This window comes from Patiria miniata, unplaced genomic scaffold (assembly GCF_015706575.1).
Source record: "Patiria miniata isolate m_02_andy unplaced genomic scaffold, ASM1570657v1 HiC_scaffold_10, whole genome shotgun sequence".
Taxonomy (NCBI): domain Eukaryota; kingdom Metazoa; phylum Echinodermata; class Asteroidea; order Valvatida; family Asterinidae; genus Patiria; species Patiria miniata.
In genome coordinates this window covers 3,581,621-3,718,760 of record NW_024037048.1, presented here as the reverse complement: position 1 = coordinate 3,718,760, position 137,140 = coordinate 3,581,621, and the positions used below count along the sequence as shown (strand labels likewise).

At 40.5% G+C, this 137,140-nt stretch overlaps 5 protein-coding genes and 1 long non-coding RNA gene across 12 annotated transcripts in view; 4 read left to right on the top strand and 2 right to left on the bottom strand.

The window, feature by feature from the left end:
- Positions 1 to 8,801: 8,801 nt before the first annotated feature.
- On the bottom strand, positions 8,802 to 9,242 carry LOC119740219. The gene has a single exon (XM_038215449.1). It carries the CDS (start codon positions 9,240 to 9,242, stop codon positions 8,802 to 8,804), a length of 441 nt encoding a protein of 146 aa, XP_038071377.1.
- A 29,834-nt stretch (positions 9,243 to 39,076) lies between these two features.
- On the bottom strand, positions 39,077 to 53,302 carry LOC119733754 (actin-interacting protein 1-like). Its single transcript, XM_038207126.1, has 3 exons — positions 53,012 to 53,302; positions 52,656 to 52,777; positions 39,077 to 39,193 (listed from the first exon to the last, which is right to left on the bottom strand). Exons 1-3 carry the CDS (start codon positions 53,031 to 53,033, stop codon positions 39,092 to 39,094), a joined length of 246 nt encoding a protein of 81 aa, XP_038063054.1. The 5' UTR covers positions 53,034 to 53,302; the 3' UTR covers positions 39,077 to 39,091.
- Positions 53,303 to 60,295: 6,993 nt separating this feature from the next.
- On the top strand, positions 60,296 to 116,319 carry LOC119735707. 7 transcript variants are annotated; one of them, XM_038209596.1, is made up of 18 exons: positions 60,297 to 60,522; positions 64,200 to 64,317; positions 65,372 to 65,581; positions 66,830 to 66,971; positions 69,319 to 69,359; positions 72,356 to 72,550; positions 73,680 to 73,895; positions 77,175 to 77,275; positions 78,571 to 78,855; positions 80,141 to 80,144; positions 81,451 to 83,349; positions 85,092 to 85,191; positions 90,743 to 90,905; positions 93,532 to 93,602; positions 96,847 to 96,898; positions 97,677 to 97,859; positions 99,758 to 99,973; positions 114,984 to 116,319. In XM_038209596.1, the coding sequence occupies exons 3-18, from the start codon at positions 65,426 to 65,428 to the stop codon at positions 115,348 to 115,350; spliced, it is 4,191 nt and encodes a 1,396-aa protein (XP_038065524.1). In that variant the 5' UTR covers positions 60,297 to 60,522; positions 64,200 to 64,317; positions 65,372 to 65,425; the 3' UTR covers positions 115,351 to 116,319. The 7 variants fall into 7 exon arrangements, with proteins under 7 accessions (XP_038065544.1, XP_038065524.1, XP_038065515.1 ...); XM_038209587.1 differs by having other exon boundaries at positions 60,297 to 60,573; XM_038209616.1 differs by lacking the exon at positions 64,200 to 64,317 and having other exon boundaries at positions 60,296 to 60,573; positions 77,196 to 77,275.
- On the top strand, positions 101,609 to 104,108 carry LOC119735733. The gene is made up of 3 exons (XR_005272216.1): positions 101,609 to 101,829; positions 102,533 to 102,720; positions 102,877 to 104,108. It is a non-coding gene; the product is annotated as an uncharacterized LOC119735733 (long non-coding RNA).
- Positions 116,320 to 131,456: 15,137 nt separating the features above from the next.
- Positions 131,457 to 134,020, top strand: LOC119740208. The gene is made up of 2 exons (XM_038215422.1): positions 131,457 to 131,852; positions 132,107 to 134,020. The coding sequence occupies exon 2, from the start codon at positions 132,358 to 132,360 to the stop codon at positions 134,011 to 134,013; it is 1,656 nt and encodes a 551-aa protein (XP_038071350.1). The 5' UTR covers positions 131,457 to 131,852; positions 132,107 to 132,357; the 3' UTR covers positions 134,014 to 134,020.
- LOC119735702 overlaps positions 134,018 to 137,140 on the top strand; it is a 5,405-nt gene continuing 2,282 nt past the window's right edge. Inside the window, exon 1 of the mRNA XM_038209560.1 lies at positions 134,018 to 137,140. This exon is cut by the window's right edge and continues 1,843 nt beyond it. Within this exon, the coding sequence (XP_038065488.1) occupies positions 134,134 to 137,140 (3,007 nt within the window). The 5' untranslated portion in view covers positions 134,018 to 134,133.

Sequence of the window (137,140 nt, the reverse complement as noted above, 5' to 3'; positions counted from 1 at the left end):
TTATATAAAAAATTCATAGAATATATAACATTGAATGAAAAATTGTCTTTCGTCGTCTCCTTGGAGATTGCAGGCTTTCAAGCGGACCCAAGTGAAAAGGATTGGAGAACAGTAATAAAATAGGAACACCTAAAATAGGAACAACATAAAACAGAAAAAACAGTGACTGTGGAGGATAAAATCAGGACAGAAATACGACAATTGCGGGTAATTTTCGTTGATACCCACCCGTGTCCACAGCATCATCAATATTAAACGAAATTCGTTTTCCAGCCGAAATCGGAAAAGTATCCAACAGCGAACGTTTTGGCGAATACCTTTTTCGAAGTTGATCTTTTCTATACTTTCGTTTTGTTTGTACTTTTTTTATAGGTTTTCCTAGGCCAATTTCCGAATTTTTTTAATCAGTTTCATTATCAGCCATTCAATTTCGCGTGAGTTTTGCACATGTGATCAAATTGGGGTTTCTTTTTCATTTGGGGGCAATCAATTTCTTTTTACGCAGCCAAGATTTTGCTCTGAATGTGCGTTTTTGTTGTCAGGCATCTTATTTCGTTTTGCTGCATTTAAATCTTATGCATAAATACCTCAGACAGTTTACGCATTCCTATTGGTCGAGAGCCCGTCGCGTGGCCGGTCTTAAACGGATGATAAAGACATGGCTAGCTGGTCTTAAACGCTTTTCCAGCGTCACATGAAATTTGGACTCCTATGAAATCCGGTGCCTTTTAACGTTTCATTGGTTGAACGTTCAAATTCCTCTCGTATGCATGCGCAATGTACTACCAGTGAATCAGTATACAAATATAACATGGTTTGAGGTTGGACAGTCGATATTCGCTCCCCAAGGTATTGGAAGTTGACCGCCGAGGGAACTAGTTTGTCAACTTCTAATACCGAGGTTAGCTAATATCGACTTTTCACCCGAAATAAACCATGTTATATTTGTTTTACTATGCCTCATATACATGTATATTCAGTTGTCAATTTTTCCTGCAGTATGCATCCGCAAAAAAATATTCGGAGAAACTTGTCCAGCTCACCAGAAAAATAATATTGCTCAAACTCCGAAAATGACAGTTCGTTTGCAATACATGCAGTTACTACGGTTGTAAATACAATTGTTTGTGGAAAACTTTTTTTAGCACATGCATGTTTATATTGTCCACAATATTCTCCAATTTGGCATCATTCAGCTAGGGAAAACGCTTATTATCATTTACGTGTGCAACCGTCTTTTATGTGTAGCTGTAGCGCGATGTTCGCGCGTGCGTGCTTCACCCGTGCGACAGTTCAACGATTGCTTCGTAAAGCGCATGCGTAGTAGACTGTCGCACGGGTAACCCGTTGGCGATATTTTTTTTACACAACTATCTGGGGTACTTTGTGCGCTTTCCTATGGGGCCTGGCTAATATAACCAGGCTTGAGTGGAGGCTACTATTTTTCAACTTGGTACGGATTTCGGACTTTATTTCCTCCAGAGCCTCAGATCAGGAAAAGAAAAAGGAAATTGCTGCTATACAAGTAGTATCCGACTGAAAAATAACGTTTTTAAGATTCAACTTAAAATTGTTGAAAAAAAAAGAGCAAAATCTTTGTAGGTAGAGCGAGGAATCGAACTCGAGACCTCCGATCATTAGCCAGCATGCCCAACCACTAGGCAACGGCGGTACTCGAAATGTCTGTGCAATTCATAAATTATATACTTTCACACATGTGGAGGGAGTATACGCGCGCGCGTATACAAAAGGTTGCAGGATTGTAGATAACCGTGATTCAAGTCGCCTGAAAAATGGATACCCCCAGATAGTTGTGTAAATAAAATATTCGCAACCCGTTGTCACGGTCTCACTTCTCCGGGGTGCTAGCTACTCCAAGTTAGAAATTTCGCTTCAACACGCATGCACAAAATTGCGCAGTAGTGTTCACTTTTGCCAACTTTATGTGTGCTGAGTTATTTGGGGTTGTACTGGTGCACGTAAGAAGTTAGGATGTTTGTATGTATACGTCACAGGGTACCATCGAATCCAGACCTAGGCATGGTGGGGCGCGCAATTAACTCCCAACATCCTAATAACCAAAATGACTTGAAGGATGCACATTTATTTGAAACGGTGGTTGAACGTGGTTGCAAATTGGACATGCAAGTGATGGACCACGACCGAGCAAGGAACACGCTTCTCAATTCAGTTCCTCAACGCACACGCAATGTCTTGACCCACAGGAAGTGTTACATAACGCATTCTTGGAAGTCCCTCACTGTCTGTATGGACCGGAAGACTTTACATCAACAACAGCACAGCCCGAGGAAAAGTTAGCACAGCGGACACATGAGCATGAATAGTGCCCATGTAACGTGCACCGTAACGTGCTCAATTATCCGCCAAATCCACCCGGAGAAGCTGGCACGCCGGAGAAGTGAGACCGTGACACCGTGCGACAGTCTACTACGCATGCGTACTTAGCATGTGCGTGAATACTCGCGCGTGCGTTTGGTAAACAGCAAAAATAACATCTGGCACGTGATGGTGAATGGACCAGTGAGAATTCGGCTTTCGGTCATGAATATATATGAGGTATAGAAATATTTCATGGTCCGAAATTCACACTTCACCAGCCCAGCTGCCGTTTGCGCGACATCGCGCAGTACACGCGACGCGCACGCCATTGTCCCTATAAGGTAACGAGTTGTGGTGGGGCATTCCATGGGGTATTTCGTAAAACATGATGTAAAATTGTTGAACAAAATGGTTGGCAACGTCTAGTTTTTGACATTTTTTAAAATTATTTTTGGACCGAAAAGATATTTATGAATGGGAATAAATGTGTGTTCGGTTGGTTTTAAACACTCTGTTTAAGACCGGTTTGAGTCTGGATGGGCGATAATTACCCTCGACTTCGCCTCGGGTAATTATCGCCCATCCAGACTCAAACCGGCCTTAAACAGAGCGTTATAATACCTCCCAAACACACATTTATTCCCTTAATATATTGCAGTCTCAAATTAAGTCTTTGCAACCTTTTGACGGTTGACGCATTCAAATTAGCGAACGTCTGTGCGCTTATAACGTATTACCATGCTTTTCGTTTCTTAATCGATGATATTTTCCTTTTATTTTCCGAGGTTCATTTCCCCAAAAATTCTTGGTGAATGTAAAATTTACAATGTTACAAATTAACTGATATGAGGGATATAGGATGCAACCGAATAATGAATCGAAAGGGGCTAACATAATTTCTTTTCTTTTTGCTGTTGATCTTTTCTACTTGTTTAAACGTTTTAGCAAGGGGCATCTTTACGTTGACAATTTCTTGACATGCAAAACATCGGGGCATGTATGTTTGGCAATGGTTGTACCATCGGAAACACTTCTCTTTCGCTATTTCTGAAATGTTTTCTTGCGTATGTCTGACCGAACACTGATTCAAAGGGCCCACACAAAGTAAAAGGATGTATTTTCAAGGTTTGCATTGAACATGTTCAGTGCAAACCTTGAAAATACATCTTTGTGTCACATTTAATCTGATTTGCATGTTCTTTGTTTCCATTTTGAAGGGTGTCTTAGGTGCCTTCTCCGTTTTAATGCTAATGCAAAGTTTTCATAATCATTAGAAAAACTGTGATGTCATTCCGGGCATGATTAATGTTTGTTTCAGCACAAAAAAGTTGCTAGAATTTTGGATATTTTGCTGTCCTAATTTTCTTATATCTTGTGATTCTTTGATGTCACAATACATGGCAGTAACCAATGAACAACCCTTTCTCACAAAATTACGTTTGCAATTAGCAACTTTTGGATGAATCATTATTTTGAAAGAAAAAACCCTAATCTAAACAGCTGACTTCCTGAAGTTACATCGCTGTAACAGCACGTTCAGTAGTCCGGAAAAGCATGCACTCTCAAAAAGATATGTGATAATAATTAGGTAAAAATTGTTATGTAAAATAATACACAATTTCGGTAAAATTCGTCAGAAAGAGCAGCCAGTTACCTTACTTATGTAAAAAAAAACCTACTGCAATTAGGTAAAACGTACTCAAGACATTGTAAAAACGTGCACGCGGTGAGGTGATGCAGCTAGCACAGCACAGCATAAGTGAAGAAGGAGTACACTGTGACGTCTGTAAAAACGAGAGGATGTGCAGCAGCTAATTTTGGTTTTTGAAGGTATCATTTTCTAAAGCCCTTGTGATTGTTATACCGTCCCCAAGCCCCAGAAATACCTGGGCACTGTGTACGATAAAAAAAACCCAGGATATTCTTAATATAGGTTTTCCCGGCCAATTTCACCAAAATTTCATTCATTTTAACGGCTGGCTCATTCGATTTAGATTGAAATTGAAAGAAAACGCAGATCGGCATTCGACAATCAAAAGAAATAATTCAATTTCACTATCCGAGTAGTCTATCGCCTTTTAGCTTCACTCGTCCCTATTAAACATGCATTCATACTAAAAGTATCGCGTTGTTCATTCAATTTCATCTAAACCATTAGTAAGGGGTTGATCAGGCATTCGTTTTCATTAATGGGCAAACATATTTCACATTTTGTCAAACATCTTTTAAGACTTCATACTCGTCCGTATTCCTTAGCGTCAATCATGATGACTTCAAACCGTAGATTGACTTCCTTTCTTAATTAAAGGGTATGTGCAATGAATTTTTCTCAGAAATTCTTTTTGCGCAACTCTGTGAAATGTAAAGAAAACTAAACATTTGACAACACTTTTTGGGTTAATCTAGGTTTTCCCAGCGAATTTCCGAATTTTTCTAATCAGTTTCATTATCAGCCATTCAATTTCGCGCGAGTTTTGCACATGTGGTCCAATTTGGGTTTCTTTTTCATTTGGGGTTCATTCAATTTCATTTTTAGGCAGCCAAGATTTTGCTGTGAATGTTCGTTTTCGTTTTTGGGCAGCCTGTTTCGTTTTTGGGCATTCAAGACTTAACCTGTAGCAGTCTTGAATTAAGTCTTTGCAACCTTTTGACGGTTGACACATTCAAATTAGCAAACATCTGTGCGCTTATAACGTATAATCATGCTTTTCGTTTCTTATTCGTTTATGGGCAATCGCTTTCATCGTTGGGTCATTTAAATTAGTAAGATTTTTTAATCGATATTTTTTCCTATTTTTCTCCGAGGTTCATTTCCGGTTCCCCCAAAAAACAATTTTTATGACTGTAAAATTTACAATGTTACAAATCAACTGATATGAAGGAAACAAGATGCATGAAATAGTGAATTGAAAGGGACTAAGATAATTTCTTTTTCACTGTTGATCTTTTCTACCTGTTGAAACGTTTGATCAAGGTTTTTTTTTTTTCGTTGACGATTTCTAGACGTGCAAGACATCAGAACACGTAATATGTTTGGAAATGGTTGTACCGTCGGGAACACTTCTATATTCAATGCAATACATCCTTGTGTCACATTTAACCTTATTTGCAAGTTTTATTTTCCATTTTGAGGTAACAGCGTTAGTCCGGAAAAACATGGAAACTTTTAAATGCTTATAAAGAAGTGCACATTTGCAATAAGATTAACCCAAAAAGTGTTGTCAAATGTGTAGTTTTCTTACATTTCACAGAGTTGCGCAAAAAGAATTCCTGAGAAAAATTCATTGCACATACCCTTTAAGAAAGAAAGTCAATCTACGGTTTGAAATCATCAAATATGATTTACGGTAAGGAATACGGACACGTATGAAGTCGTAAAAGATGTTTGACAAAATGTGAAACATGTTTGCCTATTAATGAAAACGAATGCCCGATCAACCCCTTACTAATGGTTTTGACGAAATTGAATGACCAACGCAATACTTTTAATATAAATGCATCTTTGATAGGGACGAGTGAAGCTAAAAGGCGATAGAATGCCCGGATAGTGAAATTGAATGATTCTGTTTGATTGTCGAATGCCGATCTGCATGATCTTTCAATTTCAATCTAAATCGAATGAGGCAGGCGTTAAATTGAATAAAAACTTGGTGAAATTGGCCAGGAAAACCGTTAATAAGAATATCCTGGGTTTTTTTTTATCGTAAACCTATCTTATTGCAAATGTGCACTTCTTTAAATATTTAAAAGTTTCCATGTTTTGCCGGACCAACGCTGTTATTGTGATGTCATTTCAGGAAGACACTGTTCAGTTTAGGGTTTTTTCTTTCAAATTATTCATCAAAAATTTGCTAATTAAAAACATTTGTGAAAAAGGGTTGGTCGTTAATTGGCTTACTGCCATGTTCTGACAAATCATATAATCACCAAATAAAAGAAATTTATGACAGCAAAATATCCAATTTTTTTTTGCTAAAATAACCGTGTAACATTAATCATGCTCAGAATGCCATCACAGGTTTTCTGATGAATACGAAACTTTGCATTAGCATAAAAACGGAGAAGGCACCAAAAACACCCCTCAAAATGGAAAATAAAACTTGCAATTAAGGTTAAATGTGACACAAAGATGTATTTTCAAGGTTTGCATTGAAAACTTTGCATGGGCCCTGTGAATACGATAAGTGTTCGGTCAGACATACGCAAGAAAACATTTAAGAAATAACGCAAGAGAAGTGTTCCCGATCCCGACGGTACAACCATTGCCAAACATACGTGTCCCGATGTCTTGCACGTCAAAAAATCGTCAACGTAAAAAAGCCTCTTGATCAAACCTTTAAACAAGTAGAAATGGTCAACAGTGAAAAATCTTAGCCGTTTTCAGTTCATTATTTCGTTGCATCTTGTTTCCCTCATATCAGTTGATTTGTAACATTGCAAATTTTACAGTCATCGAAATTTTTTTGGGGGTAATGATCCTCGGAGAAAAACAGGAAAACATATCAACGATTAAAAATATCTTACTAATTTAGATGACCAATGAAAGCGATTGCCCATAAACGAATAAGAAACGAAAAGCATGGTTAAACGTCATAAGCGCACAGATGTTCGCTAATTTGAATGCGTCAACCGTCAAAAGGTTGCAAAGACTTAATTTAAGACTGCTACAAGTTAAGTCTTGATTGCACCAAAACGAAATAGGTTGCCCGAAACAAAAACGAACTTTCACAGCAAAATCTTGGCTGCCTAAAAATAAAAAAATTGAATGAACCCCAAATGAAAAAGAAACCCCAATTGGACCACATGGCTGGTAATGAAACTGATTAGAAAAATTCAGAAATTCGCCGGGGAAACCTATATTAGTAGTGTTTAAAGAGGTCGTGCAATGCTGAAAGTCGTTTTGTTTTTTATATATTTTTTTTATTGTAGCGTAAACCCATGTATATATCATAATGACAAACTACCATTAATGTGCGTTGATATGTTAATTAAACTGAATTTCATGGAGTAATTTGTTGGTCGTGGGCGCATAATTGAAATCAACTGTCGTCCGGCTCTTCGTAAAATCAGAAAAATCGTGACGTAGTGAACAGGACTCGTATATATACAACGGCTGTACTGCTGCCCAACGCCATCCCCATCACATGTGACTCAGCAGTCAAGCAGTGAGAAACATTTTTTCAAAGACTCTCAGAGATTAATATTCCTTACCATCGCTTACTTTTTTGATGAGTATATTGGACAAGCTGTGTTTTATCCAAGGACTCAAAGTATTTTGTTCGTTATACAATTTTTCAGATGAGCATCAAAAGTCCTACCGCAAGTTTCTTCGTGATTTACAGACAAAACCCAATATTCAGTCCAAAGAGACGACATATTGTCAGGTTGTTTTCGAATTATACGCGTACGGCACGCATAACGCGTCACACCAGTATACTGTGTCCCAACCTCGTCCCCAGGGTGTCGAGCAGTACGCGCCCACCACTACCTTCTCTCTTACCCTGGTATTGGATCATTTGCATGTGCAAGATTTTTGCACACGTATGCAAATGAGGAACAGTCTGGTGCCTGGATATGCGTTACACATTAGCGTTTGTTTTTGTATGCGGTGTCTGGGGTAAAACAGAGTCAATTCGTAGCAGCGCGAGCACGGCGTGAGTTACGAAAACACGATTTTTGAAATCAAACTGTTACGATCTTATCGAGACAACATGCAGTATCATATTTCATATTAATATGAGCAAATTGGAAAGGAAATTAGTATTTTCGAGAAGGCGTGGACGAATGATCGCGAAAACACGTACTGCACGTTGTGAATAATAGCACCAAGTACACGATAAAAATCCATTTCTAGCCAATTGCGGTATCCAATCAGGATACAGGAAGAAAGTTTCCTATCCAGGGTTTACTATTGGAAACACGTTTGGAAATAAAGTAAGCACTGGGGACGAGGTTGACTGTGTCCAGAACTAATCTTGTACGGTTAGCAGCGTGGCGGGCCCCGGTCAAATCCCTCGCGTTGCCTGGTGCTTTTTTATGTATACGTTCGCTACAAAAAAGTGGTCCTCTTCTCTTTTCTTTCCTTGTGAAGTTATCAGTTTTTTTAACATCCTGAATCGATAATAATGAAGTTACTTGAATTTTGAAATTGTTAACTTTCAATCAATCAGGTGCCGTCTTCTCGCAGAAGGTTGGCTGCAATGGATTTCCATCTGTCTCTGTCCTGAAATGCCCTTGCACATTCCATGTAGCTAAGGCCAGTCCAGTCTCTCACATTATCAAACCACGATGTTCTTCTTCTTCCTCTTGGTCTTTTCCCCTCTATTTTGCCTTCCAAAAGAGTCTTCTGCAGCATTTGGTTTCTCATCATGTGTCCAAAGTAGTTTGTCTTCCTGTATTTTACTGTTTTTATGAGGGATTTCTTTGTCAGTGCTATTTGAAGGACTTGTTTGTTGGTCATTTTAACTATCCAGGGGATGCTCAGCATTCTTCTGTATGTCCACATTTCGAATGCTTCGAGTCGGTTGATTGAATCTTTCGTCAATGTCCATGTTTCTGCTCCATATAGTACTGTTGACCAGATGTAGCATTTGATTAGTCTTAGCCGTGATGTTTCTTGATGTGAAGATGTGTTTCCTTTTATTAAACACAGATTTGCCAATAGCTATCCTTCGTTTGATTTCATCTTGGCATCGCCCATCTTCCGTTATCATTTGTCCTAAGTAGATGAAGGAGTCGACCTGTTCCAGTTCTTTCCCGTCAACCTGGATGCTGGTTTTAGACTTCCTCTTACTGATGACCATTGTTTTTGTCTTCTTGACGTTCATTTTAAGTCCGAGTTTTTCGCTTTCTTCTTTGATTTTGTCCACAATGTTTTGTAGATCCCTTTCTGTTTTTGCCATGAGGACTGTGTCATCTGCATATCGTAGGTTATTCACATTGAATCCTCCCACATTAACCCCTCTGTAATCTTCAATTTCTCTGAAGATCACTTCTGTGTAGATATTGAATATTAAAGCTGGGTGAGAGTACACATCCTTGTCTCACGCCGTTCTTGATTTCAACAGTGGGGGAGAGTGTGTTGCCAATCTGTATTGCTGCTACTTGATCCCAGTACAGGTTTTCAATCAGTCGGACGTCTTTGCCGTCTAAACCGATTGCTTGCAAGCAGTCGATCATTGCTTTGTGTTGAACTTTGTCAAATGCTTTTGCATAGTCAATGAAGCATACATGAACCTCAGTGTCTAGTTCTATGTGTCTTTCGCTTATTGATCTCATATTGATGATTGCTTCCCTTGTTCCGCTAGAAGGTCTAAATCCACATTGCTCCTTCCCAACTTCTCTGTTGATCTTGTTTCTAATACGCTCCAAGATGATCCGGAGTAACATTTTGACCACGTGACTCATCAGACTGATGGTTCTGAAGTCTGTGCAATCCATGGCTTTCATTTTCTTCGGGATCGTCACAAAAATTGATTGTCTAAAGTCTTCTGGGATATGGCCCGTATTGTAGATGTTATTACACAGTTCTGTAAGTGTTTCTAGACTTTCTTTCTCAAGTGCTTTTAGCATCTCAGCAGTGATGCTGTCAGGTCCAGGAGCTTTTCCACATCTGAGTTGATTTATGGCATATTTGACCTCCTGTAGGAGGATCGGTGAGCCATCCTTATTATTGATGGTGGGTTTTGGTTCTCTCTCATCACCGAACAGCTCAGTCACATATTCAACCCATCTGCTTGATATTTCTTGTTGGTCAAAGATGATGCTTCCCTCTTTACTTCTTATGCAGCCAGTTCCTTTGTTTGTTGGTTTTGTGTTTGTCAGCTCTTTGATCCTGTCATACATTTCTTTTGTTTGATGTTTTCTATCCAGGGTTTCGATCTCCTTGCATTTCCTTTGTAGCCATGCCTCCTTTCTCTTTCGGCACTCTTTCTGAATCTGTTTGTTAATTGAGTGATATTCCGCTGTGTTTTTCTTCTTTTTCCTTTCGGTCATGAGTTTTAGGATATGATCCGTCATCCATGGTTGCTTGGCCTTTCTTTCCTTCCGGTGAAGAGTTTCCTCATTGGCATGTTGTATACTTTCTTTTATGTTTTTCCATTGTGCCTCTATCCTGCCTACGTCGCTTTTATGTTGTTCGGTGTCTTCCTTTAGCAGTGTCTCAAATCTGTTCTGCACCTCAACTGCGTATGAATGCCGCATGTCTGGTTGTTGAAGAGTAGATAGATCATATTTCTTTGTGCCGTAGCTTGGATTTTGTGTTTTCTTCACTTTCAATGCAATTGTCGCCACTACTGGGTTGTGGTCTGAGTAGATGTCTGCTCCAGGGTATGTCTTTACCTGTTTGAAGCTGTTTTTAAATCTGCCTCTGATCATGATGAAGTCTATCTGGTTCCGGTACATGTCTCCTGGACTTGACCAGGTGTATAATCTTCTTTGTGGGTGTTGGAAAAAGGTATTCCCAATAACTAGATTGTGCTCCTCGCAGAATTGTATTAGTCTTTCTCCCCTGTCGTTTTGTTCTCCTAGGCCATATTTGCCTGTTGTGGGTGGTTGGTGTGATCTGCCAACTTTGGCGTTGAAATCTCCCATGACTATAAGTACATCACTTGATTTAACTTGTCTGATGGTGTTCTCTATTTTTCCATAGAAGTCTTCGATCTCGTCGTCAGAATAATCTTGTGTTGGTGCGTACGCCTGTAAGATGGTTATGTTGAAAGGTTTTGCCCGTATCTTTACCAGCATTATTCTTTCGTCGACTGTCCAATATCCCATGAGGGATTCAGTGATATTCTTCTTGAGAAGCATTCCAACTCCCTGCATGTGTTTGGATCCACCAGAGTAGATAAAACTGCGACTGTCTTTGTCGACGTAACCTGCTTTTATCTATCTGGTTTCACAGACTCCAAGCACATCAATGTTCATATCCTTTGCTTCTTGAATCAGATTATCAAGTTTACCTGGTTTGTAAAGACTTCTCACATTCCAAGTCGCGATTCGCAGGTGCTTCTGTCTGGTTTTCAGGTAGATGCCGTCGGATAGGGGTCTATCGTCATCAAGGTCTACCCTATTCTCCAGATGATACACCTCTTCCCTGTGGTTATTTACAGCAAGTTCTATTGCAGGGGTCCCAACTTCACCTGCATCTCGTGTTTCTTTTAATTCTTGGTCCATTGCAAACTATGGGTTGATACGTGGTGAGGTCCCAAGCTCTTCCACGGTGGTTGGCCGCTTCGCATTATACACGCCTTGCTGCGCCCCTGGTGTACCACACACATGTCATTCAACTTGTTGCCGTTGACCACAGTTGTTGGTTCTTCCGCCAGCTATTTTGAATGGTGATATTGAGGATAGGCGTTCTCCTGATGGGCTGCCTTCCATGGCTTACGAGCCCCATCTGCTCGTGTTTGAAATCAGAGTTTTCCTTCTCCTAGATGGGTTGCCTTCCAAGGCTTACGAGCCCCATCTGCCCGGAGCAGTCTGGTTTTAAGGCGCCAGATACTCGCCAATCACACCTCTGCCATCGGTTTTAAACAGGGTCGGCGCGGGAAGCCAAGCAGTAGGAGTTTGGTTATGAGAGGCTTTTTGAGACGCTGGTCGTATGGGATACTTCATGGATAGGGAGTGGCTCATTCCTCCCTACCATCCCGACCGTCCTAACCCTTTGAACTTTATTGTTTACCAAATAAAAGCTATAAACAAGGCCAGGAGACCACACACTATGGGACTACCGTTTCACCTCGACCCGGTATGGCCCTGTCACACTTTTACGTATCCTAATTCCTTATGAGTTGCGCATTGACATTTTTTTCGTACGCAGTCGGACGCAAAATACGCACCTCATATGCATCTCTTTCGTTTTGTGTAGGTTTTATGCACGCAGATATACGCATGGTACGGCCTAATACGCAGGATAGTTTTGGGCATGCACAAATTAAACTACGCTGCGTACGCTGTTATGCAGGTCATAAGTTATAAATACGCAGCGCATCGGTCCCGCATCGGTCGAGTACGTTACGAATACGCTATGTGTTCGTGACGCACCAGCCTCGACTCCAGGGGCGCGTGCTCGTTCCTTACACTAACCCCTTGCTGTGATGATGACGTAAATGACGCTGAATGGCTATTCACAGCGTACTGCGCGGGCATTTTGAAGATTGCACGCTGGGCGCGCCCATAATGCGATCGTAACATTTTAATTAAAATAAAATCATGTTTTCGTAATTCACGCCATGTTCGCGCTGCGACGAATTGATTATGTTTTTACCCCAGACACCGCATACAGAAACAAACGCATGTAACGCACAGGCAGGCACCAGACTACTCCTAATTTGCATACGTGTTCAAAAATCTTGCACATGCAAATGATCCAATACCAGGGTGGGAGAGCAGGTAGTGGTGGGCGCGTACTGCTCGACACCCTGGGGACGAGGTTGACTGCAGCCCTAATTATAATATACCGCATTTCGGTATATTTAAATTACACAATTCCAGGGGTTATGATCGCGCAAGGCATTATGGGAAACAACATCGTACCCACGGGGCACGAGGTTGGTGACGCACCCCGTCAGCATAATATGAACCGCCTGTATTGGACGTATACATAGCGTACTTGCAGCGCATATGCAACGCACGCTGAACGGCGAGCGGCGAAAATGCGGCGGGAGTACGCTCAAAAGTGCGTCAAGCATGCGGTCGGCATCAGTCGGGTGCGTCCGGAATACGCTCGGCATGCGCACTGCATACTTACCTATTCGCAGCCCGAAAATAATGTCGTGCACTGCATACGCAACTCATACGCATCTCATACGCAATGGATGCGCTGAATTCGTTACTTGTACGCTAGATGTGCGTCGCACATAAGTCAAAGTGATCAAAACATTTCGACGTTAATTGAGCGTGCGGCTGCGTATTGAAAATTGTTGATAAGGAACTCATAAGGAATTACGATACGCAAAGGTGTGACAGGGGCTTAAACGTGGCTACAAATACAATTCATAGTCACGCTCCGTTCATAAAACAAAAGTCTTACGCCATGTTTGGGATTCCGGTTGAAAACCTTTCACTAGTCCCGAAATTTAACAGTATCATTATTTTCAGTACCTAAATAAGACTTTATTCAAGAAATTCCAGTCGCAGAGAATCTGTCATTCGATCAAAAGAAGTCCTAGGGAAAATGGAGCCCTGTCACATTAATAAGCTCTAACGTAAGAATGTCTTATACGGACGCCACTTTGACTGTACGCATTTGAACGGGTCTACGGTTCTTCAGGATAGGCAATAGACAAATGGTCCAAAAACATTAACAAATCATATCTCGGTTATTTTTTGTCCGATTTTAAAAATTGTACAAAGAATTACCTGAACTTTGAAGATGAACAAAACATATATAGACTGGGAGCTAGGTTAAGTTTGATTAACAATTAGAGCGCAAAAGGTTTGATGGTACCAATCGATTGCCCGTCAGGGGTACGTAGTTCTGAAATGGCCATTCTCAAGTTGCCCTAGGTCAGATGGGGGTCAGGGGACCATGGTCAAGTGTCCAAAACTTCGAGTTTGATTAACATGTCTCGCACAAGTGCCGTTTTTGGACGTTAGTGTTGAGATTGACCCCCTGATACCACAAATGCTACTTAAGAACGGAAAAAAGTCGGATAAAGTTACTAAAGAATGATTTAAAGATTGTATTTATATATGTTTCTACTGTATACAAATGTACACGTATATATCCTGGTCAACAGTGGAGCTCCTTAGGCTCAATATTTTTGCCCAAACCGTGCCCAAATTTGTGATAAGAGCATGAAATACGGCATGCAGATCCAAAACAGTCTGAAAATCATTTTAAGAAGTGGCCCCACCTTGACACCTGCCGATTTGGGGGCGGAGCTTGATTTTTTTCAAAAACGGGGTGAAAGGAATACAAACTAAGAAGAAGTGTATTTATCATTCTTTTTCCTTTCTTTTCCATGCCTTGAAATAAATTTGGACATGAAATAAAACATTCTAGCATTTCAAATGTGTAAAGGGGTGGTGTATACGAGTGGTTTGATCCGATTCGTGACAAATATCGTGCATTTTCGTGGCAAAATCATTAAAATTGGCAGGCCTGTTTGAACTTAAAATGGGCTTAACATTGTGTTTATGAGAGGGATCCACTTTGGAATTTGCCCACTGTGGAGATGAGCTTTATTTGAAAAGAGGTGCCACAAACCCAGAAAAACTGTATTATGGCTGCAATCAGAGCTCTTTAGGTCTATATGCTTTCAAATAGGCGTAGCATATGAAATAAAAACATTTTAACGTTAAACCACTTGTTACTGTCACTCATTTGGTGGGCGTGGCTTAGATTCTAGGCGATTTGATTTAAACGATGCCCAAATCGTCATTTTGGTGGTAAAAACACAAATTCTGTGTTCGTCAACTATAGTTTTACAATACAGTGTAAAGACAATATAAAAAGGTAAAAGGCGCCCCCTCCCCTTCTAAGCAACATGTCAAAGTAGGGGGATTGATATTCGATATATTTTGTACTGGCTCAAAGTGCTTTAACAGTGATCCGTCATTCAAATATTTCATATTAAAGGCCAAAATAATATAACCTTTGTGTACATCTAAATCAACTGTCAAGAGTCAAAGAACATTTCTTAAATTGCATATAGGAACATTTGCATTTAGTAAAAAGACTACCTATCGATTAACGACAATTTCTTTGCCTAAATTAAGTTTGGGACCTGCAGTATGAAAGTGTTTCGCCTGAACTTGTGTAATTTAGAAGTGAGAAACTAATGTTGAAGGTGGTTTTAGAAAATTTTCCCACGTGCTGTTTTACCGAGCTATCCAGCAAATGCTGGCGGTATCCCAATTTGTCAATGTCTTTTTCAATCAGAAGGCAATAGTTAGAAACCATAAACGATGCAATATAGCAGGGATCACGCCCAAAGTCATTACAAATTATCAAATAAACCACAACAGGAAACTGACTGCATTTATGTAGACTCTTGACAGGTAATATAATGTAAATCTACTGCTACAGGATATTATATGCCCTAAATCAGAAATATTTAATTGAAGTAGATTAAATTACATGTACTTTGAGTCAGTATATGCATACTATTCTTTCCCTACCATGTAGGCCTACTTTAAAATGTAGTTGTAGCACCACAAAAGGGTTTAATGCTATACCTTTGACATGGTCTTTACAGTGTATTGTAAAAGATATACTGTAGTTAACGAATTCAGAATTTGTGTTTTTACCACCAAAATGAGGAGTTGGGCCTCGTTTGAATCAAGGTGCTTCCATAAATCGCCAAGAATTTAAGCCATGCCCACCAAATGGGTGACGGTACCTAGTGGTTTAACGTTAGAATTTTTTTCTTTCATATCCTACGCCTAATCTGAAGCATACTTAATTTACAAAAAACACTGAATGCTGCAGATGCAGTTTTTTCTGGATTTTGTGCTCTGTCCCCACAGAAGGCATATTCCAAAGTGGATCCCTCTCGTAAACATATGTTCAGCCCATTTTAAGTTCAAACAGGCCTGCCAATTTTCAGGATTTTGCCACGAAAATGCGCGATATTTGTCACAATTGGGTTAAACCACCACCCCTTTACACATTTAGTACACGCCCACAAATTGGTCAGAAAATATCACTTTTAAAATGCCAGAATGTTTTACTCAGTATGTCATTTCCAAATTTTTTTCAGGGCATGGAAAAAGAAAGAAAATGAATAAATACACATTTTCTGAGTTTTTATTCCTTTCACCCCTTTAAGAGAATCGGCCCCCATATAAGCAGGTTTCAAGTTGGGTCCACCTCTTAAAAAGATTCTCAGGCCGTTTTGGATCTTCACGCCGTATTTCATGCTCTTATCACAAATTTGGGCACGGTTTGGACAAAAATAATGGGCCTAAGGAGCTCCACTATTGACCAGGACATCATACGTGTACATTTGTATAGAGTATAATAGAAATATATATAGATACAATCTTTAACTCATTCCTAAGTAACTTAATCCGACTTATTTCCGTTCTTAAGTAGCTTTTTGGTATCAGGGGGTCAATCTCAACACGTAAGTCCAAAAACGGCGCGTGTGCGCAACATGTTAATTAAACTCGAAATTTTGGACACTTGACCATGGTCCCCTGACCCCCATCCGACCTAGGGCAACTTGAGAATGGCCATTTTGCATCTACCCCCCGACGGGCAATCGATTGGTACCATCAAACCTTTTGTGCTCAAATTGTTAATCAAACTCAACCTAGCTCCCGGTCTATTTAGACGAAATTAATGAACGACGCGATACTTTTCATATGAATGAATTGAAATCTAGAGATGAGTGAAGCTAAGAGACGATAGAATGCTCGGATAGTGAAATTGAATGATTCTCTTTGATTGTCGAATGTCGATCTGCGTTATCTCTCAATTTCAATCTCAATCGAATGAGCCAGGCAATAATTAGAATGAAAACTTGGTAAAATTGGTCGAGAAAACCTATATTTATCGCTGATTTGCCCATCGATCTCTTAAAGCCAGAGTCCATCATTTTGCAGCCATCCGAAAAAGTAACTGGCGTAATTATTGGTGAAAAACATACTTGGTTGAAAGATAGTAAGGGGACTAAACTCCCTGTGAAATTATTCTTTCTGTCAAGCTGTCATTTTGAAGTAATCAACGAAAGAAGGCCTTTCCGACAATGCGTCTTAAGACGCACCAGAGGAAAATTTAAATTAGTAGGTTAGTGGTCGGGCACAGCCCGACCACCCTTTGGATTTGTTGCGAATTATTAATCTATCTTGTCGCGCGGAAATTTACCTCAAACATCCCAGGTCTTGCTGCTCAACTAAAACCCCTGAAAAATAGCCCTCTGCTTAAACGAAACTTGCAACAGAGGATCTACAAACTCATCAAAAATCTAGATGTCTGATTTATTTCCCTCTATTTCACTATGGTTTCTGCTCAACTCACTCATTTTATTTTTGTAATGACACTGTCACTGATGACTCTAAACGCGAGGGGCTGTTCCTCCTCGGTTAAACACGCCTCTCTTCACAAATATATTGATACGCTTTGTAATAAACCGGACATCATTTTTCTCCAGGAAACCTGCAATTTAAACGATCATTTTTCTTCCTGGAGTTCCTGGCCTAGTTATACTCCGCTTTGTAATCCCAGCCCCTCGCGCGGATCCAGGGTCACTACTCTCGTTAGAAATAACATTTCCATTCTTGAATCTTCCTCCATTTACGATGGTTATGCTACTTATACTAAAATCTCGCATTATGACGTCATTTTTTATCTCTACAATATTCTTATCCCTCAATCTGATAGTGAAGCCTTAAAAGCCATCGACTGCATTTACAAACACAGTGACCCCCTCAGTGACATTATAGTCGGAGGTGACTTTAATTGTACTTTTGATCCCGAGTTGGATCGTTTAAATATGCCGACCGAGCGTCGTCCCAGAATTTCCGTGGCTGATTGCAGATTTCTGGACTGGCTGGAGGGAGAGACAAAACGAATTTCCCGACATTTGCGCGTGGTGGGATTTTGGCAAGATCCAAATAAAAACCCTCACCCAAATGTACGGGTCGAAAATCGCCAAAGAAAAACGTGACGCCCTGCTCAGGATTAACAAAACTATTGAAAACCTTCTGTCTGCGCCAGACTTTAACGAAGATACTAAACGCATTCTTGATGAACAAAGAGATGAATTGAATAAAATTCTTAACAATGAAGCTCGGGGTGCCCTCGTCAGTATGGAACGCCAAAGCCGCCTTCTATAGTTCGATTTCATTCCATAATCAATTTTATCATTCCATTCGGCGATTCCATCATTCCATTCGGCAATTCCATCATTCCATTCGGCGATTCCATCATTCCATTCGGCAATTCCATCATTCCATTCGGCGATTTCATCATTCCATTCGGCGATTCCATCATTCCATTCGCAATTTCATCATTCCATTCGGCGATTCCATAATTTCATTCGGCGTTCATCCTTTCATTCGTCTATTTCGCATTTGATTTAGCCATTCCACATTTCATTCAGCAATTTCGCCCCTTTTGCACTTCATGCTATTCTGCATTTCGCTTTTCATGCAGCCATTTCGCATTTCATGCAGCTATTCCGTATTTCATTCGGTCTGGCAGCGTCCATCCGTACGGAAGCGTTAAAGGGACATAAGACAAAGTAAAAAAAAAGTCTTAATTATGACTTATTATTAAGTCATTGTTATGACTTATATCTTATAATAATGACTATTAAGTCATAATTATGATAATTATGATATATATCATAATTACGACTTATATCTCATAATTATGACTTATTATTAAGTCTTTTTCATGACTTATATGTTATAATAATGACTTAATACTAAGTCGTAATTATAAGATATGTCATGACTTAATAATAAGTCATTATTATAAGATATAAGTCATAAATATGACTTAATAATAAGTCATAATAATGAGATATAAGTCATCATTATGATTTAACAATTACTAAGTCGTAATTATGAGATATATATCATAATTATGACTTAACACTAAGTCATTATTATAAGATATCAGTCATAACAATGACTTAATAATAAGTCCTTATTATGACCTCTTTTTTTTACTTTGTGTTATATCCCTTTAGCGCTTCCGTACGGATGGACGCTGCCGGACCGAATGAAATGCGGAATAGCTGCATAAAGTGCGAAATAGCTGCATGAAATGCGAAATGCAGAATAGCATGAAGTGCAAAAAGGGCGAAATTGCTGAATGAAATGTAGAATGGCTAATCAAATGCGAAATAGACGATTGAAAGGATGAACGCCGACTGGAAGGATGAAATCGCCAAATGGAATGATGAAATCGCCGAATGGAATGATGGAATTGCCGAATTGAATGATGAAATCGCCGAATGGAATGATGAAATCGCCGAATGAAATGATGAAATCGCCGAATGGGATGATGAAATTGATCATGGAATGAAATCGAACTATAGAAGGCGGCTTTGGCTTTCCATACGTCAGGGCCCGTTTTCAACATGTCATGAGGTTGATACATGTTCGTCCTACTTCTTCAATCTAGAAAAGTCTCGTTCTCAGTCTAAATCTTTTTACAGTATTCGTCTTGCTTCCGGCGATCTCACGGACGATCCTGCACAGATTACAAAACACGTCCGTGATTTTTATCAGAACTTGTACAGTCGACCTCAGACTGACGAGGGCGCCCTAAAGCACATTTTAAATGATGTACCCAGACTCGATTCAGTCGACTCGGAGGATCTTGAGTTTTCTCCCAGTATGGAAGAACTCGATGCTGCGGTTAAGCAATTTGGCAAAAATAAAACTCCCGGCCTAGACGGTCTCACCTCTGAATTTTTTCAAGCCTTCTGGCCTCTCTTCACAGACGATTTATTCTCCGTTTTTTCTCACGCCTGTAGTACCGGAATTCTTCCGCATTCTTTCCGTCGAGCTGTCATCACGCTCATTCAAAAAAAAGGGAGACCTTTCCGACATAGCCAATTGACGTCCGGTTTCCCTCCTGAACACCGACTACAAAATCTTTGCCAAGTTGCTTGCCAATCGTTTAAAACAATTTATTGGCAATGTAGTCCACCAATACCAGTGTTACTGCGCTCCTGGTAGGACAATTTATGACAATGTTTCTCTCATTAGAGATGTCATCAATTTCTGTAATTTCAATGATGTTCCTTTGGCCGTGGTCAACTTGGATCAAAAGAAAGCTTTTGACAGCGTTGACCACGGTTATCTGTTTAATACTATGAGAGCCATGGGTTTTGGAGACGCTTTTATATCATATATTAATCTCTTGTATAATGGTGCCGAGAGCCTGGTGAAGGTGTGCGGCTCTTTAACTGCACCCTTCACCTTCGACAAGGGCATCCTCTAGGGTGCCCGCTCTTGGGCCTTCTCTACTCCATTGCCATAGCGCCTTTTCTTAACAAACTCCGTAATAATCTGAATCAACATAGTTTTCTTCTTCCCGGCACCGATAAATACGTTTCGGTCTCGGCGTATGCCGATGACATCTCTCTCTTTGTCACCTCCGACAACGGTTTTAAAATAATTGAGCAAACCTACGCTATTTTCAGTAGAGCCTCTGCTGCAAGTTTAAATACTCAAAAATCCCAGGGGCTGTGGGTCGGTTCGTGGACTGGACGAGTCGACCGGCCCCTGAATTTTCAGTGGAACAGTCAAGGTCGTTTCCACTGGGCAATCTGCAAAAAAAAACTTCACAAAACTCTGTCTCAGTGGAAACGTCTCTCGTCGACCCTATCCTTTAAAGGTAAAATTCTCGTGGCCAATCAACTCGCTGCTTCTAAACTCTTTCATATCTTGGCCGTTCTTTCCCCACCCGAAAATGTCCTGAGCGAACTCCAGGAACTGCTGGTCGACTTCGTCTGGTCCGGGAAGAGACATTATCTCAAAAGACAAATTCTCTATCAGAGACCCGACAGAGGCAGACTCGGTCTTGCATGCCTCCAAGCACGCACGCTCGCTTACAGAATGTCCACTATCCAACGCTTTCTTGGTCTGTGTCCTCATCCTGCCTACACCATGGTTAGCTACTTTCTCCGTCGTTACAAAAAACTCGACTTTGATTTCCAACTCTTTCAACTTGATCTCGATCCCAAATTCTATATCAGCATTCCTCCACTCTACGGCGAGCTTCTGCGTGCTTGGAAGACATCCGGAGCTCTAATCGAAATACCATCGGATCAGATCAGTCATGTTATCAACATCCCTATCAATAGCACTCTCCTCGAACACGCGGCTGACGATGGGAACACCTGTTCTCGACTCCTCTCGTGCGGGATCAGGATCGTCCGTCACCTTCTTCATCCCTCCACCGGTCGCTGGCTGGAAGCCGAAGATCTGCCCTTCGCCCCGTCCAGTTTCCGTCGTCCCTCCCTCTGCCTCATTGACAGATTGCTTCGCCGCCTGCGTCTCGCCCTCCGCTCGTCTTTTCCGTCTCTCATCGGCTCCTGTTGTCTGCTAGCTCCTCCGACTCCTCTCCGCACCGACCCCTGCTTTCCGGATAATCCGATCCCCTTTTTCATCGCTCCCGACCTCAACGGTCTCTCGCTATCCTCCAAGACCCTTTACGATATCTTCAACGTTTCCGTCAACTGCCACCCTCCCACTACAATCACTCACTGGCATCGCATCGGTTTCTTCAATAACTCTGACTTCTCCATCCCCTGGACTCAAATCTACAAGCTTCCCACTTCCAAGAAAGAAGGCGACGTCCATTTTCGACTTCTTCATAACTTCCTGCCTTCTCTCCCTGTTCTTCATCACCTCAACCCGGATTCTCCCCGTCCTGCGGATGGTGTGGAGAGGAAGGAACTGTCGTCCACCTCTTCATCCTGTGCTCTGCCATCCAACCCGCCCTCAACCTTCTAAACGCCTTGCTGTCCCGTCTTCTTTCCAATTTCCGTCTCAACTTTGACCTCTACTGGATCCTGATCCCAAACGCCAGGAGTCGGGACCGGGACGCGGTCAAACTCGCTAATTTCCTCATCGTCAGCCTAAAATATGTAATCTACTGGTCCTATCGCTCTACTACCTTTTCCGATCCTCTTCTCGTCTGGTCTCATCGTCTAAAATCCTCATCGAATATCACTACCACCGGTTAAACTCATCCCTTGATCTATTTCTCAAAAAATGGTGGATTAACGATTCTCTCTTTACTGTAGCCAACAATAAGATAACGTGGCTGATCTGATCACTATTTTCTTTGCTTCCCCTTCCTTTGTAAATACATCCCCTCCCCTTCCCTGGGTCGCCGTTGCGTGGGTTGTCCCGCTGACCCAAAAGCGGGACGTTGTGCTTTTTGCACAGCCCACCTCGACGACCCTATTTTTTCCCACCCGGGGCTTACCCGTAGTGGGCGTGTAACATGCCCACACCTGATGCTGGTGACCCCACTCCTTTCTCCCCTCCCTCTCCTTACCCTCCCCCTTCTTACCCTCCCCCTTGAATACTGTTTTAAGTTTCACAGATGCATCTATGCATTTCGTTGCGTACTTATTTTTTGTTCATTTGTTCTCTATTGTATAATTGATATTGTCTTATTCCTCTATATAGTTCTGTCATTTTTGCAAGATTCTTATTTGCACTTGTTTGTTTATAATTTACTTTTGGGTGAAAATTACTTCAGTTTATTGATCATGTATTTTCTTGTTCTGTTCTCGTTTACATTTTGTTGTTTCCATTTGATGTCTGTGTATTTTCCTTTTTTTAATTCTTGTCATTGATCTTGTTGTTATCTTGTTTGGAAATAATGATCTTTTTCTGTGCGTTAATTTCTGTCTTGATTGTTCGTATTTTTTTGTACAATTTGTTTATGTTGATCCCACCTTCCAACTAAATTACTTCCAAAGAATTTTCTGTTTTGTTTGTTTGGTCGGTTGTCTTTAATAGATTTTGTTTACAAGAAGACGGGATAGATTGAGTAGCCGGCGGGCGGAGAGGCGGGGTTGGTTGCGGGCTCGGGCGGGTTGCTGGTGCTTGTGTTTCGTCGCCGCGGTTTGCCGGTTTAGCAGTAGTACACAGGCAACACTTGAAACGTGCACGATGATTTTCGGTTCGCTCGGAGCGCGCCACGGGGGGTACGGTACAAGCACTTGTACGCATGCGCATACTGTCATTTCGCTTGTACCGTACCCCCCCCCCCCCCCCCCCCCCCCCCGCGGCGCGCTCCGAGCGAACCGAAAATCATCGCTCGATCATATGCGTGCACGTTTCAAGTGTCAGGTTGGCTCAGTGCGGAAAGGGCATACTTGTCATCATTTTAGCCCCAAAAAAGACAAAATCCAGCGATGTTTGTTCTGCGCATATTTTGTGAGTATGTCATGAGGTGTAGTACGGAGTTTGGGGGCAAACTGTGCAGCGGTTCTGTTGGAAATTTCTGCATTTTGATGGACGTTTTTGTACTTGATTAGTGTTTTGTGCTGAAAACAATTTTGCGGGGTTCTTAATCTATGAGGCTCCACGTGTATAGCTTTCATAGTGCAATGAAAATAAAATCAGGCTAAAACTTCGCATACTGAGGCCTAATTGAATACACCATTCAAGCGGCATAAAAAAAAATGGCCCAAAAAAACCCCAAAAATCCGACCGACCGACCCTATTTTATAAAAGGCATGTAATCTGAGGCAGAACTATATATTTTTTTGCGGCCTCAGATCATGGAGGAAGAAAATAGACCTCTATTGCTCAGGTGACATGATGACATGGGTGTTGATGACTATAGTCTTGTTATGACTTATGTGAAACTGATTAACTGGTGGGTACACGCTGTATAAGACGGACCAGTCAAAAACCTGGCGGACCAGTCAAAATTCTAGCCAACTGGTCCGGCTGACCAGTCAAAAAAAAAGTTAAGGGCAACCCCTGCAAAGGATCAAAATTTAAATCCTTTACAGTCCAATCAATTGTTTTGTGATAAAAATCAGTAAACATTCTATGTAAACATTTAAGTTATTTCTGGCTTGATGACGTAGTTATTCGAAAACGAACAGCGAATACTGATTTAGTTCGGAGTGGATAAATGTTCATTGTGCGGAAGTTAGATAATGTATGAAAATATGAAAAATGTAAGCGTATGTATTCATAACATCTAACTTCCAGTTTGATAACGTCACAGTTTTTGGAAGCATGCAAAAAGTGGACATTGTAATGAATATCGTTATTTGGGTTTCGAGGATATTCGACATGGATCGAATGATATAAAATAGACTTAAAATGCGGGTCGTTTTCAAATTCTCATAGAAATAACTTCCGGTCTGATGACGTCATGAATTTGAAACCTTGCTAAGTTATCTGTGGTTATTCAAAGAATATCAAGGGGTGATTTGATAAAATTTAAAGGCGGATGGTTTTCAAATTAAAGAAAGCAAACACTGTTTTATGTGTCGCTAGGGGGCGCCCTTTTGAAAGATGACGTCATCACACTGCGTTTGAGTCTGGCATTCCTCACTAAACACTTTCATAATTTATATGAGTATAGTAAAATGATTCCGCTTTTGAGTTATATTTGGTTTTTATTGCACTTCCGGTAACACTTCCGGTAACACCGGAAGTGAAGGTCAAGCGGTTTTCTGTCCGGGAACAAGAAATTTTACTCACGGCAAAGTCTACAACCTCACGAAAAAACAAACACGATAATCTATTTAGTTCAAAAGATATAGCGTAAACTATTTTGTCAAAATTTGATCTTAAATCGCTAGTAATTTGATACCCAATGAAGGCATGCTGACGGAACAAAATGTATAACATCTTCGTAACATGGTACAAGTTCACACAAGGTTATGTGATTGTACCGTAAACCGTTTGGAAGAAATTTTGCTTTGTTTTTATTTCAGGCTAACGTCTTCATTTTGATTTCATCTAAATTTGACCTTACGGTAGACCCGGAAGTAAAGGTCAAGCGAGTTTACGTACACGACAAAAAATCTCATTACAGAATACAAACATCATTGATTATTTAGTTCAAGAGTTATAAGTGAAAGTAATTGGTCACTTTTCCACCTAAAATCGCTTGTAATTTGACACCCGATGACGTAATCATGACGTCAGAGTAATATGCACCACTAAGGATGAGGGTCGATATATATTAAAAGTTACAAGTTCCTATCGTAAACCGTTCAGGAGAAAACCCTTGGAAACGTGCTGTACGGAAAAAAAAAAGAACCAGAGGTTCGCGTTTGTTGTTACAAACGCAGAGTGGTCGGGCAGGCAATTGTGCATCAAACACTGCCGAGTTGAGTTATGAATATGTTTATGTAAGAACGAAGGATCTCGAAATTAAATCCTTTCCAGTACAATCCATTATTTTGTTTAAAAAAATGCATCTTTAACGGTGTGATAAATTTTAGTAAACATTCTATGTACACATACAAGATATTTTTGGCTTGATTCAAAAACGGGAAGTGAATACTGATTTAGTTCGGAGTGGATAAATGTTCGTTGTGAAGTTAAATACCGTATGAAAATATGGAAAATATAACTATGCATTCATAACACCTAACTCGGGTTTGATGACGTCACAGTATTTAGAAGCAAAAGGTAAACATTGTAAGGGATATCGTTATTTGGGCTACAAAGATATACGACATGAATCAAATGATATAATTAAATTAAAAATATTATCGTTTTCAAATTCTCATAGAAGTAACTTCGGTCTCATGACGTCATGAATTTGAAACCTTGCCAAATTATCCGTGGTTAATCAAAGAATATCAAGGGGCGATTTGGTGAAATCTTAACGGATGGTTTTCAAATTAAAGAAAGCAAACACTATTTAATATGCCGCTAGGGGGCGCCCTTTTCGAAAGATGACGTCATCACACTGTTTTGTGTCTGGCATTCCTCAATAAACACTTTCATAATATATATGTGTGTAGTAAAATGCTTCCCCTTTAGAGTTATACTCGGTTTTTATTGCACTTCCGGTAACACCGGAAGTGAAGGTCAAGCGGTTTTGTGTCCGGGAACAAGAATTATTTCTCACAGCATAGTCTACAACCTCACGAAAAACGAACACGATACTATATTTAGTTCAAAAGATATAGCGCAAACTATTTCGTCAACATTTTCCCTTAAATCACTTGTAATTTCATACCTGATGACGTCATGATGACGTAACAAACTCTATAGTATCTTCGTAACGTGGTACAAATTCACACTTGGTTTTATGATCATACTGTAAAATGTATTGAAGAAATTTTGCTTTGTTTTGATTTCAAGCTTAAGTCTTCATTTCGAATTCACCTAACTTTCACCTTCCGGTTGACCCCGAAGAAGGGGTCAAGTGAGTTCACGTACACGAAAAGAAATATTTATCAATTCATGGTCTATCTTATTACAGAATATAAGCATCACTGATTATTTTGTTCAAGAGTTATGGTTGAAGGTAATTTGACCCTTTTCCAGCTAAAATCGCTTGTAATTTGACACCCGATGACGTCATCATGACGTCAGAGTAATATGCACCACTTCGGATGAGGGTCGATATATAGTGTAAGTAACAAGTTCATACCGTATACCGTTTAGGAGAAAACCCGCGGAGAAGTATTGTCAGGAAAAAAAAAAAAAAGATTGACCCGAACAATAACAGAGAGTGGTCGGGTTGTGCCCGACCACTCAACTAGAGTTTCGCGTTTGTTTAGTTACAAACGCAGAGTGGTCGGGCGGACAGCCTTTTCATTATACACTGCCCAGTTAAGTTAAGAATATGTGTTTAATATGTAAAAATAAGGATCAGGAAATTAAATCCCTTGAAGTACAATCAATGTTTCAAAATGGTATCTTTAACGGTGTAATAAATGTCAGTAAACATTCAAGGTGCTCCAAAAGTTATTTCTGGTTTGTTGACGTCATCAGTCAAAAATAGTGAGTGAATACTAAAAAAGTTCGGAGAGGATAATATCTCATTGTAAAGTTAAAATAACGTATGAAAATATGGGAAATATAATTGTTTGTATTAATAACACCTAACTTCCGGTTTGATGACGTATTAATAACACCTAACTTCCGGTTTGATGACGTCACAGCATTAGAGATATGACGTCATCACAATGTTTTTTTGCGTCTTGCATTCCTCACTAAACACTTTCATAATATTTAGTAATATGCTTCCGCTTTTGAGTTATATTCAGTTTTCATTGCACTTCCGGTAACACCGGAAGTAAAGGTCAAGCGGTTTTGCATCCAGGAACACGAAATGTTTCTCACGGCATACTCTACAACCTCACGAAAAACGAACACGATACTCTATTTAGTTCAAAAGATATAAAGCAAACTATTTTGTCAAAATTTGCCCTTAAATCGCTTGTAATTTGATACCTGATGACGTCATGATGACGTAACAAAATTTATAACATCTTCGTAACATGGTACAAGTTCACACAAGGTTTTGTGATCATACCGTGAACCGTTCGGAAGAAATGCTGCTTTGTTTTGATGTCAGGCTAAGGTCTTCATTTTGAATTCACCTAACTTTGACCTTCCGGTAGACCCGGAAGTAAAGGTCAAGCGAGTTCACGTACACGACAAAAACTGTTAATCGTTTAATGGTCTATCTGATTTACAGAATACAAACATCATTGAATGTTTAGTTCAAAAGTTATAGGTGAAAGTAATTGTTCACTTTTTCAGATAAAATCACTTGTAATTTGACACCTGATGACGTAATCGTGACGTCAGAGTAATATGCACCACTTCGGATGAGGGTCGATATATATTGAAAGTTACAAGTTCATACCATATGCCGTTTAAGAGAAAACCCGCGGAGAATTATTGTCCGGAAAAAAAAAAGAAATAAAGAACTAGAGGTTCGCGTTTGTTGTTACAAACGCAGAGTGGTCGGGCAGGCAATCTGTTCATTCAACACTACCGAGTCGAGTTGTGAATAAATTTATGTAAGAACAAAGGATCACGAAAATAAATCCTTTCCAGTACAATCAATTATTTGGTTAAAAATGTGTCTTTAATGGTGTGATAAATTTTAGTCAACATTCTATGTAGGCCTACACATACAAGTTATTTCTGGCTTCATGACGCCATTATTCAAAAACGGGAAGTGAATACTGATAAGGTTTGGAGTGGATAAATGTTCGTTGTGAAGTTAAATTAACGTATGAAAATAAGGAAAATATAACTGTTGGTATTCATAACACCTAACTTCCGGTTTGATGACGTCACAGTATTTGGAAGCAAAAGGTGAACATTGTAAGGCATATCGTTATTTGGGCTATGAAGATATACGACATAAATCAAATGATAGAATTACATTTAAAATAGTATCGTTTTCAAATTCTCATAGAAGTAACTTCCGGTCTGATGACGTCATGAATTTAAAACCTTGCCAAATTATCTGTGGTTAATCAAAGAATAATTAGGGGTGGTTTTGTAAAATTTAAACAGATGGTTTTCAAATTAAAGAAAGCAAACAATATTTAATATGCCGCTAGGGGCACTCTTTTGAAAGATGACGTCATCACACTGTTTTTTTGTGTCTGGCATTCCTCAATTAACACTTTCATAATGTGTACGTTTGTAGTAAAATGCTTTCGTATTTGAGTTATACTCGCTTTTTATTGCACTTCCGGTAACACCGGAAGTGAAGGTCAAGCGGATTTGTGTCCGGAGACAAGAAATGTTTCCCACAGCATAGTCTACAACCTCACGAAAAAACAAACACTATACTATATTTAGTTCAAAAGATATAGCGCAAACTATGTCGTCAAAATTTGCCCTTAAATCATTTGTAATTTGATACATGATGACGTCATGATGACATCACAAAATATATAGTATCTTCGTAACATGGTACATGTCCACACTAGGTTTTATGATCATAACGTAAACCGTATGGAAGAAATTGTGCTTTGTTTTGATTTCAGGATAAAGTCCTCATTTTGAATTCACCTAACTTTAACCTTCCGGTTGACCCGGAAGAAAGGATCAAGTGAGTTCACGTACACAAAAAGAAATGTTAATCAATTCATGGTCTATCTGCTTACAGAATATAAACATCACTGATTATTTTGTTCAAGAAATATGAGTGAAAGTAATTGGACCCTTTTTCAGCTAAAATCGCTTGTAATTTGACACCCGATGACGTCATCATGATGTCAGAGTAATATGCACCACTTCGGATGAGGGTACATATATATTGAAAGTTACAAGTTCATATCATGAACCGTTTAGGAGAAAACCCGCGGAGAATTATTGTCCGGAAAAAAAAGAAAGATTTACCAGAACAATAACAGAGAGTGGTCGGGTTGTACCCGACCACTCAATGATTAATCGGAACAATTTGTGGCCGACCACTCAATAATACCGGTGCTTATATAGCGCAGTTCCAAATTAATGATCAATGCGCTTTACAAACAAAAACAAAGAGTTTCGCGTTTGTTGAGTTACAAACGCAGAGTGGTCGGGCGGACAGCCTTTTCATTTATTCACTGCCCAGTTAAGTTAGGAATATATGTTTATGTAGAAAAAAAGGATCACGAAATTAAATCCCTTCAAGTACAATCAATGTTTGAAAAAAGGTATCTTTAACGGTGTGATAAAATTTCAGTAAACATTCTATGTGCACAAAAAGTTATTTCTGGTTTGATGACGTCATCAGTCGAAAACGGTTAGTGAATACTGATAAAGTTCAGAGAGGATAATTTTGCATTGTAAAATTAAAATAACGTATGAAAATATGGGAAATATAATTGTTTGTATAAATAACCCCTAACTTCCGGTTTGATGACGTCACAGCATTAGAGATCCAAAGGTGAACATTGAAATGGATATCATTATTTGGACTTCGAAGCTAGAATTAAATTAAAACTATGATCTTTTTCAAATTCTCCTTAAAGTAACTTCCGGTCTGATGACGTCATGAATTTGAAACCTTGCCAAGTTATCTGTGGTTAATCAGAGAATGTCAAGGGTCGATTTGGTAAAATTTGGACGGATGGTTTTACAATTAAAGAAGGGAAACTCTATTTTATGTGCCGATAGGGGGCGCCCTTTCGGATGTTGACGTCATCACACTATTTTTTGCGTCTTGCATTCCTCACTAAACACTTTCTTAATATATGTCTGTAGTAAAATGCTTCCGCTTTTGAGTTATATTCAGTTTTTATTGCACTTCCGGTAACACCGGAAGTAAAGGTCAAGCGGTTTTGCGTCCGGAAACACGAAATGTTTCTCACGGCAAAGTCTACAACCTCACGAAAAAACGAACACGATACTCTATTTAGTTCAAAAGATATAACGCAAACTATTTTGTCAAAATTTGCCCTTAAATCGCTTGTAATTTGATACCTGATGACGTCATGATGACGTAACAAAAAATATAACATCTTCGTAACATGGTTCAGGTTCACACAAGGTTTTGTTATCATACCGTGAACCGTTCGGAAGAAATGCTGCTTTGTTTTGATGTCAGGCTAACGTCTTCATTTTGACGAATTCACCTAACTTTGACCTTCCGGTTGACCCGGAAGTAAAGGTCAAGCGAGTTCACGTACACAACAAAAACTGTTAAGCGATTAATGGTTTATCTGATTTACAGAATACAAACATCATTGAATGTTTAGTTCAAAAGTTATAGGTTAAAGTAATTGGTCACTTTTTCAGATAAAATCACTTGTAATATGACACCTGATGACGTAAGCATGACGTCAGAGTAATATGCACCACTTCGGATGAGGGTTGATATATATTGAAAGTTACAAGTTCATACCATATACCGTTTAGGAGAAAAGCCGCGGAGAAGTATTGTCCGGAAAAAAAAAGAAAGATTTACCAGAACAATAACAGAGAGTGGTCGGGTTGTGCCCGACCACTCAAAGAAAGACTAGAGTTTCGCGTTTGTTGAGTTACAAACGCAGAGTGGTCGGGCGGACAGCCTTTTCATTATACACTGCCCAGTTAAGTTAGGAATATGTGTTTATATAGAAAAAAGGATCACGAAATTAAATCCCTTCAAGTACAATCAATGTTTCAAAAAGATATCTTTAACGGTGTGATACATTTTAGTAAACATATTCTATGTGCACAAAAAGTTATTTCAGTCAAAAATGGTTAGTGAATACTAATAAAGTTCGGAGAGGATAATTTTTCATTGTGAAGTTAAAATAACGTATGAAAACATGGGAAATATAATTGTTTGTATTAATATCACCTAACTTCCGGTTTGATGACGTATTGATAACACATAACTTCCGGTTTGATGAAGTCACAGTATTAGAGATCCAAAGGTGAACACTGTAATGGATATCATTATTTGGACTTCGAAGATATGACAGGGATCAAATGATAGAATTAAATTAAAAATATGATCTTTTTCAAATTCTCCTTAAAGTAACTTCCGGTCTGATGACGTGATGAATTTGAAACCGTGCCAAGTTATCTGTGGTTAATCAGAGAATGTCAAGGGGCGATTTGGTAAAATTTGGACGGATGGTTTTACAATTAAAGAAGGGAAACTCTATTTTATGTGCCGATAGGGGGCGCCCTTTCGGATGATGACGTCATCACACTGTTTTTTGCGTCTTGCATTCCTCACTTAACACTTTCATAATATATATGTCTGTAGTAAAATGCTTCCGCTTTTGAGTTATATTCAGTTTTTATTGCACTTCCGGTAACACCGGAAGTAAAGGTCAAGCGGTTTTGTGTCCGGGAACACGAAATGTTTCTCACGGCATAGTCTACAACCTCACGAAAAAACGAACACGATACTCTATTTAGTTCAAAAGATATAACGCAAGCTATTTTGTCAAAATTTGCCCTTAAATCGCTTGTAATTTGATACCTGATGACGTCATGATGACGTAACAAAATTTAAAACATCTTCGTAACATGGTACAAGTTTACACAAGGTTTTGTGATCATACCGTGACCCGTTCGGAAGAAATGCTGCTTTGTTTGATGTCAGGCTAACGTCTTCCTTTTGTATTCACCTATTTTTGACCTTCCGGTTGACCCGGAAGTAGAGGTCAAGCGAGTTCACGTACATGACAAAAATTGTTTAGCGATTAGTGGTCTATCTGATTACAAGGTTGGAAAACAATTGATTGTTTTGTTCAAGAGTTATAGGTTTGGAAGAATTGTTGCTTTGTTTTGATTTCAGGCTAAAGTCTTCGTTTTGAATTGACCTAACTTTGACCTTCCGGTAAACCCGGAAGTAAAGGTCAAGCGAGTTAACGTACATGACAAAAAAATGTTTATCTATTAATGGTCTATCTGATTACAAGGTTGGAAAACAATTGATTGTTTTGTTCAAGAGTTATAGGTGAAAGAATATCATCATTTGTTCAACGAAAATTGCTTGTAATTTGACACCCGATTACGTCATCATGATGTCAGAGTAATATGCACCACTAGGGATGAGGGCCGATATATGTTGAAAGTTACAAGTTCATACCATATACCGTTTAGGAGAAAACCCGCGGAGACGTGCCTCACGGAAAAAAAATAAAGACTAGAGGTTCGCGTTTGTTGTTTCAAACGCAGAGTGGTCGGGCAGGCAATTTGTTCATGAAACACTGCCGAGTTAGGTTATGAATATGTATATGTAACAACAAAGGATCACGAAATTAAATCCTTTCCATCACAATAAATAATTTTGCTGAAAAATGCATCTTTAATGGTTTGCTAAATTTCCGTAAACATTTTATGTACACATACGAGTTATTTCTGGCTTGATGACGTCATTCTTAAAAAAAAAAAGGGGGGAAGTGAACACTGATTTAGTTCGGAGTGGATAAATGTTTTTTGTGAAGTTAAATCACATATGCAAATATGGAAAATATAACTGTAAGTATTTATAACAACCACCTTCCAGTTCCATGACGTCACTAGTATTTGGAAGCAAAACATTCATTGTTATGGTATCGTTATTTGGGCTACGAAGATATACGACATAGATTAAATAATAGAATTCAATTTAAAATATGATCATTTTCAAATGCTCATCGACGTAACTTCCGGTCTGATGACGTCATGAATTTGAACCTTACCAAGTTATCTGTGGTTTATCAAAGAATATCAAGGGGCGATTTGGTAAAATTGGAACCGATGTTCTTCAGATTGAAGAAAACAAACACAATTTTATGTGCCGCTAGGGGGCGCCCTTTTGGATTATGACGTCATCACATTTTTTTTTGACTTGCATTTCTCACTAAAAACTTGCATAATATACATGTCTGTAGTAAAATGCTTCCGTTTTGGCGTTATATTCAGTTTTCATTGCACTTCCGGTAACACCGGAAGTAAAGGTCAAGCGGTTTGTGTCCGGGAACAAGAAATGTTCCGATACGATACTCTATTTATTTCAAATGATATAGCACAAACTGTTTTGTTAAAATTTGCCCTTAAATCGCTTGTAATGTAATACCTGATGACGTCATGATGACGTAACAAAATTTACAACATCTTCGTAACATGGTACAAGTTCACACAAGTTTTTTGTGATTGTACCGTAAACCGTTCGGAAGAAATTTAGCTTTGTTTTAATCTCAGGCTAACGTATTCATTTTGAATTTTGAAAAGACACTTAGGCCTCCGAAATTCAATAGGTGGGTGGGTGGGGGAGGGGGGGGGGGTGGGTGGGCTCATGCCATATTTTCAATGGGGAGCGCCAATAAAATCCTACAATCATTCACACTATATTAACGACAAATGCACCCTTGTCACGACTATTTCTTTAGGGGGAGACCGTGTACATCACATGTATATCACAATCCTTCTTTTTTGCTAATGCAATTTTCTTTTGTACGGAATTTATTTTGGGGAGCTAGACACAAAATTGGGGGGGGGGGGCTAAAGCCCCCTCTAGCCCCCCCCCCCTAGAACCGCGCCTGAATTAGTCACCTTTTTCAGCTAAAATCGCTTGTAATTTGACACCCGATGACGTCATAATAACGTCAGAGTAATATGCACCACTTGGGATGAGGATCGATTTAAATTGAAAGTTACAAGTTCATATCATAAACCGCTTAAGATAAAACCTGCGGAAACGTGCTGTACGGAAAAAAGAGAAAGAAAGAAAGACTAGAGCTTCGCGTTTGTTGTTACAAACGCAGAGTGGTCGGGTAGACAACTATTTTATGAAACACTGTTCAGTAAAGTTAAGCATATTTTTTTAATGTAAGAACATGTACAATGGATAACGAAATTTAAACTGTCTGATAAAAATTAATCATTTTGTTTAAAAATGTTTCTTTTATGTAGTGATCAATGTATGTATTTATTTTTTTTAAACGTAGAAAAAGTGAATATGGGTAGTGAATACTGATGTTATTCGGAGAGGATGCATATTCATTGATTTGCATGTATTCATGTGTCCGATCATAACTGGAGCCATTTTAAATGGTAAGCTGTTTTCAGCATGAACTCCCAATACCATTTGCCCGAAAAAAACCCGAAATAATATTTTCTATCCGAAGGTAAATTTATAAACAGAAACAAACATTTATATTCGTCAAATCACCTCTCAGAGTTCGTACGAGGATGCCTTTCCGGGCCGCGCCACGAACAGCGTAAGTGCACACATTCTACTTTCCGAATCACAGTGTGCATGCAGTGTACAAGCTCAACCCCGGTAATGACACATTAACTGCGCATGTGAAGACGCCCGCAGCGATCTATTTTAGTCGTACACGCGTGACAACAGTACTTCTCCTCAGACTTTCTCAGAGTCTACGTACTAATAACTGGACATGTACATGTACGCCCGCGAATAGCAAACGAAAAGCCAGGCTACGTTCAGCGGGCTACTATAAGGGTATTTTTGTCAGCGGCGGGTCACGTGTGTGAACAATTAGACAAGCCACGAACCTGGAACAATTGACGCCAATGTTTAAGATATCATTCAATGGACAATTCACGAATATATCTCTCAGGATTGATTTATTTTTGAAGAATAGAAGGTCTTTTCGTTGTAACTTCCGGTCTGATGACGTCATCAACTTCAAACTTCACACATGTGTTGTTTGCATGAAGGTCATTATATATACCAGTCAGGCACGGTACTAGAACCAATATTTGGAGGGGGGGCAGCAAGGTGGATCCAGAATTTTTTCAGGGAGGCGTGCTGAAATGTTGGCCGGTTATTTTTATCCAGACACTTAGGCCTCCGAAAATCAATAGGTGGGGGGGGGGGGGGGGGGGGGCGGCTTATGTCATTTTTCAATGGGGAGCGCCAATAAAATCCTGAAATCATTCACACTATATTAACTAATGCACCCTTGTCACGGCTATTTCTTCTTTAGGGGGAGACCGTTCGCATGTACATAACAATCCTTCTTTTTGCTAATGCATTTTTTTTTTTTACGGAATTTATTTTGGGGGGGGGCTAGACAAAAAAAATGGGGGGGGGCGGGGCTACAGCCCCCCTAGGCCCCCCCCCCCCCGTAGAACCGCGCCTGATTATTACAAGTTTTCAGGCGATTACAAAACACTTCGCCACAGACATCTATTCAAAATGCATTTTGGACATTCTTAAACATGCCGCTAGAGGGCGGTTGAGAATTTCATGACGTCACCGGTACAAGTTTTGAAGGATATTGTCTGGCAAGGGACTAACACCGTTGAAAGCAAGATCATATCTATTTTCAATTTTAAATAATAAGCCAATAATAAGCCATTTCCGGTTTCGACCGGAAGCAAGGGTCATGTGATTTTACGTATACGTTAAAAAATAAAGACCTTATTTTACTCTATCACTTGCCGCAAGCAGCAAGACGACAGATCTCATTATTGATTTTATATAGATTTTTAAAGATAAAAAAATATCAAAGTTTAATTGCTTGTCACGTGACACCTGATGACGTCATCATGCCATCATTGTTCTGGCACAATCTAAGCATTCCGTCTTTGCTTGGTGTTACTTTGATGAAGATGCGCCATTGAAAAATGGCCAAAAAGGTCCCTTGAAAAAGAGGGGCACAAATAAAGTGGAAAAACCGTGTACAAAGTCAATGGGCTTAAATAAATATTCAAAATGTCATAATAAATCACATGATGACGTCATCATTGCGTCCATCTTCGCAACGACTTTGCTATATGTTCTTTGACTATTTTAAGTTTCAATGTCATAATGAGTGTGCTTTTATGACTAAAATGCTGACGAGAAAAATCGTGCACAGAGTCTATGGGATTTGTTATAGAAGACCAAGCTTCTTCAGCACAAGACTACGCGCCACGTGTTTGGCCCCGTTCCAGCAAGCATGACGATGATGAAATAATGGATCTGCACTGAATGCATGTACATGTACTGTACATGAGTACAATGTCCTGTACATGCAGTGTACTCACGCACACCCAGCTTTCGCTTTCATTGAATTTTTGAGCGACGGACTACCGTTAGGGTATTTTTGTCGGCGGCGGGTCACATGTGTGAACAATTTGACAAGCCATGCGCCTGGCACAATTGACACCAATGTTTCATCTATCATTTAATGGACAATTTAAGATTATATCTCTCATGATTGATTTTTTAGCGATTTTTGAAGAATAAAAAATCTTTGCGTTGTAACTTCCGGTCTGATGACGTCATTGGCTTCAAACTTCACACAAGTGTTGTTTGCATGAAAGTCATCATATATACCAATTTTCAAAAGATTACAGCAAACTTCGCCACGGACATCTATTCAAAATGCATTTTGGACATTTTTCAACCTGCCGCTAGAGGGCGCTCTAATATTTCATGACGTCATCGGTTACAGTTTAGAAAAGTACTTTCTTGCCGAAGACTAACATCGTTGAAAACACGTTCATATCTTTTACCATTTTTACATTACAAGGCACTTCCGGGTTCGACCGGTTTCGACCGGAAGTAAGGGTCGTATGATTTGACACCCACGAAGTAAATTGAAGACCCAGTATTATTCTATTGACTGCCGTTAAAAACAAGTTCCGGTCTCTCACGGTTGATTTTATATCGATTTGTAATGATTAAAAAATAGAAACACTAAATTGCTTGTAATTTGATACCTGATGACGTCATCATGACGTCAGGACAATATACACTACTCGGGATCAGGGTCAATATGTGTTCGAAGTTACAAGTTTATATCTTGAACAGTTTAGGAGTAAACCCACGGAGAAGTATTGTCCGGAAAAAAAAAGAAAGAAAGAAAGAAAGATTAATCGGGACAATTCTAGACAGTGGTCGGGTTGTGCCCGACCACTCAATTAATTGTAACAGATTCAAAGAGTGGTCGGGTTGTGCCCGACCACTCAAAGATTAATCGTAACAGATCCAAAGATCAAAAAGGAAAACGTAGTTGTTACAGTGCAACCGAGAAACTTAGATTATTTTAACGCGTTCCGTGTGTTTATTGTGCCGTGCGAGTTGTATTTTTTAATGAGATACCGAAGGTATACGTTACCCCGCTTCGAATGGATCCGTCTTAAAGTTTTTAACCAATAACGTATTATTCAATTCCCGCGTAGACTTTCCGCAGCCACTTACAACCTAGGCGTAGTCGAGTCGCAAAAACCCCATCCCATCTTACGTAAGAATGTTTTGTACATAGGCCATGGTAATTGAGAAAGCGCATCTTAATCGTTAAACAAAACCGCACCAATTAGTAGACAACAGATCGTATTGTATTGAACCAAATGCAGCGTTTAGGACTTCTTTTTCCATGTTGTGAAGTGAGTGAATTTTGTTGAGAGAGGGAGAAGACATTTTAGACCTGATCGAGAGACGATCTAGAGTGAAGGTGGGAGAGAGAGTGATCGTGTTTGCCAGACCGGTTTCAGCTTGCCCTGCACCTGAAATCTGATGACAGCAGATTTAGCTTTTGGATCAATTTAATCCTGCTGGAAAACGGAAAGTTCAGTTCCGTTTCCCAGGATTTGGTATATCAAGACCAAATTCCAGCGTCATAGCGTCCCGGTCATCTTGACATTTCATAGCAACCGTCCACCTCCCCAGGTATTCGCCCAGATAAATTACCGTAAGTGTTGATCTATGGAGTTTTGTATAAATCTTTATTACTGGAGTGATCTCTGTTATAGCATGATTTTGAAACGACCAAAAAAAGTCAAAGATCGTAGAAATATAGAATTTTGATCATTAACGACAAATCTTGAATTTGACGTTAAGAATTTGTTTGAACATGAGAATTAGGATTAAAGAGTTTGATAACGGAAAAGTCAGCTATTATGATTGAGAATTTCGAAGTAAGGATTTTATGAGTATACATGAGATATTTCTTGAGGATTTGGAAAGCAAATCAGATCATGTAGAGATGGTAGGGATGTTTAAGTTTATGTATTACGAGAAAACCTTAAAGGTTTTGGATCTTATATTTATTTTAGATGGCCTCTTTATTCGATATTGAGTGATCCGTCGGCAGTAACACCGACTGGAGAGGAGTCTACCATTGACTAGCAGCAGCCGTAGACAAGGCTTTGAAGCATGGTACTGATGTAGCGTGTATGCAGACCAGTCCTGCAACCTAGTGGGCAACTTGTGGCTCAACATCAGTTTGGAGAGTATCAAAAATAAGTTTGATTAAATCTGTGAGTCACACGAAATAAGTATAACCGGTGCAGTTTGGAAAACTTTAGCGTACCTCAGAAAAGTAAATTCTTAATGTAATTGAAATTAGTTTGTAAACAAATAAGAATACACGGGAGAGAAACCAAGCATTTAACCATTTGATAATTGTTGGAAATAATAATTTCGAGTTGAAGTGAACTGAACTGAAAATAAGAGTTTTATCGACTTCTAGTGAACTTAGAGGAATTGAATTGTAAGATATGTGCTGTATATATGTAAAGAAGAAGTTGTGAAGTTTTGTTTTTTAAAATATAATTGAAGAAAGTAAGAAGTTGTTTTATTCCCGTCTTTCATTTGGTCTGTTGGTGTGTCCATAGGATCCGGGGTTGCCATTCCTCTTATATATTAAAGATATAAATTAACCAAATTCTGGGGTGGTGACAGTAGGTAAAGTAGGAATACTTGAAACCCTATTGTTGCCAAAACAAGACAGTTGCCCGTTACCTCGTGTATTATAGCGATATCTCAAACAACCATTGCCAAATTCAAAATACTTTTCATACATAATAAATGTCAACTCTTAACAAGATATTCAACTGCAATGCTACACAATCATAGAGCTATATTAATTTAATATAGCTCTATGTACACAATATATTTGTATTTTCAGCGTAGCAGCTTCTTGTACAAACCCAAACATGCTCAACACGTACCTGCAGATGCTATGTAGTTACCACTGGGAGCATACTTGGCTACGGTCAGAATTATTTCGTGCACGCAATACATGTCGCATATTGCAGGATTCTGATACAGAGAAATGAATCGCAAATCAATCAAGAAGTAAACATGACACAAACTTCAACATTAGTCAGCGGAATTCGCGGTCAATTGGACAAAAAATGCAAAAATGCATTTGGTCGGTAGTACACGTTATTTCTTAAGTTGATTTTAATCTTTGCCTACGCTGTTACCATATCTTTTAATATACACCATTTGCCTTAATACAACCATTTTCTTTGATTTACAACAATTAACTACAACCCATTGTCATTGGTTTTATAGGTACCAAATGAAAGACAGTTTACCCATTCCTACTGGTCGAGAGTCCGTCGCTTGGGTGGTTTTAAATAATCGATAAAACACCGGCAGGCTGGCTTAAATATAGGTTTTCCCGGCCAATTTCCTAAAATGTTCATTCACTTCTGAAAATCGGTCGTTCATTTTCGACTGAATTTCAGAATCGCTCTAAACACGAGTTTTATAGGTTTTCTCGGTCAATTTCGGCAAATGAGCAGCCAATTTAATTTTCGTGCGTTCGAATTGAAGCTATTTTGCCTCTCCAGTTGTTACTGCGTTTCAAATTCAGAATTTGGCCATTCAATTTCGTTTTGAGGTATTCAAATTCCTTTAGCACTGTGTTCAATATAGCATATCGTCATTCTTTTTCGTGACACACAATCATCATTCAATTGAGCAAAGCTGGTTCGACTGGAGATTTTACTGATTTCATTTTTTTTAAATTTCGTAAAGAGGCAATTAATGTCGCTTAAAGAAAATTCAAATAAGTACGACTAAAGAAATACGAATAAACAGATAAACTGTACTAGGCAACTGTTTCGTATCTTCACTTTAATTCAGGCAAACCTTGTTTTCTTTATTTATGCTTCCAGTAGACTTTACATGGGGCCAATAAGGTTTTTTCTTCTTCTTTGTTTTCTTCTTCATTCTTTTTTTTTTGGGGGGGGTGATCTTTAGTGGTTAACTGACCAAGACCTAATTTTGTATTGTGTTTAAATGGGGTGTTTCTTTATGTTTTTCCTGGTTTTTTATTGTTTATGTTGTTTTTTCCTCAACCGTCAATCTGCTGGCGTGCCAGACATCTTGGCATATATGTTTGGGTATGGTTGTACCACTGCATGCACTTCACTTGGGTGATGACATCAACGCTCTGGATGGCTGCTTGTTGAAGGAGATCGCACCTCCACTGCTGCATGTTCATTCCTGCTTGCTGGGCAGCCTGTCTGTCTCCGACACGTTGTTGCCACTCAGGTAACCCAAGGATGCGTTTAACTGCAGCCTTGAATGCAGAGTGTGCCATCCCCGTGCTGTTCAGGAATGGGGAGTAGGGAGGGAGGCGCTTCAGCTGGATCATTGGGTTGGCACCTTCAGGGAGTTGGGCTCGCACGTGAGGCCTCGCATTGTCATATATGAGGTAAACGGGTTCGTCGTCTGGGAAAACTGCATCACACTCTTGAATTGTGTCCGCAAGAAACTACTCAAATCTCTCTCGCGTTACAGTTTCGAATGCGATTCGGTGGTGCACCAAGCCTACTTCACTAGAAACAGCGAAGGTGACATTGCAATTTCTCCCTCGTTGTCTGTCGACGACTCGTCTTGCAGCGATCCCTCGTGGAGCTGTACCCTGGGAGCGTCGAGTCCAGACGTTATAACCTGTCTCGTCAATGAAGACTAGATGCGCCAGAACACCATGCTGCAGGAACCACTCACCATACTGGACGCGTTGATCAAGAACTTCAGGGGAATTTCTTGCATCAGGGACGTCCTCCACTAGTTTCAGTGTAATCATCATCCCATCCAAGGCCCTGGCTATGGTGGCAGTAGAAACCTGGGGCTTCTCTGGCAGATGCTCACTCAAACTAGCCTTCATTTGTTGAAGTGTCAAGACGGAATTAGCGTCAAGGATGCCTTGCAGATGGTTTCGCATGTCATCATCCATCTTGCTGTGGGTTGCTCCTCCTCTTGCCAGCGTCTCTTGCCTTCCAGTCCTCAAATATGTTGCAACAATTGATCTGGCTGTGGACTTGTTGATGTTCAAATTGACCGCAAGCTGAAGGTAGTCTTGCTCGTTTCCCTCGAAGGCCTCAGTCAACCTTTCTCGATCTACCTGGGCCACTCTAGCGTAGCGACCACGAGCTGCCATTTCTAGAAATATGCGTGTAAAACTGTAGCGAAAGCTCGTCTTCGAAGTACATCGGCAAAGTGACTCAAGTGCCAAAAAGTGAACCGTATTTATGCCTTCAACATTCTTAAGGAAACAAAAATTTAAAGAAGCGTTTCTTAGATTGCACAAATTCCAGAAATGACTGCCCAAAAATGAATTTGAATGACTAAACACACGCCTCAAAAAGCTCCTGCGAATTTGAATGCTGCTTTGTTGAATTGTTAAATTGCATGATTATTTTTCTTAAATCGAATGACGCAACAGTACATTTGACTGGTCATAAAACGAAATCGAATGACCCTTTTCAGTAGCATTTGATTTCGCGCGAAATAGAATAGCGTAGTGGTTAAATTGGCTGCTCATTTGCCGAAATTGACCGAGAAAACCTATATTTTTGCTACCAGAGCATTCGATTCCATTTCAGTTCGATCAATTAAGTGATCGAGCAGCACCTTTCGTTTATTTTCATTCGGATACGATTACAAAACTTCTTGTTCGCTTTTAGACGGCGATTTCAAACATTTGCCATTCTATTTCACTATTAGTTTAATGCCATTGGCACTAGACACAACTAGGGGTTTCTTTTTCATTAACAGTCAATCAAATTAGCTGTACCTGCAATCAATTTAGAATGCTTGCGTAAATGAATGCACGTTTAACGTAATTGGCCGTCTGTTTCTCAAAACCGAATGCACAGGCAATGAAAACGATTGAATTTTTGTTGAATTGAATGGGATTAAAGACGTGCATTCAAATTCAGACAAAAATGAATGACCGATTTTCAGAAGTGAATGAACATTTCTCGAAATTGGTCGGGAAAACCTATACTTTTCCAATGAAATGCTGACTCCTACAGGAGTAATCTGGTCCCTTTTACTCGTTTATTGGTTAGACGGTTACAATATTCACTTAGGTATGCGCAATACTACCGGGGTCCGCTCATAAGTCCGGCGCCTCATAGGTCCGACGCCTCATAGGTCCGACGCCTCATAGGTCCGAAATTTTGGACTTATCAGGCATCGGATTTATGAAGCGTCGGACTTATGAGGCATAAGATTTATTTATTCCGCCCCATAGGTCCGACGCCGCTTAAGTCCGCCGCCTCATAAGTCCGAAATTTTGGACTTATGAGGCGTCGGACCTATGAGGCGTCGGACTTATGATACGGCCCCATACTACCAATGAGTCTGTATTTCATAGAGTCATGGGTCCAATATCACGGCGCTGCTTCGGCGTGGATGTGCTGCATTGAGATTCTATTGTGACGTCACTAAGCTTTTTTTCCTATGAAGTAAGCGTTTGCTGTGCTCATGCTTACGGACTCCATGAAATAGACGGAGGCTGGTTACGACCAGTATTGTAATAATTAACCAATAACATAAAGCGACCAGTAATGTGATAAAAATCGACCAGTAATGTAATATCGACCAGTAAAGCATATTTCTGTCAGTAAAGTGACAAAAGAAGCGAACAGTAGTAATGTAATTAAAAAAATTGACCAGTGCAGAAAATCGACCAGTAAAACAATAATTAATTAACCAGTAATATTAATGAGCATAATTATGTTTCTTACTGCTTTGGAATGTTTTTGAGGAACTTTGGATTTTGTGCGAGTGATTTGAATGGTCGGACCCAACCCGACCACTGCTTGAAAGCGTACGCGTTCTGATAATTTTTTTCTTGTTTTCCAGACAATAATTCTCGCCCCTAGTGTCATGTGTTGACAAGTCCCCCCATTCCCTGTCGTATTTCCGCGACAGGGCAATATTAGGATCTTTGGTCACCCCCTCCCTTTCTTCATTCGCCGACTCGGATTTACGCCACCGTCAAAAGGCAAGTCAACCACAGTGGGATTTAAAGTGTAGTTCGAACCTCACTTAATAGCTGCCACGTTTCGGCAGTTTACACGGGGCGGGTACGTTTTCAGAAAAGTCTATATATGCAAGTATTTCCCCCACAGAGTGAGTTTATTTCTGAACAGTGCACGAAGTATACACGTGTAGAGAACAAAATACGCCTGGCTTGGCCTCGATGTAGGATTATTGAAGATTAAGTGTCATTTCCAACCACCCACGTGCGCGCTGCTCATTAGCTGTTTTGGTGTACACACCGAAACAGCTCTTGTTTTTGTTATTTTTTTCCACTCCCCCCACTTTTTTCCCCGTAGGATAACACGTGTTTCGTTCTACACAGGACTTTGGGACTTTTTTTCAAATCCGATTGACTTCAAACCTGGCACACACTAGAAATACCATCTGAAGATCAGGTGGAATTATGACATCATCATGACGCCATCACGTGTCAAGTGACGTCATCCTAAACTTGCATAGTTTAAGTCCCTATATCTACAAAAACGGAGGTCCGATCGGGTTTAAACTCGATATGCAGGTATTCCGGGAAGTGTTATAGACAAAAAAAATGCAGTGGAGTCACGATGACGTCATCATGCGATTTTATATGAATTATTCATATTTTGGACCTTTTATTCATATCTCATCAACGGAACGTGGTAAATTCAAAATTCTTTTTGCAAAAGATTTGTTAGATCGTTGATAGATACAGAGGTTTTTTAATGTGCGACGTCACCATGACGTCATGAAAAAATGCTTTTGTTTACATTGGATCGACATTTAGACCACCATATATAGAATACTCATGTACAGGCTCATTCGACGTGAAGGAAACTCCTTTATGGCAGTTATTGCTAAAACGGTCGAAACAGCTCATCGGTGTTTGTCCTCAAACACATTTCTATAAGCCGTACGCGAGTACCTTACGGATATTATTGTAATTTCTAAACTGTGATTAGTCAATAGCCTTAGTATTTAACGTGTTGATATTCACCCATATTTTTAATGGGTTTGTAAAACTAGTTGTTACTGTTAATAGAAAAGCTTTGGCAGCCCGAGTGATAAATTGCACTTCGTACAGGAATTTTCCCAAATAGCGCCGCATTGCCAATATAACGACTATGGACCCATAATATCATTGCTTTCATTAGAACGTCCCCGTTCCTTCTATTAAAACACTTGTCGTTTTCGTTTGGGTCTTTGACTGGGGTAGATTGTATAACAGTGTGTCGAATGCTTCCTTGCAAGATGACAAACTGCTTAAAGCTACAGTTAATCGTTTGCAGCTATTCAAAAAGTAATTGACGTAATTATTGTTGAAAAAATACTTGGTTGAAAGATACTAAACTCCCTTTGAAATTATTCTTTCTGGTATGCTGTTTGCTGGTATGCTGGTATGCTCCATGGGCGCGTGCGCGTTCCTTCGCAAACCCCTGGTCGTGATCTATATCTATAGCCTGCCGTGATGAACACGTAAACGACGCTGACTGGCTATTCAGCGCGCGCATTTCGAAGACGGCACGCCTATAATGCTCTCGCGTGCTTTGCACGTCCTGTCACTTATACGAACTTTTGTTTCAAACTGCGTAATGCCTGTACGATATGGATTATGGCCAACCTCGTCCCCAGTGATTACTTTATTTCCAACCTCGTTTCCAATAGTAAGCCCTGGATAGTAAACTTTCTTCCTATATCCTGATTCGATATTGCAATTTGCTAGTAATGGATTTATATCGCGTAGTTGGTGTTGTTATTTCCAACGTGCATTTACGTGTTGTACGATAACGTGCATTACGATCATTGTAAACGTCCATTCTCAAAACACTCCTTTCCTGTCCAGTTTGCTTATATTAACATAAAATGTGATACTGCATATTGGCGGGCAAGATCTTAACATTTTAACTTCCCCCCAAAAATCGTGTTTCCATAACCTACGGTGCGACGGTACGAATTGATGCTGTTTTTACCCCAGACGCCGCATACAAAAATACAAAAAAGGCTATTCCTCATTTGCATACGTGTTTAAAAATCTTGCACCGTGCAAATGATCCAATACCAGGGTGAGAGAGCAGGTAGTAGTGGGCGCCTACTGCTGGACACCCTGGAGACGAGGTTGAATTATGGCGGCCTCGTTTTTTTGCCCCACAAAAACCCGTATTTTCGGTTGTAAAGGTACGAAAGAGGTACGTACATGTAATACAAATCCTTGCTAAATAACGCGACGTGGAAACCTAATGTTTGAAAGGATTGATTCTTCAAAATACAACTTTCAAAATGTTAAAGATGGCGTTGTGCGTTATATACATCGACTGCAGCTAGTCCGAGGTTTAAATGTGTCATATTTTGACACATTTAAATTGGACAAATTCTGGGGTTAAGATCACGCAAGGCCTACCTCGTCCCCAGGGTGTCGAGCAATACGCGCCCACCACTACCTGCTCTCTCACCCTGGTATTGGATAAAGTAAGCACTGGGGACGAGGATGCGCGCAAGGCATGATGGGAAACAACATGGCACAGCAAGATCGTACCCATGGAAACGAGGTTGCCGCCCCCGATAACTTTGGATCATTCGGTATACGCAGTGGATTGGCCGGAAACCAGTCCAGGTCTCCCCAGCTCTCCTTTTCTGGCCGTTGTTTGGAGCAGGCTTTCTTTGTTCACGGAGCCCAAATAATTATGCTGGGTAAATCCATGGAGTATCAATGGATCTACACTTTGGGCGGGATGGATGGAAATGAAACTCATAAAAATTTAAATCAATGGAAATTTATCCGAGCGCTCCACGTAGTTAATCCCTACCATCGGTGGACAGAACCGGTGGAGAGACCTCATAAATTGAATGGCTCATGGTTGATACCTTAAGCCTGGCTTGCAGTGTTAATCTTTCTCTCCTTGTGCTATTTTCAAAGTTTCAGTTTATAAATTGCAAATTTTCCAAAAAACAAAAGTTAATGACTTTTAAAGGGGACATCTTGTCGACAACAGACAGGAGAATCAAAAATGAAAAAATGCATGCTGCATGGGAAGCACATGTGGTACATGGGGTCCCAACCCCATGGACCCCCCATGGAAAATCTCCATATGTTTGTAAGGATATATTTCATTTTCATTCCACTGCTGGTAATACCGGAAGAGAAGGTCAAGCGGTTTTAACATTATGTGAAACAAATAAGAATAACGTACGTTGTGGAGAAAAATTGTCCGGGAAGAGAAAAAAACACTCTGTTCCAAACCAGTTACTGGAGGAGTGTGCCAACTCACTAAAAACAGACATTAATAGCACAAGTTCCTCAAACTGTTCCAAATTAGTAAGATATGTATGGTTATTACATTATCGGTCAATTGTTATTACATTACAGGTCGCTTCAATTAATTCATTACTGGCAGAAATTATTACATTACTGGTCGATACATTACTGGTCATTTTATTACATTACTGGTCGGTATTACATTATTAGTCAATTATTAATACTGATCGTAACAAGGTTCTGACTTCTGATGGCAGAAAATCGTGTGCTTAGCAGCGCCTTGAAATTGAGTCCTGAATTTACACTACAGGCACAGGTGCGTTCTGCGCCACATCGCGAATCGCTCTATCCAACTCACAAACGGCACATATCCCACTCGCAAAAGGCACGTACCAACATTCGCTCGTACCCCCGCCCTGCAAACAAGACGCTGGGATACTCTGATGAATTCACACTCTGATTCGTTGGTTTTTGCGTGACCAGTGACCTGCGCGTCATCAAGGTCATGACTCTGCAAGGTTCGAAACGGCCATTACGACTGATTCATTACTCTTTTGTTCCAGTTGAGAGACGTTTTTTCTCGTCGAAAAGCGTAATAATGTAGGAAATTCTGTAAAACTTATCTGTGTTGTAAATTTACAATTCCCGTCTTGCTCAGGCTCCGTTTCGAATCACGAACGATCGGATTGCATTAATGCGACGCTCAAATTTTTGTCCCGGGTCCGCAATGAAACAGAAATCACATCCGGTATGGAATGTGCGCATTTCTATGGGAAGATTTCGGATAGCATTTGCGCACATTGTCTAACTGCGGTCTTGAACAACTGCAGCCAGATGCTTTATACCTAGGTCATAGGCCACTTCCTTCACAAGATTATGTGAAGCTCATCAGAGTATCCCAGCGTCCTATTTGCAGGGCGGGGGTACGAGCGAAGTACCAACATAACATAGCTAGAGTGGTGTAAACAAAAACACGCAGTAAACTTTTTAAACAAAATGGTTGTTTTTAACTTTTTGATTCAACGGTATCTATAATGCAGATTCACATAGAGAGCTACAAAATGACAACTTATACATATATTTATGTGCCTAAAGTGTCATTCACCCATTGTGCCGGATACCGAAATTCTGGCAGAGAGCATGGCCTAAGGCTAGCCAACTTGGAACCTCCTCTACACGGTCATTCGACGTCAGCAGTACTAGCAATGCCACAACAATGCCTATACCAAGGCCCAGTAGAGGTGGTCATAAGGTATGGCGGATCCGGGGGGGGGCAAAGGGGGCCATGCCCCCCCCCCCCAAAAAAAAACGAGACCATTTTTTTTGTTTTTTATGTGACATCGCAATAAAGGCAGGCAATGAGTACACCACCATCCTTTCCTAAAAAAAAACATTGGTTAAAGTCGTCAGAAATTGCCTCAGATCGCACCACAAAGCATCTAGAATCCAAGTAATTTTTTTGACCCACTTTTTGGGGGGTCCAAAAAAAGTTTGGCCCCCCCCCCAAAAAAAAATTGTGTTCTGGATCCGCCCTTGGTATATTGTTCACAAACATCCCAAAAATCGATATCCTTATAGCCTGATCAATTACCAGTTACAGGCAAGTTAAAACAACATGTTCAATCTGGGCGCGATAGTGCTCCTGGTATGATCATTTCCATCATTGAGAACGGTTATATAATTCCTTTCATAGAAGAACCCCTTGAAATGTTTCTCAGCAACAATAAATCGGCGAGGCTTATAGACGCGGTTATAGAGCCTATATTTTAGGGGGGGTAGCAGGGGTGGATCCAGATCTTTTTTGCAGGGAAGCGTGCCGAAATATAGATTGGTTATTTTATCTGATCACTTAGGCCTCCGAAAATCAATAGGTGAGGTGGGGGGGGGGGCTCTTACCATATTTTCAATGAGGAACGCTGACAAAATCCCACAATCATGCACACTATATCACCCAAGAGTGTGCAAATTCCCCTTTCTCACGAGTATTTTTTTCGGGTGAGACAGTTCGCATGTGACGTCACCATCGATCATTTTGCTACTGCCATTTTTGTATGGAATTTGAGGGGGTGGAGACCAAAAGATAGGGAGGGGGCAGAGGGGGGCAGACCCGCGCCTCCTCCTGCATTTTAGAGAAATACATCCTAAATAACCAGACTCTTATCCGTCGCAAAATTGGCTTCGAAGATAAACAGACTTCAGTGCTCATAATACATGTACATACACAAAAAGCACTTTAAATTGGATGATTGCGAGTCAACTTTTCACTTTCTCTCCGCAAATGCTATCATGATGTCCTTCGACTTAAAATGGGGCTGTCATCATTTCGACATCGCCCCCGTTTTTCAACGTTATTTAGGATTTACTTGTCGAATTAACGGGGTCGACATATTTCGAATTCACTGTTTTGCCCTTTGGGCTCACCTCGGCGGTTGGCACCATACATATTCACCACAGCTCTCAAACTATTGGTTACACATTGGAGGTCATGCGGTATCCTATTTGGACGACGGTTTTATTGTCATCCCACGTCCTAAGCAATTTTCAGACCATGCTCAGATCGCTCTCGACCAGGAAGTATAATAATATTACCACACCTAAACAATCTGGCCGTCAATGTTTTAAACATTTGTCTCAGTAATTCAGTTCGCATTGATTGATGTTGAGTGGATACCCAGGGCACAAAATGATCAAGCCGATTTCGTCAGCAGAATCATTGACACAGATGACGGGTCTCTCTCAGTTGAATTTTTTTCGACGTCATTAACGCCCGTTGGGGTCCTTTCACAATTGATTGCTTCGCCACTGTTTACAATGCTTAGTTACCTCAATTATATTCCTGGTTTTGGAACCCAGGCTCATTAGTCGTAGATGCTTTTGCTCAGAACTGGAACGGCGAAAATGCCTTGTTGGTCCCTCTGTAGTTTTAATCCCATGCATCATTGCCAATGTAATTGTGTCCTCATTTTTCCCTTGGTGGCCTTCGCAACTTTTCTGGTCTTTACTGTTGTCCCGTTACCGAATTTTGCATTTAAACACGGAAGAAATCAGAAATATCTCCTTGATTCAAGTGATTTCGATGGCTACGTAGCAGCAGCATACTGAGATTCTGTTTCAGTGTAATTACTTTCCCTTCCACTTAAATTCAATATTATTTTTCAAATTTTACATAATTTCCCTTTTCTGAGTACATATACTAAACGCTCGCAACCACCCCCTTTTTGCGTGATTTTCCACGCCAGTTTCAAGCACAAGACATAATTCTTGCGAAGTCCGAGGGTACAATTTCTATCATAGTTAGATTCCCAGTGTATGGGCCCCGTGCACATTAAGTACCTCCTCAACGGCCGGAAAGGAGAGTTGGGGGAGACCAAGATCAAAAGCAACATTTCACCTTAATTTTCAAGAATGCCTTGGCAAAAACACCGCGGCGTTCGATTAACCTCATTTCGTGGCTTCCCTAGCGTTATGTCTGTGTGCGTGTACAAACACTGCCTTGTGGGGTACCGGAACAATGGGAGGTACCCCACAAGGAATGCCCACCGACTTGCGGGGTACCGTTTTGGTACCCCACAAGTTTTTCACGAAATAGATATATGGATTTTACTCAAAAACTACGAATGTCCAAGGTGGGTTGATTTGTCGCAAATGGAAGAGTTTTAGAAAGGGGATATTAAGTCCGAATTCCAGCCCAGGAAATTAACATAGAAAAAAAAAGACTAGATCGGCAGCGCGTCCACACGCGCCCATTCACAGTGCGATAAATCTCCGCCATATTTGTTGTCTCTCGTGGACGCGCAATAAATTAACGTAAAGCAATGGAGCTAAATGTATCCTCCAGCATGCGACCTTGCTCAACGCGTCTGAAGCTAGAAATGCGCACCGAGTACGTACGCACTGCGCTCAAACAATAACGTACCCGTGCCGCTTTCAATTTCAGTTACGATAATCATTTAATTTTCTGCAAAATTATAATCCTGTTAACTTTTAAGCCAACTAATTTTGCTCAAGTAAAACAACAAATTTCCGTCCAGAATTTGCAGCCTATAAGACAATAACTGGTAAAAACTTCGAAACAAACTTTGCACAGGGCTAGGGTTGACAGAGTTCGCTTGCCCAATATTTCATTTCATGTTAAAAAAACAAATCCTATTAATCGACGAATGTTCGAACCAAATTAGATGCACAATCATATTAAAAATTGAAGTAGCATTCTTATCCCCCCCCCCCCGAACAAAGGTAAGTTTGAATATATTTTTGTAATATTATATTATACATGTTTAAACATAAATTAAACATCATTTCTCCACCATTCTGTTTCATGAGAAAATTTTAGGTCATTATAATTTTTTTCTGAAATGACTTGAAGCTGTGTTGTTGTTACTTGTTTCACATAATGAACTAAGTAAACATAATTTTAACCATCCATGTTCGCGGAGATAATGCTTGAAATAAACAACAACGTATGAGAACGATGTTTTCTTTTTGTTATTCTCTGTGTATTATATGAAAATGTCTTTTTATTCTATTAGCATTCAATGTTTAAAATAAACACTCATCATGCGCGTAAACGGCGTTGCGTTCATCACGTTTGGCGCGCGATGGTATCTTTCCTCCAGCTCGTGACCCTCCATGCAAGGCCCTGCGTATGCACGCGCTGCCGATCTAGTCGAGTGGCGAATTGCTTTCGCCACTCGCACTGGTCTTGTTTCGTGCCAGCAACCCGGGGCGACGCGGCCACACGTCCGGGTATAATAACCAGGCAAGCCTGGACTAAAGGCTATGGCTTCCCCGGGTGTGACTCCGTGTTTAAACGGGGAAGGTTATCAAACTCACCCTTCCTTATAGAAAAATCAAGTGAAACAAGTCAACATTTGAAATTCGGGAAACACAATTTTCAGGAATTTTAGCGTGCGTGGATGTGTAGCTCTTAATACCTAGACGAAGAAATTCAAATATAAGTTTGAGTCACATTTGTTATGTTTGTGGAGTTAACCCTAAAGGGGCCGGGGGCGGAATCCGCCCTCCCCCCCCCCTCAACATTTTCCGTGATAGCCTCTAAAAAATGATTTTCGCGACCCGAGCTGTTATGACTTTTTAGCCTCGAGCTTTGCGCATCTTTTGATATCAAAAACATAAAAATCGGACCACGGGTTGCCGCGTAGCGAAAAAATTTCCGGCGCTATACGCGCCGTGAAAACTGAATTTTCGCATATACGTCGTGTACACAGAGCAGAATTGCCATTCGTACATATGAATAATTAATTAGCCATAATTCCAAAACCCTTTGACCTATAGTCATGAAATATCTTGGGTATGTTTAGGAAGAGTTGCTCTATGCATGTGCCGAGTTTCAAAATTTTTCGTCACTCAGTGGCCTAGATCTTAGGGGGGGTCGGAATCCGCCCCCCCCCCCCCCCCCGGCTGAGAGATGGTAAAAATAACCCGGCCCCTTTAGGCCAAAAAAAAGTCTCCGGTTTCTGGTATGCGCGCGCGTCGCCGTAGCCATGCGCGTCGGCAAAACGAAAAAGTTTTTTTTCAATAAAAGATGATGTCTCAAAACCGCCAAACTCACTGGTTTGACTGGAATCCTGCTGCTGCACAATTTTAACGTGTTTTTAGATGGGGGTTATGATCGAGAATAAGCTTTATGTGGCCTCTCTGGACTCCCATATATTTGCATTAAGTTTAGTCGGGCACCATTTGCAGTCGTCAGCCGACATTTGAAGCAAAAAAAAACAGGTTAAAAAAAAAAAAGCCGCGTCGCCGCACCACTTTTTGGGCAAGCTCCATACCAGAAACCGGAGACTTTTTTGGGGGGGGGGGGCTTAGGGTTAAGTTGAGGAAGGTAGAGAGAACAATCATTAATAAACAACAGGTTCTCCGCGAGGGAAGTTGAATGTTAGGGGAGTCAGGTTGGCGTAGCGTGGTTCTTTCCTCGCCTTCCACCGCTGTGACCCGGGTTCGAATCTCGCCCGGGCCAATTATGTGGATTGGGTTTTCAGTCCCTACCTGATTCCGCAAGTTTTCCTCAGAATATTCCTCAGGGCTTTTCCTCCCACCTCTAAAACTGTAATTTCTTCTCATTGACTTCCCTCCACAGGTTTCTTCAGGCTTGCGAGCTACAGTGCTTATATTAGGGTACTTGAGGAATCCTTGGTTTCATTACCAGAAAGAATTAAAATGAAATGATGAAAGTGTACATACCTCAATGTCTCTGATGAAGACATTTTTCTCGTTCACATACAGGAATTTTTTGCCTTTTGGATCCCCACCGAGGATAAATGGAGAACCTCGTGTCGTCGAGGGTTGAGCGGCAAAAAAACTCTCTGAAAAACAAACACAATGCAGCGTAAGAAATCTCACAATGAAAAAAAAAATAGTGCACATTCCTCACTGAGTAAAATTACCTTGTAAGTAAGCAACGATCCAAATTTGCAGTATTTTTAAAGAAAATTGACAAATGGGATTGGACGCCGTGACAATTAGATCACCATGATACCTGTGCTCAACCAGTTGTTTGTGTGGATAATGGTCTTGGATATCACTATCCATATACTCACTTCTCACGTAGCTGAACGGCATATTTGCAATGTGGATGCGGTTCCTTCCAGCTCAAATGAAGCAAAAATGAAGCGAAGTTCCTCTCCCACAGAACTCAAAGCGGCATGTGTACGGTGCCCTGCGTGTTCTATCGCTTATATGCACGTTTGTACACAATGCAATATGGGGCGGGAACCAAAACACTGTTACCACTGTCTTATCCTCCATTCAGTTCGAGGCTCCATGGCCATGCATGGACCTTTTTGCTAATAAATTCATAACTATGCACGCATGCGCATAAACAGGCCTGGCTGCGAGAAGCCAAAGCGGTCCATTGAAAATGTATAGGGGTCCAAACATTTGAGTCATTTTTTCTTAATTTGTTCCCCCAAATCACACTTAGGCCAGGAAGTAATGCCTCTGGCAATTTAATGGGGTTTCTCAAAGAACAAAGCGCCAAATCCTAAACAAATTGAGAGAAAATGACCCGACTGTTTGGACCCCTGTACATTTTCAATGGACCACCTGGCGTCTCGCCGCCAGGTCTATTTATGCGCATGCGTGCATAAAATTTATTAGTAAAAAGTCCATTCAATTCAACAAACAATATGGAAACTGTTAACTGCCGCGCTTATGTCCATATCTATAAACAGGTGGCCACACCACCCTGTGGCGCGCGAATTGGGTGATAGCTAGGGCACGACCCGGTCATCCTTTCGAAATGGAATGAATTAACCATTATTTTAATGTGATCGGTATGAACCGATCATCTTTTAAAAATCGTTAGAGTTTTCCTTCTTTTTTCCGGACGATAATTCCGCGCAACTTTCCTTCGAAACAGTTTATGGTATGAACTGAAATTTTGAACATAATCGACCCTGATCCCGCTTGGTGCAGATTATTCTGACGTCATGACGACGTCATCGGGTGTCAAATTAAAAACAGTTTTCGTTGAAAATAAAAAGATCACCTTTTTCTCTTGAAAAAAATAATCGATCATGTAATTCATACTTTGTAATCAGATTACCCATAAATTGATGTACATTTTTTTCCGGGGGGGGGGGGTAGGTCGTTTACGTGAATTCTTTCTGTAAAATTCCCGAGATTTCCCTAGGCAACGGACAATGGAGTACCGAAGTGTGACGTCATTTAGAACCAGAAGTTCTAAAGTGTAGTGTAAACGAATGGGGTACGCGCGCGTGTTGGTTCAGTCATGACATGGGCTGAGTCACGCGCTTATGTGTTTCACACACATTTTGTGCGCGTCGGTACCACTGATCTCTATATAAAGACTGGATAGCTAATAAAGAGCCGCACAATGAATGCATTTGACGCCATATTGGTGAGACCGGCTGGTGATCTACAAAGGACAAGTTGCCGTCTTTATAGACAGCATGATTTCTTTTGTAACGTCGCGGTTCAGTTGACTTATATTTTGACCACCACCACTGACCAACTGACCAAGGTTTACTACAATTTTTCTAACGTCGTGGTTACTTTTATAATGCCGCAAATCACTTTTTCGGCGTTTTTGAAATAATAATCACTACGGAAATGTGTCCCTTTTTAGAACATCATAATATGTGTACGTGACTAAAATGCGCGTCAACTGTTGATACAACGCGCGCGTATATTCGCGTATATACGCGTAGAACGTTCGTATAGACCGCTTGCAGACGCGTTCGATAATTGACGCGCGAAGGTGCGCGACGCCATGTTGTGGGACAAAATGTGCATGGATAGATATGCGCTTGTCCCACAACATGGCGTCGCGCGCCTTCGCGCGCCTTCGCGCGTCGATTATCGAACGCGTCTGCAAGCGGTCTATTATAGGCGGCCATCTTCGTGAGACCGGGGGCGAATTGGTCAATATGCAAAGTCTACTGTGTGAATGTTGTATGCATATCAGCTATCCAGTCTTTATATAGAGATCAGTGGTCGGTACTCCATACATGTCGCTAGGCCAGGATGATGCTTGTGGTACGGCATACGGCCAGGGACAAAATTGTGCATTTTGTGATTAAAGCATGTTACTTGGCATACGGAAGTCTTCATACCATGACAACAAATTTCAGATATGAAGGCATTTCATAGCTGACCCCTGGTAACATTTGAGGGGTCACTGACCTTTGAATACTCTATTTATACCTATTGTTCTTGAAAACATCAATTTCCTGTGACCTAAGTCTATGTATAGTTTTCATTCAATGTAAATATAACGATCAAACGCGGGAAATTTTCAAAATTGACCTCTGATGACTGGATACAGCAGGGTGTAGTAAGTACACAAGAGTGACTATTACTTGAAATATTTACATTTTTCCCACAAATCCACAGATTTCTATTCCAATCTCATCATATCGCATCTACCAATAAAACAAGGAGAAATGAGGTCAGAGGTCACCTCAAAATTGTTTGTAGGGTCTGATTCATGACATGACTAAACTAATAGGTGCAATACCGTTCTTTGGCACTATGGAGGCTTATGTCACAAAAACTGGTGTTTCGACGAATAAATATAGCAGCTAAGATATACAGAGTCCATTGACCTCTCCAAGGGTATCACTACGTCAAATATGATGTCCCCACATCTGAAAATACTTTTCATGGCACAAAGATTTAAGTTTTAGACTTAGGCCATAAAAAGTGGCATTTACAATTCGTCACCGTTTTCACGAAGAGCCACATATGTCCAAAATTACAATTTTTTTCGATTTTGATTTTTTTCAATATTTCGCATTAAAACAATGTACTTAACCATTTTGACATGTTTCTGTAAGCAAAACATCATTAATTTCTAAGTTACATTAATGTTGCAAGGGGCAGAAATCTCGATAACTGCATTTTGCGTTTTCACGAAGAGCCACATACATTTTGGCCCTTTGAACGCGTACAAAACTCATTGCACGGAAATACGTAAAAGTAGGTCAAATGAGATTTGCGTTTTCACGAAGTGCCACATATCTTTGTTACATTCTCAGGCGCAAGCGCGTACTCACGCGCGCCTATGGAAATACACGTTGAACAGAAAGGGCCAATACGTCGGAAACGTGAATTTGCGTTTTCACGAAGAGCCACATATCTTTACTAATTAATTTCCACTAATTAACTGCTTTATTAAGTCTTATTACCGGGTTTATGTAAAACTTCAGCTCACGTAGAATCGTGTGATGGTTTCCTTGCTGCACAAAGTTGTTGCAAAGTAGTATTTCTTGCAGTTTTAAAATATGAGAAACTTCTTTTGTGATTATCTCGAAAACACTTTACTTCAAAATCAACATAATATATATAGTATGTGGCTGTTCGTGAAAACGGTGACGAATTGTGTTAATCTTATTAGTATCCATAGATAGGCTATGGTTTTACAAAGGTCACTCATGACCTCTCGTAAGGTCACCGGAGGTTGAATATGAAATGGCTACATATGAACTTTCTCTTGATAGTATAACCCGTGAAGTTATATAGACAAGGAAGACAGTAAGAGACGAAGTTGTACTTGAGCCGATGTGATTTATTCGGTTGGCTGTGACGCTCTCTCTCTGATTTCTAGATCCTACTGGGATTGTATACAGTAAATGGACATTCCAATCTTACAGCTACCTTACAGGTTTTCTTGCCTTATTAGGAATTGCATGTTCTCTATTTAATATTAATTATACAGAATTGAAGGTGTTTGGTCAACTTGTATCTTGGGGTGGGGCTAGGCAAATTGATAGAACAGTCGTGGGCGCGGTTTCCCAGAATATTCTTTAGGGGTTTTCTCCCACCCGAAAATTTTAATTTTCTCTCACTTTCTTCTCTCCACATAGGTTTCTTCAGGTTTCTTCAAGCTACAGTACGTGTGGCATGCACTGTTGAGGAATCCTTTGTTTCATTACCAGAAATAAAGAAATAATTTTATAATCGTTCACTTGGTTTCGTGCGAATAAAAAGGAGTAAATGCTCCAAAATTCAAATATGCACATGTCATTTTCAATGCTTGGTTGGGACAACCTTGATAAAGCCAATAATCATGCGCTAACTTGCAAATGATGCCCAAATGCAAATGATGCCATATGTTCGTCTGAATAAAACATGGCATTTGCTTTTACTACCAATTTTTAAGCATTTACTCGCATCAATATGAATGACAATGAAAGGAACGCTTTTACTAAAACCCATTTGCTAAAACTAATTCCTTTTTGCCTTTTAGCTTTTGCTACATGAATGCGTTTATTTACTACCTCCAAAGTATAAAAGCACATTATACTACGCAAAAATTACAGCACTTTGTAATGTTACTCGCAAAAAAAATAATAATAACAAACTTCAGCAATTAACTAAATAATACCATAGTTCGTATGAATAAAACTGGCTTCGCATTTATTACCAATGCGATAGCATTTAAAATTACTGCATTTATTAATGTTAATCGCGAAAAATTAATATTAACAAACTTCATAAAGTGCAAATGTCACTTTAAGCGTTAACTACCTGGAAAATATAAAAGCACAAAATTCTGCTCAAAAATTACTGTATTTATTAGTGTTAATCACGAAAATTAATTTTAACAAACTTCGCAAAGTGCAAATGATACGAGGTTTTCCCGGCTATTTCAAAACAGTTTTGATTGAAATTCACCAGCTCTAACATTCAATTTCGTCCAAGAAATTGTTCACACGCTATTAACAAAACCTATTTAGTCATTTACCATTCAATTTTAAAGTTTGGTCAGTCTCTTAGTCACCGGGTCGAGAATATTCGTCATTACACATCAAATTCGTCTAAGATGTTGCCGAATGGCAGCATTCATAGATCAAATATCCGTCTCTTATATCAATCAATAGACGAGTTTGATTCCTAAATGACAAGGTGTGGCGTAGACGAGACGAAATCGAATACTCCGGGACGAAAACGTGTGCTCATTGTTTTAATTTGCTTGAACTGAATTTGAAATTGTCTGACAAAAGACGAAAATTTACAGTGCACTAAATCGATGTTGATGGACGAATTTGAATATTTAAAACGGTGAATTTGAATGATAAACGTTTTAAAATAGCAGGGAAAACCTATATAATCGTATGAATATAACTTGGCCAATGCTTAAGAATCTATTTTTTTCGCATCTGTATGAATCAAAAATTCATATGAATAATTTCATTTGAAAAAAAATACTGCATTCATTAGGCTCATGTAAATCTCAAAAAAATTGATAGTAACAAACTTCATAAAGTACAATTAATGCCATAGTTCGTATGAATAAAAACTGGCGTTTGCATTTACTACCTTTTTTTAGCATTTACTCGCATCTGTATGAATAAAAATCATGTGAAAAACTTGCGGACCTTTTGCTCAACAGCCCTCGCGACACTGTGCTTAACACAGTAAATTCTCCATAAAAACACTAGCCTCTTCCGAATTTTTGACCGTTAAAAAATTGCTAATACATAATACCATGTACATGTATCGGTCAGCATTTGAAAGTATATACGATACTCTTGAAGGTGATCACTAATGTATAGCATGTCCGGAACATATTTTTTTGAGCTGAAAAATCCTAATAAACACGAAAAATCTGAATGTCCTATGGAGGTCGACAAGTTTTCGGCTACCTAAGCAAAATCTGGTTTTCAGGTATAGCAGAAAAGCAGAAAAAATGCATCGTTACAAACGGTCAATTTGTTTTTCTGCTTTTGATAGCAGAAAAGCAGAATGATGGCCACTTTTTTGTCCGCCTGGAAAAGGAGGACATTGAAATCTGCTTTTCAGGTAGCAGAAAAGCAGAAAAATAATAAAACGCATTTTAATAAGGCGTTTTAACCGCTTTTCTGCTATTCAGCAGATATTTAAGACTGGCCACTTGTGAACCTCACTGCACTCTGCACACTGTGCGCATTCATTTTCCCAAGTATCTTAAATAGCGCCATCGATTGGTAACTTGATGCCAACCAGGCCAGGTTACGGGTCCAACGGCTGTTACATTATCCAAATTCTGCCGAGGTATAAAGTTGATTTATTTCCGGGGGGGGGGGGGTCGTGTTTGGTATTAAATGTTCCTTAATGCTGATAGCCTCATGCATCTATTAAAAATACTTTGTTTCTCACGTTTTTGCTTGGTATATTTTCAACCGTTGTATAATTATAGACAATATAGGACGTATATATGACGTTGACGCACGTCACATTACTTTTTTATTTAGAGCTAGCTGTGCTTTCGCAATTATGCGTGCACGAATAATTAGAACTGAATCAGATTCAGAACTGAATCTGTGCAGATCTACTTAGGATTGATATGGCATCGTAACTATTTTACAGCTTTACAAATGTCATTGATCTTAAAATGTCCTCACGCCACCGAGACTCAGAGATCAGATCGGCTAGAAAATGTCCTCACGCCACCGAGACTCAGAGATCAGATCGGCTAGGAAGGATCATCCCCCCCCCCCCCCCCCCCCCCCCCCCCCCTCGATGGGCCTGCCCTCGTTATTGCAATATCAAATTAACCATTCTGGTGGTACATACAACAGCCGTATAATTCATGTTCATTTTTCCCGCGATGTACCTAATCGGTAGCGTCAGTATCACACTGGGAGGAAAGTACACTTATCATAATTTATGCCTACGTCACCAAGTTGATGAGCAGGTCGTATGACGTCGCTAGAACATGAATTATGCAGATCCGTGCCAACGGCCGCGCCGACGCATGGAAGCCATGCGCCAGATGAAAGCGCTGGCTTGTCGTATGCAAACGACAGCCTAGCAATACATGTATTCTGTGTCAATTCTTCGTTGTTCCAAGCAGTCAGAATGATGCACAATAAATTGCTCTTTTTTTGACGAAAGCGGTATTTAGGGTCATTGCGTTTTAAATGGTGATATTATTTGAACCATGGAGAAATGAACGGACTGAGCAATTTCAGTATTTTTTTATCTAAAAAAAAAAAAATCTGGAATAGCTAGGATTTCCAGTCATTTATACTGATTTTGGTGCTACACATATTTTTTTTTTTAAAATATGAAATATATTTTTGGAGGTTTGGGTTCAGCTCTTTTTTTTTAACTCACCCTAAATAAATGAAACGAGAACTGTTTTACACTCAAGGCTGCTACCACTTTGCCAGGCTTCTGCACAGTTTTCAGGAGAAACCTGATCTCAGTCCACGACGCGACGCGGCGCTAGTATTTGCCGCGCATTGTTGAAGCACGTGTTCACAACATGCAGCTAGCTGCTACAATCATCCGGGACACCATGTGCATACGTACTGCATAATTCATGTTTTCACAGTGATGCCAATGACCTCCTGGCGAAATGGTGACGTAAGCATATATTATGATAAGTGTAACTTCCTCACAGTGTGATACTGACGCTACCAACTTAATCTGATGCACATGAACATGTTGGTATACCGAAAAAAACGTTTGATTGTTGACCGACATGACCGAACAAGTTTCTGAAATCGTTAGTATAAGGACTTCGATAGAACACTTCACGGACATGACGGAAGAGAAGTCACGCCAAGAAACCGTATGAGCATCGATACTTTGTATTAAGGTAGCTGACGTCATCAAGTGGCAAGAACTCACTGAAGAAGTGGTCATGGTGGTAGGCCTAATCCTTATCTTTAGGACACCTCTATTTTTTACGAGTTCTGTTCAAAACTGACTTTTGCAGATAACTGTCCATTGACCAAAGTGACTTTTGCAGGCTAAAAGTAAAACAGTCTTTTTTCTATATTATTAACTCATGTTATTTTGAAAGCACTTTCAAAAGAGATGTGACTTTCCTACTTTTTTCCAATCATATGTGCATGTTGTACTTTGATGTTGTACTGATGTTCATTTTTTATCAGCCAATCAGCATCGAGCTTTCATTGCATCGAGCTTTCCTGTTTGCCATCTTGGTTTTTGAGTCTGTTTTCTGGTTGTCATCGTCGTCTTTTACCCCTTAATTTCCCTCATTAAAATCAAAGCCGTGCCCTCTTTTCACAAAGCTAAACCTGCTGATATTAAGAAGGTAAACCTGCTGATATTAAGAAGGTGTCATTGCCAATTGTTCAGATGTGTCAAGAAATATCAGAATGTCAATTTTGAGTGTCACTGTCATTTAGTCAACTGTTTTTGGTGAGTCTTTTCCTTCCTATAAGGAACGGGGTCCTAAAAGTAAGGAATACTGGAGAGGTCGTCCGATCACCCAGCTCATCAGTAGCAATCGCAGATGAACATGATCAATTCCAAATCAAAAAGACGGAGGTGTCCTAAGCTCCATGCTCCCCCCCCCCCCCCCAAAAAAAAAAATGGAGCAAAAGTCCCTATACGTGCTATAGGCCTACTTAGTATCTATTTTAACGAAGTGTACCCTAGTGTGACCGCCTCTGTTGTTTAATAGTCTCCCCTTGGCATTGAATGACATGTCTTGTAAGTTGTCATGCACTCATGGTTGTAGGCTACTGTAGGCCTACTGCCACAATAAACACCATAGAGTGGCAGTGGCATGATAAAATCCGCTAGCCAAGTTGGACTCCATTGTGTATATGAACACGTCGCCTAACCTGGGCTAGTAGTAGTCCACCAGACTGGGACCACGCCAGGACATGTAGAGTGCTCTGAAACTAGTCCGAAAATTTGGGACTCTCAATACTGTGTATGAGAGTCCCAAAACTTAAGGTATCCATATTGTGCAAAAGTTTGTGCTGCATAATAAAACCAGTGTGAATCAAATGTGCAAGCTTCTTACTCACTACAGTTTCTTCAATAATCCCCAAAACTTCTGCCCTGCAAAGTTGCTGTTGTGAGCATTGCATCACCAAAAATTCAGCGTTTAATTCTAATTTTGCAGGGAGTTATCGAAATCCAAAGGCGAAACATCACGTTGATGTGTACTGCAATGCATTGTGCAAAAAGACTCCTCAGCTAAAACATTTTCATCGTGTAGATAAAACAGCGCCCTCTTGTTGATCTGAGTGAATGCAGAATGTTTCATTTTTTAACAGAAGGCGCTATGTTCATTTGGCCATCGATTAAAAAACAAGTAAGCTGCAAGGCTCTTCCTACACCTACCCAGAATACCTTGGGAATCACACCAGCATTTCTAAAGCATGGAGAATGACGTGGATGGTTTTTGAACTGCCAAAAACTTGCCTTAAAATAGATTTAAGGTCTCAAATTTTGCAGGTGACATGCTTGCAACTTAAGCATTTCGATGTATGTGTTGTGTGGGCATTAATTAGCTGAATGGTGAGTAAAAAAACATCAGTAGTAATTTTGCACGTTTTTATGCACTCACGGTCCCAGTCTGCTCTGAAACATGCAAACTAAATCAGGCCAACTTTACTCACTCTTTAGCCAGCAAATACCTCCAAAAATTCCACTGGGCAAAAAAAAGGTCCTCAGTATTTCACCAATCAAGTTAGTCCTTAAATTTGACTCTCAATACTGTGTATGAGAGTCCCAAAACTTAAAGGGGCACTAGGTCCTGAAACCCCTGGAAATGTCTTGTTTTGGATCATTTACTTGTCCTATTTCAAACAACTACATGTAAATCAAAGGAAACCAACCTAAAGTAATGTCTTACCGTTCCCGAGAAAAGACCAAAAACCCTCGGTTGTTTACATCGGACATGACTAAGTACGAACACGCTTTTCTTGTCGTTTTCACTTTCAGTTAATGTAGGCCTACATACATGTATGATGTATATCATTAATATATTCAGTTAATGTACGTACGTGTTTCTTACATACTTGTCCGCAAAAGGCGAACACAATTTACGGATGAAATCATAACTAGTATCAAAACAGCTCGAATTTTTTGGGTCCCAAAAGTGGACGAACACAAAAACGCCCAGTTTTATAAGGATAGTTGTGTGGATAGTTATATCCTACTTTTAAATGTTCTTTCAGATTAACATCATTTTGTTCAAAGTGCATGTTGTAGCCCAATTGGGCTGTTCTAGTAGGACCCAGTGTCCCTTAAAGGTACTGAAAACATGCAATACAAAAAATAGACTGGCATCAGAAACAACCAGTCCAACAACTCTTCAGTACTGCATCAATCAACTGTCAGCTGACTGTGCCAAAAGAAATTATCTACATGTAGGATGTTGGGTACTAGGTCAATATTTCTACACATTTCTTCATAATCAGGCACCATGCTAATGACAATGAAGGAAGAAGTCAGTTTTGTCAAACATTTGGACCATGGATGGACATGTACATGTACAAGTCTAGTCTTTAGCCTCATTTTGAAGTCACTTGACTTCCCTCTCATGTGCAAGCCACCAAGGGTGGATCCAGGGGGGGGGCCAAAGGGGGCCATGGCCCCCCCCCCCCAAAAAAAACGAGACCAATTTTTTTGTTTTTATGTCACATCGCAATAAAGGCAGGCAATGAGTACACCACAATCTTTTCCTCAAAAAAACATTGGTTAAAGTGGTCAGAAATTGCCTCAGATCGCACCACAGAGCATCTAGAATCCAAAAAATTTTCGGGGCCCTTAAGCGGGCCCCGAACCCCACGCCGTAACTTTTTTGACACACTTTTTTGGGGGGTCCAAAAAAATTGTGGCCCCCAAAAAAATCCACCCTTGCAAGCCACTGCCAAATATTGAAGAAAAGTCTCCTTTAAAAATTTAATTGAGTCCTCAAACTTGGTTGGTGTAATACTGAGGACCTTTTCTTTTGCCCAATGAAAGTTTTGGAAAAATTTGCTGGCTAAAGAGTGAGTAAAGTTGGCCTGATCTTCTTTTGCATCGTTTTAAGCACTTGAGGCTCCAGTCTGCAATCAAGTTTGCAGACTCAATTCAATTTGTAAACGAGGCATTTCTTCAATATTTTGCACATGATGAGAGAGAATTGTACCCGAAAATGTGCACTAAAGTTCTTATTTTCACATTCTGACATTTAGACTTTGTTTGTAGTTTATTTACGCTTTCGAAGAACACTCACCCGCTTTAAAGCGATAGATAATTAGTCCCCCCTTTTTCAGCCATCTATATTTTGTTTAATTTCAAGGTTCGTTTGCACACGTTTGTGTATCTACATTTCCAACACGAAATTATACGAAAAGTAGATGTCTGAAAAAGGTCACCTACTTTTGTCTATTAACCCTTACTCCCTAGGCCTATTTGCTAGGATGTAGCCTCAATCCTGCAAAATCCTCCAATTGGCATCATGGAAAAATATATAGCCTCAATCCTGCAAATTCCTCCATTATTTCTTGAATATGGTCCTTGGAGGTGTGACAACTGCCTGAATCCTGCAAAATCCTGCGGCAGTGACTGTCAACTTGTTGAGGCTTGGCCAGTGACATCCTGGAGCAGTACAGAGAATTTCAAGCGTAATCCAGGCCTATCGGTATGCATGGCTGAGCAAAAACAACACAAGGTCCGGCCCAAGACCTTGACAAAGTCCATTTTACGAAATAAGTAACACACTTTTCCAATGTAACCTCAATCCTCCAAACTCCACCACTTTGGCAAAGAGGTTTTTGAAGGATTTAGGGCAGTTTGGGTCAATGGCATATGACTACTGTGCCTAGATGGATGATCTGACTGTAGACGACTAGCCTGCTTAAAAGGCATGGCAGGGCAAGTGGAACCAGATTATGGAATCGAGTACCCGTAACCATCTTTAGAAATTAGTCTGTAGACTGTAACTTCTCAGAGAATGAAAAAGAACTGATTCAAACGTCATTGATACTTACAGAAAACAAAACCATTCCTTGATAGTTGCAGTTTTTACAATAAAGCTAAAGAGCTCACTGTATACAATTGTATCTTGCGTACTGGTGCACAGATGTGGGGCAGTATTACCATGCAGACCTTTATGAACAATCTGAACAGCAACTTCCGAGATGGACAGTTTTGGGGTTGGGTTTTTATAATGGGTACCCGGGTACTCGTATTTTTGTTTTTCAATAGCGTACCCGGTTCCTGTACTACCCATAAATGCACACGCCTAGAATCAGTTTAACATTTTGATTGGAAATCGTTGCGTCAGTGCAACAAGGTTGTAACTCCATTCTGCAACAAAGTCATATCTCACGCAAATACGCTCCGTGCAACAAGGTCGTATCTCAACGTCCATTGACTTTGCGTGTACATCCGGGTTATTTTAAGCGAGATACGACCTGTTGACATTCTGAAACTCGCGTTTTGCATTGTTCATGCCATTTTAGGAGATATGACCTTGTTGCACTGACACAACGAAATATACATTGTACTGAAGTACATCAATTGTACCTTTGAAAAAGAACAATTCTTTTTTTTTACCTGAGATTTTTTTACATGAAATTTATATTGAATTGTACACTTACAAAGTTATAGCACTTTTTTTTAAAATCTTCCTACATACTTTATATTGTTATAGGTTTACCAATGACTTAAATAGAATGATCTGTCTTTTGCAGATTAACTTGAAGTACATGTTCTTGGCCTCGACATTAAATGCACACTGAACTGAAATGGGCAAACGAAAGGTAGCCCTGACATTTGCAGAGACCAGCTTGGATGGTGATGAGGATCTCAAGCCCACAAGGCGCTCTCGTCGAGTCGGGAATACTCATCCACAGCAGACAGAGCCAAACAAAGCTGACAGTGCTGACAGTGATGATGTACATGTAAGCGATAAGTTTTGACTTTTCCAATTGTGTGAATTAGGGAGTTTTTTTTTTTCCAATCCCAAAATAATAAGTTTAGATGTTACTCATGTATTATTAGTTACGTTTCACTCCTAAGGTAGGAACTTCGTTAGACTGGCAACCGTGTCCAATGCTCAACTGGCTTTTATACCCTTTCTTGGTCGTCAGATAGGGGGCATTGTGGGCGTGGTTTGGACTAGTTGGTGATAGGTGTTACGGAGCGTGTATGCCCCGTCGTCTTTATTGAGAGTGTTCCTCTCCCCCCCCCCCAATCATCTATATTGAGAATGTGTCGTCCCCCCCCCCCCCCTAAACTAGGAAGTTCATTAGACTGGCAACCATGTCCAATGCTCAACTGGCTTTTGTACCCTTTTTTTGGTTGTCAGATAGGGCGTTGTGGGCGTGGTTTGGACAAGTTGGTCATAGATGTTACGGAGCATGTATGACCTGTCGTCTTTATCGAGAGTGTTCCTGTCTCCCCCCCCCCCCCCCCCCATCGTCTTTATTGAGAATGCGTGTGAGGACTTGTGAGAACTTGTGAGGTCTAGTGAATACTTGTGAGGACTTGTATTGAGGACTTGTGAGGACTTGTGAGGATTTGTGAGGACTAGTGATGACTTGTGAGGACTTGTGAGGACTTGTACTTGTGATTGACTTTAAATACTACAAATTACTGCCCAGTATGCAAAATTGTATCAAAAGTTCAAGTCTGTTGTTCCACTCCATTTTGTTAGATCCCATTTGGCAGAGGACAATGGCGTTGTATGCATGTACATGTACTACGGGACTATTTCAGAGCTTTTTTGCCAAATATGCGCCCTTTGGATAAAATTGCCAGTTTTATTTGGGCTAACCTCCCCCGACCTGGATGGTGTTGTAACTTAAGTCGTAGTGCACAGTAAAAAAGCATTCATACAACATTTATTATTCCCTAACAGAACTCAACCCATCAAACCCCAACGGCATGTTTTGTTGGAATCTGTCAGGATGGGTACAGTATCCCTAAACTGACAGTCTTTTACATTGGGTTGGCACACCTCCAGAATCAAAGTCAGAAATATGTATGTGCAGTTTCCCATATGGTGTTGGAATTGGCCAGGATGGGTATGGTTCCTAGTAAATCATGCTAGGGAATTGGGGTGAAATGAGAAGAAAAGTCAACAAGAAGTCTTTGGGCCAAGTTGAAATTGGCTTGCTTCATTGACACAGAGATCTTTGATCCTATAGGATTTCGTCACATTGCCAAGCACAACAACAGCAGCAACAGCATCTACAGCACCCAGTACTAGCCTCCCTGCACAGCGTGGTCAGAGAAAACAACAGCGCATTCAAATCGTGGAAGAACAACAGCGACAGGCAGTTCAGAGAAGTAGGTTGACAATTGTCCCCTGGGGAATTTGTCTTGCCTGATGCATATTAAGACAGGGGTGCGTTGGCAATCAACACCAAGAATTGGTTTGGTGGTTTCTTGTCTGTGAATTTCTTCGGCATTTTTAATTAGGTTACAATTACGCCTGATCATGTCCAATCCCAAAAATAATTAGGCCTAAACCAAAGAGAAACCACCGAACCAATTCTTGGTTATGACCGCCAAAACGCACCCCAGTTTACCCATTCCTATTGGTCAAGAGCCTGTCATTGGCCGGTCTTAAACGGACGATAAAGACCCGCTGGCTGGTCTTAAACACTTTTTCAGTATCACATGAAATTTGGACTCCTATGAAATCCGGTGCCTTTTACCGTTTTATTGGTTGTAGAGGATAATATGTATTTGGTTCATGCATACATGTAGGCAAACTGGTTGTTTTTGGAGGAATCAGCAAGGATCTCGACAAAGGCTAAGATAGATGAAGTAAATTGTATGAAATTATTGTTATCATTTGCGTAGTTGTTTCACTGTACTAGTCAATTGTGACCAGCTCCACAAAAAAAGGTATTACAGTAAACTCTGGCTAAACTGGCACTCTCGGGACCCGAGAATTTGTGACGACTTGCACGACTGCCGATATATGCTATAAGTTGTCATTTTGCCGACTTACATGGTCTTTTGCGCACATGATTCATTGTACTAATTGGCTTTGATTTACCCTGCATTATTTCCTTAATGCTTGAGTTGAATCCAGCAAATTAATCCTCGAATTGTATCCTCACGTTTGGAGTATTGATAGTGGAGACCACGATACATATGCACGTGCACACTAATGTATTAAATGCGTGCGTGGTCTGGTATATACCACGCACGCATTGACTGGAGCAGTAGTCATTCAATAAGACGACCCCCAAAATGGACAGAGAGCATGCGTACAGCCTAGAGGGGGTACTGGTATTGATATGCTCACAATGCATATATGCGGTGCATGCAGCAAAGATCCTATAGCGCCGTGTAGTGGTATGCAGTAGGACACCCTTTTTCGACACTGATGCATGCAGCGATCACGGGCCGTGCGGAATCACTTTTCACTCAACTCTAACTTTGCCAACCACAGTACAGTAAGTCGATGCCAATGCGTGATTTGTCGAATGCCGACTTACACAAAGGATTTTGTAATGCTTTTTATGGAAAGGGGACCGAGAGTAACACGACCACTTGAGCGAAACAACGACTTATAAAAGCTGACTTAGAAATAAAAAATTCAATGGAAATGCATTACGGACAATCGGGACTTTAGGCAGACGGCCGACTTGAGCGATTTGACGAGTTGTACAATGTCTGTCTAGCAGGAGTTTACTGAATGTCGCAAAAAATTGAAATTGAGTTACATTGTATGTACATGGTTGGAAAGCCCACAATGCAAGCTTTCATTTGGTATATAATAATAATAATAATAATAATAAAGAACAATGCACACAAAATGGTTGTTTTTTCCTCTTTGTTCCTCAAACTCAACATTTCTGTGAATGAAACCTGAAACTGTAGGTATTAAAGATGTCATTATGACAAAAACTGAAAATCGAATTTTGACAAAATTTTCACCCTCTCAATGTTGAGCGGGCCATTGCACAATAATGCTCAGCGCGACTCAATCCCCTTTTTTTGTGAAGCAGGACACAATTAGTCTCGAGACAGGGACATATTTAAGGCAGGGCCAGGTGCCAAAAATTGGAAGCTTGAAGAGTAATAACATAGGGTGAGTAAAAAAAAAAGTCCCAAATGTCGGGACCATTGTTTTAGTAAATTTCTGCATGTAGCACTTTCAATAGCTAGGATATGAAATCCCAATTCATAAGCTTTCTTTTAGTACAAGAAACATTCAAATCATACATGTGCTTTTCAAGTTACGGTATTTTAAACACAACCACCATTTGGAAGTTCTGTCCATGGATCACAAGAAGGTAAGTGTTCTTTCAGCAAAACAAAAACAAATCACATGGGGATTGTGTTAATGTGTTTGAATTGTTTTCGTTTTGCTGAAAGAGCGCACACCTTTTTTGTGGTCTGTGGACAGAACTTTAAAACGGTGGTTGTGTTTAAAATCCTGTAACGTGAAAAGTACATGATTGATTTGAATTATTCTTGTACTCAGAGAAAGGCTTTTATATCCTAGATTTTGAAAGTGTTACATGCAGAACTTCACTAAAACAATAGTTCCGACATTTGGGTTTTGCTTTTTTTGACTCACCCTGTACATTTTATGACAGATAGCTGGATTTGAATGATGAGATGTGCAGTTTGGATTTGAATGGAACAAAATTAAGTTTTTGACTTTTCATGCTAGATGATGAAGTGCTGAGACAACAAGAAGAAGATGACATTATGGTAAGTGCCACGCAAACGAATGATTTAACTTGAAAACTAACAGTGTACAAATATGTAAAATGTGCAGTATGGCAATCAGAAGGGTGAATTGCACTGTGTCAATAGACAATAAGTAAAAAGAGTAAAATTAAGATTAAAAAGTTGCAAGCTAAAACAACATGAACAATATAAAAATGCATGTTTCGCTACAAATCTGATAAAAAAAACCCACACAAGACAACAGTAACAGTTATCGAACTATAGGCCTATTACTAGCTATTTGTAATTACAGAAAGATGGTGAATTTGTGTGAAAATGGGAACAACTTTTAAACAGTCGGGGGGGGGGGAGGGGAGGGGGGTGGGCATCACAAGCCAAAAAACGGAACCAAAAAAACGGGACCAAAAAACGGAACATGTTTTGTTTTTATTTTTACAAAGTGTAAAATTAGTATACTGTTTTCATGAAGTGACAGAAAGTCACCTTGTTAGCAGTGCCAGACTGCGATTAATATTGAAAAAGAACGGACGTATGCGCTCAACTGTTGTACATGTTTGACGCGAACAAGTAAAGCCCTGTCCGCACTGGACTTTTTTTGGTCAAACTAACCGAGACTATGGGTACTTTTCCCATTTTAAGTCCAGTGCGGACAGCCTAGGACGTTCTCCTCTCGGTTACTTTTCCTGAGTCCAGCGGTTACTTTTACTGGCCAACTGCTGCCCAGGAAAACTTCTCACGCGCCCAGGAAAACTGACCAGGTCACTTTTCCCGAGACGATAAGTCCAGTGCGGACAGTGCGAGTCGGTAAAAGCGGCTCAGGAAAGCGTACATCCGGCCCGAGCGCCCTGTTATGCATACAGAGACCGCACGAACCTGCACGTGCAGTGGCCGAACATTTTGTAGAAACACGCTTCGGTGTATCATCAAGTCCGAGCGGTAAAATCTCGTTAAAATATATATTTCAACGGACAAATACATACACAGAGAAGAGAGATCACGTTCTGCGAATTAATTTGCGGAAATTCTCTTTCTCCACCGATGTATTTTATTTTCTACGATCCAAATTCGTCCTGATACGCTACTGTAGTCATGCACGGAACATCATGGTCCGGTACCGTACGTACGTAGGCCGTAGTAGTCACTGATTCCTGGCCCACATCATAGCTTCGATTCTGTAAGCATGCGATGGGAACCAACGAATACCGATGGCACTGCTGCCGCACTGAACATCGTACAGCGGCATGGCTTCGACGACGTGCATTACAAATGCGTCAGAATTATAGGCCTTTTCGTCAAGATTTAGCGTGTCAAGATGAAATAATATCGTGTAAACGATTATGTTGTGCATGCAAATGGCGTGTGTAATATTACTGTGCGTATCGGCGGCTGAAAATGTGATCGGCAATTTGTTTTCGGTGTACGGTGAGTCATTATACTGACACTGTGACAGCTCGGTTACTTCTCCCACGCGGTCTGGGTAAATTTTCCCGTGTCGAAAGTCCAAGTGCGGACAGTGGTCACATTTGACCATTTCTCATTTTACCATCGTCTCGGTAAAACCTTCCAAAAAAAAAGTCCAGTGCGGACACGGCTTAACAGTTTCTCAAGTAACAATACACTTTATATGTTCCCACAAGTGACAAAACATGTGTACAAAATAATGGGGAAAATATTAAAATCTTCCTCGTATTGATGTTTTCAAGAAAGTGTAAAAAAGTTTTATTAATAAATTACTGTTTAATTAAGAGAGATGTTTTTACAAACAACTATGAATTAGCAAAGAACAAAGCATGTCGGACAAGGCAAACGTTTCCCAAATCTGTACACAAATGTAGCTTGCAAACTGTGCAAAAATGCATTTTGAAAAAAAAATAGTTAAATTAAATGCGATTATCTTATGATGACGCTTGCCAGATAAAGAGATTTTTGTCACTTCGTAAAAATACTGTGGATTTGTAGATCAGCAAGTTTGTGTATTGATAGCTTCAGGGACAAAGGTCAAACTTTACAAGCTGAAGGTCAAGGTCGTGGCCCATGATCACTATTGACCTGTAGTTGAAATTGGGGTCAGGGGGTCAATCAGGAAACAATGTGGACTCCATGCGAATACTTGTTTGACATACATGTATGTACATTGTATCTGTATTTTTGCTCATCTTTAAGTTTAACCCTAACCTCCCCCAACCCATCAACCCCCAACGTCATGTTTTGTTGGAATCTGTCAGGATGGGTACGGTACCTTTAAACTTACAGTCTTTTACATTGGGTTGGGCACATCTCCAGAATCAAAGTCAAAAATATGTGCGTGCAGTTTCTCATATGGTGTTGGAATTTGCCAGGATGGGTATGGTTCCGATGACTGCTCTATGTTCCGACATCCCTATGTTCCGACAACCTAGATTGTGTTACTCCCGGTTAGGGTTAGGGTTAGGGTTAGGAATAGGAATATGTGCAGTCGGAACATAGGGGTGTCGGAACATAGAGGTGTAACCATGGTTCCTAGTAAATTATGCTAGGGAGTTACCGGTACATACATGTATGTAGGGTTAACCCTAACCCCCTAGGCCCTTGTTGCTTACAACCATCCTCAATCCTCCAAAATCCTCCAAAATTTTCCAAAATTTTGCAACTCCGCCTAAATTTTTCAAAATTGTCAGACAGTCCTGCCTCAAAATGCATTCATCCTCAATCCTCCAAAATCCTCCTCATCCCAAAACTTTGCACTCGTGTTTAAATGAAGGTTAACCAACGCCAAATCCTTCAAAATTATCAGACAGTCCTGCCTCAAAATGCATTCATCCTCAATCCTCCAAAATCCTCTTGTGCTTCAATCACCATTCATCCTCAATCCTCCAAAATCCTCATGTGCTTCAATCACCATTCATCCTCAATCCTCCAGAATCCTCATTTGATTCAATCACCATTCATCCTCAATCCTCTAGAATCCTCCAAAACCGCCAGGAGGATTTTGGAGGAGTGAGGTGGGTTAGGGTTAATGGGTGTCCTTTTTTCCCCAGCGAGCCATTGAGCTCAGCAAACTTGAGATGGAGGCAGAGCAACAGTGCTCTGAGTCCCGAGAGGAATGGGGCAGCGCGCTTCCCCCGGATCCTCAAGAGCCTTGTAGAGATAGCCAATCTCCACAACCCTTGAGGAAATCCTTTTCCAGCAGGGCTGAGGCTGCAGATGTTCCTCCTCAGGAGGAGTTTTTGGAGGCAAGTTCTTGAACCCAATTTTAAGCGCATTCGTTTAACAATTATGTTTAACAACATTTCTGCAGATAAACTGTTTTCCTTGTTCTGTACATTGATTCTCCGGTATGCCAGTGAATATTGAAGAAAGTCTTGGTCACCTCGCCTTGGAGTTTCTGTTTATAATATTCTCAATTGCATGCCAGGCAAAAGAAATTGGTACAGCTTCTTCTTCTTTTTTTGGATTAGAAATACATGCAGTTTTAGTTTATTGTTGAAATTATTTTTAAAAATGTTAGTTCCATGGTTCATTAAGAAATATGAGGTGGATTGTGTTCGATCCCCCCCCCCCCCAACCCATCTAATACTTCAACGCTCACAAATGTTTTTTTTGGGGGGGGTAAAGATGTGATTGTAAAACATGTGTACATTTAAGTATTGAAGTATTTTTGGTTGATGTTGTGACATTGACAGTTGTGGCAAAGAAAACATGATTTTGAAGCACATGTCCATGTCATTAATCTTGGGCTGACACAGCAATTAAAGGAACTTAAGTGGGAAGACCCTCACATTAGCCTTGTTTTAATGCAGGTTGATAATGCATGCATTGTGGTCAACCTCTTTACATGCTTTAGGAAAACAACTCATTTCATATCGCACATGAATTTATTTATTCTGGCTAATATGACTGAGGCAACTCTGGGGCTTCTTCGATAATGAAGGAAAATTTATTAAAAAACTTAGAATAAATCTGGGAGTAGATTAAGACAAGGTTACTTCTGTGGAAAACATGTGATAAGTGGTAGGGTTGGATCAGTTTTGTATTGACACAGATTACCTGAGAAATATAAAGAAGCCTACATGTAGTAACCATACATTGAACGAGTAGCTATTTATGCCTCCCCCATTCTACGAGAGCAAACAATTGTACATTGAAGCCCGAGAAGGCTAACCTCAAAAAGTGTGCATTACTCTTTCAATTAACAAATGTCGTGTACTGACATTATTATTGAGAAGCTCATCTTTTGATTTGTCCAAGAAATTCATGCTATTATGCCTTGGACATTGTAGGGTAAATCCTGAAAGGTGTTGCAGCCTCGACCAAGGAATCTTTCTCGACACAGTAAACAATATTTTTTGTTGTTGTACACAGAACAACACAACTGAATCCCTATCATCATCATCATCGGTCGTAAGCACCGACTGTGAGGAGGGAACATCCCCTGAAAAAGTGGTGCAAACCAGAACAGACAATTGCACGGAATGGCAGGATGTAATAGGAAGTGCAAACTGGGAGGATTCATCTCCATCAGCGGGGGTGGCAAATTGTGATAGAGGAACACAGCCTATGGACAACAGTTCTGAAACGGTACATTAGATATTCTGAAACTTCAAAACCTCTTGTGAAATTTATTTTGAGCATTCCATTATGACACAAGATCTCATTTCCTGACTCGACCAAATTGTTTCTCTTGATAGGAGAAATAGTTCCATCGAAAAGTAATTGATTTGAACAAACTGAATGTTACAAGCTCCAAATACTTCTTTATATTAAAATACTTAAGCTTTGTATTCTCGACCCTTTACACAGTGCTAACAAAAACGAACCCTTTTTGAGAACTATGCTGGATTAAAAAAATACAAACATTGTCCATATGGGTCATTCCACCGGGTTGGGAAGCAGTGCATGTTACATCCATATATTTGGTTATATTATTAAAAGTATCAATGCATTCTAAACAATTGCTCAACATAATATTTGTCTTAGAGTGTTTCAATATTTGAAAAAGTTTGAAATCATTTGAAAGTACTTTGACAAAAATATGAGCAAAAATGTATTAATTCGGATGTGACATTGACACCGTGGCAATGTTTTGGTATAGTCAGGGTTCAAATATAGCAGAAACAATACCTCAAGTGTGGATGTAATTGTGTAAAAATCACTCAATGGAAGTGTGATATTTGGGTTTTACACCGTGCAGCCGTGTAAATGTTACGTCCACACAACCAAGCTATCATTTCTGCTCCATTTGATACCTGACTACCATAACAAAAGCTTTTCTTATTGTGTTGCATGTACAGAAGTACGCTAAGTGAATTTGGGTAAGGTTTCGCAGAAATTAAAAAACAGGTACAGATGTCATATTTGGACGTTACACTGACACGGTGTCAATGTTACATCCAAAATGACATTTTTTGCTCATATTTTTGACAAAATATATTGAAATGATTTCAAACTTTCTGCAGTAGTGAAACACCCAACAACAAATATTATGTAGAGCAACTGCTAGCAAGGCATTCATGCTTTTCTTAATATGGTCATATGTCACACTTTGTACCCCAACCCGGTGGAATGACCCATATAAGAAAAGAAGAAAAGAGGCCAACTCTAAGGTAGTGCTGCAACTGATCCTCAAAGTCCTGTTCGGTTCGGTTTTGTTTCGGTTCAATTTTTTTTCTCCGAACTCCGGTTCAGTTCGGCTCCGGAAGTGCATACATAATGTACATGTCCATGGTACAATGTATAGGGCTACAATGAAAAGCATATAAGCTGTTCCCCAGTTCGAACAAACTCTTGTGTATACCGCGCACGTCTGACAGAAATAATCATCACAATTTCCACATGCTATACAACACACGTTGAAGGAGGAATCTTTATTTTTGTTGTGTAAACAAAATACCTTTATAATTTGACTTGATGACGTTGAGAAATGACCATTGTAAATTGCTACCATGTTACCTATCACGGCCCAATCCGGCCCAGCGAACTATGATGAAAAATTTTCCCACACGTGCTGACAGTTTTCCCGACCAGTTTTCCCGAGTTCTGTCCTGTCTGAGCATGTCCTGATGGGCACTAAAAACTTCCTTCGTGGCACTATTTGCTGATAAGTTTTGTTCTAAGAACAAACAGCCTCCTTTTATTGTGCCAAATTTATGAAATCATAAATATATTTTTGGCAACAAGCTGACAAGTAGCTGCTGTAAAAAAAATAATAACTTTTCGATTCGTGACTTCAGGGAATTCTCATGCTGTGGACGGATCCATTAATTTTGTTAAGGGGTGTTTCACCCTCTTTAGAGAGATTACATCATTTTTCGTGTACAGTCTTTGCGAAAAAAAACATATTGCGAAAATTAAGAACTTATTCTGAACATGGGAAAGTGTTCAGACCCCATAAAAAGTATTTTTTGTAATTTTGACATGGTGAAAAGAAACTGAAAACGCTGGTATATTGTGCCGAGGAAAGCACACGCTTCACCCCAATTGGTTTGGTCCAAACATACTACGTCACGCTGGAACACGGCCCGGCAGGGCCAGATACTGACCACGCTGGGTGAATTACATGCAAAGAGCACGCTCCCTTTTCATTGAGAAAATCGCAAGGTGCGTACGATTTTTTTCAAAGCGTATTTGCCCAATATCCTATTGTATGCCTTGCTAGAACACTGCAAATGTGCGGTGACCTGTCAACATGATAAAGTCAATCATCTGTGCGCTTTAATTTTGCCCTTTCATTGCAAGCATTAGCATTCCTAGCGCTATCAACAAATACTTGCCGAACTCTCTTCCGAACTGACATTTGGGTTCGGTTCGGGTTTGGCTTGGTTCGGTTCAGAAGGCCAAGTTCAGCTATTTTTAGTTTGGTTCGGCGGTTCGGCTGCAGCACTTCTTACTCTAAGGAGTGTATAAGTAATGGAGGAGGACACAGATTTCAAGGAAGTACCTGTCACACAGACTAAAAATCAAGGAATAACTCAAAAGAAATATGATGCAGGATTTACATAGCAGAAAAGAGGTCAATAAATGTGAAATCATTGATCTGTGGCAAGATTGCGCTGATGTACCCGATGTCCCGATCTATCAACTTTTAATTGAACATAATGTGCAGTTGACTAGTGCTGACCCAGTTTGTTGAGAAGTGTATCCAGGAGCATAGTCAGTGCAGGAAACAATTGAAGGTGAACTTGATCCATTGTTAAAACTAGGTGTTGTTGAATCTCCATATGCATCTAACCAGTTGTAATTGAAAAGAAACCGGACGGCTCTAAATCCATATTGGTAATTTGTTATTGCACATGTGCAGTGTACATATATATAGTTTATATGAACATTTCTGAGCTTGGCACCTTTATGACATCTGTCCCAGGTGATGGGTAAATCAAGAAAAATCAGCATGTTTTTTTTTTCTATGTCCTTATAAAATGCTCTTTTATCTTTCATTTTAGGCAGGCTGCTAAGCCAGTGGTGCACCCAGGATTTGGTTTTTTTTAAATTTTTTAGAAGTTAAATTTTTTTCAAAATCTTGCCCAATATTTTTGGCCGTAGAAATTTTGGGGGGTTTTGGGGGCATTTGACATTGGTGCCGCCAGTTACACCCCTATTATACTACTCAAAAATAGGGAACATACATATCACGAAGGTCAAATTGTGGGACAAAAAAAACCCAAAATTTAACAACCTCTTGGGGGGGGCTCGAGGCCCCCCCCCCCCCTGGGTACGCCACTGTGCTTAGCAGAGAGCCATTGAGCAAACTAAAATCATGATCTAGGTTATTGCGTAATTGGAACCTCATTAAGCTGTTGTTTCAGATTTGTTTGTATGCAAATTTGCTCTTATGCTTGACCAACATCATTATTTTGCCAGGGAGGCCAGAATAGAAGCCAGGGAGGCCAGAATGGAAGCCATAGAGGCCAGAATGGAAGCCATAGAGGTGAAAACAGTCAATATCAAAGTGCTTCTCACACGTAAGTATGCTTACTGTTTTCAATTTTAGGGATTTGCAAAGCTTTCTGGTAATCAACATTACTGAACTGCCAGTACTCTCATTATGTTATTCTCCATCCCTTCAAGGTAGAGTTCTAAAAACTAACTGGCAAAATTATTGTTGAACAGTTTACTTGATTTAAAGATACATGTAGTAATAGCATCAAACTCCCTGTGAAATTATTCTGTCTGACACGATGCACACACGCACGCATCAAACTCCCTGTGAAATTATTCTGTCTGGCACGATGCACACAGGCACAAATTGAAAACGAGATCCTAGAATATTGTCTTTCTTGGAATGTACAGTATTCACAGAGCTAAAACTTCCTCAGGTTAGTTGTTAAGCACCCTTCTTTAGATTTTGAGTACTTTTGTTGCTTCTAGAAAAAAAAATGCACAAATTACAATTGATCTACCCTTCCTTTTAAAAAAAGGTGTAAATAGAAAAATGAGCCTCTGTAGTTTAATATGCAAATAAGTAAAATTAACGATGTACACTGTTGAAAAGGAGCCAAAAACTCTGCTATGTATGATGCGTGTCGCTTTAAAAAAAAAAAAAATATTTTCTTTTTTTGGTAGAGATTTCCTGACCTCCCCCCTTAAAATTTCTTGCGTCAGAAAGACTTTGACAGCTAAAGTGTGAATGTTTCAGACACTGACTTAACTAAAGGTGGTTGCATCAAGACGTACGTATTTCAGTGAATTGAAGTAGTCGGCATTGCAGTCAAGTTTTGTTCCTAAGTGGCCAATGTTCCCTTGATGAATCATGGGAATGCATCATAAGCACACATACTGTATGTAACAAATGTGTACATTACTTGTATGTGACAAGAAATTAAAAATGTCATGCTTTTATCTGACTCGGGCTGCTTCAGAATTTTGTGGCTACGGCTTCCTCGACCAAAGTAAATTTCCAATAGCCGCAGATAAAATCGCTCCTGTTTGACGCTGTCTTATTTACATTACATTTGTAGAACGCCATGATCAAGTGGTTACGGTGTTTGACTCATGTATGAAAGTGCATGGGTTCGAACCTTGCCAGGAACATGGTGTTTGTGCCCTTGGGCAAGACACTTAACTACAATTGCCTCTCTCCACCCAGGAGTATAAATGGGTACCTGTAAGGGTCGAGGACCGATTGAGCGCTGATATCGGCTGCCGCGTGGTCCCATGGCCTGATGAACGGGGGAATAATTGTAAAGCGCTTTGAGATCGTTGATACGATGGAAAGCGCTATATAAGCATAATTATTATTATTTATTCCCCCTTGCAGAATCACCTCAAGTCAACCGTCACAGGATTCTCGGAGAAAACGTCTACGGCGTCCCAAACGCCACATGGAAGAGGAGGTGGATTCCCCCCGGCAAGAGCAGCCAGCCAAGGTACGCAAGGTACCAACCCCTCCAGACCTGGATGAGACTGAGGAAGAAGAAGAAGATGAGGAGATTGATGTAGTGAATGAAGGAGAAGCAATGTCCGGTCAAGAGGATTTGGAAGAGTACCAGCAGTTAAGCCCGATGCATAAACCTCGTAAGGTCTACAAGCTGGTTGATACCAGGTGAGGTCATTGCAATTAACAGGTCTCAGCAGGCATACGTCAGGGTGGCAATTCAACCGTGCTGTTTGACTGGAAATAGTTGAGGAGTTCCTCTCCCACTCTCCCAAGCTGGAGAGAATGACGCCTCATGTTGCAAACTATGTGCCACGCTAGCACTGCATGCTGACTGCCAAGCTGATTATAAGCATAGAATCATTTTTACTCCCCTTTACGTACCCTTACAGGAAAGTCCCCCACCAATCACTTTGTCTATGGACCTTTCCTTGCTGCCCTATGGTTGGCACATTTTGTCAACCACAGGTTTACAAAATATGGAATGTCAAATTTGTAATAATAAAGAATAGTTAATTCCAAAGATTTCATTAGATTGTTGAAAATACAAAATATCTAACAAACACTTCTAAAGACTTAATGAAAATGCCACTGTCTCACATAATGAGGTTGTTAATATTCAATTTTTGACAAAATCTGTTGCCAACCACGGCTTAATTTATGCTCTTGTGGCAGCCCATACAAAATGGCGCTGAATGGATAGCCATCTCACTGCATAGCACACTGCACTCGGAGAATGTCCACTGTCAAATTAATAAGGGAATAAGTGTGTGCTTGGCCAGTTTTAAACACTCTGTTTAAGACCGGTTGGAGTCTGGATGCTGATAATTACCCGAGCTGATGGCGAGGGTAATTATCACCATCCAGACTCCAACCAGTCTTAAACAGAGTGTTGAATACCGGCTTTGCACATATTTATTCCCATTCATAATTCTTTTCGGCCCAAAAATCAAAACTGTTCGGTCCAAAGGTCAAAACAAATCAAAAATTATAAATTTTACTTCATGTTTTTTTAAACACCCCTCTAGCTATATATGTCCATGTCGTAAACAACTCCTTATATGGAGATTGGCACTCGCGTCGTGCAGACTGCGCGTCGTGCGGAACGCAACTGTGCCGATGTATTGTGAATTTAGGAGTCTGATATACTGACTCTCTGGTAGTATTGGGCATGCCTATGTGAGCATTATGGAGGTTCAACCAATAAGATGGTAACTAAAAGGCAGCAGATTTCATAGGAGTCCAAATTTCATGTGACACTGGAAAAGTTGTTTAAGACTTACCAGCTGGTCTTTATCATCTGTTTAAAACCGGCCACGTGACTGGCTCTCAACCAATAGGAAGGGTAAACTGTCTTAGGTATTTATGAATGCAAAATAAAATGTTTAAACCATTTTATATTCTTTTCCCTCCACATGCTTATTTTGATGAACTCCCTCACACGTCTTCTCAGAAAGGTGAGCTACCATTTGTAAAAACTAAATTGATTTCAAATATCGAAGAAACTATTGCTGACCAGAATTGTTTATCTTTGTCTACAAGTACTTGAACAACATTTGGAAGGGAAGAAAGCTCTGAAATCAATAATTGTGCCCGACAAACTTGATTTGATTCAGGTCTTACATGTTTTGTGCTTTTCAAGTCAGATCTAACATTCCATAGCTTTCAATATGCTCATTAAAACCCTAGCAGAACTCAACCCATCAATCCCCAACGGCATGTTTTGTTGGAATCTGTCAGGATGGGTACAGTACCCCTAAACTGACAGTCTTTTACATTGGGTTGGCACACCTCCAGAACCAAAGTCAGAAATATGTGTGTGCAGTGTTCCATATGGTGTTGGAATTTGCCAGGCTGGGTATGGTTTCTAGCAAATCATGCCAGGAAGTTATGGTTAATCTCAGAATACTAAAGGAAAATAACAAAAGCATTGTGGTACTTATTATTCATAATAACAGCCTCAGTACAAGTATGCATGGTATCCCAACGGCAAAATCAAGCATTTGATTAAAGCTATAGTCCATCATTTGCAGCCATCCGAAAAGTAACTGGCGTAATTACTGTTGAAAAACAAACTTGGTTGAAAGATAGTACGGGAACTAAACTCCCTGTGAAATTATTCTTTCTGGGAAGCTGTCATTTTGAAGTAATCAACGAAAGAAGGCATTTCCAACGGTGATTCTTAAGAAGCACCGTAGGAAAATTTAAATCAGTAGTTCGTTTTGTTATTCAGCGCAGCGCGCACAAGTATTGGAACGACGCACACGCGCGCGCGGTTGTTATAATTCGTCGGATCAGTGCGCGATGCCGCGTATAGCTGCAATTCAAAACAATTCAAAACATGATTCAGTAACTTTTGATTTGAAATTGAGATCTTAGAATGCTGCTTTTCTCGAAATGTACAGCTGAAGCTTAGCTGAAACTTCATCAGGTTAGTTGCTCAGTATCCTTCATTAGATTTTGAACACTTTTGTTGCTTCAAACGAACAAAATGCACTAATTACAAATGATGGACTATAGCTTTAAAGTTTTGCAGAGTGGAAGGCACAAAATAAATGCCAGAACTTGGAATTATTGTCTTTTTATTTAAAGATAAATTGAACCTTGTGAAATGTTAAGAGTTATGAGTTGTGTAGGAAATGGGAATTATGGTGTACTGATAGTTGTATTAAAAAAAACCTTGTATTTGCCAAATTTCTCCTTTTTTGCACTTTTTCCCCGTCGGCATTTATCACTCTGACTTACTTTTCCCTTGTCTAACAGCCCCATTGTCTGAAGCACCCTTTTTATGCCCCGCATAATGTCGGCAAGCGCTCCTACACCAGAGTCATCTACCAACTCATCCAAGCCTACTGCTTTCAACTCCGCCGTGCCCAGGCGAAGGTGCTGACTCGAGTTTGCTGGGGCAATCCCATTGTTACTGGCAACTGTTACAGTGATACCCTGGTGCAACGAAAGCGCGGCAGCAGGGCCTGTACATTCTATGCACTCAGTGACAGCGACGAGGATGGTAAGGCATCAGAAGCTGGGACAGAAGCTGAAGCACCTTCGAAGGGCAAACTTCAGAGGCGGAAGAAGAAATTGGCTGTTGATGCTGAGGATGACGCAGACTCTGATTTTGAGGATTTCATCCCAGCAGGTCGCCGCAAAGCATCGACACAAAGACGACCCAGGCAGGCTGCCAAAGATGTAGTGGAGATGCTGATGCAGGATGGGCGTTGCTTTCTGGAGGAGAGGCCTGATGAAACGCTCTCACCAACATTGGTGGAAGATCAAATAGAAACTCAGGATTTTACTACGGCGCCTGGTGATGGTTGCATGAACAAAGATTCTGATTTGAGTCAGCCAATTGTTAGAGAAACTCTTTCTTCGCAAGGAATCAATAATCAGGATGACAGCAAGAAGTCACCTCATGCACATGCGGATAGTCAGAGTAGCCTCACAGATATCTTTGGAGCATCCTCCAATAACGAAACTGATAGTGGAAAGAATGCAGTCACCAGCAGCCACCAAAGTTCTAGATCTCCTGTGACAAGCCCTCGTATTGATTCCAGTCACAGAACTAATGAAAAAAGTGAAAACAGTTGTGAGGAAGATAGCTTTGATGAAGAGATACTTACCTTAAGCACTCCCAAACTTCAGTCTCGTGCTGAAAGTTTTAAAACCTGCCTTCAAAAGGACAATTCACAAACCAAAAGTGTTGAACCAACCCAAGACAGACATTATGAGGTAAGGCCTCTTGTTTCTTTTCAGCAAGGAGAAAAGGATGAAGTGAGTAGCCTCAGAGATTCATCGCCACCTACCGTAGGTCCCTTGGATGCTTCCCAGAACTATTTGCTGCCTCAGCAAAGTGACAGTACCCAGAGTTTATCATTTGAGGAGCTCAGATACCAGTTTTATCTATCAGAGCCTGCATTAGTGAGACCAAAAAGATTTGAGGAAAAAACTGAGGGAGGAGAGTATGTTGTTGATCTTGATAATCTGTCACAGGAGGCACGCAACCAAAAGTCTATGGAGCATCCTGGAGCTGACAGATTGGAAGAACAAAGTCCACAAACAAAAGACATTTCCACTAATATCAGGCTTAATGTAGGGCAAGGACTGGAAAATCACAACAAAATAGCGAACGGTTTGCAGGACAGCATGCACAAGAGACGGTCACCTCCATCTGTGAACAAACAGTCATCCTTGATCAATAACAGACGTGCCACTGACGACGAGGAAGAAATTACAGATTGCGAAAGTCCCACAGACCGGGACTCGCAGTACAACAGCTGTAGGGATACCAGGCAGTCTGAACCAGACGAAGGTTGGGATGGCTCAGGAAACGGCCCAAAAGGAGATGATGACAAAGATTATGATGAGGAACTGAAGGACTTTGAAAATCAGGAGGACGCAGAACGGAGCCAAGGAGAGGTAGAGGAGAACGTCCATAGTGGAGATGATGCAGATGCAACAGTGAGAGCTGAATGGGAGGAGGAGCAGGATGAGATTCCAGCGATGGAGATGAGAGAAGCCATGGATGCTGCAAATGAAGAAGTATCTCCTCACCAAGGAGACAGACACGAAGAAGGTGACTATGGCCTGGAGGAAGAAGAGGGTATCATAACAGATGAGGACAGAGAGGATGATGCTGTAGGAGAAACTCACCATTCCTCAATGGTAAGCCTTTACTCCTCATAACTCAAGAGGTTTTTTGTTGAAGTGCTAAAGAATCTGTTTGCATTTTTGGTATTCCATGAAATCTTGTTTATGTATGTGATATTCTTTAATGCAGTACATTTGTGATACCTGAATCACTGTGGTTTCTTTACTATACAAGCAATTCATTTTCTGTCCACATTGTAGTTTTGTACTGATGGCACTTTTGAAGAACTTTTCCCCATAATTAAGCATTTCAGCACTTCAAAAGCTTTCAGGATCATCTACAGAACAACATTTTACTAGTGTCACTTTGGGGTGAAATGCAGCAGAACTTCTTTTCTGTGGTACATGTTGTATGTAACAGGCGTAGTGTTTTTGCCAACCACTGGTGGCAAATTGTTTTAATCATTTTACAAAACAAATCGTCTACACCTAAAAATAGGCATTCTAAAAAAAAATACCTCCGAAGATCAACACGTTACCAATAATTAATGCAGAAACTTCCCTGGCAAAAGCTGTTGTCAGCCATGTTTGAAATTGATGAAAAGTAATGGCCTACATGAACAATATAATATGGCAATCATAGGTTGTGTGTAAACGGGAAAAAAGATCTGTTGGTGTATCTGCTTGATTTTAAAATGGCGTTGTCTGTCGTCATTAGCGTGATCCCAAAGCTACTTGTACATGTACATTTAGGTCTTTTAGACATGACTCAAAGTAATCAGGCATGGTTCTAAGAGGCATCTTTTTGTGGCGAGGATGGGGCCAAATAGTTCTTGAGCAGAGATGCCACTTTTCCGGTTTTAACCGGAATTCCGGTTTTTAAAAAAAATCTCTCAAAATTCCGGTTTTTCCGGCCGTCAAATTAACCAGAAAAAGAGAAGAAAAACTGTGGAAATGCGTTGATTTTTTACCTCATTTAGTACATTTAGGCGCACGCATGGCACAACGTTGTTCGTTGAAGTACATGTAGTCTTAAAAACAGTCTTTGTGTATGTTGTTGTCGAGCCTGCATGCGATACAACCGGCCAACGTACTTAATTGCACGCAGTATACAACGGCGCCTCGCGCGTGCTTCACCGCGTGCGGGCGTGTTGTGTGCTAAGCACACGTAGCATTCAGCCTGAAAACAAAGTCTATCATTTCAGCTATCGGTGGTTTCCGTTCGCAGTGATATGTGAATACAAAAAATGCGGGTACCAACCATGTTTTCGTCGAGCGCATCGCGTAGTGCAAGGATCGTGTACACCGACAGCAGTGTTGTGGAATCGTGCATGTTTCGTGTCGAAAATTACGTTGGAAATTCGGGTAGGCAGAATAAATATTAGGAATATGGAAAAAGTCAAAGTGATTGAACAAACCGACAGCTTTAAAGGCCATAGAAGCAAAATTAAAAAATAAACAGAACTTGGCTTGGCTACAAGATAAAAGATGACAACGGGGACTTTGTGTCGGACACGGAGTGGCTTTTTCACACACAAAAAAATCCGGTTTTTTCAAGCAGCCGTTCCGTTTTTTTTCAAGCAGACCCAGTTCCGTTTTTTTCAAGCAGACCCTGTGGCATCTCTGCTTGAGGATCTTGATATCATAAAAATGATTAACAGACACTTCAACCATCCAAAGCTCACTTTGTTGATGTGTTCAGCTGTACAAAATACCAGTGCAGCTTGAATTAGAGATCCATGTAATACGTGCTCAAGCGTGGAAGCATCGTATTAATGCAAACTAGAATAACTGGACTGAGTTTGTATGTTTTTCAGATTGGTGTGGAGTGTCCATTGTGCAGCGTCACATATCACATCGACCAAATTGAGGCACATGCTTCTGGGTGCAACGGACCAACTTCACCTCAGCAAGAAGGTAAGTTTTAGGGTTTTTTTTGTGCATGTACATTTTTTGGGTTCTGTCTTATCTTGAAAGTGAAGGTGGAAGACCGAGAGTGGCCTAGGTGTTGGAGACTTGACTTGAGAATATATGACTTGTGATTGACTTGGGGCGCATTTCCATTGGGGTGCTGTTCAAAAGCTATGTTATGGTTAATCTTAGACAATAACTAACCTATTCGCTTTCCATGGACATTAAAATCAACAGCCACTCGCGAAAAGAAAGGTTTTTGGTGAAACATAGGCACAAAATTGCGGAAAAAGTACTCTATGTTCTTCAAGCTAATCATGGTAACTCATATGGCTTTGCTTTTCTCCAGATGCCAAATTTCTAGGTGGGGTGGGGGGGGGGAGACGCAAACTGTTTATGGGGGCGGGAAAGATGGTGATGCATTCGGGGTTTTAATTGTTGTCATAACCTTGTGTTGTACATGTACATACCAGGCTTCATCTTGCCTGCCTAATGAGGTGGCCCGCGGATTTCGCCAGTGGGTAATCAATGCATGAACACATACAAACCGACACACTGAAATTTGTATCCTTGTGGAGACATTTCTTTGTTCTCGTGTAGTAAAGTTTTCAAGGTTGCTACAGGTTGGCGGCATTGTGTAGGCGCTTGCCCACTGTCTTCAGGTTGTTGTCGAGGATGATTGGAAGTGTGGTACGAGGGCGTTCTCGCCATATATTATATTATATTATACCGGTAGTATAGCGGTGAACCAGTGATGTGCCATCTGACTTTAAACTTAATAGGTTTGAGTCAGTAATCCTTGCAAGGCAAATTATTAACTAGGGATCCTCAAACTGAACACAATGCCAGAAAAGTATATCAAAAGTAAACCCTGATCAAACAACACTTCATCCAGACAAGTGCAGGTTGGGGGATACATAGCCTAGAAATTTGGCAAAGGGAGAAAAGCAAAGTCGTATGAGTTACCATGATTACCTTGAAGAACATACAGTACTTTTTCCACAATTTTGTGCCTATTTTTCACCAAAAACCTTTCTTTTCGCGAGTGGCTGTTTATTTTAATGTCCATGAAGGCGAATAGGTTAGTTTTTGTCTAAGATTAACCATGACATACGTTGTAGGTTTTGAACAGCGCCCCCATGGAAAGATGGTGATGCAATCAGGGACCCCCTATTGTCCCTCTTTTGTTTGTACTTTTTAGAAAGGCCTCCCGTATGTTTTGTACACAAATCCAAATTAGGGACCTCTCGGGAATTGGGGACCCCATTGTCCTCTATTGTTCAACGTCCCCTATTGAATGTAGTGCTAAACTCACGCACCTACCCACACCTTTTGTGCTTTATAGTATAGCAGTGAACCGGTGATACTAAATAGCTTGCTCTATTAACTAGGGATCCTCAAACTGAACACAATGCCAGAAAAGTATATCAAAAGTAAACCCTTATTAAAGAACACTTCATCCAGGCCAGTGCAGGTTGACCTCTAAAACTGATTAAACATTATTAGCATGTGAAAAAAGCCATAGCATCTTCGCGTGAGCGTCAGGCATCGTCGACAGTGCATTTGAACATGGAAATCCAATTGGTCTCCCCCAACTCTCCCTTTCTTATTGTGAAGGGTGTACCCTCTATATACGGAGCCCAAAAAAAAAACCACCAATCTTCAAGCATGTCAAGAGCTGAAAGTTGTATTCAAGTGGTCCTCAGGCCCCCCCCCAAAAAAAAATTTCCGCTGCCGGTTTCTCTACCTGCTCTATTCTGACAGCCCCTATCCTAATTTTGTTATGGGAAAATGAGAAAAAAACACACAAAAAAACATCAATGCAGATGCTTCCATATGATCGTACCAAAAAAAAGGCCAAAAAAAAAACATTCTTTACCTACGTACCTATCCTATTTTCAAAAGTTATGTTATCAGAGGCAGAAGTATTTTGGCCTTACAACTGTCTTTCTCAAAGCTTATCATTCAGGCAGTATACAATTAGGTTTCTCTGCAAGCGGCATAGCCAGGGTTCTCATAAGGGGGGGGGGGGGTCTGGGGGAGGCTTGAGGTTACAATGGAGGGGCGTCCACAACTTTCATCTGTGCTAAAAAGTAGTCAGGTTTTTTGTCACCGGAGACACAACCTCCGTTACTTCAAATTGGGGGGGTGGGGGGGGGGGGGCTGGACACCATCTTTCCATTGGGGCGCTGTTCAAAACCTCTGTCGTGGTTAATATTAAACAATAACTAGCGCTTTTCACTATCCACGGACATTAACCCTAACTCCCTAGGGGGTGGGCAAAATTATATTAAAATTGGAGGATTCAGGACTGTTTAGGTTTGAAATATACAGCCACTCGCAAAAAAGAAATGTTTTGGGTGAAAATTAGGCAACAAAATCACGGAGAAGTTCTCTATGTTCTTTAAGCTAATCATGGTAACTCATACGGCTTGGCTTTTCTCCCTATGCCAAATTTCTAGGCTATGTGTCGATTTGTGGGCTATGTATCCCCCCAACCTGCACTTGTCTAGATGAAGTGTTGTTTGATAAGGGTTTACTTTTAATATACTTTTCTGGCATTGTGTTCAGTTTGAGGATCCCTAGTTAATAATTTGCCTTGCATGGATTACTGTCTCAAACCTAATAAAGCTATAGTCCATCATTTGCAGCTATCCAAAAAGTAACTAACGTAATTATTGTTGAAAAACATACTTGGTTGGAAGATAACAAGGGGACTAAACTCCCTGTGAAATTATTCTTTCTGGCATGCTGTAATTTTGAAGAAATCAACAAAAGAAGGCCTTTCCAACGTCTTAAGACGCACCGTTGGAAATTTCCGTTAGTAGTTCGTATATTTATTCGGCGAAGCGCGTGCAAGCGTTGGCACGACGCACACGCGCGTGTGGTTGCTATAATTCATCGGATCAGTACGCGACATCGCGTAGCTGCAATCGGCTCAGTGAGAACGTGTCTCGGACGCTGAATTCAGGCCCAATTCAAAACATGATTCAGCAACTTTTGATTTGAAATGGAGATCCTAGAATGCTGTTTTTCTCGGAATATACAGCTGAAGCTGAGCTGAAACTTCATCAGGTTAGTTCTTCAGCACCCTGCTTTACATTTTGAGCCCTTATGTTGCTTCAAACAAAATGCACAAATTACAAATGATGGACTACATGTATATCTTTAAGTTTAAAGTCAGATGGCAGATACATGTAGTGAAGGGCACGGTATTTACTATCACTGGTTCACCGCTATACTTTTAACCGCTATACTTTAACACACAAAATGTGTGGGTGGGAGTCTGTGTTTGTATGTGTTCATGCATTGAATAACCGCTGGCGAAATCCGGGGGCCACCTCATTAGGCAGGCAAGATGAAGCGTTGCATGTACAATACAAGGTTGTGACAACAATTAAAACCACTAATTGAGAACAATCTGTTTTCATTGACCATGGATATTGTAACGATCTAGAAAGACGATCTTGTAGCCATGAATGAGTCTTAACGAACTGAGCAAGAAAAACCGATTGTCTGCAAAATCTGCAAACACAACCGGCCAGAAGAAGTTTTGCAGTATGCGTTGCTGGGTTTGATCTATTCCAAGATGTCCAGCCATTGGTATTTCATGGGCTACTCGTAAAATCTCAGCCCTGTACTGTTTCAGACTAATAATCTAAAGTTTTGTCTGAAAGTCCTTGGTTGCTTGTTACTTTCTCCTTAGTCACATCTTTGTCAGATATCACTCTATCCCATGTCCCTGCCAAGTTTCATCAGTCTTCTGAGTTTTACACAATTCCTCCTCACAAGCTCCTATCTGGATGTCTCCTGAGCTTTCTTTCACTTCCTCTTCCACAGCAAATTGTGGAGTGCTGTGGCCTCGTGGTTAAGGGCATTGGATTCGTGGTCTGCAGGAAAAGCTGCAGGTTGTGGGTTCGAGTCCAGCCTGGGGTCATGGTGTGTGTGCCCTTGGGCAAGGCACTTTGTCACTCATTGCTTCTCCCCACCCAGGAGTAAATAGGTACCTGTGAGGGCAGAGATGGTTATTGTGATTGAATTAGCTTCCTTGCGCCTAACAGGCAGCATCGAGCTGCCTGTTATTAGTCTGAAACAGTACAGGGCTGAGATTTTACGAGTAGCCTATGAAATACCAATGGCTGGACATCTTGGTATAGATCAAACCTAGCAACGCATACTGCAAAACTTCTTGTTTGGTTGTGTTTGCAGATTTTGCAGACAATCAGTTTTTCTTGTTCAGTTAGACTCATACATGGCTACAAGATCGTCTTTCTAGATCGTTACAATATCCATGGTCAATGAGAACAGATTGTTCTCAATTAGTGGTTTTAATTGTTGTCACAACCTTGTATTGTACATCATCTTGCCTGCCTAATGAGGTGGCCCCCGGATTTCGCCAGCGGATAATCAACTTTACGGAGGTCGTGTCTCCGGTGACAAAAAACCTGACTACTTTTTAGCACAGATGAAAGTTGTGGGCGCCCCTCCATTGTAACCTCAAGCCTCACCCAGACACCCCCCCCCCCCCCCCTTATGAGAACCCTGGCTATGCCGCTTGCAGAGAAACCTAATTGTATACTGTCTGAATGATAAGCTTTGAGAAGATAGTTGTAAGGCCAAAATACTTCTGCCTCTGATTACATGGCTTTCGAAAAGAGGATAGGTAGGTAAAGAATGGGTTTTTTTGGCCATTTTTTTTGTATACAATCGTTTGGCAACGTCTGCATGTACCGATAGTAAACGGTAAAAGGTAGAAGTTGATGGTATTGGGTATTTTTTCTCATTTTCCCATAAAAAAAATTAGGATAGGGCTGTCAGAATGAGAGGGGAAGGAGAGAAACCAGCAGCAGAATTATTTTTGCGGGGGGGGGGGGGGGGGGGGGGGGCCTAAGGACCACTTGAATAATCAGAAAGACTGTCTCATTCCTTCAATAAGCACAGTTCATTTCCATTGTGTACTACAGTGGAACGTCGCTATACCGAACACCACTATACCGAACATTCCGCTATACCGATCATTCGGCTATATCGAACATCAGCCTTGGCTCCCAATTTTTTTGTACAAAACATACATTGTTGATGATGTCAACAGAAGAGCGACAAATCGCTATTATTTTCCCAACGAATAGAAGGGAAAATTGTTTTTGTATGATTTTTTTATGGCGTCAAAGCAGATAACGAGTTGCGTCACAAGACCACACAAACTGAAGACCTACATGTATCCGGCACGCTATCCGTTCGCTTGCGAAACCTCTCTAATAACAGCAATTACAAGTGCTGTTCGTGTATGATTTTTTTTTATGGTGTCAAAGCAGTTGTTAAATCACCTCTGCCTGCCATATTGAAAACAATGTCTGACTTTCTTCAGAATCATGTACATGTAGGAACTCTAAAACTCTGTCACAGGTAAAACAGCAATTCATTGACATGCACCTCCAAACACAAAGCTGTGAGTTTCTTGTGTCAACCTTGGAGTTGAACAATGACAGGATGAAAAATAGTCCATTTAAAAAAGTCCATTAATTGCTTAAGTGCATTTTTGGATCTTATCTTACAGATGAAAGACTGGGTTTGGCACAGGGCCCCAGGGAGCCAACTGTAGGTGTTACAGCAGGGATGGCACTTGGCCAGCAACATGTGTACAATGATAGAAACGCAACCGTGCCTAATAACAATGAAGGGTTAGCCGGACCAAGCACAGCTGGAACTCAACATCACAGGTAAATCCTACTGGCTGTGCTTTTGTATCGATTTTGTTTTCAATACAGTGCACTTTCTAGTCACAGTGTTGAAGAAAGGAATTCACTTTAAGCAATAAGATTAAAAGACGACGCAAAAATACCATCATCAGTGGCTTTGTATCATTTCAATTAATATTCTCAGCAACAACAAAGTAAAACTAGAGGTTGTAGGAACAACCACACGGTGTTGGGCCATTGATTACCGCCAGCTTTGCAACACACACCAAATCAAAATGCATGTTTGACTTTTCAAAACATGCCGCTGGAGGGCGCTCTAACATTTTATGACGTCATCTGTAAATATTTTTGTAAAGTACAGCCTAGGCAAAAATTCACATCGTTGAAAGCAAGTTCACATCTTTTGCCAATTTCAAATTATTGGGCACTTCCGGTTTGTACCGGAAGGAAGGGTCACGTGATTTTGCACTCAATACCAAAAATGAAGACCCTGCAATATTGTATCGACTGCCATAAAATATCAAATCAAATCTGTAACAGTTGATGTTATATTGAATTTCAAAGATTAAATTTATTATTTTTTGAAGTGACGTCACGTGACCCATGATGACGTCATGATGACGTAATTGCAAAAAAAGCACATCTTCAGTGGGTCGTGCATTCATGTATTGACAATTGAAGTTCATATATGATTTCATTTTGACAAACATTTCTGGAGAAGAATGTGTCTTGGAGAATAACAAAAACAGTAAATTCGTAGAATAACAATTTTCAGCCCAACACCTCAACAGAAAAAAATCATATGACCTTTCTGGTATTATCAATGAAATAAGGGTTTTTGGTGTGGCTAATGCTTATTTAAATTTATGCAAATAGGAGGAAGTTCGAAGTTAGAATGAAAATGGTGTACCTTAATAAATTTACCTACCACTTCAGTATCCTTTCAACAGCAAATTTAGTGGGGGAGGGCACTGAAGTGGGCCTTACCTACCCACTGGCATGTTGTTGCTTGGCATATCCATGGTGACAGTGCACATAAAAGGACGGCTGATGGGTGGGGGAATACCCGGCAAGAAATATGTGGGAACATATTACTATTAAACAAGGAACTTCTTCAAACCACCAAAAATAAACAAATCAATTCCACGCCTTTTTCCAGAGCCATTCCTCGATCAGTTAGTTTCATCAACTACAGTGCCGTCCATTACAGGTGAGAGAACGTACGAAATATACGGCAGACAACGGAACTTCTCCAAGCCCCAAAAAAGGGCAGTTTCTCTTGAGTTTTTGCATTGTATACTGGAGACCACGAATTCCAGAATGATAAAAAAAATGACATTGGTGATATCGATATCAAAACAATATTGAATAATCGAGTAATATCGATATACATGTATTGACGGTGCTTAATGTCACTTTGCGATTACAGTCAGTACAGCGGCTGCTTGTCATGCGCCCATTTTGTGGTTCTAGAACGTACCAAATAAAATCCCGGATCCGGACACATTTTCCAATTCGTGGTTTCATCATTGGCTTTGGGCAATTTTTTATTAAGCTCTTGGATTCGAACGCCGGCTAAATTTATGCCCTCCTTTTCAAAATTAAATAGATACTGGTACATGCCCACTTGTATAATGCAATTTGGTTTTGATGTTGTCAGCGATCAGCGAAAAAGGATTCTAGACCTAAAGCTGAACCAGATAAGCCTATAAGACCGACGTTACAACTCTAGTAATTTATGTACAAAAGCTGGGGTCTGCAACTTGCAGTGCAGTGCTGTGCTTCAAGAAAGGCTGTTTTCTCTCTTGTATTTCACTGAAAGGCACTAAGGAAATGAAAAACAGAAATGAAATTATACACCCAGTAAGATCCAGTTAAATATCATGTGAGGATAAAAATTAATTCTTGGGGTTTTTTTTGCAATGCTTGGTATAGATACTTTGCAGACTTTTTACATGTAATAACGCCATGGTAAAATTTTAAATAAATCATCTTGGGGGTTGGGTGCCATCAAGCATGTTATTACTTTACCAAATTTATTTCATTAATTTGATATTTGTTTGGGTGGGTTTTTTTTGGGGGGGGGGGGCTGAATACTATTCTGCTTGCCTGTCCATGTTACATGTAACATTGTTTGAATTTAATAGGCACACTATTGGTCAATATTCTCCATTATACTCATGAATAATAATTCTTCCACATGAATACCTAATTCAAGGCTTTTCTGAACCCTTGCCCCACTTGACACAACATATCCTCACTTGTTTTCCGCCATCATACAATGTACATGTATATTTGCATTGTAAGCATTAACCATATAAAGGCAAATATCTTAAGCTCCACATTGTCCCGTAAGTCACATACAAGATCTTCACGCTATTGTGATGCATTGTAGCTACAGTTTTTTCGGCTGCACATTGTTTGCACATGTCAAATTACACTGCTGGTGCCGGAGTCGTCGTAATTAAACCCAAATATTTACCACAACTGTGGCGTGTGGTGCCACACATAATGCAGACAGAACCATGTCAAACATCTCTGAATGGGCCCAACAATATCTATAGCAACTCTAAAATGAAAAGTTAGTTTTAAAATTTAAAAAAACGAAGAGTTTTATTTGTAATTTGGAACCGTGTTTACTCTGCAGGGATCAAACTGCAAATGATAAATCGAAGTCAAGACCTATGAGAGGGGTAGCTGCCAAGATTGTTCGAGAAGGTACGTGTAAGTTTTGAAGTGATATGAGTGAATCTCGTATGGTCTCCATGTCTGCTGCGTGGACTGCCCAGAGCCAGTGCTGGTATTGTGTAGAGTGGAGTCCTCTGATGATGTTTTCGTTGACTTTCCTCGTGTAGTGTTTCCTCATGTAGTGTCTCTTGGTTGACAGGCTTCAAATATTTATTTACACTGGGCCCAATTTCTTGGCTCTGCTAACCAAAGAATTCCGTGCTTACGGTCACAATTTTGTGATAACCGCTCTAACAGAACAATTCTGTGCTAACCCGTAAGCACAGAATCCTTAGTTACGGGAAGTACGCATGCGCATAAGCCAAAATTCCTTGCTAACACGTGAAATACGCTTACAATCAGCACGCAATTTTCTGCCGTAGTAAGCAGGGATTTTTCGCTAACGGTAAGCAGAGCCCAAAAATTGGGCCCAGGTTAGGCTTGGGCAATTCAACGCGGATGGGGGGACTTTTTAAGTGATGCCGCAGAAAAGACAGCCACTGCATACACCACCATCTTTTTCTAATAACAATTGGTTAAAGTGGACAGAACTTGCTTTAGAACGAACCACACAGCATCTAGAATACAAAACTTTTCTTGGGCCCTTTAGCGGCCCCCGGATTTTTAAGACCAGCCAACTCCAACATGCCTTCAGAGAATGCACGATTCTTTAACCAAACAGAACCTGTACAGTTTCAAAAGTGTACAGTACGTCAATTATTAAAGGGAAGATACAACATTTGCAAACATCAAAAAACAAAAGGATCAAATTATCACGAAATACCTTACTGAATTGTAAGAGAATGGCAGTCTAAAGCATGCTGTAAAATCGTGTATCCTGGTGTGCTGACATTTTCAAGAAAATGTGTATTTTCCCAAGCGTTGGAGAAAAAAAAAAAAATTTCTTCAAAAATCGCTCCGAATTTTTCATAACAGTTGTTCCGCATTTCTTTGCAATTGTTTACACACCTGTGGAGAGGTACAAGCCTGCCAGACTGATTCTCTGACCTTACTATTCCCCAAAGTCTATACATTTCTCTGTTTCATCTCAAGTGGGGTCAGGGAACCAGACTACATGAACATGTTTGGTTTTCTTTTTTTCCCAGCATTTACATACCGTTACCCTGGGGGGGGGGGGGGGGGGGGTTACATCAAAAGGTTCAAATAATACAATTAAAGTTCAAATCATGACATAGGAAATAGCTAAGAGCCTTCTCATTTTACACTCATTAGATTAATATCTTTTAACTTAGCCTACAGAAAAATGAATTTGGCTAAACTTGGCTAAACAATATAATAATTCTAGATAAAATAATGAAATCTGCATTACTTTTATGAACGGTATCTTGCATGTTTTTTTTCCTCAAATAATTGTACATGGGAAAGGAACTTAAAAAATGCATTTCTGTTTCTACCTCTTCCAGACAGTATGGACAAATACGTTGGTTAAATTCTAAACCAGTATACCTTCCAGTTTCTACAAGCAGTTTATAAGCTGAGCTTTTAAATCTAGACAAATAATGTCTGAATTGAGGATTATTCAAAAAACATAAATAGGGTTGCATTTCATACTCTTTTTTTAAACGTCCGGTAGGTTCTCAGTTTGTTTTTGTAGCTATGCGTTCCTTTAGTATCGTTATGTAACCTACCAGACCAGCTACAAATAAAGTCATCACGAAACTCTTCTACAAATTTATCACACTGATTATGAGGCCCAGACAAAATCAAGTCAAAGGTGTTTTTTTTTTATCTTACGCCCCCAAAAAAAGGTTTCGGTTTCTGGTATGGAACTTGCCCCAAAAGTGGTGCGGCGACGCGGGTTTTTTGTTTGTTTTTTACTTTTTTTTCTTCAAATGTCGGCTGATGACTGCAAATGGTGCCCGACTAAATTTAGTGCAAAATATATGGGAGTCCAGAGAGGCCACATAAAGCTTATACTCGATCGTAACCCCATCTAAAAACAAACATGTTAAAATTGTGCAGCAGCAGGATTCCAGTCAAACCAGTGAGTTTGGCAGTTTTGAGACATCATCTTACATTGAATTTTTTTTTTTCATTTTGCCGACGCGCATGGCTACGACGCGCATGGCCTTATGGAACAAATATGACCTCCTTCTAATTCCTAACTCTATTTCTTCTTTAAGGCAGAATGGGTTGCTTTTTCAGACTACAAAATAGAATGAGTTGGTTTTTAATGTGGGTTTTTGCCTACATGTATTTGTTTATGTATGTTTGTTTGTGTTTTTTTAGCAAACTTTTGTATTGATTCCAAGAAGCATCATGATTCCTATTAACCTTGTGAACAATTTTAGTGTCATGAAATTTAGACTTAAATTCAAAAACGGTGGCTTAAACAATTGGGCACAAAATCGACTGCTTAATTTTTAACGTGGCACTCTTGAATGAATCTCAGAAATTTAACAGTTTTTTTCAAGTTGACAAATTCTGATAAATTATTATTATCTCCACTCACATTATTCAACTGCATGTTTGTCAGGGTAATAAAAATCTTATTATAAGGGTGCATTGCAAAAGGATCCAATGCACACTTCAAAATAAAACTGGAAAATCGCACCAAAGTAATCTTTGAAACGGTTTACGAATGAGAAGGTTTTGGAGGAATTTTGAAGCACAAGTTGGCTCTAGAATGTCTCTAGAGGCAAAAAGGTGTTCAAAGTTTATTGACCTTCGACTGCATACGGTGCAGTAGTGATGAATATTTATTTTATTGTCAGCCATTATCCAATGAGAGAAGACTAGTTACCAAAGCACATACTTTAATATATTGAATGTATACCGTTGCATCAAGACTGTCTTCCGCTTGACTCCCACGGCATGGTTACTGTATTATACTGTATGTCCGTGTACAGTGTGGATTTGTGTCTAGGACATGGCACAGGCAAAGAGGAGCTAGCAAGGGGGCTGGGCGTGGCGCAGCATACAAGTAGGGTAAAACAGCTGCCGGACCGTTTGTTCGGGGAAAAAGCTTGGCTTTACAGGCTTGGTCAAGGCTACTGCTACCCAACAAATAAAAAACTGTTCTGAAAGGTCATTCTTAATGATACTTGAATGGCAAATTACAAAGTACCAAGGTAACGGGGACAGGCAAAATGTGTGGAGCCTAAATTTATAGAATGACCCATCTATACAGTGCTTATAACATGGATAGATTGTGAAGAGAAAAAGAAAAAGCCAATATAAAAATATTGTGGTGGTTCTGTCTTTGTTCTCATAGATGCCCCAAAGCATAATAGAAACCCCATTCAAGACTCTGTGATTAGAAAGAGGTAGGTGAACATTCTTACCTTATATCTAGGTTTGTTCTTTTAAAATCATCCTTGAGCTGCTGGGTCGCGTATGTCTGTTGTATTTTGTTATCAGATGTGATTGCCAACAAGTAATTATTTGTCAGTGTTGATAATGGGATAAGGTTGTGTGATAATTAAAGGGGAACCGAACAGGCACATTTCACCCTAAAGCCTCCTTCCCCATTGCAGCTCAAGCCAATTTCAAATTGACCTCTCCTCTTCATGGGCGTCGTGAGCAGGGGGGGGGGGGGGGGAGGGGGCACTTGTCCCCCCCCCCCCCCCCACCCCACCCGCAGGAAAAGCACCCAAAAAAGGAGGGGGGGGGGGGAAACAAGAAAAAAATAGAGGTGTGAAGTCATTTTGCTGTTAATTTAATGGGTGGGGGGGGGGGCATATCTCCCTGCCCACCCTCGAAAAATGATAAATCGAGATGATATGCTGGAAAAGTACAGGGATTTCGGGGAGAAAATGTGCTTTGCCCCCCTCTAGACAAAATCCTGGCGACACCCATGTTCCTCTTCCCACCCAGACCAAATGCATGAGGGAAAACAAATCTCCACTGCATACCTGATAAATGCTACCTTCAATCTTCTTTTCTTTTCTTTTTTATTTGGTCAGGATTTGTGACTCAGAATCAGAGGATCTGGGTTCATTTTCCTGTTGATTTTTCCTATTCGTTGTTCCAATAAAACCTCTTGGCTACCAATACAATATGTAAATAAAACCAGCAATCAAAGTGATCATATTAACTGTTTAGGTCTGACCCTGACCACGGGCTTGATGAAGAGAGCAGTGAGAGCTGCTCAGAATCAGCTGACCAACTGGACGCCAGCCTACTGCAGTTGGTGGAGGACAATAAGCTCCAGTTGCGTGAAAGGAAGAGAACAAGGGCACCAGACCGGCCAGCAAAGAGACAAAAGCTTTCCAGTGCAGACAAACGGTACTTATTATGACACTTCTCCCATGAGATCTGTCTCCTGATTGGCTGAGAACGTGTCACATGGCTTACTGCTGTTGTCATCTGCCACATTCCCAGAAAGGACTTTGTACAACGGCTGAAGAGTTTGACACTCGTAGCACTTTAAGTATACCCTGAGTGTCACATCCCAGGGTTTGCCCACCCCATGAAATGGACCCTTGGTTACAGTCACCATCCAACGAAAAGTACTGACACTCAGAGAAAACTAGGCCTTCACTCTTCTCTTTACAATATTTATAATTATTTACAAGACTTATCATACACATGATTTATATTCCTTATTAAATTCAGATTCAGGGGCAACTTCCAGTATTTAAATACAATCACAAATATTAGTTACAGCATAGAGCAAGGAAGTGTCCAAGTGTCTCTTGTTGTCTCGCGTCCAGCAAATGCGCTATGCCCGTAGCTTTCCCACTTAGCCAGCGGAGTCCACACGGTCCTCTGGTCCCGGTCTAATCTTTCCAAAAATCTCATAAAAATTAGTCTCCAATTATTAAAGTGATATGTTCCCCACAAAATGAATCAATTAAGCAAAGTTTTATAATTTCATTTATAGTTAAACTTACAGGAATTGAAGGACTCCTGGCTTATACACTGCTTCACAAGTTTGGTTGTCTCCAGCAAAATATATTGCAACTCTCACAGCTCTGTTGACTGAATTTTGTGATTCGTGAACTCTCATTAGTTCAAACTCAAATGAGCTCTCATTAGCTCTGCCGCAGGCTGGCTATGCCCTATCTCCTTTGGCTTCCAAGTCTTAATAACAAGCACTATCTTCGAGTCTGGCCACTGCCCTCTACTCAGAATTCTCTTAGCAAGTGCTTTCTCTTACATTTGCCTACGCTTGTATACCCAAAATAAAATTATTCCTATGCATAAATTAACATGATAAGTTCAGTCTGTCCACTCAGGCTTCTCCTTGCCTATTTAAAATTCACATTAAGTATTACGTAAGCCCCATTGGCCAATGACAAACTAGGTGTGGCTTAATTATTTAAACGTCACAGGCTCAACAAAACATGGTTTGGCTAGCTAACCAATGCCGGAATCAATAAAAATATATTGCGTTACCCTCTACATAAAACACATTCCAACTTCCAATGTACTAGATTCAGGCCACATGAGAATAAATCTTGTTTCTACAACCAATAAAGAGTAAATTAGTTTTATTAAAATAAAGTCACTCTGTGACCCTGAGCAACCAGATGGATGTAAATACAAAAGCAATAATATTGGATTGGGTTTATTTAATTGGGTTTTCTATTAACCCTAAAAGGGCCAAGGGGGGTGGAATCCCCCCCTCAACTTTTTCCGTGATAGCCTTGAAAAAAAATGTTCGCGACCCGAGCTGTTATGACTTTTTAGCCTCGAGCCTTGCACATCTTTTGATACCAAAAACATAAAAATCGGACAACGGGTTGCTGCGCAGCGAACAATTTTCCTCAAATTTGTCACTGGATTGTCGAGATCTTAGGTGGGAGCGGAATCGCCCCCCCCCCCCTTCCGGCTGAGAGATGGTCAAAATAGCCCGGCCCTTTTAGGCTTAAGCGAAATCTACAGATGAGCTACTATACCCTTGGATTGGCTGACTCGGTCACCTTGTGTTGAGTGTGTTTGGTGTTCTACATTTACATAGCATACAGCTATAAAACTCTCCATGCACCAAGTGACATTCAACAAATACGAATCCTGTATTTCAATTGACAGTCACAACCACGTCAGTACTGAGTTGTGCATTATAAAAACAGACTTTCACATACTGTACTTATAGGCTATAACAGGTCTACTACAGTTGGGCCGCAGCTTCCGAGATCATTTGGCGCTTGTTAAATCAGCATGCATTTTTGGCTTTTCAGGAGTGAAGCAAGCAAAGACTCAGAAGCAACTGAATTGTGCTTCCTTTGCCACCAACACATCTCCAAGTCAGCCTATGCCGAGCATGTGCAAGAGGAAATTGACCGTGCGGAGGCAGAGAAGCATCTAGAAGACACATCGGTCCTGCCACGACGAGGCCTGAGATCGAGGACAACTGCCCCCAATGCGGCTGGTGGGGAGTCTAGCAGGGAGGCTGAGTAATACCTACATCTATCACTCTTGTATGAATGCACTATAGTATTGTCCCTTGAAAGATGGTCTTCCCCATATCATCAAATGGCTGTTTCCTTTGTGTTGGTGCTCAATTGACCTATAGCTCATTGGCACGTAGCCACACCCCTTATACAACCCTATGGAAGTTTTGTTTGTCTGAGATTTTGTGCGTTCTGCGTCGATTTATGTATCATGTAATTGGACAATGTTTCAAAAGTTGCGTTGCGCAATTCTACCACGATAGGTCAACTCTCCATGAAACTGTATTTTCCTTCCAAAATTTAGTTGGTTTTGTCAATGAAGTAATTTTTTTTTTAGGCAGGGGTCAAATTTCTCCTACATGTACATGTATCTGTAAATGTAATTTTGGACACAAATTCCTGCAGTTTTGGCTGAGAGTAGACATTGTTTGACAATGGAAAAGTAAGTGGGAAATTAATTGCCCATGCACAGCACCTGAAGCGAGCTGGAGATCAAGAACTGGAGATGAGAGTTTTCAGTTTTCCTCTCCTTCCACAATACACGATTGCATGGCGTTTACTTGTCAGTGATACATGCTGTTGTAAATGTTGACTATGGAAGGAAGCTTAAGTGTGCGTTTATGAGAAGACCATGCAAAATCCTGAAAAATCGACAAGGTGGGGGGTCAGCGAATTAAGTTCAAATCTTGGCCATTTGATCCCCACCTGAGACGATACCACTCGGTGGAGTAGCTCGATAAATAATCACACGGTGGCCGAGTACGGGGCCCTAACAATTTTGAGCAAAAAGGGTGACTTCCGGGGAGTAAATTTGTGTTGTTTCTGGTGTAAAGTTATAGCCTCGTTTATACCCTTAAACTAAATCGTTTACGGTCGACCTACATATCAAAAGAAAGGGTTTAATCTCCTCTAAACGATGAAATATAAATCTTTGATATGCAAGCATTCACTGCGGAGATATAGGCGTAAGAAAAACACGTATCAGCTCTATTACGAAATGAAGTCCTTTACGCGGTTAACCATAACTTAATTAATGCAGGGCTGAGAGTCAACAAACTTGGAGGAAATATAGTTCAGATACCCGACTACAATAATAAAAAATAAAAAAACTGTCAGCTCTTCTTCTTTTTGTTTGCTCATGGTCAACAAAGTTGAAAAATTCCTAATTTTCAAGACCAAACCTACATAGCCCCCTAGACAGTTCCGAGTGCAATTGGTCGACATTTTGCACGAATTGTTGTAAGAGCGTAACAAAATCTACATTTTGCAGACTTCACCTATTGGGTGGGTGGGTGAGTGGGCTACCTTTGGTGGTGCGCACTGATCCGGTAGGAGGGGAACGTCCTGTTGCCGCCCACCCAGTTAGCGCGCGGTATCGAAAGAGGGCGCCCTCGCATTACATTACCGTCATAATGGCAGCCATGGACATGCCGTCTGTGCGGCTGCAATGTGATTTTAGTAATTTTAAGTGTTGCAAAGCCATCGAATGTGGTGTAAATCCCTCTTATCTGCGGGAACTAAATACAGTGCAACTTAATCGATGCACAAAAGACATACGGAGCCATTTGCAGAAGTGGAAAGTCGCTGCATATGATGTGAATGTCGAGTGGAAACTGATCCTCCAGTCCTGCGCCTGCGATGTGGTTTGTTCGACGTCGATGCATACACTGATCATGATAAGACAATACGTTCAGCACATAGATACAAGTTAGGGTTGAGTTGGACATCATCAAGGAAATGTTGTCATCCACTCCATAAAGGGAAAGGCAAACCATTCCGTGGTGTGAATAAAGCAACTAGTCGTGAGATCATAGATGTTTGATCGATGGGGTACCCTGATCACTGTTGTGTTGGAACAGGTAAGAAGACAGAAATCAAACAAAAATACATTTTTAAAATTGAAATGAATTAATCATGACATGGTCCATTTCTGATCAACTGACTTTGTTCCTGGGTAGGTTATATCAATTAAATCCCTTATCATGCAGTTGACTTGGGACCAGTGAAATTTATTATTGTGTGAAAAAATTAATACTGGTTGTCACAGCTCTGGTTTTCGGCAGTGGACACACATGGTGGATATTTAGCCGGAGCTGGATTTTGAATTTATTTTTTTTATATAAAGAAAGTTGGAACTGCACTGAACATGCGCAGTTTGGGGAATAACACATATATTTTTTTTTGCACTTACATTGTTTTTTTTTTTATTTACGAGATGTGACTCATCTGACCATTTACAACTTAAAGAACAATTTCAGATTTGTTTCCCCTTTTATACAAATCCTCCAGAGCCAGCCACATCAGAAAAAGAAAAAGTAATAAGTGCAATTAAATACAGGCAATATAAAATAATAAAAGAAGATTTCTTATTTTTATTTATTTATTATTATTTTTTTTTTTTTTTTTGGGGGGGGGATTTATGACATGGGTTTTGTTCAAGGCATCTATTGCTCAATATTGTTGGCTACATACGCCCCGCTTTATATCTTTTACTTTAAAAAAATATTAAGCCTGCTGCGGCCTTAACACTTTGTTAATTCTCACTGTTCATATGACTTTCAGGTATCTGTAGAGGTTGTCTATCTTAGCACAAACAAGCAGTTACGCACCAGACAGCGGAACAATTACCATCTAGTGATGTGCTCTCTAAGGAACAAGAAGAGCATCAGTGTACAATCAGTGATTTCACATCGCCGGTAGGTGTACCATCTATCCAACCCACCAACACAGAGTGCACTTCAGTTCATGAGGTAATTAGAGAGTGAACTAAGAATGGACCTTGACATATTGCATCTCATTTATCACAGATGAATTGTAAGCACTCTTCTTTGAGTACATCAATTTGTATTTCAACCCTATATGAAGCACGCATCTCACTGTTTTTATTTTCTCATGATTATTTCTAGCATACATCTGAGTCCTCATCAACTGATGGAGATATTACACAGGATGTAGGTGCACTTGACTCTTCTTGGGCAACAACCCCCTGACCAAAGAATGTGCAGCTGCAATCCCTGAACACTTTCCTTACTCAGGGGGGAATGTCTGCTGTTGATGGGCAGCTTCATCTGTCATTAGACGAAGCATCTGATAGCACCATCCATTATTATAGAAGGAAGGCAAAGGAAGCCTTTGGTTTAGTTCTTCATTGTTTAGCACCACGTCAAGAAGATGGGCTCATGAAGATTACAATCGGTGAAACAACTGCTGAATCATCACAAAGTGGTCAAGATCTTGATAGTAGTGCCCGTCTTCATTTTTTTTTTAATTGCATCCTTTTTTACCAACATTTTTGCATTAGTGGTTCCATGTTCTCTTCCTTTACGTATTTTGTGTTTAAACAAAGGGTTATCATGGTTTGTTATTGGAAGACAGTGACTGTTCTTGTTTTTTAATGTTAATTTAAGAAGGAAAACAATTTCTTGATTTATATTCAATTGTTTTTTCGAGTTTGATCGTTAGATTGTTCCATGTGTCATTCTATTTTGATACTGTGTTGGTTCAGTTTTCTTCTTTCAACTTCCATAAGTTTAAAGTTCAATTTAGTTTGTACAGTTGACTCTCGTTATAGCAAGGTCGGTGAGACTGCCCAAACTACCTCTTTAAACAGAAATGTTGCTTTAAAAGGACAGCGAAACAAAGAGACACAAAGAGAACTAGAGATTCGAGACCTCAGAATTTGCTCTTTATAAGCAGCAGTAGGACATCTTTGTAAAAGTGTTCTTTATAACAAAAGTCGACTGTAGTACTACCATTTTACTTATTTGGTGGGGTGGATAACAGGTTTAAGGTTTGGATAAAAGTTAATTTGGATCCTTTTTAATTATTGTTTTTTTGAAAGGTTTTCCTCAAATTTTGGTTGGTAAAATAAATCATTCTTTTTTGGTCTTTCTAAAAATTTGTTTGTCATTGTTTCTATTTATTCAAATTCCTCTCTACTTGTTCCTACCCCATCTAGGTCTATCTCATTTTTGACAGCGAGTACCCCAACATTTAGCGTTTTTCTCATTCAATTTATTATTTTCCAAGTTTATTAATTTTCCGGGTTACATTAACATGCCAAAAAATAACAGAATTGTCATCCAAGCCTCATCATTCCCACATTTGGTGCACGATATGTGGCAGTGTGTAACCCCCCCCCCCCCCCCCCCATTGTGTCTTCATTGTGTTCTGGTAATCTCAGGAATTCTTTAGATGATTATTGGGGGATACTTCTGTTAACACAAAGACAAGTGTGTGTTGAGTATAGGGACATTTGTGGGGACTCCCTCTGCCACAAATCGGGCAGGGTATACATTCCATCCTGGACTCTGAAAGGTGGCGGCCATATTGATTTAAAGTGAACCCCCCTACCCTAAAAATGGGATAAATTAAGGAATTATAGCACCCCTTATGGCGTCTCCAGTATTAAAATAGGTTTTAATTTTATTGATCATTTTATGCCAATTTTCATAACATTCAAGCAAAAAAGACAAAAATTATGTGAAAAATACACTTTTTGACCAAAAAGGTGCAAAAAAGCCCTCTGTTAAATATTTTTAAAAACATTTTTGACGTCATTATTTACAAATTGGAAATACAAAACTTGGTAGCAAATTTCATGAAAATTGGTTGTCGACTTTTGAAAATACAGAAAGGGGGGGGGCACTGTATGCCCCTCCCCCGTCCCTTTACTAGCGAAAAATAGGGGTAAAACAGACTCCTGCCATTTTATACTAAAAATTGCTGACAATATTTTTATTCTTGATACTTAAAGACCATGATAAGAACTCTCTTTCACCTGAGTGTCATTGTTCTAAGACCTGCACTAATGACGCTACGGCGACTTAAAGATCGCTATTTCTATGACTCAACTTTGGGGGTTCCCTTAGTGCCGTTGCCTCCTAAGAGCAATTTTTTTCTAAATTTTGAGTACCTGGTTTTAGGTCAGGATACAACCTCAGGACCCTGCAAATTTCATTTCTCTGCTGCTTTCCCCTGTTGAGCAGCAAGCGTTTAAACGTTTGTACCCCAAAATCATAAAAATCACCATTTTTCACTAATAAAAACACATTTTTGGCTCTTTTTTCTGCTACGGAGGTCAGATTGGCCAAATATTTTGTACAACCTCAAGGCTACCTATGACCCACCTACCCCCCAAATTTTAACCAAATCCGCCGACCCCCACCTTGTCACCGTCTGCATGGTCCTCTCGTGGACATACTCTTAAGGGTCATTGCTGAATTTGATACATGGTGGTGGAAGATCTTCTTTGAAGGGACACGACTGCCTTTTATTCTACATTATACACAGCCTGAATAAATCCCTGTCATCTGATTGGTGGGTCCTTGATCACATGTCATTGAAGTATTCATCGCAATGCATGGCGCAGCCGCACGGAAAAACTAGAAGTTCCAATGTAGAGTCACACTTTTGGTGGCTCTGACCAATCAGGACTTGTTCAGGTGTTGTATCAAACAAATAACGCATGTTTTACATTTGTGCGATGGAAAGAATCATTTCAATTGGTGAAAGACGGAATGTTCCATTCCACTCAGCTTCGCCTCGTATATTGGAACATTCCATCTGTCACCTTATGAAATTATTCTTACCATTGCGCTCACAGACACTCATTGTTTGAATTAACATAACCCTTTTCCATTAACATGGACCTTTGGTGAGCACTCTTACCAACCCTTTCAGGCAAGCACCTCTTCGAGAATAACACAGTTAAGTCCCTGAAATTGAAAAAAAAATCAGTTAGGTTATTTCATTTAAATTCATAAAATTGTGCTGCAGGGTTAAAATGAGTCACTGAATTTTGTGACTCGTGTCAAGCCCAGTCATTCTCTAGCACAACACAAAGTTGAGGCAAGACAACAATGTGTGTATCAATCAGGTCACCTCTAGCTCTAGATTTAATGTTATAGCTCAGTCAGTTTTGGCGAGATTGACATTTAATGTCATATTGCTTGGTATATTGAACGGAGACCAGGTTGTTTCAGTATTTTTTTTCCGTCAATCTGGCTGTTTTCTTCTTGGCCTAGCCTGTTTCCCTGCCTTTATTTGGCTCAAATACTAGAGAGACTTCATTGAGACTCCAGGACAAATTTAGTCTGAAGGTAAGTTGTCCCAAGTTGGGCATGATTGGATGTTGTTAGAAGTCCTCTACAACTGAATACTTGTTCCCCTGAAGAAGCCTGAATCAACTACTGGCACTGGTGTATTAAAAGTCTGGCTCGAGGATGGTAACCTTTGTATTGAGAGTACAGTGTACGTCTGTGATATGACGTTTTTGCATATACGCCTTGCAAGTACAGCCAGCTTTCAGCATCACGTGAGGTATTAAGTTGGAAGTGGTCACCACAATTATGTCCTCACAATCATGGATTTGTACATACATTTCTTCTTATTTCTTTTAAAGTTGGCTTTCTTGCATTGCGCTTCAGCCCATTACACGCCTGTGTGCCTGGCAAGAATGTACTTGTTTTTAACTAAGTACATTCTGGTAACTTGTTTTTAAAAATATTCGATATATATCAGTTTTTATTGATTTTAGTTGGTTGATATAAAAGTTTGATGTCGACGGAGCCTTATGTGAAAATTGTATTAAAATGTGAGGATTTAGGACCATTCTGATAAAATACTGTAAAAGTTAGGGACAGGATGTGCCTCATACTAAATATGAATTGAATTGAATTAATTGAATCTGGGGTCATTCCGTGTCAAATCACCCCAAAATTTTTAATGTTTTAACCCAACTCCCTTCAAATTGGTTCATATTTTGTTTATGTGGTAATTTAGGCTAAAAAAGCTGAAATTTTTAGTTTTAGTGCCGTCAGACAAATGGTTTTCGTGCTACCGCCCGCCATTGTTTGGCTATTTTGGTCAAAATGGGCGTGGCTGCTAATTTTCAAATGACCATATCTTCATAAACTGGGGGCCAAATTTGTTAATCTTGGTTTCTTTTGAAAGGTTACATCATGAAAAATCGAAATGTACCATTGTTTTTCATGTTAGGGTTATCTGAAGTACAATAACCTTTTGACCTTTACTTTGACCTTAAATTTCACCTCGTGGATCACCCGACCTTGAGATGAACTTGGATGAAAATTAAACCCCACCATGTTTTCTATAGAATATCGAAAAATTTGGGGTACATGTACATGTGTGTATAATATATATATTTTTTGGTGGTTTCTAGCTCATCTCAAAATTGGCTTAAGTGTTGCAAAATGTGATATCCTTACGCAGTGTACTAGTGGATTTAAATAGGGATTTTTCCCCCCCCTGAAATGTGTTCTTGTATAGGGATATCACATTTTGCAACACTTATGCCAACTTTGACATGAGCTAGAACCCTAACAAAAATATTACATCCCAATTTTTGGATATGTTGTAGAAAACATGCTGGGGTACGATTTTCATCAAAGTTCGTCTCAAGGTCACGTGATCCACAAGGTCCAATTCAAGTTCAAAGTAAAGGTCAAAAGATCATCATACTTCAAATTACTCTGACATGAAAATTGAAGGTAAATTTTTAATCCAAATGACGTTATCTTTCCAAAGCAACCAAGATCAACAAATTTGGCCCACAGGTTATGGAGATGTGGTCTTTTGAAAATTGGTGGCCATGCCCATTTTGAACAAAATTGCTAAACAATTGGGGTGGTTGCACGAAAACGGTTTTTCCGATGGCGCTAAAACTTTAAATTTCAGCTTTTTCAGCCTAAATTACCCCACCTAACCATTGCGTGATTTGACACGGAATGATAAGGGCATGCTTTGTGCTTTCCATTTGGGGAAACCTTAAGAATTACAAATGTCATGTTCTCATGTCACGTTCTCATGTCACGCATGTGCATGGTCTATGGGTTCATTTAGTTGTTTCTGCACGTACGTGCGCTCTATAGAGAAAGGTAGAGCCATGACAACAAATTTATCATTTTAATCAGTTTCCCTTATTTAGTTTGATATATATACAGAACAATCTAAACACGTCACAGCTGATATTGAACATCAAGCTTCCCGTACTAGTAGAGGGTGAGTCAGATTGATCTGGACCAGTATTAAAGAAAATATTAAAAATATGTTTTGAATTATCAAAACAAGTGCAAATGAGATATGTTATAGGCTGGTATTTTGGATATATTTGGCGAAAGTTTCTTGTATATTCATCGTACCATTTTGAAGCAAAGAACACGTGCTGAAAAAGACTGACCACGGTTCCATGGTTCAACAAATTATTCTCCTCATTGAAATATTCAGACATTTAGTCTGAAATCGCAGACTGATGTGGAGCACTGTAATAGCAAATAAAAAACCTAGTCTTGGTGACTGACTCACGTGAAGTTTTTGATACATTTAAAAAAGGAAAAAACAATTCCGTGTGCTGACTTCAATGAAAATGGCAAAACTCCTCATCGCAGCCACTAATTTGAAAACTCAAAATTCCTGTGGAAAACAAAGTAATAACCATTCATAGGAAACACTCAGTTTTTTCTCATAATGCTCTATTTGCGGCAAAGAAGTGATGAACTTGGGTCCAGATCCTTCTGACTCGCCCTGTACATTACTGCTCATTCACTCACAAACCCCTTCCCTTAAAACTTTCATTAAATATCCGAAATCTCGTTTCTTTTCTTGTTTATAATCTGTTTTATTTTTAAAAGCAGAATTTGTAAAATATTAAATCCAGCAGATAAAAAAAGTTTACCCGAAGACATTTTGTATTGTTTGCCATTGCATGCACATCTCAAGTATTACAGTAATTACAGTAACGATTCTCTTAGCAGAATAGAAGCAATGTTTCAATTTTTCGATGGTGTACAAAACACAGGGAGGTCTTCCTTAAAAAAAAAAAAAAAAAAAGAGGGAGAAAAGGGGGTCCCCGATTGCAGGCAAATACACACGTGTGTGTGTGTGTGTTTGTTTCTGCATTCAATAGGGGACGTTGAACAATAGAGGACAATAGGGTCTCCAATTCTCGAAGGTCCCCAATTTACGATCGTGTAAAACATGATGGGAGGTCTTCCTAAAAAGTTAGCACAGACAAAAGAGTGACAAAAGGGGGTCCCCGGTTGCAGGCAAATACACACTTGTATCAGTGTGTTCCATTTTGGTAAGGTTAACTGTAAGTTCAGTCATCCTATCTCAACCAAACTTGATCTGTGGTTAGCTTTCATATATAGTATCTGTAAAGTCATTAAACTCAGGCAACAGGTCATGACCTCCGGGGTTACTCTCAGTGTCGTGCAAGATATGTTTTGTGAGTAAAATGGCCCTTTTACAGCTACACAGCATTCACTACACTGCCTGACTAACACGGCTGCCCACCAATTTATGTCGCTGTAATCTGGAGACATGTACAGTGAGTAGTACATTCTGTTCTCCTTTCTGGCTGTAATATACAAACTGCAAGCATGCCAGGGGGATCGCGCAAGTTTCACTTGCAGTCTTTTTTTTTGTCTTACGAAAACGCTTCTCAAAAGTCAACAGCCGTTTTGACGTCAGAAGAGTTTATGACGTTTCTGCTGCAGTTTTGTTCATTTTGAATACTTACAATCGCTATATTTGGAAGCAAACCTCTGGTGTTGTTTATTTCTCCACACAATCACTCGGCACGATCCCTTCGCGTTGATGAAGGGCATGCAACAATGGTAGACTGGTTTCCCGCCGCACGCATCGTATAAAGATAATCGCCAAAGTGATGATGGGAGGTCCTGAAACATTCTGCCTACATGTAGTCTAAATGATCGAATTTGACATCGTCAAATTCTGTTATTGGAGGGTTCTTGGCCCATGCAGGGGGGGGGGTGGCGGCAACACCCAAAAGGGGCACTTGCTTAGAAAAAGGGCACCAATTCCGTCTTATATGGTTCCGTTCATGTCGCTATAAACCTAGGCTATATGAAGAGGAACAAATTATTAATATGTTGTCCATCTTGGCCTTTGTGTTTCTTTTACCTATACTTATGTAGAGAGATTGGTGTGTTTTTTTTAAAGCGAGAGAAGCACTGTGTCTTTTGATGGCCAATTCAGTGACCATTTTATTCGCGTAAAGAGCACTATTATTTTTAGGGGCCAGGTTTCCATCTTTTAAGTGAGGGCATTTATCATTATCACTGGAGCCTATATTGCAATTTATTTACTAGTCTGCCTTCCTGACGTCCAGGTCAGGAAGGCGTTCTAATTTGTATAGGGCCTACTCTGACCTTTGGGAACTTCGATTAATTAATGTGGGCATAGTTTGGCTACGGTCCCCACAATCTTGGTTTGAACGTTAATGGCTTCTGTAGCAAAATGTAAAGCCGATGCTGAGGTCATTGGTTGGAAAAACGCCTAAATCCCCGATCGAAAACTTGCGGCGGAAATTATAGTCCAATATTATTCAGAGCCTCTTCGTTTGCAAAACCTGCTAAAGGCGGAGAGAAGGTTTAACAATAATGTGCGGATTGTTTGAGTCCATACCAGTTCTGACATACAATGATTATGTAAAACCTTATTTCGTAAATTACAGTAAACTCCGGCTAAACCAACATCGTATAAACCGTCATATCGCTTAAATCGGCCATCTGACGAAAGTCCCGATTGTTTGTAATGTATTTCCATTGACATTTTCATTTCTAAGTCGGCCTTTGTAAGCCGCCATTTCGCCTATGTCGGCGTGTTACTTTCAGTCCCATTTCCTCAAAACCACAAAAATTCCTCTGTATAAGTCGGCATCGTGCTCAGCGGTTTGCAAGAAGTGTCGAGTGAAAAGTCCCGCACCATGCTGACTGCATCTGTTTATCAATGACACGGCCGTTGATTACTGCATTGTGTACACTAATCGCACGTGTACACGGTTTCATGCACAGTCTGTACATTGTGTGCATCGTTCGCTTACACGTGTGATTTCACTCTTGATTATCAGTCAAAAAAGTACAAGTAACTGTGTCAGGTTTTTTTGTTTCCGATGAAAAGAAGAAGTGTGCAAGCCCTCTGTCGTTATAAGGCATGATCATAAAAGGACACGCTTCAAAAGTGATGCCCATATCCTATTCGTTTTTGAAAATCATTGAAGTTGATGGAATTAAACAACAGTGATTTGTAATTACATTATGTGGCTTGTTTTTGTTTTGAGTGGTCGGACACAACCCGAACACTCTTTGGATCTGTTACAATAAATCTTCTTCTTTTTTTCCGGACAATACTTCTCCGCGGGTTTTCTCCTAAACGATATGCGGTATGAACTTGTAACTTTCAATATATAACGACCCTCATCCGAAGTTGTGCATATTACTCTGACGTCATGATGACGTCATCGGGTGTCAAATTACAAGCGATTTTAGCTGGAAAAGGGTCAAATTACCTTCACCCATAACTCTTGAACAAAATAATCAGTGATGTTTATATTCTGTAATAAGATAGACCATGAATTGATGAACATTTCTTTTCGTGTACGTGAACTCACTTGACCCCTTCTCCCGGGTCAACCGGAAGGTTAAAGTTAGGTGAATTCAAAATGAAGACTTTAGCCTGAAATCAAAACAAAGCAAAATTTCTTCCATACAGTTTACGGTATGATCATAAAACCTAGTGTGAATTTGTACCACGTTACGAAGATACTATAGATTTTGTTACGTCATCATGACGTCATGAGGTATCAAATTACAAGTGATTTAAGGGCAAATTTTGACGAAATAGTTTGCGCTATATCTTTTGAACTAAATACAGTATCGTGTTCGTTTTTTCGTGAGGTTGTAGACTATGCTGTGAGAAACAATTCTTGTCCCCGGACACAAAACCGCTTGACCTTCACTTCCTGTGTTACCGGAAGGGCAATAAAAACCGAGTATAACTCAAAAGGGGAAGCATTTTACTACACACATATATTATGAAAGTGTTTATTGAGGAATGCCAGACACAAAACAGTGTGATGACGTCATCTTTCGAAAGGGCGCCCCTAGCGGCATATTAAATAGTGTTTGCTTTCTTTAATTTGAAAACCATCCATTAAGATTTCACAAAATCGCCCCTTGATATTCTTTGATTAACCACAGATAATTTGGCAAGGTTTCAAATTCATGACGTCATGAGACCGGAAGTTACTTCTATGAGAATTTGAGAACAATAATATTTTTAATTGAATTATATCATTTGATTCATGTCGTATATCTTCGTAGCCCAAATAACGATATCCCTTACAATGTTTACCTTTTGCTTCCAAATACTGTGACGTCATCAAACCGGAGTTAGGTGTTATGAATGCATACAGTTATATTTTCCATATTTTCATACGTTATTTAACTTCACAACGAACATTTATCCACTCCGAACTAAATCAGTATTCACTTCCCGTTTTTGAATAATGACGTAATCAAGCCAGAAATAACGTGTATGTGTACATAGAATGTTTACTAAAATTTATCACACCGTTAAAGATGCATTTTTTTAAACAAAATAATTGATTGTACTGGAAAAGATTTAATTTCGTGATCCTTGTTCTTACATAAACATATTTATAACTCAACTCGGCAGTGTTTAATGAACAATTGCCTGCCCGACCACTCTGCGTTTGTAACAACAAACGCGAACCTCTAGTTTGTTGTTGTTGTTGAAAACTTGGCATCTGGCTAGTATGGCTGTCTAATGATGTGTCCAATTATAAACAGATTACAAAAATTGCGATGAAGCCATTGTCACTTCATCTCTCCTACGTCGCTGAAGATGTGTATAATGCATCTTTTTTTCCAGTCTAGGTTTTAGTGTAGATCACACATGAACAGCCACCTTTGGAAAATAAGACGTCTCTTTTTGCCGTTTTCTCCTTGGTGAAACAACCTTAAAATTTTACCCTTAGCTACATATTTGGCACACAGCCAAGGCACTCTGTCTATAGGTTTGGAAACATTGCACTATACAGACAGAGTTTACCACAGTGTTTTTGTTACGAGTGCAACATTCATGGTACAGATTTAGACAATTTCGGTGTTCCCAAACAACTGATGGTTTCAATTTCACAATTATGAAACTGGCTGACCTCTATTCGAATACATTTGTAAAAACAAAGATGCTGGGCCTGTCTTTCATATTGCTTGGTATCTGCTTGATGGTATATTTGATAACGTTCAGTGTAAACAAGTTATACGCAAACTGTAACGCCAACAATTACAATTCTGTGTGCAATGTTTTGCTTTTAGTAGAAGCGCAAGTAGCGTAATGTAACAAAAAGATGAGATAAAAAAAATTGGTGTCGGGAATATTAGTTTCAAAAACTTTTTTTCAGTCACTGGTTTTCTGTTTGTCTTATTTTAAGGAAGCGTAGAAGGGCCAAAGGAATTTCAGAAAAATTTAGTTTCTATCTCGCCGCGGCGAATTACTATCTCGCCGCGGCAAGATACTATCTCGCCGCGGCGAGAAAGTAATTCGCCGCGGTGAGATAGTGATTCGCCGCGGCGAGAAAGTAACTCGCTGCGGCGAGCTAGTGATTCGCCGCAGCGAGATAGTGATTCGCCGCGGCGAGATAGGAACTGAATTTGTCTCAATTTTATTGGCCCTTCTACGCTTCCGAATTATTTTATGTTTTCCCCAGCTTTAAAAAAAAAAAACACAAGAAGACCCCCTTCTTTAAAAAAAAAAAAATGCGTTCATGTTGTCTTTTCTTGTCTTACGAAAAACCTTCTCAAAATAATGTCAACAACCATTTTGACGTCAAAAAAGTTTTATGACGTTCCTGCTGTAGTTTTGTTCATATAAATACTTACAATCGCTATATTTAAAAGGAAACCTCCGGTATCTTTTTTTTCTCGACACTCAGCACGTTCCCTTCGCAGAGGTGGAAAGTACATGCGTGAAAGATGCAACAGTGGTAGACTGGTTCCCGCATGGCGCTATATAAAGATAATAGCCAAGGGAACAGTCTGCCTATAGGCCTACATGAATTGAGTAGTGTTTAATGATCGAATTTGGACATCGTAATAATGACAACAAATCGATGGAGAAAGCAAATTTCTTGGAGATAATTTACAGAACTTTATCTCTCTTTTCTGTGTAACCTTTTTTTTTCCGTTTTCATGTTTATTTCGAGGTCGTACCGCTCGTACGCGAAGCGAAACAGCGCAGTATATAATACGAATTTTCCGCCGCCATGGTGCACATGGCAGCCCATGTATGCAGTGGCGTAGCCACCGGGGGGCGTGGGGGGCGACCGCCCCCCCCCCCCCCATGAAACCTTGTCGTCCCCCCCCCCCCCCCCCCCCCCCCCCACTGAGATTTTGAGTTTCTAAAAAAATTATCATTGATCTAAATCTAAATAGTCGCGAATGATCCACATGATGACCACTGAGAAACGACCCTTCGACCAGCGACCGCGGACCAGTAAGCTGACAACCGGCCTGACATAGCGCATATCAGGCGAATAGGCCAAGCACAAACTTTTTCCTCCATTCATATAAGCTAAATAATAATAATAGACCAATTAAAATTCCGTGAAATCAGTCGCGTAGCCACGGCAGGGCGTGGGGGGCGATAGCCCCCAGCCCCCGAAACCTTGTCGCCCCCCCCCCCCCCCCCCCCCCACTGAATTTGTACACTATCCTGTAATATAGTGTGAGCCCCACCCCCTCCCTCCCTCCCCCACTTATTGATTTTACGAATTTAAGTGTCCGGGAAAAAAACCCCAAAAAACACCTGTCTACATTTGCATCTGCTGATTAAAAACACCTGCAAAAATTCCTGGATCCGCCCCTGTGTAGAGGCGAGATCAGGATTTGTCCCCTTCAGTTTCAAACCAAAGAAGCTTCAGTCTGTATTCATTAATACGACAATTTTATTAATTATCAATTGAAATAGTTCGTCTTATCTTGTATCCCGAAATAGTTGTGAGACATCTAGTGAAGTAATTCTCACCAAATACACCGTATTTATCACACTAGGATTTGCACATTGCACTCATACCTTGCTTAAGTTTCAAAATTCCACATTTGGATCTGACTGACTTAGCTATAGGTAGTTTTGTAATGTTTTATTGTGCTTTTTTTGTCCCTCTTAGCCGCAACACAGACCAGTCAGGCACCACAAGTGGCATGAGCCATACTGCTGGCGATTTCTCATCTTGGGATGGGGAGCCGGACGGAGACTCCGATTCGGACGACGACAGCTCACAGACAGTACAAGAGGATGCGCTTTTCAATCCCCGGCTGAGCGAGTCGCCCATCAAGGCCTTCCGACCAATCAGCAAGCAGCCTATGAACCTCATTGACTTCAAGAATCAGTTCAACAGTACCGGGAAGACCGCACGGACTGGCGTAACCTCACGATCCACTAGTGGGAAAAGGGGGAGGCGTGGCCAGGGGAAGGGTCGCAGAGGGGGAAAACGGAAACAAAGAAAGAAAAGGGGGCGATCTTTCGAAAAGTAATGGTCCTTCGTTGTTTCGGAAGATTTTGTATATTTTAATTTCTAAGGTTTGTAAGAAAATCTTATTAATTCATGTGAGCTCTGCATGATCTAACTTCAGTGTAGGATGGACCTGCTACCACACACACAGAGGCGACGCTGCCCAGAAGTGGGATCCTTACAAAGTGGCGTCGTAGACAGGGTTGAGTACAATTTACCACTAGGCGATGTCTACTCCTAGCCTCTTATCATTACTTTTGTTTACAAATAATATTGGATGCATTCAGATTGGTGAAAAAGTAACGATAAAATTCGGTAATGTGGGAAAAATAACATAAGGGCCAGAGTCCCTGAATTGTAGTTAGAAATCGCGCCGCCTGGCACCAAGGATGCCCAGTATCCAGGCACATGATCAGTGTACTCTCACGGAGGTCCTCAGTTAAGGCGAATTCATTGTACCACCTACTATTTAGGACAACCTACTTGGTGTAATATTTTTTTGTTCTGCACAAGATAGCACAATTCCTTCGCCATAACTTGAAGGGGGTTGGGCTCCGTGAAAGTAGAGTGATCACTTGCTTCAGAGAAATGAAGACATGCATAGGCTTTTTGCCTTTAGAAAGGAATTACGTTTGCATTAATACAGAATGGTGTGTAGATCGAGTACGGGCAAGGAATGTTCACATACATCCTCCAATCCCCAGGATGTCTGTAATGGTATCGATACCGATCATTTCCAAACTTTTTTTTACAAAGCTTGCTTTGTACTAGAAAAACAAAGTATAGTGGTAGTAAATGAATGTTCTATTGAGTATTGGTAGTAATGGTATAATCGAATATACTTCTGGCCAAAAAGCCCCGAGTTGTTTGGGGTTGTCAATCTTTCTTCTTCTTTTTAAATAAAGATGTAGTCAAAGTGTTATGACAATGTTCACAATGATATAAGCATGCTTTGTTCTATAAAATTAAATGCACAGAAGTGGTAAAAGGATCCCTGTTTAAATTCTCCATTGATATGTGATTTCATATGCGGCAGTTGTGGGTCTATTGCCAGGGGTTGATTGTGGGCACCAAACCTCGTTCCAATCGTGTCGAGAAGTGGTCCCACCACTACCTGCTCGCACCCTGGTACTCGATCATTTGCATGTTCAAAAATGTTTGCTGGTACCCTCGCTGTGCAAACAGGACGCTTGGAAGGGCTGATCTCTTTGAGCTCTCATTGGATAGATTTGCGTGACCTGTGACGTAGCACGCAACACTCACACACTCGCTGCTGCTGTTTATCATATGATACGTAGCGCTGCATCACTTGAAAATAGCATGTACATGTACGTTTTTAACCTGACGTATGCGCTATGCATGGTTTACTATAGGCACAGACCGAGCGCCACCCAGACTTGGGCCAAGTCTACCTTTCCCAGCGCCCTGTTTGCAGGGCGGGGGGTACGAGCGAAATGCAAATTAGGTACGGAATAATCTGGTGCCTGGCTGTACTTTAAATCAGTGTTTATTTTTGCATGAATTCGTCGCGGGGGTGAGATCCAAAAATATACATTAAACTCTGGCTAAACCAGCACTCTCAGGACCCGAGAATTTGTGACGACTTACGCGAATGCCGATATATGATATAAGTCGTCATTTTGCCGACTTACATGAATGTCTTTTGCACACATGATTCATGGCACTAATTGGCTTCGATTTACCCTTGATTATCTCCTTAATGCTTGAGTTGAATCCAGCAAATTGATCCTCGAATTGTATCATCACGTTTGGGGTATTGATAGTGGAGACCACGATACACAGGTGTACGTGCACAGTAACGAATTAAATGCGTGCGGGGCTATAGTAAGCCCCAGGGACGTCGTTGGTGGGCATCTGTATTTTGATCCGGAACCACCTTCAAATGTTGTTTACTTGTGAATGCACTTTAAGGCGGAACAATCCAAGCGGTATATGATTTTAGTCCCGGACTAATACTTTGAGCAAAATTTCTTTCATTAAACTGGTAGGTTTCTGCCATTAAATCGGTAGGTTTCTGTCATTTAATCGGTAGGTTTCTGTCATTAAATCGGTGGATTAACCATTGAAGGTATAGTTGCAAAATAGTTGCCCGTGCTCACACGTTTTTATTGTTCATTGTTCATTTATTTTTTACCTGCATTAGCAACGGAATCCGATAACGAGACCCCCAACAGGTTTAGTTGCTATGCAGCCTGGCAAAGAGTTTGAGCACTTTTGTTGCTGAAACGGGGGGGGGGGAATGAGTTTTGAACAGTCACTAGCGGGAACTTTTTAACAAGTTAAGTCCTATATGGGAACGCTGCTGCTGTTGAAAGAGTCTATGAATCATAAAAGTGAACCGTAGGCTGGGGCGTATATTGTATGCTATAACTATACCGCCGCACGGGGGTTGAGTCCGAACCTTCACGTTCCCGCTTGGTAAGGGAAAAGGCCGACTTGACGTACGAGTCACAGAGGATAGGCGCGACTCCGCACGATATGGTGCATATTTCATACGTTTACAATGATCTGCTTTCATAAAACATGAAAAGTCCACTTCGGAGACGAAACCCCCTGAAAGTCATGTCTGACTTTAGCATCTGTGACGTTACCTGTTTGTTACGAATTCCTTGGCAGGGTCAAAGTGAGGTACATTAGTAACAAAAATGCTAAGGATCGTTACACAGTGGACAAAAGCACCATGTTTTCACCAAAGCATCTCCATGGTATACCTTTTCGAAAAAAAGACGGGCGCAAAAAATTGGATGATGGGAAGGGCATGTATGACGTCATTGTGACGTCATCAGCTAATTATTACATGAACAAATATAAATTGATAATAATCTTCAGAACTACAAGCATCGCAGCAACAAATGTGGTATTAAATTAAAGGGGACAACAAGATCTTTCATTTGAGTGGTATGGCATTGGGATGGAATATAGTTAAGGGTGATTTTGTTGGTCAGAAAACCTGTTTTTCGGCTAAAATCATGGATTTGGGGTAGTCACTTTGACACCTTGTTTGAACATGCAAACAGTATGTGGTATTGTGAGATGTTGTTAAGTCAGAGAGAAAGGTTCAAATTCTATGCCAAAAGAGTATTTGTAATTGATTATTAGTATCTTAAAATGTTTAAACTTGTTTCAAAGATAGGCGGAAAGTGAGGTACCTTAGTGAAAAAATCGTGACACGGTTAGACAAAAGCACCTTTTTCACACCAAAGCATCCCCATGTTTTACCTTTTCGAAAAAAAGTAGGATGCGAAAAATTGGATGATGGGAAGGGCCATTTATGACGTCATTATGATGTCATCGGCTAATTATTACACACTGATACATTACAATTGAGAAATTAGTTAGGAATAAGCCATTGGCCGTTTTTTACCTTTAATATACGTTTCTGAGATCAAGGAAATCAATGCAGTTGCCAATTTTGTTCTTAGACTATCTTTAAAAGATTTAAATACAAATAGTTTGATAAAATGAGGGATGTTTCCTAATTTAACATATTAAATTAAACACGTGTGTACATGTACATTACACCCTCGCTCCTATCCCCTGTTGTGATCAATGATTATGTCTTATGTCATGATTACCTCATAAATGATTACCTCAAGAATGATGCCACAAGGCATTATTTTCCACAAAAGTTTCTATATACTGTCCCTTCGGCTCCGTATTCTACATCAACTGGCAATGCATTTATTGCCCTAAACCCTTCAACATTTGCCAGAAATTGAGCATATACTTCTCCGGCGTTACAATTTAAACCTTTTTGTGGACAACGTAGTGTTTCTGGTGTAGTTTGCATGCAGATAATGCAAGCAGTCCAATTATTTGTTATGTTTTCCCCAGCTTTAAAAACAAAACACAAGTAGACCCCCTTCTTTAAAAAAAAAATGCGTTCATGTTGTCTTTTCTTGTCTTACGAAAACCTTCTCAAAATAATGTCAACAACCGTTTTGACGTCAGAAAAGTTTATGACGTTTCTGCTGTAGTTTTATTTATATATTAAATAATAGTACTTACAATCGCTATATTTAAAAGGAAACCTCCGGTATTTTTTTTCTTCTCGACACTCGGCACGTTCCTTTCGCGGTGGTGGAAAGTACATGCGTCAGACATGCAACAATGGTAGACTGGTTCCCGCATGGCGCTATGAGTAAGGGAATAATTGTGTGCTCCGGAGGTTTTTATCACTCGTTTAATACCGCTTAGAGTCTGGGTGCTGATAATTACCCGAGCCGGAGGCGAGGGTAATTATCAGCACCCAGACTCTAAGCGGTATTAAACAGAGTGATAAATACCGACCGAGCACATATTTATTCCCATTCATAAATACCTTATCCGTAAAGAAATATCAAATAATTCGTTCAAAAAATCCCGATTTTGTTCAACAAGTTCACTTCATGCTATTTGAAACATCCCTCTAGCAAAATAATGGAGTGTTCAGCTGGCGAGTAAGATGTAAACAACCCTTTTATGGAGATTGACGCGCGCGTAACATGTTCTGCGCGATGTCACGCAGAACGCACCTGGCGCGTTGCGTTTTGAATTTAGAACTTTAAAATTCTGACTCGCTTGTAGTGTTGCGCATGCCTACGTGAGGATTGTGAACGTTCAACCAATGAAACGGTAAGAGGCACTGGATTTTTAGGAGTCCACATTTTATTGTGACACTAGAAAAGTGTTTAAGACCAGCTAGCCATGTCTTTATCATCCGTTTAAGACCGGCCACGTGACGGGCTCTCGACCAATAGGAATAGCTAAACTGTCTGAGGTATTTATGAATGGTGTTTAATGATCGAATTGAGTAGTGTTTAATGATCGAATTTTGACATCGTAATAATGACAACAAATCGATGGAGAAAGTTAATTTCTGGGAGATAATTTACAGAACTTTATTTCTCTTTTCTGTGTAACCTTTTTTGTAAGTTTTCATGTTTATTTCGAGTTCGTACCGCTCGTACGTGAAGCGAAACAGCGCAGTATAAAGCCCGGTTCATACTCGGCGCGAAAGCGAAAGCGAACGCGAATTTGTGACGTCATGGCAAGTATTCACGCTGCGAATTCGTAAAAGTTGAACATATTTCAACTCGGGCGAATTTCGCAGCGAATGTTTCATGACGTCAAATTCGCTTCGCATTCGCTTTCGCATGAAGTATGAACCGGGCTTTATACGAATTTTCCGCCGCCGAGCGATGCGGACATGCGCGTGGTGTGATGTGGTGCATGCACATGGCAGCCTATGCACGCTGATACCGCGCGTGATGATATGATACGGACCGTGCATACTAGCAAGTGTCCATGAAGCCATTGTCACTTCATCTCTCCTACGTTGCTGAAGTTGTGTATAATGCAACTTTTTTCCAGTCTAGGTTTCAGTGTAGATCACACATGAACAGTCTCCTTTGGAAAATATGACGTCTCTTTTTGCCGTTTTCTCCTTGGTGAAAAGGACCTGGCATGGTTTTGCCACTTAATCAGTCTTGCTTTTTGTCTTTAGCGTCATTTTTGTTTCCAAACTTTCAACTTTAATTGACCAAAAAATTATCCTTACAAACCCATTTACATTGTACTAACAAATCAACCATACCCGAGCCTACCCGACCTGACCCTTCTTCATCTAACTAGAAACAACTAAACCCAAAACAAGATATGAGAAAAGCCAAGACACGAGCAAGGTGTTTTTGCGGTTGTGAATGGATATTGGGAAAAACGGTTCAAAGTGACCACCTTAACATTTTACCCTGAACTATATTTGGCACACAGCCAAGGCAAGCTATCTATAGCTTTGGAAACATTGCACTATACGTGTATTTACAGACAGAGTTTACCACAGTGTTTTTTTTCAACATTAATGGTACAGATTTAGACAACTTCAGCGTTCCCAAACAACAGACTGATGGTTTCAATTTCACAATTATGAAACTGGCTGACCTCTGTTCGAAAATACTTGTATAAACAAAGATGCTGGTCCTGTCTTTCATATTGCTTGGTATCTGCTTGATGGTATATTTGATAACGTTCAGTGTAAACAAGTTATACGCAAACTGTAACGCCAACAATTACAATTCTGTGTGCAATGTTTTGCTTTTAGTAGAAGCGCAAGTAGCGTAATGTAACAAAAAGATGAGATTTAATAAATTAGTGTCGGGAATATTAGTTTCAAAAACTTTTTTCAGTCACTGGTTTTCTGTTTGTCTTGAAAAAAATTAGTTCCTATCTCGCCGCCGCGAATTACTACCTCGCCGCGGCAAGTTACTATCTCGCCGCGGCGAGAAAGTAATTCGCCGCGGTGAGATAGTGATTCGCCGCGGCGAGATAGTGATTCGCCGCGGCGAGATAGTGATTCGACGCGGCGAGATAGGAACTAAATTTGCTTCAATTTTATTGGCCCTTCTACGCTTCCGTATTATTTTATGTTTTCCCCAGCTTTAAAAAAACCACACAAGTAGACCCCCTTCTTTAAAAAATAAAATGCGTTCATGTTGTCTTTTCTTGTCTTACGAAAACCTCAAAATAATGTCAACAACCGTTTTGACGTCAGAAAAGCTAGTTTATGACGTTTCTGCTGTAGTTTTGTTCATATTAAATACTTACAATCGCTATATTGAGAAGAAAACCTCCGGTATTTCTTTTTTTTCTCGACACTCGGCACGTTCCCTTCGCGGTGGTGGAAAGTACATGCGTCAAAGATGCAACAATGGTAGACTGGTTCCCACATGGCGCTATAGCCAAGGGAACAGTCTGCCTATAGGCCTACATGAGTAGTGTTTAATGATTGAATTGAGTAGTGTTTAATGATCGAATTTGGACATCGTAATAATGACAACAAATCGATGGAGAAAGCACATTTCTGGGAGATAATTTACAGAACTTTATCTCTCTTTTCTGTGTAACCCTTTTTTCCGTTTCATGTTTATTTCGAGGTCGTACCGCTCGTACGCGAAGCGAAACAGCGCAGTATAATACGAATTTTCCGCCACCGAGCGATGCGGACATGCGCGTGGTGTGGTGCACGTGGCAGCCCATGCACGCTGATACCGCGCGTGATGATATGATACGGACCGTGAATACTAGCAAGTGTCCATGAAGCCATTGTCACTTCATCTCTCCTACGTTGCTGAAGTTGTGTATTAATGCAACTTTTTTTCCAGTCTAGGTTTCAGTGTAGATCACACATGAACAGTCACCTTTGGAAAATATGACGTTTCTTTTTGCCGTTTTCTCCTTGGTGAAAATGACCTGATGGTTTTGCCACTTAATCAGTCTTGCTTTTTGTCTTTAGCGTCATTTTTCTTGCTCAACTTTCAACTTTGACTCAAAAAATTATCCTTACAAACCCATTTACATTGTACTAACAAATCAACCATACCCGAGCCTACCCGACCTGACCCTTCTTCATCTAACTAGAAACAACTAAACCCAAAACAAGATATGAGAAAAGCCAAGACAACAAGAGCAAGGTGTTTTTACGGTTGTGAATGGATATTGGGAAAACCGGTTCAAAGTGACCACCTTAACATCTTACCCTGAACTATATTTGGCACACAGCCAAGGCAAGCTATCTATAGCTTTGGAAACATTGCACTATACGTGTATTTACAGACTGAGTTTACCACAGTGTTTTTGTTTAAGGTTCATTTTTTATTGAGTGCAACATTAATGGTACAGATATAGACAACTTCAGTGTTCCCAAACAACTGATGGTTTCAATTTCACAATTATGAAACTGGCTGACCTCCATTCAAAAATATTTGTAAAAACAAATATGTTGGGCCTTTCTTTCATATTGCTTGGTATCTGCTTGATTTTGATAGCGTTCAGTGTAAACAAGTTATACGCAAACTGTAACGCCAACAATTACAATTCTGTGTGCAATGTTTTGCTTTTATTAGAAGCGCAAGTAGCGTAATATAACAAAAAGATGAGATAAAAAATTAGTGTCGGGAATATTAGTTTCAAAATCTTTTTTTCAGTCACTGGTTTTCTGTTTGTCTTATTTTACGAAGCGTAGAAGGGCCAAAGGAATTTAAGAAAAATTTAGTTTCTATCTCGCCGCGGCGAATTACTATCTTGCCGCGGTAAATTACTATATCGCCGCGGCGAATATCTATCTCACCGCGGCGAAATACTATTTTGTATCGGTGAGCGTCGGGCACGACAGTTGCGATCCCTCCGGCTCCTATGGAACGCCAAAGAGGCAGCTGCGTAGCCACGGTTTTCATCCTAGGGGACGTGGAGTTGGGGGGGGGGGGCTTGAGGCTACAATGGGGGGGGGGGGGGGGCGCCACCAAATTTCATCCGTGCTGAAAGGCCGTGAGACACACTCTAAAAAATAGTTGCTCAGAATTGGGTAAAATTACTACCTTTTCGAGAGTAAAAAGGGAACATCGTCGTCAACTTGTGTATTTTTCTTTTTTACACAACAGCTAGAGTGTAGAAAAGTACTCATTTCAGTGTAACTTGTACCCATAATTGTGTTACATGTTTGCACAACGAAGTTGTGTAAGAAAGTTTACCAATGCGATGTTACACTTGGATTGTTTTTAAATCAGTTATTGTGCATCTTTGTATATTGACCCTCTCGGTTTTATTCAACTTTGAACTCTGCAATGTGAATTGCATGCTAGAGACAGCAATCGCGGGGCGTTGACAAGCGAGGAATTTCAATAACTGAATCCAGGGTTTTGAAGTCAGTAAAATGAATAAGATATTTTCCCAAATATGGTGCTGATGCATGAGGATTATTACGAGGAACGTGGAATAAATAATACCAGATTGGCAGGGGTGTTAGAATTTCCATCAATCAACTCATTAATTGTTTCCCCAAATTTCGGTCACTTAACTGTGTGTTTCTAGATGAGAAAACTCACTATACAAACGCATGCATGTAAACGTGCATGGAGGAGCGTGAAGACCATGTTGCAAATAATGTCTAAATAATAAGCGTGTCACTTCTCCAATCTCTCCGATATTAATCCTTATACATCAGCATCCCATTTGGAGGAAACGACACTGAAATTCATTTCACTGACTTACCTGGAACAAAGGAATTACGTCTTCAAAATCCCTAACTTGTTAAGGTCTGGCAAGCGGCGGTCATCTTTTACATGATTTGATATTACGCTGGCACAATATTGGGTAAAGTTGTCACGTGCGTCAGTTTACTCAGTACAAAGGTAACATTTTACTAATGCCGTGGTAAATTGAACTCTGCGCCGTGTACAATGAAAGAATTGTTACACAGTTTGGGGTAAATCCAGTTTCTTTAACCCATCACTTGGGTAATAATACCATGATTTTAACTTTTTGCCTGTGCTGCTGGGACTTGTACTCAATGTTAGGTACTATTTTACCATTTTCATGTGTAACACATTGTGACACAAGTGGGAGGTACACGCGAAATTTTCATTTTGCTCAATATTGAGCAGAAATTACACAATTTTTGTACCCAACAGTTTTACACAACAAATATTTACACTTATTTTTTAGAGTGCAGGGTTTCTTCACCGGATACTCGCCCAATAACCGCCCTAGTCTAGTGTCCCACATACCACTCGGCTGGGCCACTAGATGCCGAGCAAAAAAAACTTGGTCAACCGGTACGATATACGATGGCCGGTTTTGCCGCAACGTTGACGTATGACGTGCGCGTTATTAGCAATAGCGTGACTCTGCGTAACTTCGCGTGGGCCTCGATGTGGACCAATAGAAACCAACCAAAAACATTAACATTTAATTGGTGGAGAACACGTGAAGAAGGGAGTCGTAAAACTGTGTAATTGCATTCCATCTGGATAGAACCTTATGAATATTCGTGACGCTTGAAAATATTGAAAAATGACAAACTCGAAGCCTATTGTGGGAAATGGATAAGTAGATACACAATTCTTTGGCTGACCATTTATTCCACAACAACATTTTAATACATATTGATTGATTGAACTGGGACGAAGATTAAATCGAATGAACTGAATAAGTTGAACTGAGTGAGTAGCTGAAATTGACTAGAGTAGGAACAGAAAATGGAATTGAATGAGGAACTGCTCGTGGAGCAGCACTGATATAAACGACGTGCTGGACAGTCTGATCAGGATGTCCGCAGTCACACGCAGGGCTGTCTATCATCTTCCATTAATTTTTGTTCAGGTAATGAGCTTTTCTGATAATGTTAAGAGCTGTCCACTCGATGAAGGCCACGCCTGTTTTATAAGCTCGTTGGTAGCCAGTCTCGATGAAGGTAGTGAGAGCTATAGCACTTGATCGGCACAGCTCCTGCCAGGTCGGAAGCCTGCTTGCTCATTTGGCAGGATGGAATAATGGATTCTACTAGTGGACAAATCCTGGCAAGTATAGGAGGCGCTCAAGCAGTTTGTATGATGTGCAGAGGAGTGAGATGGGCCGATTGCTGCCAGGGTCATCAGCCGGCTTACCTGGCTTTTATATGGCACTGACTTTTGCCTCTCTCCAGGGTCGTGAGATAACTCCCGTCAAGTGGATGTAAGTGAAGAGTGAAGCCAGCCAGTCTCGTCCCTTGCGGCCAAGGTTCTTCAGGAATTCTGGGTACATGCCATCGATTCCAGTTGCTTTCTCAGCTTTTGTTGAAGGTAGGCCTTTATCCACATCGCCCATAGAGCATGGGTTGGCCAAAGAGCTTGTAGAAAGAGAAGAAGAGGTGCTCTGTGACAGGTTCTGCCTCGCTTGTAGTCTAGCTTCTTTAGTTGAGGCCACCTTTGATTTCTGAAGCATGCGTGATGCAACAGCTTCAGCCGATAACTTGGGTGGTTGGTATTGGGTTCCGAGATTTTTGAGTAGCTTCCAAACTTTCCTGCTGGAATTAGTGAAGTCAATGTTCTCACAGTCTCTTGCCAGCGATGACGTCTGGCTGCCTCCAAGGAGTCGAGCAGTTTTGTAGCAACATCTGGGTTACCTGAGGCTTCGTATTGTTTGAGTAGCTTTTCAGATTCTGGGAGCCAGCAAGGGGTGTAGTATTTGCGGAAACCTCGAGCGATGTGCTTCTTGGCTGCTTCTTTCGGTACGTTGCAGAAGTCAGCATAGAGCTCTTGGGGATAGGTTCGAGCTTGGTGATCTGATATGGGTCCTCTTGCAGGAGAAGAATATCCACGATGAGTTCCTTGGCGGCTCTTGAGAGGAATTCATTCTTTGCCTGAGACATACTGGTGATCTGATATGGGTCCTCTTGCAGGAGAAGAATATCCACGATGAGTTCCTTGGCGGCTCTTGAGAGGAATTCATTCTTTGCCTGAGACATACCTCTCCATTCAGTTGGTAGATGCGAAGGAATTTTCCGAATGTGCTGGTTGATTAGCCTTGAAAAAGGGCCGTGACATGAGTGTTTCGTCACAAACCGCTTAAGAAATGGCAATAGTAAGAAATTACAGATAGTCAGTACAAGTAGACAAAGCGCTATTAAAGTTGCGTTTTGTTGCATAGGCCTACATCGGTTTGATAACATTAGTATAGAAACAGGGTGGACCACGTGAAGGTTGTCATCTCCCAGTGCCGTGTGTTTGCTCACTATAACATTATTGTATACAGTTTAGGAAAAATAGAGTTCATGTTCTCAGGGGTTGCAAGAACTTGTTATAGAGCAGGCGCCCCCCCCCCCCCCCCTCCGCTCTGTCAATTTGTTTTTCCATAGAAATTCATCAGATATAATGCTACCCCCCCCCCTACTCTGACACCCAAAACCAATGATGCTGGTATTAATATACGCCTGTGCACAAAACACGGACAGAGCCTGCTTGGTTACGAGAGTATTTGTACACTATCCTGTAATATAGTGTTAGACCCACCCCTCCCTCCCCCACTTATTGATTTTACGAATCTAAGTGTCCGGAAAAAAACCAAAGAAAAAACAACCTGTCTACATTTAAGCATTGATCTGCTGATTAAAAACACCTGCAAAAATTCCTGGATCCGCCCCTGAGTAGAGGCGAGATCAGGATTTTTCCCCTTCTGTTTCAAACCAAAGAAGCTTCAGTCTGTATTCATTAATGCGACAATTTTATTAATTATCAATTGAAATAGTTCGTCTTATCTTGAGTCCCGAAATAGTTGTGAGACATCTAGTGAAGTAATTCTCACCAGAATACACCGTATTTATCACACTAGGATTTGCACATTGCACTCATACCTTGCTTAAGCTTCAAAATACCACATTTGGATCTGACTGACTTAGCTATAGGTAGTTTTGTAATGTTTTATTGTGCTCTTTTTTTGTCCCTCTCAGCAGCAACACAGACCAGTCAGGCACCACAAGTGACATGAGCCATACTGCTGGCGATTTCTCATCTTGGGATGGGGAGCCAGACGGAGACTCCGATTCGGACGACGACAGCTCACAGACAGTACAAGAGGATGCTTTTCAATCCCCGGCTGAGCGAGTCGCCCATCAAGGCCTTCCGACCAATCAGCAAGCAACCTATGAACCTCATTGACTTCAAGAATCAGTTCAACAGTACCGGGAAGACCGCATGGACTGGCGTTACCTCACGATCCACTAGTGGGAAAAGGGGGAGGCGTGGCCAGGGGAAGGGTCGCAGAGGGGGAAACGGAAACAAAGAAAGAAAAGGGGGCGATATTTCGAAAAGTAATGGTCCTTCGTTGTTTCGGAAGGTTTTTATATTTTGATTTCTAAGGTTTGTAAGAAAATCTTATTAATTCATGTGAGATCTGCATGATCTAACTTCAGTGTAGGATGGACCTACCACACACACAGTGGCGACATTGCCCAGAAGTGGGATCCTTACAAAGTCACTAGGCGATGTCTACTCCTAGCCTCTTATCATTACTTTCGTTTACAAATAATAATGAATGGATTAAGATTGGTGAGAAAGTAACGATAAAACTCGGTAATGTGGGCAAAATAACATGCAAAATATTCTAAAACGTTTGGATTGTACTCGGTTGCCCGTTGGTATGACATCACAGGTAACATGGTCTGTAAATATCCCTATTTTGTTCAGATCGTAATTGTTTCAGATGTGTAATTGTGTGTTGTATGCATCCCCACACATTTTGGAAACATTTGTGGTAACTTTGTTGAATGTTTTTTTCAAAGAGAGAGGAGGGGTGAACCTTTTAATTAGCTTTGAAAGTTCAACAACATAAGGGCCAGAGTCCCTGAATTGTAGTTAGAAATCGCACCGCCTGGCACCAAGGATGCCCAATATCCAGCCAGGCACATGATCAGTGTACTCTCACGGAGGTTCTCAGTTTAGGCGAATTCATTATACCACCTACTATTTAGGACAATCTACTTGGTGTAATATTTTTTTTTGTTCTGCACAAAATAACACAATTCCTTCGCCATAACTTGAAGGGGGTTGGGCTCTGTGAAAGTAGAGTAATCACCATGACCTATATTTGTCTTCATAAAAATACCCTGATTAAATTTGAGTACGGACAAGGAATTTTCACATACATCCTCCAATCCCCAGGATGTTTGTAATGGTATCGATACCGATCAATTCCAAACATTTTTTTACAAAGCTTGCTTTGTACTAAAAAAAATAAAGTATAGTGGTAGTAAATAAATGTTCTATTGACTATTGGTAGTAATTGTATGGTCGAATATACTTCTGGCCAAAAAGCCCCGAGTTGTTTGGGGTTGTCAATCTTTCTTTTCTTTTTTTTTAAATAAAGATGTAGTCATAGTGTTATGACAATGTTCACAATAAAATAAGCATGCTTTGTTCTATAAAATTAAATACACAGAAGTGGTGAAGGGATCCCTGTTTAAATTCTCCATTGATATGTGATTTCATATGCAGCAGTTGTGGGTCTATTGCCAGGGGTTGATTGTGGGCACCCAACCTCGTTCCCATGGTGTCGAGCAGTGGGTCCCACCACTACCTGCTCGCACCCTGGTACTGGATCATTTGCATGTTCAAAAAATTTCGCTGGTATCCTCGCTGTGCAAACAGGACGCTTGGAAGGGCTGATCTCTTTGAGCTATCATTGGATAGATTTGCGTGACCTGTGACGTAGCACGCAACACTCACACACTCGCTGCTGCTGTTTATCATATGATACGTAGCGCTGCATCACTTGAAAATAGCATGTACATGTACGTTTTTAACCTGACGTATGTGCTATGCATGGTTTACTATAGGCACAGACCGTGCGCCACCCAGACTTGGGCCAAGTCTACCTTTCCCAGCGCCCTGTTTGCAGGGCGGGGGGTACGAGCGAAATGCAAATGAGGTACGGAATAATCTGGTGCCTGGCTGTACTTTAAATCAGTGTTTGTTTTTGCATGAATTCGTCGCGGGGTCGAGATCCAAAAATATACAGTAAACTCCGGCTAAACCGGCACTCTCGGGACCCGAGAATTTGTGACGACTTACGCGAATGCCGAAATATGATATAAGTCGTCATTTTGCCGACTTACATGAATGGTCTTTTGCACACATGATTCATTGCACTAATTGGCTTCGATTTACCCTGGATTATCTCCTTAATGCTTGAGTTGAAGGAACAGTTGGGTACCTTGAATCATCCATTAGTTGGGTAAATGTAAAGAAGGAACAGTTGGGTACTTTGAATCACCATTAGTTGGGTAAATGTAAAGAACCAATTGGTGGTAAGCCATTAACCGAAAAATGGTCAATAATTTTGACACGTTGTTGGTTAGTTTTTTTTCTCAATTATTGGGTACTAAGAAGACTCAGATGTTGGGTACTACATTTTATAGATTTGCTCAATTTTAGGGCAATTTTGTTGACCAATAATTGGTGTTTGCAGAATGCCTAAATAAGGGATACCTTTAAAGCGAGGCTTTTTTTTTCTTAAATTATATTTTATTACAAACATCATCAAACAGCAAACATTTGAACACTTTTGAACACTTTTAAATTGAAAAGTTTAAAGCAAAACCTGTAAAGCATTTAAAGGAGAGTTGAACACAGTACCGAAGTTTTTTTAGCAATCATCATTTTAAAATACGATTTTTCAAAGAAATCATTAAAATTACATCTGTAAAGTTTCCCTTGACCAATTGACAATGATAGGTTGATGACTTGGTGTTCAATTAACACAAAATGTGAATCAAATCAAGACGGCATTTCCAAAAAAAAATACGTTCATGACTTGCGGTGCTCAAATATTTCAGAATCACATAGAACTCAAATCAATTCATTATGTTTAGAAAAATATAGGCCTACACATTGATGATTTGATGTTCAATTATTTCAGAATTAAATATAACTCAATCAAGACAACATGTTCAAAACAGTTCACGTCAATGACTTGGTTTTCAATTACTACAGAATTAAATACTAACTGAAATCAAAACAGCATGGTCTCAAAAATATATGTTGATGACTTGGTGATCAATTATTTCAGAATTAAGTATAATTCAATTCAAGACAGCATTTTGTAAACAAAGTAAACTAACGATGATTGCATTCTGTTACAATTCAAACTGTTTGAAATTATGCTTGATATTGGAATTAGGTCCTTTATATGCAAAATGGTAGATGCGTCTCATGGTAGCATGAGTGCACCCCCATTATTTGTTGGCTTGGAGTCTGTATTTGTCTCATAAACTGTAAATTTATCTTAAAAACATGTCTATCAATCATGAGGCATTTTAACCAAAATATCTAGCACTCTATATTTGTGGAGGATACATTCATTTGTGAGCTGATTTTTGAAATACGATTTTCAAAGAGATTATTAAAATTAATCCGCAAGGTTTTCTTAATTAACTGACAATAACAAATATTGATGACTTGATGTTTCAAGTACTACAAAATATAAATATAACTTAAATCAAGACAGCTCAACAAAAATGTCACCTAACGATGATTGCCTCTTGTTACTGTGGGGATTTGATAATGATGACTAGTTGCCCCTTTAATGATAGCGCAGCGTGCTCCTTTAATAGGGAGTTGCCGCCGCAAAGTGCTCTGCACGGTCTAATCAAAGATGTCCGTGCGCCGTTGGAAAATAGACCCACACTTTACTTCAAATAACTACGAGATCTTTTGTATTAATTGATTTTGTAATGATTCTATTATGTGGGGTAGTTAAGGAAATCCCAATTTATCTAGTTTCAAGGGGATATATTTCATACTAGGCTCTCTTTCATTGTCACTGCAGCAGCTGTGCAGTGAGTTTGTCTTAAGTTTATTAATTTTCTTAACAAGTTTTTCATAGTTTAAATTTAGAATTCCATTTTTTAGAGTATTACTGCATATTTAGTGAAAGAGCCTACAGTTAATGTTCACCTTATAATAGTGAAAGAGCCCACTTATGTGTTACATTAGTAACCTCCTTCCCACCACCAGAGTGACCTTGTGCACTTCCCATGTGCATACAGAGACCTTGTGTGGGTACAAGTACCACATAATCTTGCCACATAAACAATGGGCAGCCATATTTACTGACCATGTGATTTCAGAGACAAGTGTTTTCATACTCATTGCGATTTAGTTCTTCAAGTTTCATCACTTTATTCACTCTTTGTGGACCTTGAAAGACCCCATTTTGGTAAGAAGCATTTTCCTTGATTTTATGAGTTACTTTTAATAAGTTTAGAGACAGAATTCAGTGGATTTTCTGAGATTTTACAGTTGATTATTCATTCAGCAAAAAACAGATTGAACTGCAAATAGTGTTTAGATTTGACAAATCAGACTTCACATTTTTTGGACTCAACTTGCCATGTTTAATAGAATAGACTTTTCCATGTACATTTATTATAGTTTTCTTATTAGTGTTTTTTCTGCTTTATTAAATTGCAGATTGTTATCTCAATCTCAATCTACTATCAGCAATCACCACCATGTTGTCAAGTGGCTTCATTGTGTTTTGTGTGTGGTTCCTGGATTGATTGCGAATACCAGTCACTTGGGAGTCCTTTTCTCATAAGTTTGAGAACTATAGTCCGAAACTCCTCTGGGCACAAGTGAGCCCCGAGGCAGCCACAATAACAATCAAAGTCACAACCAAAGTCCAGTCGTTCCAGAGCATGCAGAGTGAATAAACCCACGTCATGTCGTTACCAATCCAGTCGTCTTCTAGTCATAAGTTTGACGAGTCAAAGAAGAGTAACGCCGGTCGAGCAGCAAGTCACGCTGGTCATGTGTCGTCTTACAAGTCAAGTAAGAGTTCCAGTCGAGCCAGTCATGCCGTGTCCGTTACATCATCATATGCACGGCATCAGGAAGAAAAGCTGGAACTAGCGAAAACAGCGGCTGCTCTGCAGGTCCAGCTAGACTTTGCAGAGAAAGAAAAACAGCTGAAACTCCTGGAGTTGGAGGCGGCAAAGAAAGTGGAGGAAATGAAGATCGAGAGAGATAAAAAGTTAGAACAACTTGAGATAGAGAGGAAATTGGCCGAAACCCGAGCTGTGATGGAGGTGTACTCATCGCTGGAGCGGGATGACAACAGTTCAATATCATCAGAACTGTCCGGCATCCCCGCCGACAAACATGAACATATGCAGAGATTCCTCAACTCGCATCAAAGTGATCACCCCCCTCCACTGTGTCCATCTGTGCCCCAAAGTGAAAGCGCATATGTGGACAATGCGTCACTCCAACCAGTTGCCATGGTTACATCAGCCAATCAGAACAGATCTGATGAACAGTCCAGTGCACATCAGTCTCATCACCAAAGTGAAGGAGGACGGATGACGATGTCGTCGGCACTTGAGAAGTGCATTACACAGTTGGCCGAGTCCAGTAGACAACAGCGTGATGTAAACAAACGCCTTGTTGCATCTAGCCAGCTACCAAAGATAGCCATCCCCCAATTCAACGGTGATCCACTACAGTACCCCCTGTGGCGGAACTCCTTCAATTCCCTTATCGACAGCCAACCCCTTGACGCCGACACCAAGCTTAACTACCTCAATCAATATGTGACGGGGAAACCAAAGCACCTAGTGGAGCACTACATGCTCATCGGCACTGAAGAGGCCTACACGCAGGCAAGAAAAGTATTGAACGAGAGGTACGGAAACAGTAGTGTAGTGAGCACTGCTTTCATAAGCAAACTCCGTCAGTGGACGAGGTTAACGCCGAGGGATGCAGCAGGCTTGAGAGATTTCTCTGATTTTCTGGGGAAAGTAGAGGCAGCACGAGCAACCACAGCAAGCCTTGGAGTGCTGGACTACGCCAGTGAGAATGCTCGTCTAGTCGAGAAACTGCCATTCAACCTCGAGACAAAGTGGCGGGACAAGATTGACTATTGGAGACAGATCCGTGGTCAGGATTCCTTCCCCCCATTCAGCGAGTTTGTCAAACTCGTGAAGATTGCAGCAGACAGGGCAAACATTCCGGAGTTGCAGAGCGTGGTTCGAAGTCAGGACAAACAACGTTCAAATGCAGGAAGTGCTCCGAAAAAGAACACCAGTGTTTTTGCGACTAGTACCAGTCGAGGTGAACCAACAAGCAGAGTGCAGTTGTCCAGTGACAAGAGCTGTCTCTTCTGCAATAAGCGTCACCTCCTGGATGACTGTGAGCGCTTTCTGCGCAAGCCTTTCGCTGAGCGAAAGGATTTCTTCTTCAAGAAGAGACTGTGCATGGGCTGTGCACGTTCCAGTGATCATCAAGTGAGAGAGTGTAACGACAAAAAAGTTTGTCGGATCTGCGCTGGTGCCCATTTGACCTGTCTCCATCGCAACTTCCAACAGAGACGGCCATAAGAAACTGCTTCAAGTAACCCCCAGTCAGCAGCGGCAAGTAAACAACCAGCTGACAAAGTCCCAAACAATTCATCCCCACCCAAAGAAGTCATTGCTGTGCACCCCAAACGAGATGAGGGAATGTCCAACTGTATCCAAGTGTGTTCCCAACCAGACCAAGAAGGAGAAGGTGACCACTCCATGATTATACCAGTGTTGGTTCGTAGTGAGAGTGATCCAGCGAGGGAGTTCCTCGAATATGCCATCTTGGACGAACAATCCAACAGTTGCTTCGTGTCAAAGAGTTTGTGTGAAAAGATGAACCTGCAGGGACCAGAGACGCAGTTGTTGCTGAGTACAATGCAAGAACAAAACGTCCGCATCAGCAGCAGTCGAATATCCGGGCTTGAAGTGCTTGATGTCAGTAGAGAACACACTGTTAAACTTCCAGTCTGCTTCGAGAGGGATTGCATTCCAGCCAAGAAGTCTCAGATACCGAAGCCTGCTGTCGTGCATCATTGGCCCCACCTGAAGTCTCTGGCAGATAAACTCATGCCCTATGATCCAACCCTGCACATCTCTCTTCTCATCGGAAGCAATTGCCCAAGAGTGGTTAGACCCAGAGAAATCATCGCCGGTGGAGAGGATGACCCCTACGGCCAGAGGTCACTACTAGGCTGGGGAGTAATTGGGAACGTTTGCAAGGCTGCACGACAAACCAATGACCAACCTGCAGTATGCAACAAAGTGGTTGCTGCTGAACCACAAAGCTACCAACACTTCGTCTATGGTACGAGGGTGAAAGAAGTCTTAAACCCAGAGAAAGTTCTCAAGGTGTTGGAATCCGACTTTGTCGAGAATCATCAGAGGAAGCCATACTCAGTAGAAGACGAGAAGTTCCTGAGCGTGATGGAAAAAGGAATAAAGAAAGCATCCGATGGCCACTACGAAATGCCACTACCACTGAAGTCTGACGCTGCGACCCTGCCTAACAACCGCCAACTTGCAGTCAAGAGATGGAATCAGCTGTCCGCCAGATTCCGAAAGAATGTGAAGTTTCGTGAAGACTACAGGGAGTTCATGAAAGATGTTATCCCAAAGTGTGCAGAGAGAGTCCCCCTAGACCAACTGGAAGTTGATGAGGGAAAGGTAAACTATGTGCCGCACACAAGAGTCTATCACCCCAAAAAGCCGGACAAGATAAGAGTGGTGTTCGACTGTTCAGCCAAATATGGAGGCGTTTCACTCAACGACCATCTCCTTCAAGGTCCTGACTTGACCAATGGTCTTCTCGGTGTTCTGTGTAGATTCAGGAAAGAAGAAGTGGCCTTTATGGTTGATGTGAAGAGCATGTTCCATCAGTTCTATGTAGAAGAGAAGTACCGTGACCTGCTGCGATTCCTATGGTGGGAAAATGGTGATCCAGAGAAGCCAGTGGTCGAATACAGAATGAAAGTTCACGTGTTTGGGGCCGCTAGCTCACCAGGCTGTGCCAACTTCGGGCTGAAGAGAGCAGCAGATGACGGAGAGGATGAGTTTGGAGCAGAGGCAGCAAACTTCATTCGTAATGATTTCTACGTAGACGATGGACTGAAGTCACTACCCACAGTGGAAAGAGCATCATTACTGATCAAAGCCAGTCAGAATCTGTGTGGAAAAGCTGGGTTGAAACTGCACAAAATCATCTCCAACAAAAGAGAGCTGTTGGAAAAATTCCCAGCAGAAGAGCGAGCCAGTGGTACAAGGGAACTAGATCTGAAGGTTGATGTACTACCAATGGAAAGAGCCCTGGGCGTCACTTGGTGTGTCGAGAGTGACACCTTTCAGTTCCATATTGAGTTGAAAGATAGACCATTCACAAGACGAGGCATACTTTCAACTGTAAGTTCGATCTATGACCCAAATGGCTATGTGGCTCCAGTAACCCTCAGAGGGAAGAGAATTTTGCAGCAGATGTGTCGCGACAAACTTGATTGGGACAGTCCAGTGCCAGAGATGCTACAACCTGAGTGGGAGAAATGGCGTTTAGAGGTTCTCGGCTTAGAGAAGATCCAAATCCAGCGATGTTTTAAGCCCAAGGATTTTGGAACTGTGACAGCAGTTGAATTGCATCATTTTTCCGATGCAAGCCAAGATGGTTATGGTCAGTGTTCCTACCTGCGACTAGTCGATGAGAACAATAAGGCACATTGTTCCTTTGTAGTCGGTAAGTCCAGAGTGGCCCCTCTGAAGCTCGTCACCATCCCCCGGCTAGAACTTGCAGCAGCAACTGTCTCAGCAACTGTGAGTGAATTCCTGCGACGAGAGCTATGTTACGAGATGCTCCACGAATATTACTGGACAGACAGCAAGATTGTTTTGGGATACATAAACAATGAAGCAAGACGATTCCATGTCTATGTTGCTAACAGAGTGCAGCAAATCAGAAGTCTGACTAACCCAGAGAGATGGATGTACGTAGACACCAAAGAAAATCCTGCTGACGAAGCATCACGTGGTCTGACAGCAAAGGAACTTATAGAGAAGTCCTGCTGGTTATCCGGTCCAGATTTCTTGCAGAAGGATGGCCCCTTTCAACCCCAGCCAGCCGTAGTTGCACCACTGAGTGAATCAGACCCAGATGTGAAAAGAGTCTCAGCTTTCGTGACAACAGCTGAGAACAACGCACGACATCATCACTTCGAAGTGAGCCGACTTGATTGCTTTTCATCCTGGAATAGAGCTTGCAGGGCAGTCGCTCTTTGTCTGAGGTTGAAGACAAAGTTGAGGAACAGAGTAGTGAAGAAACCATGTGAAGGGAAAGTTTGTTCCACTCCTGCGAAGCAAGCAATCACTGTGGCAGAACTACAGAATGGAGAGATGGAAATCATCAAAAATGTTCAGCATGAACATTTCAGTGTCGAGTTACAGGCCCTACAAGAACTTGGTGTAATCGGGCAAGTCACCGATGGAAAGACTGCAAGAGTGAGAAATGACTACCTGAAGAAGACGAGTTGTCTGTACCGGCTAGATCCCTTTCTAGATGTCGATGGCATCATCCGAGTGGGTGGCCGTATTGCCAGATCTGATCTTCCAATTGAAGCTAAGCATCCAGCCGTTCTCCCTTACAAAGGTCATGTCACCCAGTTGTTGATTCGCCATATTCATG

What these genes read in the sequence shown, in the direction of transcription:
- LOC119740219 (XM_038215449.1), bottom strand. Translation starts at nt 9,242, where the DNA reads ATGGCAAAAACAGAAAGGGATCTACAAAACATTGTGGACAAAATCAAA.
- LOC119735707 (XM_038209606.1), top strand. Translation starts at nt 65,426, where the DNA reads ATGGGCAAACGAAAGGTAGCCCTGACATTTGCAGAGACCAGCTTGGAT. An exon ending in CTGACAGTGATGATGTACAT is followed by an intron (nt 65,582 to 66,829) that starts GTAAGCGATAAG and finishes TTGATCCTATAG; the next exon opens with GATTTCGTCACATTGCCAAG. An exon ending in GCTGGAACTCAACATCACAG is followed by an intron (nt 90,906 to 93,531) that starts GTAAATCCTACT and finishes TTTACTCTGCAG; the next exon opens with GGATCAAACTGCAAATGATA.
- LOC119733754 (XM_038207126.1), bottom strand. Translation starts at nt 53,033, where the DNA reads ATGCCGTTCAGCTACGTGAGAA. An exon ending in GCCGTTCAGCTACGTGAGAA is followed by an intron (nt 52,778 to 53,011) that starts GTGAGTATATGG and finishes TTTGTTTTTCAG; the next exon opens with AGAGTTTTTTTGCCGCTCAA. An exon ending in TCTTCATCAGAGACATTGAG is followed by an intron (nt 39,194 to 52,655) that starts GTATGTACACTT and finishes TCTCTGTATCAG; the next exon opens with AATCCTGCAATATGCGACAT.
- LOC119740208 (XM_038215422.1), top strand. Translation starts at nt 132,358, where the DNA reads ATGTCGTTACCAATCCAGTCGTCTTCTAGTCATAAGTTTGACGAGTCA.